Below are 113,621 nucleotides of genomic sequence, written 5' to 3'. Positions count from 1 at the left end.
CTATACTCAGTGTCTCTAGTTTCCTGTTTAACCCTCATATGCAGCATGTATTCTCTGCATCCAGTTTGCTTTTCATGAGGTTATCTTCCTAATTTCTAAATTTAGGGAACACCAATCAGTCTGTTTCATTGGCTCTGATCACTACTTTATGCAGGCTTTAAAAAAACCTCTCTTTTTATTGTTTCTGTGAAATTCTTTCCTCAACATTTTTTCTTGGTATTTTAGAACATAAAGAAAAGTTAAAGGAGTTGTACAAGTACAACTATACACCTACCACTAGATTTTACAATTAAAAATGTACTGTATTCTGACAATTTCATTTTCTAGCTTTCTGTAGTCTCCTAGATTCAAAATTTTTTGAGATACAATTCACATACTATAAAATTCACTTGTTAAGGTGTCCAATTCAATGGTTTTAGTATATTCATAAAGTTGTACAACCATCTATTTGCAGAATATTTTCATCACCTCAAAATGGCATCCTGTAAACATTAGCAGTCACTCCAAATTAACCCGTTCCCTTAGCCCCTAACATCCTCTAAGTTACTTTCTCTCCCTAACAATTTGCCTATTCTGAGCATATATTGTGATATTATAATTTATAATAAGAAATCACAATATACAGGGTGGGCAAAAGTAGGTTTTGCCTACTTTCATATGGGAAATAATACAATAATTAATGATAATACAAGAATAAACGCTTCTGTTTCATATACTCACAACTCTAAACCTACTTTTGCCCGTCCCTGTATTTGGTCTTCCTTTCTGTCCCAGTTTCTGGCACAAGTTTCTAAACCCCTGGAACTTCCTAAGTGATGAAAATGACAAAGGTTTATTTTGCTATATTAATGATGATTTTTGGAATACACTTAAGGTGGGGGCTGGTTTCCAGTCTTTCCAACCCCTATCTCCAACCTCCAGGGAGAAGAGAGAGGCTGGAGGTCTAAACCATTACCAAGGGCCAGTGACCTAACCAATCACATCTATGCATAAAAACCTGAAAAAAACACACAAGTTGGAGAGCTTCCAAGTTGGTGTACAAGTGAAGATGCCGAGAGAGTGATGCCTGGAGAGGACTGGGGCCGGGAGGCGGGGTGCACACAGAGGCTCTGCGCCCTTCCCTCGCACCTTGCCCCATGCACCTCTCCTATCTGGCTGTTCCTAGTTATATCGTTTTAAGTAAGATACGTCTGTGAGTTTGTGTGCCACTCTAGCACATTGATCAAACCCACATTGGGGGTTGTGGGAATCTTGGGTCTGTAGCAGGTGGGAAGCACAGATGACAGCCTGGCTTTGCAGTTGGTCCCTGAAGTGGGGGCAGTTTTGTAGGACAGACCTCTTAACCTGTGGGATCTGATACTATCTCCTAAAACAACGATTTTCAACCAGCGTGCCGCAAGAGTTTTTAAAACATACAATACCTGACTATTCATCAGGGGCACTGAGTTCTTTTCCTTTAGATTGTCAAATAAAAAATGTGACAATGGCCAACCCAACAATAGCCGTCCAGTGTGAATGAATCAAAATTTTGGTCAGACTGGCAAAAATATATATTTTTGGTGGGCTGCAGAAATTTAGGAATTAGTTTAAGTGTGCCATGAGATGAAAAAGGTTGAAAATCGCTGTCCTAGAAGATAGTGTCAGAGTTGAGTTGAACTGTAGGAAACTCAGGTGTCCTGGGAATTGTTTTGCGATGCGGGAGCGAAAAGCCCACATTGTAAATGGGTGCAGAATTCTTAAAGAGGGAAAAATACTTACCTGCCTACCCTTTAGTGTATTTCTCTTTCTGCTGCCCTCACTAATGACTCTTAGGACCTCTAGGGGGCAGCAGAGAATGCTGCTTAGAATGCCAGTCTGAAGAGCAGGGAAGGATGCAGGATGTACCATAAGATGCATTTAACCATCGCAGTTCCCAACTGACCATCACACCCTGTGTGCAGCCTTGAACTCACCTCTTCCACCAGCTCCCAGGTTCAAAGAAATGTCGTAAAAATAATCATTTCTACCCCATTATGTCCATTTGTGTAACATGAAATTTATTCACACATACTTAGTTCAGAATTTCACCCGAATGTTTCCTGTAAAATCTTAGGAAGCTATGTAAATATGTTAAAACAAGCACTTTGTAATAGAAGCTATTTGTACAGAATTATTGTAGGCAAACGAAGCTTCATCTAGTTCATGTTAAAAGCTATAAAATATGAATAAAAAGTACTGTTTATTTTCAAGGAGAAAATTGGAGAACGCTTCTTTTGCATTAATAAACCAAACCAAAACAAAAAAACACTGGGCAGAGAGGGTCAAGGACCTGAGTCCAGTTCTGGCAAGGCCAGTCTCGAAGTCCTGACAAGTCATTTACATTCTTAAGATTCAGTTTCTTAATCTGTATAAAAGGAGCTGGATAAAAGGTTATCTAAAGTATCTTGCTCCAAAATTCCATCGTTTTTTGGTAAAAATTCCAGTGTAGTGATGCTATGACTTTGGCCTGGCCTTTTGGGAATACTTAGAAAGACAACCTAAACAGTGCTCTTTTTAATAGTCCAAGAATACTGAGTAGGTCAAGTGAGGGATTTTAAAGCTAACTTCTAAGAAATAAACAAATCCAGGGCAAGCACTTGGTGAAGACTTTTGACTTCAAGCTAAAATCAGAATGATTAATCCAGATTAGTGTATGAGTACTGATGTATGTGTTTCTGTTAAAAAAATTGGTCCTGTAATATTTAATTATGTCCCCTAAGTTTAAATTCCTTAATAAAGAGTTGTGTTTTTGGCCCGGCCGGGCGTGGCTCAGCCGTTGAGCAAAGACCTATGATCCAGGAGATCGTTGTTCGATTCCCGGTCAGGGCACATGCCCGGGTTTCAGGCTCCATCCCAGTAGGGGGCGTGCAGGAGGCAGCCAGTCAATGACTCTCATCACTGATGTTTCTCTCTCTCTCCTTCTCCCTTCCTCTCTGAAATCAATAAAGACATATTTAAAAAAAGTAAAAATAAAAACCTAGGCTGTTTGTGATTGGTTATCCTTTTGTTTTAATTTCTGAACCTCAAGGCATTTCCAGGCTTAGATTTGGGGGTGTTTATGTAAGCCACCACGGCATTACAGCCACATTAGTCCAATGCCCTCCTTGTTTAATTTTAACACCAGCCCCTTTTCTAGTGCTCAATGGTCACATGAAGCTGGTGGCTATCATTGGACAGTCCAGGTCTATAGTATACAGGTAACTGACTAGATCCTACATAAAAAATGAGTTATCGTTTTAGATTTTGGTTGTTTTGTTTCCTCACTGGTACATTGAAGCATATCTTGCTATTTCTAAAAACAAAACAAGTATCTGAATAGTTGAAAATGAAAGTGGTCATTCGATAAACAGAAAGTATAAGGTTATACTTTTCATTTTAATTTATAATGTATAATTTTGAAGAAAGAATTTCTTTTGAATTTAAACACCATGTACATATATAGATGGTGATAAGAGTAATAAAGGAAAATAAATTCTCAGGGGTTTTTTAGGAAAATATTTAAGGAAAAGAAATTAGACCTTTTTGAATAAGTTATTAACATTAGCAACTTATTGTTTTGAGATGATAGAGGTCTTTGCATTTTTCACTTGACAATTCTTTTGCAAATTTTGCATAAGAAGCAATTATAAAGCTTTAAGCAGCCCTTATGATCTTTCGACAATGCTAAGACTCTGTGAAGATTTAACTCATTCAGTTACCACCCACGTTCCATTTCTCCTTTTCATTTGTATTCTCGTTAAAGGCTGTTCTTTCTCTGTCGACCCAGCCTACTATGTTTTCACTTGACAGGAATATTAGCTAAGTATTAACTAAAAAGAATTATGCAAAAGGTGACTACTAGAGGTCTTGCAAGCTTGTGTACACAAGAACAATTTTTACTTGATTTGTGCTTAACAGAATGTTCCAGAACTTAGTGGGAGGAAATGTTCCTACCGGTACTGACTGTGAGTTTACCAAAAGCTCTTTGTAATTTATGAACTTTTGAGATTTAAAATTCTTTAAGACAGCTCTTTGCATTTCTTAACATCTAAAAGCCCTTAAAAAAAAAAAAGAGTTCTTTTTAAAATGGTGTTAGCAACACTACTACAAAAGTTACAAAATTGCTTTTTAAAATGTACATCTGTTTAAATGTATGTATAGGAACTGCTAATCAAACTTAGTGGGCATGAAAAACTTGAGATAAAAGGTGATCAGAACCCCTGCTACCCCTCAAACTCCCAACAAAATTTATCACATAAGATGGCAATTGGGGAACAATACTAACGTCACCCGGTGCCCCCATGTTCCCAGCATATGTTTAAGCCTTGTAGCAATTCATTGAGTAGAAACTTTTATTATCACCTCCATTTTACATAAAAGGTCAACTGCAGCACATAATGATCGCAGAGAGCCAGAAACTAACTATACACACAACTAATGCCAGGGCCTATGCTTCCAACCAGTATGTTCTGAACTCTCAAATTACATGTAAGCCAGTGATTTTCAACCTTTTTCATCTCGTGGCACACATAAGCTAATTACAAAATTCTGTGACACTCCAAAAAATATGTTTTTTGCCGATCTGACAAAAAATTTAGGTGTAATTTTGATTCATTCCCACCAGATGGCTATTGTTGTTTTGGCGGTTGCGATTTTTTTAATTTGACCATCGAAGGGAAAAGAGGTCAGTGCCCCTGATGAAATAGATATGGCATGTTTTAAAATTTCTTGTGGCACACTGGTTGACAACTGCTGATGTACGCAAAGCAGTTGGCAAGTGAACTTCCGAAGTGTGGTTTGACAAATGATTGCATGTCAGGTAACAAAGTTCTAGTTTGACAGATGGTCGAAGAGTATAAAGGTGATATCACAGGTGGTTTTGGCTCTAAATCTCATAACAAACACTAAAGGATAGGTTTTTGGAGACCTGGGGCACAGGCAGGAGGCCAAAATAGGTCTAGCAAGGAGAACATGATAAAACTTAATGCGGGTCACAAGGCAGTAACCATAAGGAGAGAGAACAAGAGAACCCTTATAGTATTGTAGTAGGAGAAACGTCATAATAGTCATCGGCCCTCTAAGTATAAAAGGCCTGTATGCTGCCTGAAAGCCAGATTGGCCTTAGAGTATTCAGGTTATGGGATTGACTCATTCAAATAGAGAGCTCTGGTAGGCTGGAGAAGTAGGGAAAGAATGTCATTGACTGTATCCTTCCATTAAGGCATCGACGAAAGAGTGCTGGCTCTCTAGATGTGGAGGGACTCCTCTGGAGAGGTGGTTAACCTCACTTGCCTGAACCCTGCCTCCATCCACTAGCATTTTCTTTTTATTTCTAGGGTTGCTGATCAAAGGAACCTACAATCCCCCCCCCCCCCACGCTAAGATTTCTAACAAGGTCTTCCAGAAATATAAAAGAAATGTCCCTCATTTCCCATCCTAAGTTAGGTCTGTGCTTCCATAATACCTGGGTATAACCAATTGCCATTCTTTTATTTACTATAATTTTGATGACTTGTCTTCTTGTCCCAGTGACTATGAAAACCTCATGTCAGAGACTGCAAATCCACTCACGATTCCCACAGCCAGTCCAGAGCTTTGCCACACAGCAGGATTTTAGGACTGTCAGGTGTCCTCCTTCTAAATATTGGAGAACCTGTTGGGGAAGGAACATGATATTTGCCCAGCCTGTAAAGCATCTGTGCTTTCCACTTAGCAGCTTGTTCTTTGTGCTAACTGTAGATTTATTTACTGAAAGACCCTTCCCTTCACATACACATGCACCTCCAAGGCTAATACCACACTGTAGTTTTAATAAAGCTCCATTGAAGGTTTGAAGGATGATCTCAGAGAGGGACAGCTACACAAAATATAAAAAATATATATATTATTATTATGATTCTCAAGTTTCTAAATCTCACTGGCTATATGGAATCTCTTCTATCTTTTCTCTTTATCACGTTCCAGTAACCTAAGTCTTTCCTGGTCTATTTTCACTTTTATAAGTAATCTCTGGAAAAAAAAATGACAATGTATCATTAATTTAAGGAAAGAGATTTTAAATTGTTAGCAATTATTCTTATTATCAGATAAAATATTTATGATATATATGAGCAGATCTCAGCATTCAAGGGTACAGATATACTATCTTCTAAATGGTATTATCAAAAAAGGACTTTATTGGCAAAAACATATATATAGTGGGTTTATTTTTTATATAGTTTCAATATATGTAGTCAATTTGACTACTACTACTACTATTATTAGTACTATTAAAATGTTTTTTGTAAGAACATAGCAGTTTTACTAGCTGTTTTTTTTATCCATTTAAACACGCCTAGATCTCACCATTAATAATACCCTCTTCTTTCACCATTAGCACATGTGTGTGTATAGGAGTGTATGTATTTTAGAGAATTTGTAAGATGTTATTAACCAGATTTAAAATGGTACTTATATGTACCTAAAGAAACCTGGATCACACTTAGATACAGAGATCTGAATTTTAAAGCCTTGAAAATTTAAGGAGACTCAAAAACTGGAATTTCCTTTACTTTTTATTTTTGCTTAAGCAGAGCTAAAATTAGCATCCTATTTGTTTACTTGTCTCTGAACTCCATAATAAAATACTCACTTACTTTGCTTTTGCATATAACAGGAAAGTTGAAAAATAGATGCAAAAACGTCTTGATCTCTGGGAGAAAATGCCCGCAGGTCTCTCTCTCCCGGTTGTCCAGGAGCTGCTTTCAGTGTCAGAATTCATCTGCGACACCCTATGAAAGGCCTCACAGAAGTAAACGCAGAGCCCTAGCGAGCCCCAACTGCTCCGCGCCTGCGGGGTGCTGATTCAAAGGCTTCCTCAATTGTTGTTGTGATATTTTCCCTCTTTGCTTTGCAAGTATTTTAAATTAGGTAAAATTTGTATTATAGCCTAAATCTATATTTAACAGAGGAAACAAGCGACAAAAAGGCAAACACTTCACTACTGTTAAAACACATGGGATCCCAACAGTTTGCTAACTGGTTAGCACTTTAATTAGTATTTTGTTTATAAAAATATTTTCTTGTATTCAACCTTTTCTTTTTGTCCAAAGGAAAACAAAATCCTGCTGACCTTCATTCTAAAACTGAAGCATCAATTTTAATTATCCTTCATCTTCCTCAAAATTTTAAAATGTGATGAGCTGTGTTCAATTTACTCTCTATGTTTCCTTGGTGATCTTTGCAAATGTTTGCCATAAGCAACCATCACTGGAAATGATAAGATAAAGCATATTGTGCTTCTGGTTCTTGCTCAGTAATTTAAAAATTACACATTACTTAACTGGAATTGTATATCTTTATCCACATTTTAATGAATGAGGTTAAATTGATTTTAAGTTACAATCTACATGATTACAGTTATGTTAATCATTAAACAAAATTTTAAAAGTTCTGTTCATTTGTAAAGGACCAGTTAAACTAGAAAAAACAAAAACAAAAAAATATCAACTTTTGACATCACAAATGTTAAATAATGTTATTTTCATAACAGAAAAGTAACTTTTTTCCCAGCGTAAGTAATTTATGCTGCCAAATGACTGAAAACAGTATCTCCATGACACTGAAATATAAAATCTTTATTCACTCTTCTGATGTTTTATCATGTTCTAAGGGAAGAAAAGACCTGATTTCTTCAGTTATTAATATTATGAATTCAATTTGAGCAGCAAAATAAATAATGATAATATTGGATTATAACCCAAAGTATAAAAATACTTCCTGAATTCACATTGATATCAATAAATGACTGAAATTTTTAAATAAATGAGGTAGAAGAAACAACTCTTGTTTACAGAATAATGTCAGTAGAAATAAATATGAAAGGATCAGCTACTTGGGGAGAGAAAAGAAGAAACTGGAGAGCTTGAGTAACATATCTAAAGTGAAGTCAAATGAACTAACAGGTACCTGGAATTAAACTATTCCATGTTTTTAGCTAAGAGAGTCCCTTTATTGTATAATATAGTTTCAGTACTTAAAATATAGATTGAGTATTGTGTTATGCTCTACTTAGTATAAACTTAGTAGGACAGAAAATTTTCTCTTTCTCAAAATATGCTCAGGGAAAATCACTATGTGTATAATATATTTTTCCATTTCTACTTTTTGTATTAAAAAATTACACACTTCCGTATGCTCCCCTTTTCACTCAGTATCAGGTGTTATCATTTTCCTATGTCTTTACATTTTTTTATGCAATGTATATATATTCTCTGCATGAAATTTCATCTCGTGGATGTACCATGATTTTCTCAACCAGGTCAGCATAGCCAGGCACCAGCTCTCAGAAGCTGGGTGGGCTGAGTAATGAGGTCCGCCCCACTTTTCTGGTGTGGTGGTGACCTACTGAATGCCGCCCTACTTAGATGAAGTGGGATTTATTTGTCTATTCAGTACATATTCACATCACAAGATGTTCCAAACTCTGGTCTAAGAGCATGGGTTTAATCAATAAAAAAATGGGGAAAATTCGCTTTTTCCTGGGAGCCCACATTTTAGTAGGGGAGAGAGAGACAGACAACAAACCATAAACTTCATATAAAAGTAAATTAAATGACTGAGGGTGATGCAGTCTATGGGGAAAAGATAAAGACCAGCATAAGGGGATCAGGATGCAGGAATGGGGGTGGGGCTGCTTGCAATTCAAAAATAAAAGTTGAAGTTGGAATCAAAGAGAGGAGAGTGAGCAAATATTCCTTGAAAGACGTGAGGAAATTGTGCAAATATTTGAAGGAAGAGCAGCCCAGCAAGAAATGGACAGTGTTTGGATATACAGTAGGTTCACATGCCCTGTGTTTCAGAAACCAGAGATGAAGTGTGCTGGGAGCACGCAGGCCTTCTAGCACTGTCTGCTTTCTTTAGCTCTGAGGGGAAAGAAAATGTATGTCCTAGGGAACTTGATACAGTTCATAATTATCCTTTGACCTAATGTAATAGACAGATATGTAAAAATCCCTATCATGCATTGCTACTTTCAAGCATGAATACTTTGCTTTTTTGCAACTGCTTGTTCCCTATTTCCTTGTCATGGCATTTAACGATTAATTATTAGTTCATTATATAGCTGATTCCTCTCTTGTTGGATATTTAGATTAATTCTTATTTCCCATTATTATAATTCCTCACTTGTTGGATATTTGGATTAATTCTAATTTTCCATTATTATAAATAATGCTACAATGGCATCTTCACTTATAAATTATTAGCCTCTTTGTTATATTTGTGGCAAATATTTTCCCAGTTTCTTGGTTGTTACTGAATGCTTTTTATCACATATATTTATATCTCCAAGGGTAAAATTGTTGGGTCCTAACTATTTAATTTGCCTAAATATTTGCATATTGATCTCTAGCGTAGTTGTACCTGTTGATATTATCATCACCAGTATATTCCCATATTCTGTGTCAACAGTCGCACTGCAGAGACTACTTCTTCTTTCCTTCTCCAACCACAATTGGACAACCCACTTAGGACACTATAGTAGCTATTTCTTAGTTTGCTACAAGGTGCTTATTAATTACCTTGGATAAGAATACAAGGATTCCTATAATGTGACCAATGTCTTTTTATCCAAAAGGATTTCCAATTCAACTTATTTCCCTTCCACTCCCTATAATCTCCTTGATGTTTTGCAAACACTCTAAACACATTTGCACCTGTAAGACTTTGTTCCAAGCTTTTTCTATGTTGAAGGCTCAGTTCTCTTCTGTTTATCCAAGTTCTCCCAATCTGGTCTGCAGGATTAAATTCCATTTTGATATCCCAACAACCTGAAGAGTTCTTTCTCTTCACCTTCTCTGAATTTGTATTTTTTTCAATAAGCATTCTGAAACTTAATTGTATATTGGCTTTCTTCTCTCTCTCTCTCTCTCTCTCTCTCTCTCTCTCTCTCTCTCTCTCTCACACACACACACACACACACACACACACACACACACACACCCAAGAATGACAGTGCATTTTGTTGTAAGAAAGATCCCTTTGGGCTCTCTCCACACCTGGCCCTGGCTGGTGTGAGTCAGTGGTTAGAGTGCAGGTTTGATTCCTGATTAAGGGCACGTACCTGGATTGCAGGACTGACGGGGCATGTTCGGAAGGCAACCAATCAATGTGTCTCTCTCACATCCATGTTTATCTCTCTCTCTCTCTCTCTCTCTCTCTCTCTCTCTCTCTCTCTCTCTCTCTCCTCCCTTCCCCTCTACTCTTTCTAAAAATCAATGGAAAAAATAACCTCAAGTGAGGATTAACAAAACAAACAAAACAACAAACAAAAAAGAATAGCCTAAAGATGATTTTGGTTTGCTCTTAATAGCACAGATATTTTGCCAGTGCATTTGAAAGATATATAGATATATGTAGGACATTTGACTGGTCACTGATGGAAGTAACACTTAATTGAACAGTATACTGTGGTTTGTTAGCATATATACATTTTAAATGTCATATTGGGCACTTGAGCTCATCTTTTGTTTACTTACAGTCTTCTTTTTATAGGTATTAATCAATGCAGATGTGTAACACCAGAGGAAATAATGGATTTGCACAAAAGTTGTCAGACATTATTGCAGAAATAATTACTGATGGCACTGTGGAAATTGTTGAACCACTTTTGCAGTGCTTAATCTTCTTTCTTAGTTGCTCATAACCCCTAACTCTGGAAAAATCTGTCTCAATGGTTTCTAATTGGACTTGGAGATTTAAATCCCTTCTCTTCTCACACCACCACAAAATAACCCCAAAAGTTGGCCAATACCTATATTTACTTTAGCCTGCGTCAGAGCCGTGCAATGCAAGCTCCATCATGTCAAAAGGGTTAGAGTTTAAGCAAGTCTCTCTGCCCACCCTACTGACTTTTGGCGTCACAATCTTCCTAACAGCTTTAGCATTTTCTGAGTTCAATCAAAGCTACACAGATACCTGGTCATGATTCTGCCATAGCTTTGCCTTACTTTTTCATAATTTCTTGTTTAGAGCATCTTAACTTCCATCCTGCCTCCTAAAGTCCACTGAATTCTTATAGCAAAAATAAGATACCTATGCATATACATCAGATTGGTAAAAATACACCAAACACTTAAAAACCTTACATTATAATCTAATAAAGCATATAATTGGGAAATATGAATTCTCATATGCTACTGTTGGCTGTATAAATGGGTACAGTTATATCAGAGAGCAATTTGGCAATATATAGTCAAGGCAAAAATGCATATACCCCAAAATTCCAGCAATTATATTTCTAGGAACATAACCAAAAGGCAATGTTCACAGAGTTTCATTGCAATACCTTTGCTGTAAATAAACTATTGAAACTATGTAAATATTCATTAATCAGGGAAAAATGAGTAAATAAATCTTGGTATATTCAGTATTTTGTGCAGCAGTCAAGTAGACTATATCTTCATGGGTTAACATGAATACACAATAAACATGTGAAATGAAAAAGCAGGTTTGAGCCTAATATATACGGCATGATTCAAAATATGTAAAATCCAAGAAAAATATGGCAAAATATATTAGTGAAATCTGAATGGTAGGCATATAACTTTATTTTATTATTTTCCAATTTTTGCATATATTTAACAATCAAAATAAAAGAGAAAGGTATCAACTGCATATACCTAATTTTCTATGTTGATTTCTATATACAGTGTTCAACTTTCTTACTTAACTATTGATTTATTACAATGTTTAAGTAATTTTAAGAAAAAAGTGCTGTACTAATTAAATGCCTTGCTATATTTAGACAACCCCCCTCCCACAAAACACTAAATAGAGATTGAAGAAGCTGGGGAGACTAAACAAAGAAGGCATAACCTTAAAGATTGGAAAATATTTAGCAATTTACATAAAATAGAAGGATATTGCTGTAAAAGAAGAAATGATGACAATAGTTATCGAGGAACAAATCATTATGGTAAATTTATGGGACAGAGAAAGAACTGCCAAGGATAAACATGTTGGCAAAGAAGTTAAAAAATGATACTGAATATATAAGATGGCGAGCTTATAAAGGGTGATAAAAATTAGAAACTATAATATGATTTGGGATAAGATAATTTCATGATAAAATAAATATTTAAGGAATTATTCTGGCAATATTATTACTTAGTTAATTGCTGAGAAGAGAGCATAGTATTCCAGGCATAAAAGCACAGATTAAGGTATTTATCCATGATCGAGATTTCAGGGTTTTAAAATATAAATATTTCTAATTTGACCGAATACTCTCAGATTGCACTAGCTTCCTTCCTATGGCACTAGCACTTGCTTATAATTAAACTTGAAAACAACATCTTAAGATTTTCAAGAGTTGTTCTCATGTGGCGGGGAAGGAAATGAGACCCAACAATAATAGCCAGAATGAATTTAAGGCTTGAATTCTATGACTTGATGATTATTTCTAAAATACCTTTGATAAGGCCTCTGGAAAATTCACCATTTTTTATTATTCCTAGAGGCTTAAAGTTTGTTGGTTGTCTGAGGGGTAATGAGGAATATACTGTAGCACTTGAATTTCCTTTCTAAATTTAATAAGTACATACAGGTATTTGGAGAAAATGATGAACACTGTGTACTCCCAATAGATTTAACTTTGTATGCAAATAGACTTATTTTAAGTATCCATCTGTATAGGAAATAGATCTTGCCCCTCCAAAAGTCAGTTATACAATAGAACTCTTAGGACAAAATAAATAAATAAAATTATGTTGACTTTTAGTAAAATGAAAATCTCAAATTTTATAATTTACAAGTTATAGACATTATTTCCTGAATAAAAAGTATCTTGTCTCCTCATATACACTTTCCTTATCAGATCTAATTTACATATTTAGTCATAAAGAATGTCTTTTTCCATTACAAAAACATCCATACATTAAAAAAAATTATGAAATGGCCACTACATAGTCTTTACTGTTCTGGATGCTGGGAATCCAATGGTGTATACAAAACAAGACAGTACCTGGTTCTTCTTTAACAAATACATTTGTATAAATATATACATATATACAGAGAGATAAAAATATGTGTAAAGATACTTACAATGAGTTTTATTGAGTTCCCAAACATAAAGTTACATAACAATGAGCTAGTCATGAATAAATCTGAAAATATTGACAAGAGAAGAGCATAAGCTTTGTCCCAAATGAATATCAACATTCTTCTATGTTATTTTTATTCCCCAGGTGACTCTGAGGTGTACGAGCCCTTGGGGTCATTTCAGGTATCTTCAGCAAAAACAAAATGCATATCCAATAGAAATTGGTGAATAAGTATTCAATAATTTCTATAATTGTAATCATACTGGCTCCACAAAATAAGCCCAGTTGACCGCCAACATCTGCTGTAATAAAACCAATAAATTGAACAAATTATGTTTTTTCATAAAAAGGAAATTAAACATTACTAGAATTTAAATTATTTGAGGCTCATAACGTCATCATAACTGATATTATGTGAAGATGAGTTAATTGTATTATTTTAAGTGTGGTATGAGTAAAATAATATCAATGAATAGTATCTTAAAATAATATTCATATAAATCATCTCCAAAAGGAGCGAGGAAAAGCAAACATAAAATCTATATCCAAAATATAACTCAGACTCTGGAGGATATTAATTCAAATTTATAAAATATTCTTGACAATTACAAATTTATTTCCATGTGTTGAATGAAAAATAGAAATGAGACATTCAGATGGCATTATTGGGCAATGCTTTCCATCAACATCAATTTCTACTCGATATGTGACTTCAAGTGTCCAAACTTTTTTTAAGTATTTGTAATATTTAATTAACCTAAAATATATTAACACAGCTCTACCATCTTCTTAAAAATTTTTGTAAATCCATATTTGCCTTTATTGTATGTGCTTTTTTGCTATTGTGATAAAATCTATGTAACATAAAGTTTACTATTTTAACCATTTTTAAATGTACAGTTTTATGGCACTAAGTACATTCACATTGTTGTGCAAACACCATCACCATCCATCTCCAGAACTTTTCCATCTGCCCAGCTGAAACCCTGTACCCATTAAACAATAAACTCTTCATTTCTCCCTTCCCCTAAGCCCCGGCAACCATCCTTCTGCTTTTTGTCTCTATGAATTTGACTACTCTTGCACTGCCTTGTCAAATAAATTACATCAGTCTTCTTTTCATCACCGCCCTGGGTCATTCTTAGGCTCCTGCAATGCCTGTAGAGTGTGGCAATGGAGTGGAGGCTCGTCTGGGAGCGTTGAGGTATTTCTGCCCTACTCGGGCTCAGCCGCCAGTGTCTGACTGCTGTCACTTGGTTTGACTCTCATACCCTCTTCTGTCCCTTACGTGACTTCCCTGTAATGTGCAGTGAGATCTAGCAAATCAGCAATTCAGCTTGTTAAGGACTGTATGAGGAAGGAGAGTGAGCAGACAGTGGTGGCAACTTCAATGTTCAATTTTGATAGCTCGAGATCTTCTCAGCTCACTCTGGGTAGCGGTCTATGTGGAGGTCAGAGATGCCTGACATCCCACCCTGCTGTTGGATTGCTGAATATTCTACTATAGTCACTTGCTGAGGAGGGGGTGGGGGTGTCTGAGTGTAAAGTAAGATACTGTGTGTGAATATGAGATAATGAACACCAGCCTTTTCTTTCTGAAAGCTCAGGGGAAGTTTATTAGAGGTGTGTCCAAGGAGTGGAAAAGTGTCAGGTTTAAGTGGCAGTTGATAAGCATTACTAATTTTTTTCTCCATTGATAAGCTAAACTTTAAATACAAAAGAAAAAAAACTAATAAAAAAATTTTTTTAATTGAGGAGCAATTAAATAACACTTACCAAGTAATTCAGACACACTCACTGCTTTTTGCTGCTGGGTTATCTTATAGTTTAGGTCACTATAGTTTATTTCAATGTTTACAAGATTCTCCCTGGGGATAAAAACAGAGTTATGGCAGCTCAGGATAGTCAGCACTACTGTTAGCTCTTATTTTACACAAGTAATATGCATTTTTGGTCCAGATGTTATTTAATGTGAGATTAGATACACCATCATTGTATTTAATACTAATCATAATACCTTCATTTGGAGAACACTCTTGTCATGTTGATATTTAGGGCAAATAATTTTTCCCCAGACCCAGTGATTTTTCTATGCCTCATTCCTGAGAAACTGGAACTGAGTAGATTCGAGTATTTACCAACATTTAAGTGTGTGTCTAATTTTAATTCAAATATTGGTTCTGTCCTTTGTTACTTATGTGATCCTGAAGAAACTACATGGTTTTCCTGAGTCTTGGTTTCCTCAACTATAGTCAAGATTTTAGGGTCAGGATTTTAGAGTTATGGTGAAGAGAAATTAAATATTGCATTAAAGAATTGGGACATATTGGGTGTATAATAAGTGGTAGTCATTTATTTTATGTCGTTAATATATTAAGGCAGAGACTCTGTCTTTTTAGTCATGGATGACCACTAAAGTGAAATGAGTCAGTCAGAGAAAGACAAATAACATATAATCTCACTTATATGTGGAATCTAAAGAACAATATAAACGAACAAAACAGAAACAGATTCGTAGATGCAGAGAACAGACTGATGGTTGCCAGGGGGTAGGGGGATTGGGGTCTGAGTGAAAAGGGTGAAGGGATTTAGAAGTACAAATCTGGTAGTTACAAAATAGTCATGGGAATGTAAAGTACAGCATAGGAAATATAGTCCATAATACTCTAATAACTATGTATAGTGCCAAGTGGATACTGTAAATATCAAGGGGAGCACTTTGTAAAGTATATGATTGTCTAACCGCTGTGCTGTACACTTGAAACTCATACAAAATAATATTGAAAATAAACTGTATTTAAAAAATTACAAGGTAAAAAGTTTTTATATGTCACAATAGTGGGTAAACACTATTTTCTTTTATTTTTGAATTTATCTTTATTGTTGAAAGCACTACAGATGTCCTCTTCTTTGCCCATTCACCCCTCCCACCTGGCACCCCTCCTCCCTAGGCCTTCCCCACACTATTGTCTGTGTCCATGGGTTATGCATATATGCATATAAATTCTTTGGTTAATCTCTCCCCACTCACCCACCCACCCACCCACTCTGCTTTCCTTTCTGAGGTTCGTGAGCCTGTTCCATGCTTCTGTTTCTCTGGATTTATTTTGTTCATCAGTTTATTTTGTTCTTTAGATTCCACATATAAGTGAGATCATGTGATATTTGTCTTTCTCTGACTGGCTTACTTCACTTAGCATAATACTCTCCAGGTCCCCCCATGCTGTCTCAAAGGGTAAGAGATTCTAAACACTATTTTAAAATAACACTTTATGTAGTCTTATATACTCTCATATGCTCAATCTCCAGACAAGACTTCTATCTTGAACTTCAATAATATATCAAATTGCCTCTTAGTATTCCTACTTGGATGTTCAAAAGGTATTTCAAGTTCAACATATTCCAAGTCAAACTCTTGGTTTCCCCCCGTTTATAATTTAATAACACTGAGAGCCAATCCATCAGTAAATATTTGTTTTATACCTTGAACATATATCCAGAATCCGAACACCTCTTACTGCATTTGCTTGCTCTGCTTCCTGCCACACCAACCCCCATTCTATTCTATCCATACACATGCATGTTGTTGGCTTAGGATTTTCCTCTGCATTTGGTTTTCCCTTCTTCTGGAATGTTCTTCCTTCATATAATATCAAGACTAGCTCACCCTGGCCAGTGTGGTTCAGTTGGTTGGGCGTTGTCTCATGCACTGAAAGGCTGTCAATTCGATTCCCAGTTGGAGCATGTGCCAGGGTTTCGGGCTCTCACACTGATGTTTCTTTAAACTCTATCTCTCTCTCCCTTCCTCTCTCTCTAAAAATCAATAAAAATCTTAAAGGGAAAAAAAAAAAAAGACTAGCTCTTATATCTCCTTTAACTCAGCAGTTTTCAAAGTGTGATCACATACCCCTATGGGTCCCCAAAATCACTTTTGGAGGTTAAGGTCAAATTATTTTCATAGTATACTAATACATTATTTCACATTTTCACTATGAATATTATTTCAAGAGAGGTGCAGTAGCCAGTTTTTACATGAAACATCATTTTTATTTTAAAAACATTACTGACAAACTATGACTATTCAAACTATGATATTTGGGGGGGGGGCATTTTCACAAAAATGAACAAATGAGCCTATCCCTTCAAGGAAACTAACTAATACGATCAGCAGGCAATAATAAATTTTAAGCTTAGCTTTTATGCTAAAGTTAGAATTTTGAAAAACTTGTATCTGTTATGATGAGCTTGACAACTCCCCAATTTTTAAAGATTTTTCTGGTGAGATAAGTAATAATATTAAAATGAAATATATAGTATATAATGAAATAAATCAATATTTGGAAGATCTGCCTAACTCAGAGAATTTTCCTAATGATCAATAAATGATGCTCAAAATCATGCATGGGTAAAAAGATCAGTTCAAAGATTCAAAGTATAAGATCGATGAATATTAATGTAATTGAATATGAAAAATCCATTGATATGTTTTGATATTTCACTGCTGACAGCTTTCAAATGTCACCATTCCTGCATCTTGTCCCAGGAGAGGCAAGCTTATAAGAAAGCCCATAAACTCCCTCCATTGGCACCTGGGAAGGTTAAACCGCTCAAACTCTGGCCCACTTTTGGGATCTCTCATCCAAGTCCTACCTCGTAACCACAATGAAAGGCAAAGTCAGTATTTTTTAAGAGTGCAAAGGGACTTGAGACCAAAACACTGGAGAACCAGTGCTTTCGGTCTTTGCTCAATTGTCACTCTCCTGGGAAGATCTTATTTAATCACAGTCCTCAACCCTGAGAACAAACTTCCCTGACTCTGGCTTTCCCAGCCCTTTTTGCTATTTCTTTTTCCTCCACGGCACTTGGCATCATCTGAGATGACTATATGTATTTATTGTCCATCTCCACATCTCCACCCTGATGGAAATAAATGCAACAATGCAGGATTTGTGTCTTTTGTACACAGGGCATCCCTAATGTCTAGGACACCCCTGAATCTTAACACTTAAAAGGTGCTCATTATATGGACAAATAAGGGGACAAATTAAAGAGGAAACCAGTGAATAAATGGATAAATATTAACCTGTCTGTCTTATAAGATAAGGTGGAAACCAACCACCTGGTGATTTTCAGTTGGCATAATAATTGTCATTAAGAATGGATTCTATTAGTGTTGTTTCCTGGAATTATATGGTATTCTTTAATATTTCTAAGAAAGATAACTATAAATCACTCTCCTTAGTGTTTACAGTTTTAGAAATCAATGTTCCCAAATATACTTAATTCAAAATATATCATTAATATGTTTACTTAATTTCCATTGGTTTAGTCCTGGACATTAGTAACAGAACAATGTACTATGTGTAAATCGATAATTGGGTGTTATTGTAATATTTACAAATAATAAAACAGTTTCCAAATTGAAGGGGATAATAAAGTTGTCTTGGAAATCTAGAAATTTTAGTAATATTGCAATCTTTTTGTCCCCCATAGTGCTCCTAATTTGCATGTACATTGATAATAATGTTTAATTTCCCAAGCACAAAACTGACAACCATTTCTAAACATTATTCATCTGTTTTTTGAAAGAAGATAAATTCATTCCTTTAAAAATATTGTGATATTTACTCAACTTCTCTTAGGTAGGTGAGTTGCCCAGTAATTTGAATCTTTTTGAATCTATGCCTCATGATGATTGTAAAATTGTTCAGGATTTAAGACAAGGAGTATTTGTTTGTGTCAGGCATGCATGATTATAAAATAAAATCTGGATTTTTAATAAGGAGAGGAAATCAAAGAAAAATTGAGTGATTTTTGTATTTACAAAACACTGAAGAAATGCTTCCAGGTGCTTGAGTATGAGTGCTGTATTAAGGGCAATAAAATGGTTTTGAACAAAGCAAACTATTTCATAAATTTTTACTTGAAAGTTTAAGTTAAAATAGAGTAATTTACAAAGTTCACTTGTTTTACTAATGGAATTGGTCTAAATTCAGCTATAATTTACTCTTATATTCACTTTCACACTGCCTTCTTCAGAAAAGCTAAGCCTTTTTTCTCTTTAAGTAAAGCTTTCTTTTTTATATCCTTATTGATTTCAGAGACAGGAAGGGAGAGGGAGAGAGAGAGGTAGAAACATCAATGATGAGAGTCATTGATCGGCTGCCTCCTGCACTCCCCGGACTGGGGATCGAGCCCTCAACCTGGGCATGTGCCCTGGTTGGGAATCGAACCTCCATCTCCTGGATCATAGATCGATGCTTAGCCGCTGAGCCATGGGTGGCCGGGGCCAAGAAAGAGAAGCTAAGCTTTTTTATCATCTTCTCAATAAGGTTCATCAACTGCCACAGGAGGCCCTGGATTGGTCAAAATCTGGGATTGGTTTTTGCCCCAAGAAGAAACATATACAGGGTTCATAATTAAGTTAGGAACTGATTTTTTAAAAATTTTATTGCTGCTAAGTTTCACATCTGCTCTCCTAACAAACTGCATTTCTGTTTTCTGATTTATTACTCTTTGACTTCTGGTACCTGTTCACAAGCCAGTTTCTTAGTTATATGTGTGACTTCTAACCACTGACTCATCTGGTTTTGGATACCCACCTTTAGCTGCATTTGTTCAGCTACTTGCTTTAGTCTTTGTGATAATGGCCTCCAACAGTCACAACAATGTACCGTTCCCACATGTCAATTATGTGGTAAGATTAATTGCAGTGAAACTTATAACAAAGGAGAACAGAATATGCCACCCCAAAATATGCCATTTTGGCATATTGATTATTTTGAATTAATTTTACTTAGGAAAGAGCCAGTGCAAGAGGACATTCTGACCCTGAAAGAAAAAAATCTCTTATCTGAAAGGTCTGTTCCCTGTGTTGGGAGGGTAAAAGTCATCCTTATCAGAGAAAGAAATAGTACAAGCTCTAACTCCCTTGTCTGGTCAATTTTTGCAAATGTATTGTTTCTTTGTCTAAAAGGTATAGAAGTGACCTTGCAGTGGACACTTTTTTTAGTCTAATATTTTTTATGGGCTCCCAAATGTATGAAATTAAATTTGTTTTTCTCCTTTTAATCTTTGTTATGTCAATTTAATGGTTGGACCAGCCAAAGAACCTAGTAGCATAGAAGGGAAGCATTTTTTCACCTACAACAATAATGTAAGTTTTAGGAAAAACAAGACCATGTCCTGTAGGATCATGTTGCTTATCCATGGGTTCCTTTTCTGATTCACCAGTGTGTCTCCAAAATCATGCCTACATTCTATGCATATTAAATAATTTTGAAACTCAGGAGATCTCTATTAGCCCAAAGTCATACAAAGTGCCCTTCTCAGTCATATTTAAGTATATAATAAGAATAATACTATGAGTGAATTAGGTTCTCATATTAAAATGTAATACAAAAAGACATCTGGAGGAGACAGAAGCATTAAAATTATAATTGCAAATTTCTAGCTTTCCATTTTTTCTCTCTGCTAAACATTTGAAATCATACCTTGTCAACCCTGTCTTGATGAGAACACATTTTCTTCCTGATTTGCAAAGATCACTTTATTATTTAGGCATTTACATAGGAAGAACATTTTTTATTAGATTAAAATAAATACCAAGCTAAAACTAGAATTTAAGCATGCTTTCAAAGTTTGGTACTTGACTGTGCAAAAGTAAATCAGCTTTTAAATAGTTACTATGTTTTTATTATAACAAATGTAAATGTAAACACCAATATACTATATTGCTATTTCAGGTCCTCTGTTTAAAAATATAAATAAAAAACAAAGACAAATGTTAAGGTTGCTTCTTGATTTAAAAAAAAAAAGAGTTCTTTATGAAGTTTGACTTGTAAATTCTAAGTGACAGCTTGGGGTAGCGGAAAGAGGCCAAATTTAATCCTCAGTTAATTAAAATTGGAATTATATATCTCTGTGGAAAAATATATGGAGAACAGAGCCATAGGTCTTGGGCATAATTTCTTTCTGTACCACTGACTACCTTTAGAGGACAGTTACTTGAAATACAGAGCTTTGGTTTCCTCATCTATAAGATGAGAATAATTATTTGTGCTCCATCTACCTTATACTGTTATTAGAAGACCCAAGCTATGTAATATACAGGTAAAGAATTTTCATACCTTAAAGCATTAACTGATATGATTAACCGATATTAAAGTATTATTATTTTTCCAAGCTGGGCCAATAATGGTAAGATCATGAGCAAATTAGTCAAGCAAGCTTCATTTTACTTTTCATACTATTAAACTAAGAAATTGAAATTCTAGTGTTTCATTGTTTGTTCACTGATGGAAGCCATTGCCCCTGAGGATCAGAATTTTATTTCCTGAGTCTTTGAAAGTTTCAAGTAGAGAAAATATTCCTCTTAATAGCAAATCATTGACAAGACTAAAAAGATTACCTGATGTACTTTTGACTTTGGTTCAGCTTCTTGGACAGATGTCTCAAAGCTTTTTGACTTGGAAAAGTGGAATAAGAAATAGTAGCTGGGTATTCAGTTTCTTCACAAGGAACAGGGCAGCTAGAATTATGTGTTCCCATTGTACATATGCCCTTAACTTCCATGTGGTCTGAAATGAGAATCAGGACAGGACATTCAGAAAAGAGGGCTATTTTACAGTGGAGAGGACAGAGCTTTAATTTTTTTTATCATTTTACTTTTAATGCTAAAAATAGTGGTTGACAAGTTCTAACACTACTTTCTTAACAAAAAGCATTTATATTTTATTTATTTTTTAGTACAAATACAGCAAAGGAGACAGAATATAAAACATAGGAGTTGCTATCCTTTAGTTAGTTGAGTCACTAGATTCAGATATTTGTTAGAAAATAAATTCTTTCCAGAAAGTCTCTGGACTTATTTTCATAAAATACCAGACATTTGGACAGGAGAAAAATTGAAAGTTGTTGGTGTCACTTTTAGAGGAACTTTCCAATGTAATTCTAAAAACCAGTAGCTCAGGTTAAAACTAAAATTATCCTTGGGCTTGTCTCAACTTTTGATGGTGTGAAACATGCTTCTGGGTGTTGAGTCTTATTTCTGTGGCCCTGGTGACTTCTAAATTGGCCACTGAGGTTCTCTGACCTCTCCTGGCCCCTGTAGGGCAACTCCTCTATTCATGCAAATGTGCACTGGACAAAGTCCCTGCAGGATGTGGTAATATTTGTCTTCAGTTTTCTTTTGGACCACTTCCCAGTGCTCAGTCTCACTGCTACTTACTCTTGGCAGATATACCAGTTGTTGTTTGTCCTGTGGTTTTGTCACTGAAACTCTTTTTCTTATGTACACTTTGCTCATTAAGACCCCGTGATTAATGACCAACTTTTGGCTCATTTTCCAGACTCTAACTTTGATACACCTTCATGGTATGACTTCGCTTGCATCTTCTAGTTCTTTAAAACAACTAGTAATAACCACCACTCTTTTTCTATACTTACACAAATACATGTAAAATCTCTCTCTCTCTTTCTCTCTCTTTCTCTCTCTCTCTCTCTCAGTCTTATTATCCCACAACACTCCTACAATTTATTCTCCCACAGAACTGCATGCATGATTTCTTGTCCCAAGCTTTCCCTCCAGCCTTTATCAGGGATAGGAGATCACAAGAAATTAGGGAATTTACAAAGCCATTGGTCAATAATACGACTTCTGCATATTCAACTTTTAAGGTAATTTAAAAAATAGATAAGATCCCTTCTACCCATACCCATCCCATGAAATATTTTACAACCATTAAAAAGAACATGTTAAATCTATTCCTGTTGTTTTGGATATATTTCCACAATGGGTTAGAAAAACAAGCTACATAGAAGAGTAGATAATGTGATTTCATTTTAATAAAACAATCAATGATTTAAAGACATTAATATGAAGTCATATATGTAGAGAAAATTATGGTGAAATATACTAGAATGTTAACATTGGGGATTAAGATAAGAAATATGTAAGCAAAAAATTTGCTGTTTAATGAGTTGTCCTTGATAAATATCACATGTATGGTAGTGATTATATTTAGATAAAAATTATATATATGCCTGGCCAGCCTGACTCAGTGGTTGAGCATCAACCTGTGATCCAGGGGATTGTGGTTTGATCCCCAGTCAGGCCAGGGCACGTGCCCGGGTTTAGGGCTCCATCCCCAGTGCACACCATGCAGGAGGCAGATAATCCGTGGCTCTCTCATCATTGATGTTTCTATCTCTCTCTCTCCCTCTCCCTTCCTCTCTTTGAAATCAAAAAGGATATATTAAAAAAAAAAAAAAATTTTAAATAAAAATATATTTTTAAAAATGTGAAAAGACAACACAAAGAATAGAAGAAATATTAAAAAAATTATACATGTATTTATATATAATATATATAATGAAATTAATAAATGAAAGGTTGGTCACCTAAATAGTGACAATGATTTTCAGGGTGATGCAACCGCTACTAACTTTGACATGATTTTTTTTTCTGTTCTGTAATGTTTGAACTAGTCACCACAAGCATGCTTTACTTATGTAATGAGAAAGAACAAAGTTATTTTGATTATAAAATATATAAAATGTAAAAAAATGCACATTTAAGAATAAAAACCATAATTGTCTTGCTGTTACTTTGTCACTGCGTCTTTCGTTCCGATGTATCTTGGAATCAGAGGGGTTTTGTTTTGTTTTACTATGTCTGTGTAAGCCAGTAGTGTTAATTTAAGAACATTAAGAGCTCCCTCTTAGAGTCTTTCTTTTGTTTCACTTATGGACTATTAATAGTATGATTAATGTCTTGTGTTACTATGTACAGCTTTCATACAAATCATGCAAATGAAAGAATATACTAAGCCACTTACCGAGGGTAGGAGAAACGCAGTTATAAAACTTCTGTAGGTCGCACTCTACCCCGTTTCCTTAAAGAGAATGCATAACCCCTTACCGTTTGTGAAATCAGGGACCTTCGGGAAGGAATACCTTTCTCCCACCCGCCTGCCCGCCAGTCATCTGTCTACACCATTCACAAATTATTCGAGTGAATAACAACTTTAAAATGCTGGTAGCTTTTACATTTACAATTGCTTTCCCATTTCTCACCTCCTGTGTTCCAACCCTCACCCTGTGATGTGGGAATGATCATTTAACCAGTGCAATGCTCGGGTTCAGGACGTGGCCTGCCCAAGCGGTGGGGGGGGGGCACAGCTCATTCCCTCCACCTTCTATCCTGCTCCCTCTAGCCCCTGATGTATATACGTGTGTGTGCAAGTGCATGTGTGTGCACGTGTGTGTGAGTGTGTGATGGGCCACAGTGACAAACTTAGCGAGCCAAAGCTGTTTTGCCTTTGATACACTGCACGTTTCTTTATAAAATGCGGGAGGAGGGAGGTGAAGGACGTCTAAATGACAAGAGCCAACACTTACGGAGAATGTATTCGGTGCCAGGCACTTTTTAAACCACTTACATACTTGTTTCACACTCCGATCACAACCCTATAAGGCAGGACACTATTATTCTCTTCATTGTACAGAAAAGCAGAAAGGCCAAGTCCAAGGTCAGGCCGGTGAGAGGCTGTGGAGCTGGGAGGCGCGGCCTGGGCCGAGCCCAGCTCCTACTCGCCCTGCTCTCCTGCGTGCTCAGTGCTTGCCGCAGTGTCTACGGCTCTGGAAATGTTTCAGGTGGTGTACAAAGGGAATATGGAGTTTCCTCTCTGGCGACAAAGAAAAGAGTTTCTCCAGAGTGAAATACTCAGGCTCAGTATATAAATGATCTCATTTTTCTTTGAAATGGAGAAAACTGTAATGAATAATTTTAGATATATGAGAGCATCCAATTTTGTGTTTTGAAAATAAGAATTGGCCACTGGCCCTGATAACACTTTTTTCTTTTTTTTCTTTTCCAGAAGTCTCTGCTGTGATTCCTTGAGTTAAAATCTGTCCTTTGAGTTGCACTGGTCAAGTAGATGACTTTCAGGCACAGCATTTTACAAGAATGGAAAACAATTTTATGATATATTGATTGCTCATGTTTCAAATTAAGTAAATACAATCAAATAAGGGGAAAGCTGCCACACTTTACTTACCGGGAAGAAGAAAAGGTAAACACCCACATTGCTTTTCTATGTGCCGAGCTTTGCATTCCTTTAAGCAACCAGAAGTGCTGTAGGTACTAAAATTCCGCAGCTTGATGTTAGGGTTGCATTCTCCCCAAGGGTACTCTTGATGAACTGTCTTAAGATAAAATAAATGCCTGGTTCAGGAGATTTTCCTGAGCCAGTCCACCCTGTTATGCCCCAAGAAGAGAGGCTGATACACATTTTTACTTTACTTTTCTTTTTTTCCTTTTTATTGAATTTATTGGGGTGACACTGCCTAGCAAACTAGTTTTACTTTTCTCTCAGACCCTTTTGTGTGTTTTTTTAGTTTAATACATTAGCCAATTTTGCCTGCTCTATTAACCTGAAAAATCTCTGAAGGTAAGAATAATAGTAGGTTTTTAACGTGTGTCCCAAATGCTCTGTAGTGAATTAATAAAAATCAGACAGTCTGATTGCTCTAAACATTGACTCATATAAAATATTATCATTTATGGAAATTACATGCTAGCATTTTAATCAGCTCACCCACAAAACAGCAACGAAAATCACACATACAAAAAACAACCCCTTTATTGAGCACCATTTATGTACCAGGCAATATGATAAACGTTTATGTGATTCCACTTAAACTGCATAATAACTGTGAAAAGGAAATGTTACTCCCCACCCCCCCCCACCCCCATGTATAGAGAGGAGAGGGAAATTCAGGGAATTGAGTAAAGAATTTACAGAACAAGTAGCTGGCAGACATGTTTGACTCCAACATTTCTGATTTTTCCACTTATTTTTCTTCACAGAATGTCCCGTTGAGAAAGCACACAATTCAGTAACTTAGGTGTCTCCTCATACTCACTGAGCCTTTCCCACTCTAATGAGATTTAGTTACCTTGGATTTGCTAAGCTTGCTAGCTGTCACTTACATTGTACATGTGAATTCACTGTTTTTACCTAATGTGTGTCTACTAGAAAATGGAATTTCCAGGGGTTTTCTAAAAGCATGGAAGAAAGGGCTTCCTAGTGAAAAATTTTATTTATGCATATGTACATTTACTATGGCCCCTAATTTCCTCAGATTATACATTTTGCCAATATTTACCTTCACTTGGCGGATGGTTACCCGTGCGTGCATTCCCACAGGTGATGACAAACCTAAACCATCAAACTGCGGCACCTTCTTTGGTGAATGAATAACAAAGGTGATCCCAGCATCAACAAAACCAAGAGTGGGGTCATCGGTGAATTCCTCCTGAAACAAAAATATATGTCCCCAGTTACAAATTGATATCAGTTCCACACAAGTCTGAGATTTAATTTTATCGTATGAGAGAATTTAACTGACTTAAAATCAAATATTTATCAGTCTTTAATCTTTTCATGGACAAGCTGTGGAAACTAAACACTTAAGACACTTTCTAGGGTTGAATCACATTTCAAGGCTTTGACAGTTTTGCATGGATCACTTTCACCTCAGATGAAGGTTATGGACATACTGTAATCATCTAATTTCTGGCGCTCTCTTCACCTAGTGGCCTTTTAGTTGCTTCCTCCTTTGCTGTTCACTTTGTTTCATTTGTTTTAGAAAATTATTTGGCATTCTTCTTCTCTTTGTAATTAAAATCTCTGGTCTTATTTAAAATTCAAATGTATTTTCCTATAAGAGTGAAGGCATACTATTTCTCTAGCCCCAGTGTTCTTTCATCAATCTTGTATCAGATGAAGAAATTTAAGACTATACTGGGGACTTGGCTATTAGTTCTAATTTCAGGCTATAAGGAGAAGGAATGGAGTTGGGAATATGAATGGGTCAACCTCATTACAGAATTGCATTTAATAAACATGCTTAATATGCCATTTGTCACTCAGAACCCTATTTCTCCATAGCTTCTTACGACACTGTATGAGACACTTAACTGGCTCATATGGAGAAATATTTCAGAGTCATTTACTTATGGAGTGTGTTGAATTTGCAAATTTTAATTGCATTCTAAACTATTTAGGAAATTTTAGCTTGTAAAATTTATAATATTATATTTTAAATGACCATATGCTTATATTTGAATGACTTGAAAATATTAATCAAATAGATATATAAGCATGGGTTCGTGAATTGCACTGTACAGTGCTGTGTGTAAACATAAAGAAAAATACTTTGAATGGGATACAAGAGGAATTTATGAAACATACTTGAAGAAAAATTCTTTGAAAGCAGCCAATGGTCTCCTTCACTTTGATTGGGTGGTGGGGTGTTTAATGGGATTTAGAGGAGACTAAATTTATTTCTCATCTTTGCCATTAATTGTGTGATTTTGGATACTTAATTCATCAGCATTTCAGCATATTCATTTATAAAACCACAATAATGGATTTGAATACCTCTAAGTATTTAATATTAAATTAGCTGTGCATGACAGACAGTGAGGAGTTGACCTTGGATGAGAACTCTAACAGGTACTCTCAAAGGTAGCACCACTGCATTTCTTAGGTGTCTGGACATCTGAAACCTAAATACTTAGAACTTTAGGCAATTTACACATTTACAGAAACTAGGCTTAGGCAAAGTCCACTTGTACAATATTCTTTACACAGAAATTATTTTTTTATCACCTTCACAGACCATAGATTCAATGGTTTGTGAAATATCTCTGTATGGCTTCTTTCTAAAACACACTGCGTTATTTACATGTAAATCTAAAATTTATTTTTTAAATGCATAACACCATCTTAAGTTAACTATACATTTTGAATTAGGAGTGTTTGATTTTCTTATTTTGTAGTACAACTCTTTTCTGGAGTCATAGTGATGACAGACAGTGATATAGCTAAAAATGTCCAGGTTATGCCTCTACATTTTGTCTTTTAATCTCTAAGTCAATAGTTGCATCCATAGGACTCTAAGTTAAATTAACAGACAACAAAATGATATCCAACTCATAGGAACAGTTTGACAGGGCAAAATATTTTTATCAAACCTCTTAAGCTCTGGCTAGTTTTAAGAAAAATGCAATACCTGATTGACATTGAAGAGCAAGCTTAAGCCTCTTCCGGAGACACTCACTTTTTTCCTGGCTTCTATATTTTCACCATGATTAAAAGTAAAACAATTTCCATATTCAGTGAAGACATGTGCAAAATCCTTCAATATGAAAATGGAGCACATAAAACACAATCAGTTGGGTATTTCGGTCATTTCTAAAGTTTGAATTGCTATAGCTCTTTTTTCTTAAAAAAAGATACCTAAACAAGATGCCTAAACGAGAATGCAGAAATATCAGAAAGAATAGCGTCTAATGATTTATTATTATATTCAAAGAGAGTTTATTATTTTTTGTAATATGCACTAGTCAGTTGGTATGTGATTATCTAATTGAGACATTTATATATATAATTTAGCATAGTTTAAAAACATTAAAAAGTTATTTGTTTTATATGTACTAAGGATTCATGGAAACATATATTTTACTTACAGAGAACTCTCTCAGCATCCTTTTTATTTTTTTAAAAAAAATCTTTATTGATTTCAGAGAGAGAAAAAGAGAAGGAGAGAGAGAGAAACATCAGTGATGAGAGAGTCACTGATCGGCTGCCTCCTGCACGCCCCTGACTGGGAATCGAGCCCTCAACCCGGGCCTGTGCCCTGATCGGGAATCGAACCTCAATCTCCTGGATTCTAGGCTGCTGCTCAACCGCTGGGCCACGCAGGGCTGGGCCTCAGCATCCTTTTTAAGGAGTCCTCCCCCCTCTCCCCCCACCGTGCGTGGTCACAGTGGGGCAGCCATTACATTTGACTCCTTAGACCGTCTTCCTAGAGCCACCTCACTATGGAGATGTACCTGCGACAGGAAATGGGCCCATCTTAACACCCCACTGTCTCGTGTCAGGGATGGGTTCAGGAATTGATACGTGTCCCAAGTAGAGCTAATTAGGGTCTTCATGGGATTAGGAAGTGGATATTGGAGTGGATAACCTCGGGAACTATGATCATAAGAGGCTCAAGTCGTCAGCAGTCATCGGGGCTCTGTGTGAGGACTCAGGCAGAAGGAAGCCAGCTGGAGCCACGAGGTGGACATTGAGACAGAATGCTCACGGTAGCTTCAGAGTCCGCTGGCTGAGCCTTTCTGAAGCCAGTTCCAGCTCCCACTTAAGTAACTCAGTTCATTCCTTTTACTCTTTAGCTTCTCAGAGTTGGGTTCCTGTAATTTTTACCTGAAAAAGTCATGTCTAATACAAAATTCCTTGGTGATAAGTTTAAATATATTTGCAAATCTAAAGCAACACAGAAGAGTTTCTGCTCTAAATAAGAATGTGGAGCAGGGCTTCCTCTCTGTCAGATATCTCTCAGGCACTTCTTTTCTGTTTACTGTGGGCTAAGGAAGGGTACCAAAATTGTGTCTCAGAACCATGAATTTGTGAATCACCTAACAACACATGCTACAGAACTGCTGATAAGGGAAATAAGGGGTCAAATTGCCTGTATATCCTTTTGCTAACAGATTCCAGATATGTCAACAATTTTATCTTAAATGTAGATTAATTATATAAACAAAAACATAATGTTATGATCAATTAGAGAAATATATATATATTTTATAATCAAATGCTGGGGCCTTCTTATTTTTTATAATCTCTAATATAATACTACAAACATAAAAACAGAATATTGGTTGCTTAATGGTAATAAAAATGCTGTCTTGGAATACATTGTTCACTGATGAATGGGGAAAATGAAAATACCCTCTCATGTTAAATTTGTTTTTCTTTTGGAAGGATTATCCTTCAAGAAAGCTAACCAAATATTTCTGTTCTCTACTTTTTCTTATGTAATTACTTGAAAAAGGAAATATGTCTCATATGTATCCACACTCTCTGATATCATAAGCATGAGTTAATGAAACATAATCATTAAGCAAATTTAGATTGCCTGTGGGAATAAACTTTATCTCAGTGTGAAACAGTATGATAAAGTAGCATATTATATTGATGATATTCAAAGAAACAAATCATTACCTGTGAGCCACAAGGCTTTCCAAAAAAGTCACATTTCAACAAAGTGCTATTGTTGAGATAAAAACCATTTTTCTTGACAAACTCTGAAATGCTGAAGTTTTGTTGACTTTCAAGAAAATCAATAGCCTCTTTAAAACCAGTGGAATTGGTGTTGATTTCCTGGAGATGGAGGACTTTGGATACAATATTCCATAAGAAAAAAATAACACTAAATTTGGCTGCAGCTTCAGTTTGGAACCTATCAGTAGGAGTAAAGGCAATATTTAGACTAATGAACACTTGTTATCTAGAGGACAGAGACCAAATATCTAGACTATATCAGCTTTTCTAGCTTCTCTCCTACACATTCCCTCATTCATAATACATTCAAGTGAAATTATATTGCTAAGAGGTCTTTGTCACGTCCTGCAATTTACCTTGTATTTGTACATAATAGGTTCATTGACTTAGAATACCTTCCAGACCTTGATATGGATACATCCTGGAGGATCTCCAAGACCCAACATAAAGGGACAGGTGGAAATGTGTAGTTGTTAAGAATGTAGACTTTAGAACCAGATTTCTTTTGCCATTGTGGTGGCTTTGTACTCTGTTAGCATGTCTTTGCTGGAACTATATTTTTCAACATCTCCTTCCTTCTATGTACCTGGTTACAACCTGAAGCTTATTGTTGGGCAGAAGCTATGGCCACTCACTCTCATTGGATTCACTGACTGACTCAATTTAGGGTATGGGACAATAGCCAGGATGATAATTCCTCCAATTCCTGTCCAGTCTTCTTTAGCTTCTTCAAATCCTGGGTCAGTGAGAGTGCAACCTGGAAAATGTGCCAACTTATCCTGCAGGTCACCATCAAGATGGGTGGTAGCAAAAAAGAGAGACGCACACATCTCCAGCCTGTATTCATATCCTTTACTTCACATAGATCTTTCTTTCTGGCTCCTAACCTTGCTTATCTCAGGCCCAGCCCCTGTGATTCATTGGGGCTTAATTCCTATAATACATCTTTCATTTTATGTAACTCATATTGGTTCTGTTTCTGTCATGGAACATGAGTGTTATAGCCACTTAATGGTATGACTTAGCAAATTTCATCTCACTGTGACTCAGTTTTCTCACTTCTAAAGTTGTTATATGTTAACATCACCTATCTCAGAATGTTATTTTGACGATTAAATTATATTTTATAAACCGTTAATAGTGCCTGAAATATAGTGAATGTTAGGTAAGTATTCATTAAGTAAATGCTTCATTATTGCAAAGTGTTTTCCTGGCAATCAAAGTAGAAGTAATCTATTTGCTCTCACTGGTATAAATAATTTGTAATTCTCTTATTTTGCTGAGCAATTATGCCTTGCATTATGTATGGTTTTTTTTATTTGCATACCTTATAGTTCTTTCAAAATGTGAATGGTACTTTGGTACTATAAATCCTGAAACTGAACCAACTGTTGTCATGTTGGCTGCTAGAAAGCATGGAATGAAATGTGTAATCCACCCTTGATAAGTGTTTGTGGCCCTGTGGCTTGTGTGTAACCTCACTCCTGGGCTTCCTTTATGTCCTAGATTTTATATTTTACTTTTACTTCCCTTTAAATTATCTTCTATGTAATTTTTTCTTTCTCAGACAAGCCACATTAAACCCTTTCTCAGTCAAAGTAAGGCATACATAAACCAAAATGGAAAAAAACCCCAAATGAATATCATACAGTCTTCTAGAGATAAGAAACAGCTTTCATGAGCAGTCTCTAATATAACATCTTACCTAACCAGCTTTGAGTTTTGCAAGGCCTGTCTTTAAGCCAGCAGCCCAAGCCCTGGCTGGTGTTGCTTTCAGTTGGTTGAGTGTCCTCCCATGAACCTAGAGGTCACCGGTCAGGGCACATGCCCAGGTTGTGGGCTCAGTCCCCAGTAAGTGGCTTGCAGGAGGCAGCCAATCAGTGTTTCAGTTTTACATGGATGTTTCTCTCTCTTTCTCCCTTCCTCTCTCTCTCTAAAATTAATACTAAAACATATTTATTAAAACAACAACAACAAAAAGCACAGCAGCCCGGGTTCTAGAACCTTATACAAACCCTCCTCCAACTTTGGTTTTCTTTAGAGACACCTTCCAGCCTCCCTCATGGGGGAGTCTGCCTAACTACAGTGTATCTAACAACCTTGCTTTTCTTTTCTAAAGAGTTTCTAGTGATCTAGGCATTAACAGTCTACATTAGCAACAGATTTGGGGGTAAGAACAGTGTTAGCCCTAAATCGAACAATGAACCTTTAACTGACTTTGGTTTTCTAACTTTGAATGACTCACAGGATCTGCTCCAGAGCTCTGTGACTTTGGAATCCCGCACAGGCTGAGTCAATACTGCCTCACGCAATGCTCACCGAATTCTTTTCGAGATGAGTGTGCAGAAAAATGAAGGCACTACCACACGTGTAGGAGGTATGAATACAATAGATTAAAAGGTTAAAGGGTGGGGGTGCATTTAAAAATATTTTTCAAATGTTTCTTACTATACTAATAATAGTAGAGACCATGAGGGTAATTTAAGTAGGTGAGAATTAAACTTAACGAATAAAATATAACAGGATTTGGAACAAAGGAAGTGAAAAATTTCGTGAGGCATATTGTTCAGCATAAAATCAAAATGTTTTGCTGAGTTTATTTTCAACTTTAGTTCAAACTTCAAAATTCTTCCAAGAATATTCTTTTAGAAATCTTGCTTAGTTATAGTTTGCCTTACTCTTTTATTTAACTTACTGGTAAGAAGCTAGTAACAGAAAATAATAATGAAAGTACGTTGTTTTGTTTGAACAATTTAATAACCGATAATTCCTAAAGCTGTCCTTCTTACGTTTATTAATGTCTCTAACTACACTTCCCCAGATTATACGACCCAAGTGAATATTTTATCTGGTGTCCAAGTTGATGCCTAACTCAGTCCTTCATTGAGTCTCAGTAAAATAAATCTAAGTCTACCATGTATTAACAAGAAATTTATATTTTATAAATAGTTTTATGGAGAGGAAAAATGTACAAGAATGTCTGCCTTTCCCATTCTCCTATGAACTAATTTTAACACTTTATAGTTCTCTCACTAATTAATAAAATTTTTAACTCGAGTTCATTTTATATTTGTATGAGAGTCATGATTTTGGTTTTTATTTAAAATCTTTTAATATATATCTTTTGCATTTAAACTAGATTTGAAATAGGAAGTACAGTGATTATTATAGAGATGAAGAAACAGAACTTGAGTTACTTTTTTAAAAACCATGGATAAAATAACATCAGTACTCACTACGTCTAGTCATTTTCTCTGATATTAACAGAAGAAAACAAATTTCAGAAGTTGTTTTTAGCAAATATAATGGAAATGTATGATACATTTCATGGTAAAGATATTTTAATGGAAGTTTCTGACACAGAGACCTTTGAAAATCACTCCAAGTGCTAAACTTTTGTTTCCATTTTATTTCATTTTGGCATTTTTGCATATTTATTAATTTAAAAAATTTTTATTAGAATTAATATATACAACTCATTATTATCATTTGTTTATTTTCATGATTGCTGCTGAAAATAATTTTGTCATACAGAATAGGGGACTATTAAAACACTACCCACTCTGAGCTTCATGTGCACTGGATAGGTTCCTGTTACCATGGCAAAAGGTAAACCCTTCCTAATATTCGGAAGTCACTTGGCAAAGTGTCCCCATTTCAGGAATATATTCCTGCTGTCAATGTGTATCAGCACAAGGAGTTTAAGATTGGTGATCTGTCAACAGATATTTTCCAGTCCCTAGCTGGTAACTTTAAGTAAATTGCAATGTTAATTAAACTTTATTCTCTGTCCTGTGAATTGAATGCAATGCAGCTCAGAACAATGGTCTTCAAACTGGGATGGGCATGCGCCTGAGGGTACCCATAAACAAAGAATTTAAGGGAGTACATTTCTAGATCCTCTACTCTTTAAAAAAAAAGAGCCTGCATTCACAATATTTACTCTACCATTTATGAAAGAGGTTTCACCGTTCACCCACCACAAATCTTAGTGTATAATGCCTACTGGCATGTAACAACCCCCGGGCTCTTAACAGGCATATTTAAATTGTAATTTATTTCAGGGGAACCTTGATTAGTTCTTAGGATTAATTCTAATCAAGGTTCTAAGGATTAATCAAGACTCCTTCAACTTTGTCTTACCCTGTCATGCACATATATCTGGTTCAGGTGAAACTTAACATTAGACACTGGATATTTGGACCTTTATTGGGACTCTGTAAATTGAGAAAAGCTGAAGTAGTATAATAAAATTTATTATTTTAAATGTAACTTGGTTATTCTGTGAGTCTTCCAGATTAGTGAGATATTTAATTAAAGTCTACATATAAAAATATACATCATTTATATCAATGTACTTTATTGAATAAAGTAAAGTTTTATGGAATCATATGAAATATTTATTCTTATTACAGTTAATCCTTATTTTATGTCACAAAGTTTACAATATTTTTGATATCCTAAAAATAAGACATAAACATTTAAAGTTGTGGTTAAAAATTTAGATGTCAATTTCAAATATGCAAGTTGAATACATAGCTTTTCAAAGTTCCTTTATCTGGCACATGAGCTAAAATCTTTGAAGAGCATTCTCTTTGAGAACCAGACAATAGACAGCTTGAGTTCTTTCCCTGACCTGTCAATAGTTTGCCAAACAATGTTGTATAAAATAATCGTGAATTGATATCCAAAGAACCTATCTGTAAAATTAAACTTTGGGAGTTGAGGATGTCTCTTATCCCTACAGTACTGATGATGTCTTAGTTCTTTGTCATCTAAGAAAGAAGAATTCTGTTATAATTAAGAATTTCCCTATTCTACAATCATAGTTTCTAGAATGTTGAATCTCTCTCTTTTTTTTTTTTTTGGCTTTCATATTTTCACAATGATGTGCCTGGTTGTTAATCTTTTTGTATTTATTCTACCAGAAGTTCATAGGACTTTTCTGCAAATCTGGGGACTTTGGGACTCAATGTTTTAAAAATATCTTTTCTACTTTGTTCACTGGCTTCTCCTTCTGTACTTCCATTTTGCATATGTTCTTATACTTAATATTGTCCTACAGTTTTCTGAGACTCTCTTCATTTTTCTTCATTAGAGTTTTTCTCTCTATTCTTCAGATCACATACTCTATCAATTTATCTTCAAGCTTACTGATTTTTTTCTTTGGCTAGTTCAAATCTACTTTGGAACATCTCTAATGAATCTAGTGAATTATCCACTTCACTAATTGTACATATTTGGTCATTTTAATAGGTGTGTATTGATATCTCATTGTGTATTAATTTGCGTTACAATTATTCTCTGTTTTTTCCCTGCTACCTTTAATTTTTTTATTTTATTTTATGTGGTGACAACATTAACATGAGATCTCTTAAATTTAAGTGCACAATACAGTGTTGTTAAGTACAGGCACAGTGCCGTACAGCAGATCTCTAGAACTTGTTCATATTACTTCAGTGCAACTTTATGCCTATTGATTAGTAACTCCTCATTTTCATTTCTCCTCCCCCACTCTCTGACAACTACCATTTCTCTTTTGATTTTATAAATTTGACAATTTTAGATACCTCATCATGGGAATCATGCAGTATTTGTGCTTCTGTGACTGGCTTATTTCAGTGAACATAATGTCCTTAAAGTTTACCCACATTGTTGCACAGTGCAGAATTTCCTTCTTTTTAAGGATGAATAGTATTCCATGGTATGCATGCACCACATTTCCCACATCCATTTGTTTGTCGATGGATATTTATGCTGTTTTCCATCGTGGTTACTGTGAATAGTGCTGCAATAAACATGGAAGTGCTAACATATATCGTTGAGATCTTGATTTGGATAAGCCTTTATGCTTTGGAGTAAATACTGAGAAGTGGGAATGCTGGATAGTATGATAGTTCTATTTTTAATGTTTGGAGGAACCTCTATACTGTTTTCCATAGAGGAGGCACAATTTTGCGTTCCCACCAACTCTGTAGAAAGGCTCCAATTTCTCCACATCCTTGCCAAAACTTGTCATTTGGTTTGTTGATAGGAACCATCTTAATAAATGTAAAGTGATACGTAATGGTGGGTTTTGTTTGCATTTCTCTGATGACTAGTAATGTTGAGTATCTTTTCACGTATCTGTTGGCATTTGTATGTCTTCTTTGAAGAAATATCTACTCAAGTCCTTATAATATTTTAAAATTGGGTTATTAGTTTTATTGTTATTGAGTTTCATATGTATTTTTTAAGGATTAACTCCTAAATGCATGCTTTAGTTAAAATAAATTATTATCAGTTATGGTTATTTTTCTGGGGAAAGGGTTTGTGGTATTCCTCATGCTGCCGTTTTGGAAATGGTAGGTACATTTTCTCTTAATAATATACTCGCACCAGTCTTTGCTTTTGTTAGATTATATACAATTTAAAATAGTATAAGGGAATAGTATTGAAAATCTTTTTAGGGGCGTGATTCATTTTAACTTTTTGGGGCCTTGATACATTTCCTGAATTCTTGTAAAACATGCTATAAGATCTACTATATTTTGAGGACCTGTCCAAAGACTGCTTCAGGAATGAGACAAAATGATATATATGTTACATCATCTAATGTAACAGCAATCATGTGAAGTAGATAACACTATATCATTTTATACGTACAAAAATGGAAGCCAAGACAATTCAGTGATTTGTCCATGGTGAAACAGCTGATAAGTAAGTGGTGGATCTTAAGGAATCCCCACCCTTACCCCACCTCCATACCCCCCCGCCAGGTGGAAATCTTATGTGTGATCTTTCAGGCTTTGCCATAGCCAATTGCAGGGCTTTGCCTGGAAGGCCTCCTGGCGGGGAAATGCCCTTTCCCCAGCAGCCTGGGTGCACAGTCAGAAAATCGCAGTTTTCTGGAGGAAGTTGTATCAAGGACTTAAGATAGCGACAGCAGAGTATTAAACCAAGTGACAGGGCCTTGTGTGACTACACAGGTTACACATCCATGAAGACAGCCCATATTTTGTCATATACACATCAAAACATTGCATATGTCCAAACTTTTTTTGCACAGTAGTTCTCTCTTCAAGGTATTCCTCATCTCCACCTAGAAAGTGCCTGGTTACCCTTTAATGCTCAGACTTCCATGACACCCCAGACGTGCTCTCAGAATCCTCACACATACCATTATTGCATTGGACAATTACCATACATATTGCATTGTGATTGTTTCCCTCTTTCTAACTTTTAAAGTGCAAGGATCAAGACTTTTACATCTCTTTAGTGACAGGGTTTGGTGCAATATTTAACATATAATTATAGAAGGTAGAAAGGAAGAAAGAAAAATAAGAAACCAATAAGCATTTTTTGCTCCCTAAATTTGTGTGTTTAAGTAACATTTAAGAACTTAGATTGTTTTCCATGTGTTAAATAAATGCATAATAAAACTCAATTTCAGTCATCAAAATTATAGAGACTTATTATTATTAAAAGAGTAATTTTTACCTGTTCAAATTACAAAATGTCACAGCCGGAAACTCTATCTTTTCCACATACTGAACCTCTACAGACGTCGTGGTCGGCCATGTGAAGTAGTTGACCAAGCGACTGTAGATTTGCCATACTACCAGTGAGACTGAGCCCAGGACCACCACCAACCAGATCACCTTGCGAATTTTGCTCCGGTTCCGAACAATATTATGTACCCCATGAAAGGAAGTGGAGATGGCAAAGTCATGGTCAAACTTCTTTCGGTCAGTGGGAGATGGCAGTGGTTTCTTTGAAAGCCAGACCTTTATCTTTTCCAAGAGTCCTTAAGGTTTTGCCCATAAAACAAATAACAAATAGTAATGAGTTAGGAAGCCTTAATGTTATCTGTAAAAAACACAACTTACTAAATTTAAACAGGTTACTCTTTTTATGTGGAATACATAAAATTTCTTCTTGAGTTGCATGTTCTACTCAGAAATCAAGAAGCAGCAGCGTGGACTGCATGGATCTAAGAATATCCTAAAGTTATTCCTAGAATTCTTCTTGTGAATGCAAATGTACAAGTGCCATCATATTTATAAGGCGTTGCTTCCAATTTCAAAATCACCCCCCCTTGAACAGATTACTTACAACACGTAATCTTTAACAACATATCTCCAATTTTTAAAATTCTCTTTCTCTCTGAAAGAGTCCCTTAGATGCCATGAACAATATGAGGCTGATTCTTCCAAGAGTCATAGGTGGGGCTGTGGTGGTGTATTGTGTGGCTGAAAGAAGCTTCCGCACGTTCATATGCTGTGTTACACAACTATTTTACTTCCGTTGGTTATTCAGTTAGAATGTTTAATGTTGCATTATTCAAGTAATTTATTTTCTCTCTCTTTAGAAAGTGAATTCCTCCTTTCAAGACTATCAATAATCAGTCAAATCTCAAATCCTGTTTATTGACATAGATTGATAAGAACCCAATAAAGGTGGCCCTAAAATTTTTATGGCAACGTATGACATATTCAGAATTCCCTTTTAGTTTAATTTGTTTTTATCTTTCTGTAGAAGACACAGAGAATTCTTTTGCTGAGAAAAAGCTTTAATTTAGTTCAGAGGATGAGATGGCCTTCAGAATGGAAAGATCTGGTTTGTGGTCCAGGCCTCACCTTTCGTAATCTGTGCAACTTTAGCCAAATTTCTTAATCTTTCTAATACTTTTTCCTGGGCTGATACATGGGAGCAACAGTCTGCCACATGAGTTTGTTGTGAGTGTTAAATAAGATAATACCTGGGAACTGCTTGGCCCATCACCTGGACCATGATAAGTACTCAGTGTTAGCTCTTTTATTCTGGGAATTTAGTAGTGATGTGGTAAATGATAAGATATGCAGGGGTTTTTAAACAATACCTAAAATTTTCATTTAAGAAATGAGTTCTTAATGGTCTCATAAATGCTTATAATCAGGTTGAATTAACTTTTATATATTTTGCTTTAATTCAAGTTTGTTTACTAATCAGCATGAATATACTTCTAAAAGGTTTCATGTGTTCCTCATTATTAAGTCATTATTTAATACTTCATAAGTCTCCAATCAATTACCTAAGCTTAAGTCATGGATATAATACATATATGAACATTTTCTGAGGGACTCAAATTGATTGCAAAATGTTAGGACACAATTACAAATTATATTATAATTATTTTACAAAGACTATACACTGAGCAGCATGAATTTCAACTAAAATTTAGAGTAACCTCACTGTTTTTAATATCAAATTAAGTTTTATATAGATGTGTATATATACATATATATATAGTAATTGGCACAGTTCTAAGGCAAAATCAGAAATATGAGAAAAACTATTGTTATTATTATTCATTAGCAAAATAAATTTAAAAATGCTCTTTGGTGTATTATTTAGGCACTAATTGCAAACACATATGAAGAACAGACTCTGATAGGACAACCCAGTCTTGGGGCACCTGGCAGTAGTCTTCCTATTGGGGGATCAAAGCTGTTAAAAAAGAAGAGTTATCTAGGAACCAGTAACTGCCAGGCAAAGTATTTCTGGGTGTAAGCATCGCTCTGAAGAATATGTTTCAACTTTATCTGTCAAACACTAGCTTGTTTAATATAGACCAACTATTTGACAATTGTTTTGACTGAACTAGAATATTCTCAGTTATTTGCTAGGGTTTTAAAAGAGCTTTTAAAAATATTATTTGAGATGAATAGTAAAGAAACAAGGTGATAAATCACCATGGGGAAGATTAGGATTGGTTTAGTAAATGGCCCATCAGCCTACAAAGCAGGAAATGTCTTATTTTCCTGGCTGAAATATACACTATGTAATTATGGCAAATGGCCCTTGCATGGAATACTGATCTTTATGGAAACATTTTGAGGAACATCAAAAACAAATTTTCTGTATTTTAAAAATAAAACTTGTAGGCGCTTGATAAATAGAAAACAAAAACAAAAATAACCCCTCACCAAAATAAACAACAAAAGATTCTAGTACATAGTAATATCTTAAAACTATTTCTGACTTTCTCACATAAATTATCCCTAAATAACCAAACCTGTATTACATGTATTATATTCAAGTAAATATTGGAAAGCAAGTTTGCCAAATGAAAAAAAATTTCCCCCTTTCCCTTTGCTAATTTCTAGCTTTTGGAAATGAAAATTATAACTTTTCTCAGGACTTTACTCTTTACCCACCTTTCTCAGCGTAGATTTTTGATTTCTCAGTCTGCTCCATTTGTAATTTCAGTAAGCAGGAGTCCTTGGGGTATATCCAGTTTTCATCAATAATCATGTTCCCTTCATGGGCTTTATATTAAATACAGCAGCTGAGGTTGTAAAAAACGTGGGGGCAATTTAAATGTTTGTGTTGCTATGTTTTGCCTCAGAAAGCATATAATTCGCAAGCCAAAAATGCTGGCAGAAGCAGCTATGTGCATTTATGGACTGATGAGAAGCTAGCATAGAGTGAAACCAAAAAAATAGAATTAGAAAACCATTTTCTCAGAATGAGAGACAATCCTTTCAAATATCTGTGGTTTTAAAATATCCCTGACCAGGCTCGCAGACACTAAGGGACCCACCCTGCAGTCTCCTTAGCCCTTGCTTCTACCTCTCTGTGTATACAAGTTTGAGTCAGAATTCAGTTGGAATGAAATCTTGGGGGTAAAGATGTCTTTTCCTGGTGGAAGTTTTTCAGTAACAGATGAAGCATTTTCAAAACAGAAATAGTAATCAATAAAAATGACAAAATAAAACACCAGAAAAAATCTCCACAAGAATAAATGATTGCTAAAAGCACATAAATTCAATAAAGCACAAAGGCCAAGTATGTGCTCATACTAACACTTTTGAGAAATTATTAGACTTTTTTATATTAAATTATAAACTGGTGAATATGCATCATTGTGTATTTAGAGCTCCACCTCCTGACCAAACTGAGGAATTGCATGCATTTTCATGCCAGCTGCTTAGAGTTACCACGGTAATATTTCCTAAGTATATAACCGGTAACTTTAGTCATATGATTACATAGATTTTACATATATTTTCTCAGAAATTCAGTATTATAAGTTGAAACTAATCTTGAATGGAGGCAAACTAAGAAATTTCAAGGAATTTAAATGAAAGAACATTTGGATCCTAACTGTGTTTCTGACACAGTTGAAATAAAGTTACCTGCTTAAATGGCTAAAGCTTTATCTTATCAAGATTTATAGAGAAGACAATACTATGGAAAGTATGCTTAGATTTTGGGTAAGGATGCTTTTATAATTGTTAGTACTTTCAAAAACACTCCTATTTTTCCTCTTTTTCCCCCTTTGATCTTAGGAATCGAGGTTGGTAATAGGAGGGCTTCGAATGGCTCCTAGAGTTGCATTTCTGGTTTTGCAAAGATTTGAAAGATAAAGACAATAACTCTGAATTTCTCAAATGATATCATATGCTAACCTACCTGCTCAGCTACATTTATCTCTAATTTACTTTTTTCCCTCTGGATACATAGTTTTATTTTAGGTATCTCTTATTTTCTTAATTTTTTTATAGCCTTTTGCAACAAATCTTTCAATGAATCTATAAAAATTTTATTTTTTTCAGCATATTTAATTAATATTGCTTAAAAGGTAGATTTATATGCCTTCTATCTTACAATATTAGGTAGGGAGTGTTCCTTAGTGAAACACAGTCGCTTCATAGAAGGCCTGTTCAAAATCTACCAATTTGCCTATAAACATTTACCTTAATCCATCAGCTCTTACATTCCTATCTAAAGCCTCCATTAGGACTTTGTCAACAGGTTTTATTTTTACAGTTCTGGGTAGAAGAATTGTTCTTGGCTAAACATGATATCCATTCTTATAAAATATTCAGGTAAACAAAAAACAGCATCTTTACATGGAGCTTGTTTGAACATTCTAATTTTCATAATTTTATCAATCCTTACATATATATATATATAAATCTAATTGCAGCCTGAGTCAGGTCTTCACCAATGGGTTTTGGTACCACAGTCCACGGAATTCCCATGTCAAGGAGTTCTGGATACTTCTCTCTCTTATCCCCGAGACCCTTTTACCCACTCTAGTGTAAAACAAACAAACAATCAAAAAACATAAAAGGGTTTTGGGTTCCCATCGAAGGTTCAGCAAGGGACCCTAGCCCTTTGTCAATCTTTAGCTTAATAAACTGGCCTGCCGTAAGAGGTTGCTGGTAAGACTTCTCACTGTAATCTCTGCCTTCCAGTTTTTTAAATTTCTCCAAACCCAGCGTAAGGAGAGCAGACTTGTTTGGGGCCCTTTAATGTTGGGGGACTCACAGGGGGTCATTTTGGCCCATCCAGCCTTTTCTCGTGCTGATAAAACTTTTGTTTTAACTGAGTCAATGTCTGATTTATTTACCACCACCACTTTTTTTTTTTTTAAATAACCATCTAAAGATTTTTGACTCTGTTGGGACCAGTCCTGTGATTTTTCTTTCAGTTTTCTCTTTGTTTCATCCTGATCAATATTTAAAAGTAGGTATCTCATTCTGTTTATTTGATTTGGAAAAACTTTTTTTAAAAATCCTCACTCCAGGATATTTTTTTCCATTGCTTTTCAGAGAGAATGGAATTGGGAAAGAGAGACATCTGTATTTCTCACATCAACTGGTTGCCTCCCGCAGGGGACCTGACCAGGCCTGGGGAGGAGCCTGCACCCTAGGTATGTGCCCTTAGCTGGAATTGAACCTGAGACCTTTCAGTCCACAGGCAGATGCTCTAACCACTGTGCCAGACAAGCTAGGTCAGAAAGCCTTGCTTTTGAGTGCACTTTTAAATGATATAATCTAACTAGAACAATCCTCAGAATAGCCATCATAATTTTAAGTTATGATTTCCTTGAGGGCTGGCCGCATTTTGGTAGGACCTTAGCCATAAGTGGAGCCTAACCCACATTTCTGTCTGGCTGTATTTTGGAACTTCCATCCTGACCGTTACCAGGCTGAGTTCTTAGGACATAAAACATTCAGGTTGACTTTTAGTAAGATTTCACCATTCTTTTTTTTTCCTTTTTCACCTTAAATGCAAGACAATTGTACTTCTGATGTCCTGATCTTTTACTACATCTGTGAATATTTGAATGAAAATAGGAAGGGGCCTGAGTGGACTATGATTTTTGTTCTAATTTCTGTCCTTCCATCTTATTAAGGGAATCTTAATGACTAGTCGCTATAACAATATGAGAGCCCTCTAAAATCTTTCCCCTTTTTCCCTCCCTCCCTCCCTCCCTCCCTCCCTCCCTCCCTCCCTCCCTTCCTTCCTTCCTTCCTTCCTTCCTTCCTTCCTTCCTTCCTTCCTTCCTTCCTTCCTTCCTTCCTTCCTTCTTTTCTTCTTTCTTTTCAATTTAGAAGTTTTTCTAGTTCAAAGGATGCATTGTCTGGCCTTAGTGAGTAGAATCGTAATAGTGACTCAAACCAATAAGACTTTTTAATGGCTTAACTTTGGAAGCCAAAGGCATCCCCAAAGGAGAGGGCTAAAAGATGCAACCCTCAGAAGATACAGTTCACTATCAGAGTTAGAAATATTTCCAAGATGCAGGAAAATCATGTTTCACCCCCTTTGGAATGGGCTGTTTAGATTCCCTAGGCTCAGATCCACAGCCTACTTGGATGCCTGCAAGAGGCATACGCATCCTCTGACTGGCGGGAAACAAGAATGAGGGGTCCTGTTGTTATCCTCTCTGGGAGGAAAGGCTAGACACCAAAACTTCCTCGAGAGCTCGGCACAGGCAGACAGAGACCAAGATGCACCCTGGGGAGTGCACCCTGTGGATGGTGAAGGCCAGAAAGAAAATATTTACACTGGTCTCAGGACATATAACACGATAAAAGGAGAGTCACCAGATAGAGATGGAAAAACAGGATTAATAAAACCCATGAGTTCTCATAGCAAATAACCAAAAGTTACTAAGTCCAAGAAACTTGTTTTCTAAATATTTTCTTTTTCTTCTACTAATTTAAATGAAGAAAAGTGGGGGGAAAGACACTCACCACTCTGCTTCCACCAACTCTGCAGATAGAAGTCAGGGAGTCTGACTTGGTAAGAATTCTGGATTTTGCTGGCTCATGCCAGAGGTCTCAGGGCCTTTCTACTGTAGCAGATTTGAAGGGAGCAGTGCCCAGCTGGTAAGGTATCCTGCTTACAGCACCAGCTGTAGGAGAGGAAGCAACATTCCGCTACCCGCAAGGCTCTCTCAGCTGGTCTAATAGTCAAACAGACACGAACCAGATTAACAAGAGAAACTGACCAAATTTAATTACGTGCATATGTATGGGAACCCCAAATACACGTGATGGTCAGAGACCCCACATACATAAGAGGTTCAGAGACAGAAAAGCAAAGCAGGGTATTGATGACGTTCTGAGCTAAGGATGGGGTAAGATGTTTTGGGGTTTCAGCGGAGAGGAAGGTCATTTCAGGATGACAAGAAAAGCAGATGCTCATAATTAGAAGTTTGCCCTGCACTATACATAGGTCATAGAAAGTTATTTCTGGCGATAGCTCTTATTATAGGCAAGGCCCCTAATCTATATTCTTTAAGGGAGAGGTGAAAGTTTCTCACAAACCCATAGAGTTTGGGTTGCCTTCAGCTGAAAATGATTCCCATGCCAAGGTGGTACACTGTTCTGAACCTCTCTACAGGAAAATGTTGCATATCTGTGATATCATCATTAGCAAACATATATTCAACATACCACGAACATATTGTAATTATTTGTGTATTCAGAAAACCCATTCCGGGCTCGTGTGCTTTGAAGAATCTGCTAATGAGTTTTTACTCCAATTTTCTGCCATGGTCTGTGACTGGCTCAGTCCGTGGGAGGTTTCTGTTTGTCACTCAGCTCCAGTCACATCATCAGCAAAACACAGTGCTGAAAATGTTCTTGACATTGGTAAAGGTAGGGGGAAGTGCTCCACTAATGCTTAACTTGTTGGCATGGGAGGTTGCAAAATTATGTGCCCATATAGCACATGACATCATGAGTCAAGGTTATCTGGGTAGGGTCAAATTATCCAAACATTCCACTTGCAATTTTATGACTGTGTCTGTTTTGTCAGCCAGGATTTCTTATCTCTTTGTACCATAGATCATTTGTGAGAAACTTACCCGCCTTTCAGTTATTTAGAACAAAAATATCGATTTCCCATTATTTTCATACCTTTGGGGGCTATTCTATAGGACAGTTCTAACTTTAGGTGCTTAGAGCATCTTACAATAAAACAGGCAAAGCAGATAATCAAGCAGAGAAACTGCTCAAAGACAGCAACACTCCAAAGCTGAACATTTGAGGCACAAATCATGAGAGATAATGTAATACATAAATGTTTAAAAAATATTTCCATGTGGATTTTAGACACTTCAGTGGGATAAAAGTGTTCTCCAAAATTCATGTCCACTCAGAACCTAAATGTGACCTTATTCAAAAATAGTCTTTGTAGATGTAGTTAATTGAGGATCTCAAAATTAAATCATTTTGAATTTAGAGTGGGTGTTAAATCCAATGACTGTTGTCCTTATAGAGAAAAGAAAAGGAGATTTGAACACAGAGGCATTCAGAGAGGAAGACCATATGGAGGAGGAGGCAGAGATTGGAGTTATGCGGCTACAAACCAAGAACTCCAGGAGCCACGAGAAGCTGGAAGAAGCAAGGAAGGATTCCTCCCTAGAATCTTCAGTGGAGTATGGTCCTCGTAACACCATGATTTAGGACTTCTGGAGAACTGTGGAAAAATAAATTTCTGTTGCTTTAAGCCAACATATTTGCCGTAAGCTATCATAGCAGTCTTAGGAAACTGGTACACACTCTGAAGAGAAATCAGGTGGATTTTATCTGAGGATTCATAAAAAGTTGTGGGGTTCCTTGGCAACTTCAAGAATTTTAAGCCTGATGATATAGCCTAGTTTTTCTGTCGTCCAAAGGTGACCACTGAGGTTAAATGTGAGGTGAAACTCTTCTTCAGCTATATGGAAAAGCAAATGGGGTAATCCAGATAAATGCCAGGACATATGTAGAATATTTTAAATCAACATTATTACAACGGATAGAAATAATTCATCAACACCTATGTCGCAGCACAAGGTCAAAAATCTTTGTAATGTTTTCAGTAAATCAAGAACAACAAGAAATAGTTTTACTCTGTACTTGAGTTTTACATTAAATTCCCAGGAATAATTATTTTTATTCAATAAAGATAGACTACCTAGTGCAGTCCAAATGCTGCTTGCAGATGTGTAGAATGCATCGATGAGCAAAATAAAGATCCCTATTTTCACAGAGCTTCTAGTTTAGGAGATAACAATAAACCTAATCAGTAAGTTACCCAATGCATTAGAAGATAAAACGTTCTAGGGAAAACAAAGAAGTAAAACACGACAGGAGAGATCAATAGTCCTCATTTTGAGGAGATGGTGTGGATTACGGTAATCAATGGGGAAGTCAGTGTAGGCACACTTGGGAAGGTGAAATTTGAGCAAATTCTTGAAAGCAGTAAAGGAATGAGTAGAAGAGCATCCCAGGCATTCTGCAAAGCTAGAGCCAAGGTCCTGCGTGAAAGCCACTTGCCTTGGGGGAAGAACAAAGAATCCAGTGTAGCTGCACTGCAGTAAGGAAGAGAGAGTAGGAAGATCAGAAGGATAATGGGAGGACATCTAAATAGGGCCTGTAGACTATTGTCAAGATTTTGTCTTTTATTTTAATAAAATAGACAACTTTCACATGTTTGTTTAAAGAGGAAGTCACATGATCCAGTTTACTCTTGCTTAAAATATGGAGAATAGTATATGTGTGAGTGAGTGTGTGTTTGGGGTGGGGTGGGTGGTGAGTGGGTGGTGAGATTGCTTGCAAGAAGTTGTTGGATTTTTCTTATATTTAAAGGTACATTTCCTGGTGGATTAAATGTGGGTTGTGAGAAATGAAGCAGTCAAGGATGTTTTTGACCTGAGTAATCAGACAGATGGAATTGCTATCAAATGAGATAAAGATGGCTTTCTTGTAGAGTAAATTTTGTGGAAGTGGGAAAAATCAGCTCAGCTCTATACCTGTCCAGTTTGCAATGTTTATTAGCCATCCAGGTAGAGTTGTTGAGTAGACACCTGGAGAGACGAGTCTGGAGTTCAGAAAGGAAGTCTGGGCTGGAGATAGGGATTTGGAAAATAGTGGCAAATGGATTGTGTTTCAGACATTTAGAATTATTCAACAAGACAGAGAGTATAGCTAGAGAAGATGGTCAAAGACTGACTCCTCAATCTCCAATTTTATGAACTATGGGAAAAGAAAAGGTCCTTTGGAATGACCAGTAAAAGTGAGATAGGAGAAAAATCATGAGAGATAATCTTTGGTGTTTTTTTGTGTGTGGTTTTACTTTTTATTCCTCACTCAAGGATATTTTTTCCATTGTTTTTCAGAGAGAGTGGAAAGGGGGAGAGAGAGAGAAACACATAAATTGGTTGCAACCAAGGTACATGCCCTTGGCAGAAAAATCAAGCCCAGGGCCCTTCAGCCTGCAGGCCGACACTCTAACCACTAAACCAAACTGGTTAGGGTGAGAATGAGATATTCTTGACTCTAAATGAAGAAAGTTAATTATAAAGGAAAAGCGATCAGCTCTGTTAAATATTGCCAAGAAAGAGCGGAGTTCAAGGTTCTCAGAGGAGGAGAGTTCAAGGAACTGAAGAGCCAGGTTGTTACTAGAATCACATATACGTATACTGAAAATTCTGAGAGCTAAAAAGAGAAATTCTGAAGAGAATGACAGAAAGCAGGTAGATAAAATCATTGAGAAATATGGGAGGAAGATGCAAGCGTCAGTAGATAAGAGCAACAATGAGAATTAATGTTTTTAGGAAGAAAGAAAAAAGAATAGTCTAAAATCAAAATTAAGAAGTAAGTTGAATTCTTTACCATCCTCATGGTACAAGGGCAGGTGGAGGGGGAAGACAGCCATCACTGGAGATCAGTATCTTTAGAGGAGATTTTTAGTAGAGAAATAATAACTGGTTAATATACTGATTTGTTTAGAGCTCTTCAGATATGAATATGCTGAGGTTGAAGAATTACATAATAAGAATGGTTAAATATATACATATTTACCCAATGTAAGTGAAGAAAACTTTGCCTAAAATTATAATGTTAAAAACAACTATTTTCTAGACATGGGAAAACTGGGGCAGCAAATGATTCATATTAATGATTGAATATTTCTGGGAGGTGGAACCCTGGCAACTTTCATTTTTGACTTGGTGGATTTTTGTACTGATATTTTTGTTACAATCTGTGTACTTTTGTTTAATAAAGAAAAATTCATACCTAATTCTTCTTTAGGTCTTTTAATTTGATATAACCTCTCTACTGAAGAAAACATGAAGTTTTCAAATAAAATGGTGTGAGACTATTTTGTGTGTGTGTTTTCAATATCTAGTTATGTATTAAATGGAACCAAAGTGACCAAGAGGTCAATAAGGAAGGAAACCAGAATATGCCATTCCAAAGTATGTTTCTTTGACATAAAAGTTATTTGGAGCTAAAGTCAATTAAGAAGCAATAAATGCCAAAAGAGCTCCCCCTTTTTGCCTAAAGGCAGGAGACTCATCGGTCCAGAGGAAGTGCGAGCAGAATCTTGTTAAACTAACCCTAGTTACTTCTTCATACCCCTTTGTTCTATTAATTCTTTACAAATTTATTGTTTCTTTGTCTAAGATGCATAGAAGCTTCCTGCTCTGGTCACTTCAGGTCTTCAGTCTTGTCTCAGGTCTTCTCTGTACAGGTACAAATTTAATAAAATTTGTATATTTTCTCCTGTTAACATGTCTTTGTCAGTTTCATTCTCAGATACAGCCAAGGACCCTAAAAGGGTCAAGAAAAACTTTTTTCTCTTCTACTCTAATAACTCTGGTTTTCTTAATGATGGATAATCTCCCAACACTTCCTTAATTCTCCCAGATTTGGTTGAAGTCTTTCCTCTATTATAATGGCTTCACATATCTCCATCAGCCCATAGTGAAATTGAATTCCTGTGATTTCAGAGGGTCTGTTATTTATTTATAATGTATAATCCTCAAAGTCATATGCAGTCTATGGTATTCTATTTGTCTTTTAGCATCATTAAGAAAACCTTTTATATAATCAAATCTATCATGTAGTGTTACTAGATCAAATTCACAGAATTTTGTAGTGTTTACCAGGAGTAAGACAAGCTATTGTGCTTTCTGGAGGATATGAAGCCTGCCCTCAAGATGCAGGGTTGGAAAATTACATATTAAAGTAATTTATTCCCATTCAACAGCAATACTTTTGCATTATTTAGTTTTGCAAGTTTAGCTGACTACATTGCACATACTCATGGCAAGAGGTTCAACAGCAGTGAGGAGCCTTTCACCCCACCTTCCCAGCCTTGAGGATGCTTTCTATCTAGCAAGAGGAAATCTCTGGTTGCATTTAATTAGTAATATGAAGAGCTATGTTTATATTAATGCCATAACTCAAAACTTCTGTAACTGCCTCAGTCAAATGAGATACGAATACAGGTAATCTTAATAGGTATATGACACTAAGCAAAGCCCCCCTTTTTTTTTCTCAGCAAAATAATTTTATTTCCTAGCACATAGTAAACATATACACCCAATATCTTGCACGTTTATCCACAAATGATTTCCAAATTCCAATAACTGCTTTGATATTTAAACATGTACTAAAAGTTATCTTAGCTAAGACATGAAAAATGCTTTTATATGGATAACACACTAAATATATTGGATTGGTCACAGCAGAATTTGCTTTGTTAGTTAGATTCGTTCTATAAAATTTAAAGCTTTGAAAAGCCACTACTTTTGCATCTAATACTTCCAGATGAGTAGGATGCAGCAATATCAGCTTGTATTCCAGAGAAATTTCCTTAGTTTTCCTGGTGATGGAACCGTTTATCTACATCTGCTGGTATTGTGCAGGCAGATTCACACGGCGGTGGTAAAGCATTCACAATGGCTTTGGCAGCATCAGGATCACACTTGAAGGGGCTCTCAGACACTGTGGTATTCACGCAACTGATTCCTTTTCTGTCGATTTTTTTTTGTCACTAATGCTCTCCAATAGTCATGAGTGCTTTTAATAATATCGACTGCAAAGTCCTTCTCTTTAAATTTGGCATTGGAAGAAAACTGGTTCTCTGGTTTTCCATTAGGAACCTTGTACCTTCTAAACCAGACACAGTAGCTTCTAGGTAGCCAGGTTTCAGCCGCTTAACATTATAATTGGCTGCATCAGGATCATCCACATGGACAGCAATGACCTTCCAGTCGGTTTCCCCTTCATCAATCAGAGCCAATATGCCCAGAACTTTCACCTTGATTATTTCACCTCTTGCACATACCTTGCTTCCAATTTCACAGACATCAACTGGGTCATTGTCGCCACAATAGCCAGTGTGTTTGTCATTGTGTCTTCCCAAGTCTGAGGAATGGCACCATAGTTCCAGATATGTCCTTTATAAGGGTCATAACTCATTTTCTTGGAATGGATGTTTCACAATTATATAAACAGACAAATGCAGTTAGAGAATTGAGGTATCGCGTGGTGCTGTTATTGTAGGCAAGCAAAATTCAGCAATACCTGTGGCAGTTACGGGGGTGGAGGGGAATTGGTGGAGGGAGAAGAGGGCATAGAGGGGGTAAATGGTGATGAAAAAAAATAAGATAGAATACAATTCTTTTTTGAGAAAGTGTAAATAGTTATATTGGCTAACCACATAGTTTCAACAGGACAGTAAGTTAGATGTATGAATTTATATTTATTGGATATATAGCTTTATTTGTATGTTTTTATAAATTTGCATGGAGTTAAAATTCTACACAAGGGACAAACATCCTTATATCTGATATTATGTTCACCCAAATCTGAATCTGGTTAACACCTCACTATTTGGGCTCGATTAGTGTCATCTTCTCAGAGGGGCCTTTCCTCTTCAATCAAGCCTCCTGAGCTCTGTTATCCCCTCATTATCTTGGTTTACTTTATTTATAGCTCTTATCGTGATCTAAAATCATCATCTTTCTTAATTTGTCATAATTTTTATTGTCATTTCCCTCTCATGGGCAATAGCACTATAAAAGAATGGATATTTTCCATCCTGCTTATCATTTTAACTCTAAACCTAGAGCACTACTTATAACATAGTCATTATGTTCAGTATTCTGAGTGAGTGAATGTTTTTAGTACAACTTTAAATAGCCTTATAATAAATCTAATTTAAATCAACACCAAAGATTGTTGATAATTCAATACACTATTTTATTTTATTTTCTTTTATTATTTTCTTTTATATTTTATTTTATTTCATTTCATTTTATTTTATTATTTTATATTTTTTAAATATATCTTTATTGATTACAGAGAGATGAAAGGAGAGGGAGAGAGAGATAGAAACATCAATGATGAGAGAGTCATTGATCGGCTGCCTCCTGCACGCCCCCGACTGGGGATCGAGCCCGAAACCCGGGCATGTGCCCTGACAGGGAATTGAACCCCGATCGCCTGGATCCTAGGTCGACCCTCAACCGCTGAGGCACGCCCAGCTGGGCCAGTACACTATTTTAAATGATTCTTTATTATTAGGTAGATGGTGGAATTAAGTGACTTTTAACTTCTAAAAATCTAGACTGGATTTATTTATTTATGTATTTATTTATTAATTATTGCAGATACCTTTTTAAAAAAATCAATTGAATTTATTGGGATGATATTAGTTGGTAAAACCATAAAGGTTTCAAGTGTACAACTCAATAATACATCATCTGCACACTGTATTGTGTGCCCATAGCCCTAAGCAAAGTCTCTTTCCATCGTCATTTCCCTCACTTTGCCCACCTCCACCTAGCCCCCACCCCCTTTCCCTCTGGCTTATCACCACACTGTTGTCTGTGTCTAGTGTTATGTGTGTAAGTTTTTTGGCTAATCCCTTCATCTTCTTTCATCCAGTGCATGAACTCCCATCCCCTCTGACAGCTGTCAGGGTGTTCCATGCATCCATGCCTTTGATTCTATTTTGTTCATCAGTTTATTTTGTTCATTCAGATTCCACATATAAATGAGATTATATAGTATTTGTCTTTCTCTGACTGGCTTATTTCATGTAGGATGATAATCTCCAGGTCCATTCACGCTGTCGCAAAAGGTAAGATTTTTTTTTTATCCAAGTAGTATTCCATTGGGAAAATGTCCCACAGCTTTTTTATCCACTGATCTACTGATGGGCACATGGGCTGTTTCCAGATCTTGGCTACTGTAAATCTACTGTAAATAATGCTGCAATAAACATAGAGGTGCATATATTCTTTCAAGTTTCAGGATTCTTAGCATAAAGAATTCCTATAAGTGGAAGTGCTGGGTGAAAAGGCAGTTCCTTTTTTATTTCTTGAGGAAACTCCATACTGCTTTCCACAGTGGCTGCACCAGTCTGCATTCCCACCAACAGTGCATGAAGGTTCCCTTTTCTCCAAATCCTCCCCATCACTTGAGTATGATGTTGGCTGTATGTTTTGTTTATGTGATATATCACATTTATTGATTTGTGAATATTGTATCAACCTTCCATCCCCAGAATAAATCCCACTTGGTCATGGTGTATGATCTTTTTAATGTGTTGCTGGATCTGATTTGCTAATATTTTGTTGAGGATCTTAGCATCTATTTTCATCAGGGATATTGGCCTATACATTTTTTTTTTCCTTTGTAGTGTATTTATCTGGTGGTGGAAGTAGGATAATGCTGGCCTCATAAAAAGAGCTTGGAAATCTTCCCTCCTCTTGAATTTTTTGAAATGTTTTGAGAAGGATAGGTGTTAGTTCTTCTTTGAATGTTTGGTAAAATTTGCCTGCAAAGCCATCGGGTCCGGGAGTTTATTATTACTATTATTATTATTGCTTTAATTCCATTAGTTGCTTTCAGTGTGTTCAAGTTTCCTGATTATTCCAGATTAAGTTTTGGAAGATTGTACGTTTCTAGGAATTTGACCATTTCACTTAGGTTGTCCAATTTGTTGGCACATAGTTGTTCATAGTATTTTCTAATAATCCTTTGTATTTCTGTGGAATCAGTTGTTACTGCTCCTCTTCCATTTCTGATTTTATTTATTGGGGTCCTTTTCTTTTTTTCCTTTTTTAAAAAATATATCTTTATTGATTTCAGAGATGGAAAGGGAGAGGGAGAGAGATAGAAACATTATTGATGAGAAAGTCATTGATCGGCTGCCTCCTGCCTGCCCCCTGACTGGGGATTGAGCCAGCAAGCTGGGCATGTGCCCTGACCGGGAATCGAACCGTAATCCCCTGGATCCTAAGTCAATGCTCAACATCTGAACCACTCCTGGCAGGCATGGGTCCTCTCTCTTTTTTTCATGATGGCTCTGGTTAAAGGTTCATCAGCCTAGTCTGTCTTTTCAAAGAACCAGTTTTTGGTTTCATTGATCTTTTTGGTTTTTAGACACTGTGTCATTTATTTCCACTCTGATCTTTACTATTTCCTTCCTTCTACTTTGGGCTTTGTATGTTGTCCTTTATCTAATTCTTTTAGGTATAGGGTTAGATTGTTTATTTGTGATTTTTCTTGCTTTTTGAGATTGGCCTGTAATGCTATGAACTTCCCTCTCAGGACTGCTTTCACTATGTCCTATAGATTTGGGGTTGTTGTGTGTTTATTTTCACTTATTTCCAGGTAATTTTTTATTTCTTCCTTGATCTCATTGGTAACCCACTCATTGTTTTATAATATGCTATTTAGCCTCCATATATTTGATGTTTTTTAGTGTTTTTATTGTAGTTTATTTCTAGTTTTATGCCATTGTGATCCAAGAAGACACTTGGTATGATTCCAGTCTTCCTGAATTTGTTAAGACTTATTTTGTGTCCTAACACGTGGTCTGTCTTTGAGAATAATCTATGTTCACTTGTGAAGAATGTATATTTTGTTGCTTTGGATGGAATGTTCTATAAATATCAATTAAATCCATCTGATTTAGTGTGTCATTTAAAGTTGCTGTTTCCTGGTTGATTTTTTTCTCTGGAAGATCTATCCAATGATGACAGTGGGATGTTGAAGTCCCCTACTATGACTCTATTGTTGTTGATCTCTTCCTTAAAGTTCACCAAAAGTTTTTAAAAATATATTTAGTTTCTCCTATATTGGGTGCATATATATTTACAAGGGTTATTTCCTCTTGTTGGATCAATCCACTTAATATTATGTAGTGACTTTCTTTGTCTCTCCTTATGGCCTTTGTTTTGAAGTCTATTTTGTCAGATATAAATATTGCTACCCCAGATTTTTTGTTGTTATTTCCATTTGCATAGAGTATTTTTTTCCATTCTTTCACTTTCAGCCTGTGTGAATCTTTTGTTCCAAAGTGGGTCGCTTGTAGACAGCATATATATGGGTCATGTTTTCTTATCCATTCAGCTACCCTATGTCTTTTGATTGGAGTAATTAATTTATTTATATTTAAGGTTATTAATGATAGGTACTTATTTATTGCCTTTTTTTTTTATATCTATGTTTCTCTCTCTCAATTTCTTCTTCTTCTTAAAGCAAACCCTTTCCCTGACCCAGCAGTATGGGCTGAAAAATTCCAGTCCTGAGCTGTTTCCCTGTGCTAGAGAACCCAGCAGGATGAGGCAGGCCAAACAGCTCAACAGGTGGGGGAAGGGACATGGACCATGCCCTCCAGGTGGGAGAGACCATTTCTCCCCACCAAGCCACACAGTGGAGTCACTGACCCAGTCTTTGCCCAAAGCCTTTCCAGAGAACAGAGGGCCCCTTAAAGTCAATGCTGGGTGTAGCCAGCAGATAGCACCACAGGTACCGGGTATGGCAGAGTGATCTCTCCAGCAGTCAGAGTCTGGAGCAAAATTCTCCAGTTTGGTGCTGCAACAATGGGAGTGCTCCTTCCCTGGGATCGTTCAGTTCCAGTCTCCCAGGCAGACGGAATCCCGAACGATACCCACTGCCCGATGCTATACAGGATCCCCTTCTGGTTTCTGTTCTTCTGGGTTGGACATCCCTGCACGGGGTTGAGACGCCACAATCTTAGGGGAAGGGAGTTCTGCAGCTGCAATATTCTTCCATTTCTCGGCTGCTCCAGCTTAAACGGGGTTCTCCCTTTCCCCATCTCTGACCCTCTTGCCAATTTCTATGTGTCTTCTTCTGTGCTCCTTGGTTATAATATTTCAGATACGTTGTACTTCAATTTGTTTTTCAAGTTGATTGCTCTGTAATTTAGCTGTAAATCTAGTTTGAAGCTGGGAGCGAGTGGATGCAGCTTCCAGCTACTCTGCAGGCATCTTGCAGTCTATGGTTTCACTCTTTTGTATCTTCCTCAGTTTCTTTCTTCAGTGTCCTGTAATTCCTTGAGTACAGGTCTTTTACCTCGTTGGTTAAATTTATTCCTAGGTCCTTATTGTTGTTATTGTTGTTGCAATGTAAATGGAATTATTCCCATAATTTCTTTTTCTGATAGTTCATTATTGGCATATGAAAATGTCACCAATTTCTGAATATTAACTTTGTTTCCTGTTACTTATTAGATCTAGTTTATTTATTAGATCTAGTAGTTTTTTTGGTGGAGTCTTCAGGGTTTTCTGGGTACAATATCATGTTATCTGTGAATAATGACAGTTTTACTTCCTCCTTTTCAATTTGGATGCCTTTTATTTCTTCTTGCTGTCTGATGGCTGTGGCCAGGACTTCCAGTGCTATGTAGAAAAATAGCGGTGAGAGTGAACACCCCTGTCCTGTTCCTGATCTTAAGGGAAATGTTTTTAGTTTTTGCTCATTGAGTATGATGCTGGCTGCAGGTTTGTCATATATGGCCTTTATTATGTTGAGGTGTGATCGCTCTGTTCCCACTTTGCTGAGAGTTTTTATCATTAATGTGTGCTGGATTTTGTCGAATGCCTTTTCTGTATCTATTGATATGATCATGGATTTTTGTCTTTCGATTTGTTTATGTGATGTGTTACGTTTGTTTGTTGTGACTATTGTACCAACCTTGCATTTCTGAATAAATCCAACTTGATCATACCGTATGATCTTTTTAATGTATTGCTGGATCTGGTTTGCTAATAACTAGGCTGGATTTAAAATATGTAGGATATATGAAATAAAAAATACTATATAAAAAATGCTAAGCACTTGTTCTTGCATCAGAGAGTTTTTGGGTTCCTCTTGATACTTTATCCCATTAACTTTGGATACCTTTCTTCTCGTTTGTCTATTTAAACATACCCAAGCCTTTAAGCCTTTATGCAAACTGAGAGTTTTCCAGTCTTTCACAAATGCCTTACTTCCTGTAAACACTAGTAAACTTGCCATATGGGTCAGATTCTGGATATTATAAATTTGTCCTGTAATAAAATAAAAGTTAAATTTGAAGTCATTAACAAATCATTATTGTAAATAATTAATTTCTTTATTAAAGGTTTTCCTGAAATTACAGCAATTCAAAATATGAACCTTAGTTCTTGATAAAGAGGAGATATATGTAAAAAGTATGTAAAAAGGAAATGTATGTAAAAAATGTATGTAAAATGTATGTAAAAAGGAAAAAACCAAGTTTTTCACCTATTGTGTCACTTTTACTTTTATGCAGAACACTTCACCTCTAGTTACCAAATATGTGGATGTTTCCTCCTTCATCAAGCAATTCTCTCTCTCTCTGAATTACTGGTTACTGTTATTACAATCAATGCTGACTTTAAAATCTCACTTGGACATCTAGTGAGAGTGGGTAAAAGAGCGGGCAGCAAATTAACCTGCAGATCAAGCAGACGGGGGGCTGACAAGACTGTGGCCACTCATATTTCCAACAGACAAATGAAAGGGGAAGGGGAAAAAGAGGCCCCCACAGACAAGGACTCTGCCCCGGTCAACAAAGTACAGAGGCCACCAAGAGCTCTCAATCGAACACATGGGAGGGGCAAGAACACAAAGCATCCAAAGGGAAGGAGAGAGAAAGCTGGACACCAAATAGGTTTCTTACAATTGAACTCAATTCTGACACTATCTACCTGGCCTCAGTTCTACAAGCCTGTTCCCACAGCACTTCAGATGCCAGTCAAAAGTAGGGTCTACCCACAGCATCTTTCCAATTTGACTCCAAATCAGAGGTTCTCATAACCCAATCCTCAGGTTAGATTAATTTGCTAGAGTGGCTCACAAAACTCTGAGAAACACTTACTTACATTTATCCATCTGTTAAAAGATATGATAAAGGATACAGATGAACAATCAGATGAAGAGGTACCTAAGTTCAAGGTATGTAGGAAGACCAGTGGAGCTTCCAGGGCCTCTCTCCCCCCACCTCCACCTGCTCACCAACCTGGAACCTCTCTGAAATCCATGGTGTTGGGATTTTTCTGGAGGCTTCATCAGATAGGCATGATCCATCACTAATTCCATTTTTAGCCCTTCTGCCTTCTCGAGAGAATGGGAGGGGGTGCTAAAAGTTCCAAGCTTCTAATCATGGCTTGTTCTTTCCAGTAGCCACCCTTTATCTAGGAGCCATCTAGGAGCCCAACCAAAGTTTCCTCATTAGAAAAAAAAGACACTCCTAGCACCCAGGAAATTACAAAGGTTTCAGGAGCTCTGTGTCAAGAACTAGGGACAGAGACCAAGATTTATGTTCTATTGTCTTACAGTATGTCATTGAAGTCTTAACAGTTGGGAATTATAAGGCAGCCTGTGTCGAAGAAAGAGCAAGAACTTCTGAGTGTAAGTCCTTGGTTTATATTCTGGCTTTCAATTGCCAGTGTCAGTTCCCAGGGCAAGCAATGCCAAGATCCCTCTCTCACAATAGCATATTGATAAAATCACTTGAGAAGCAGCAGGAGCAGGATGGAATCTGTAACTCTCCTCTACCTCTAAATCAGGGGTGGGGAACATCTGGCCCTTGGACCTAAATCATTTGGTCTGGCCCTGCCAAGGCCTCACCAAAGAGAAGCAGGCCCAGCCATAACATTAGGGGTGAGTTAATTAAACGTTTGGCCAAATATAGCAGGCTAATTTTTAAGTCAATAATTTTGTTTGGCCCTGGAATGATGTTATAAATATCCAAATGGCCCTTGGCAGAAAAAAGGTTCCCCACCCCTGCTCTAAATGCAGTAAACAAAGCTCCACATGGAAGGTGGCTTCCCTGCTCATGAGGGCCAGGAGACAACCTTATCACAAGAGTTATAAAATCCAGGGTCGAAAAATCTATATAAACAAATTTTGTAATGCCTTTACTAATTTATTACCTAAGTCCAAACTTTGCTTAGATTCCTTTCTCATGAGCAATAACTTTCTTTGTCTGGCCTAATTTTCACAAATTTGTTGTTTGTCTGAAAAGTGTAAAATGATGCCTAGATTGATCATTTTTTGAGCCTCATTTTATGATTTGAGAATTATATTGTGATTCTCCAATGTGCATGTATCAATAAAGGTTTTTTCTCCTGTTAATCTAGTCTGTGTCACTTTTATTATTTTATTATTGATCGAGCCATAAGAACTAATGAAGGGTAGAGCGGAGTATTCTCCCCCTCCTGACACCAGCAGCCATAGTAGTTTCAGTTCTCAGAGGACCAAATGCACAGATATATGGAACAACCTCAGCATAGTGTCTGGCATGTAGTAGGCATTACAAGAATGCAGTTTTTTCTCTTTCTTTCTATTGAATTTTCTCCTTCCATTTGTGAAAATCATTTCACACATATTGTTCATTTATTCAGAAGTGATCAATTTAATCTTAGACTCATGGGAATTCAAAATGCACAGAAGATAGCTAACTGTACCAGAACAACTTTCACTGAGAAGGTGCTCAGCAAGATGTTGACTGACTGACTTGTCTGTGTGTAAAGATTAGGTATAAATATAAAATCCACAGTACCTGAGGTTTCATAATTTTAAAACAAAGTTCATTGACTTTCTTCATGGGGTATTCAGGTCCATTCCTTCCCATTTTTCTAAATACTATAAAACTCTTACTTTTCTGCTAGAAACCTAAGCATTTATGTTTATCTTTGACTTTGTTGAACAAAAGGTGATGGAAAGGTACTAAGAGTTGAAATAAAGAGTCTTGTAGAACCACTGAAGAGGAAGAATGCCTTCAGTCTGAAGGTACATAGAGAGCATGCCAGAGAGGAAGTGCCATCTGAAATGTGTTTGAAAGACTGAGTGCCCTGGGGTTTTATTCATAGAGTATATGGTTCCTGGAAATTTTCATAATATACTTCCCACACAGGGAACTATAGTTCCTTTTCTTACCAAAAAAAATAAAAAAGTCAGTGGTTTGAGGGTAGGGAGATTCACTGTAAGCACAGAGAACTTAAAAGATTCTGTATCTTAGTCTTATGCTCTGGATTTGTTACAAGATGTTTGGGTAGGATATGATGAGAAACAAAATCTAAAAATTACACAGTCTGTTGTAAAAGTGTGAAGTCTTTTGGTTCTCTGCTTATAAGTCCTGGCATTATGCAGGTTCTGTTGATATTTAAAGAGATTATATCTGGGTAAGCATCAGAGATTGCTTCTTTCTTCCTCTTTAAAAAACAGGCTTGTCTATTTGAATATTTTGTAAATTTTCCTGACTCAAAAGCTCCTTTAATAGTATGTTTGTGTCGCACTATTACTTTAATAGTAATAAGATGGACCATATGAAATTTCTGATATTCCACCATTCTGACTTACAAAAGCAGTAAGGGTTTTTTATTTGCCAGAGGAAGGCTGTAGGAGACCAGGATCCTGCCCCGACATGAAGGATGTGGGGCATTTTCAGTTAGGATGGAGCCTCGGGGCTTGAGAGTGTAGATTACAACCAGGAAAGAATACAGTACTCAGTTCTTCCTCTCCTCCCTGCCTGTGGGCTTGGCTGCTCAGTCTGTAGCCACCAGCCAGGAAGTGAGAGGCACAACAACACTCTCTTTCCTCTGGGCTCTCTAGGCCCCTTCCCTGTCCACCTTGCACTTATCTCAAAGGTAACAGTCAGTCCTAAATATTTCCAGTTTTTTTCTCTCCTGGTAGAGAACAGATGAGAAAACTTTAAGAGGAAAGAGGAGATAGAAACACAGCTAAACAGAGAGGCAGATGATTTAGATTCAGAAATGACTGGGCCTGTGATGCACAGCATTATCCTACCTACCTCACTGGCATGTATAGAGAGATAAAGGAAATTAAATAAGACAATGCATATAAAATACCTGGTACAGTGTCTGGCATATAATATGGGCTAATTAAGGGCAACTGTTACTATTATTGACAAGTGGGTTTAGAGTCAGAAGACTTAAAGATAGAAGATTGTGGTGAGAAATTTTAAAAGCAATGCATACATCTATTAGCCTAAAATGAAAAAAAAAAAAAAAATAGTGACACCAACAAATGTTGGCAAGGATGCAAATTATTCATACATTGTTGGTAGAAATATAAAATAGTACAGCCATTCTGGAAAAGTTTGGCAGTTTCTTACAAAATTAAACACAAATGCCATTTAATCCAGCAATTAATTGTATAATTGGGCATTTATTCCAGAGAAATAAAAACTTAAATTTGCACAAAAACCTGTACAGGAGTGTTTATAGCAACTTTATTGTTAATTTCCAACCACTGGAAGCAACCCTGATATCCTTCAATGAGCAAATGGTTAAACAAACTGTTGTACATCCACACAATGGAATATTGCTCAGCAATAAAAAAGAAAAACTACCAATATGTGCAGCAACCTGGATGCATCTCAAGGGGATTATGCTGATTTTTAAAAAGTCAATTTCAAAAGGTATAATATATGATATGATATGATTCTATTTATATATAACATTTGAAATGATAAAAATATAGAATATTAGAAAAGATTGCCAAAAGTTGCCAGGCTGCCAGAGGTTAGGGACTGAGTGAGGGTGTGATGGAGGCAGTGGGCTGAGGAGGAAGGTAGGCATGGCTATAAAAAGCCAGAAGGAGGGATCCTTGTGGTACTGGAACTGTTCTGTATCTTGACTCTGATGGTGGATGCACAAGCCTACACAGGTGATAAAATTTCATAGAACTAAATACACACACAGGCATGCACACACACGTGTGAAACTGGTGAAATATGAATCTTGAAAGCAGCAAGAGAAAAGCAGTTAGTTACCTACAAGGGAGCACCCATACGACCGTCAGCTGATTTCTCAACAGAAACCCTGAAGGCCAGAAGAGAGTGGCAAGAAATATTCAAAGTGATGAAAAATAAGAGCCTACAACCAAGATTACTTTACCCAGCAAAGCTATTTAGAACTGAAGGTCAGATAAAGAGCTTCTCAGACAAGAAAAAGCTAAAGGAGTTCATCACCACCAGACTAGCACTACAGGAAATGTTGAAGGGGTTTCTTTAAGAAGAAGCTAAGGAACAAAAGAACTTGACAAGCAAAATAGACCCAGAGATATTGACGCCTGCAACAGACGATCATATTTTAGAGGGGAGAGGGAAGGGGAATGAAGGGTGTGAAGAGATTAACCAAAGAAGTTATATGCATATATGCATAACCCAGGGATACAGACAATAACGGGGTGAAGGTCAGGGGAGGGCGTGGAAGTGAGGTGGAGGGGGTCAATTGGGGGAAAAATGGGACACCTGTAACACTTTCAACAATAAAGATAAATTTAAAAAGTAAATAATTAAATAAACAAATATATAAATCTGATTGTGAAGAAAAAGTTGCCAACCTGAGATAAACATTGGATTGACAAATTGGTTTTCAAGTGGCAAAATGTAAGTATTGGCAAGATGCTGACCAGAATATAACTGGTCATAAATTTCATAATAATTTCTATTGCAAAAATTAATGGGGGTTGTACATGTTTGAGGGGTTACCACTTCAGATACTCTCCTGACTGAAGGAAACAAGCTTTTCTTAGATTAACTTACTATTTTTCAGATGCACTAGATTCAAATCTTTGAATAATCCATTTCTGTGTTGCTAAGGCAAACCACTGAATTAACATTACTTTGAAGATTGAAGTAAAATGTTATTTTAAAAAAATCTATATCAATCTTTTCTATTTCATGTGTTTACTTTGTCTTACAGGATCACTTCTCATTTCTTTCCCTAGTATATTAACCAATAAATGAAGAGCACTTCTTAGCCCAAAAGTTTAGAAGAGAGTAGAATAGTTATTTAGCTATTTTCTTTGTAAATATATGCTTAGTTGGACAACCAAGGGAGAAAAAAAACACACTATTAAACATTCTCTGCTACTAAACACCCCAGACCATGGCACTAGCAAAAATAATTCTATTTCTCCTGCAGACAAACCTCTATCCAGTGTGTGATGTTGGGAGAAACCCCAAAAGTCTAAATTCAGGGTCAATTTAGAAGAACTGACATGTAGCCTTCTTAAAATTTATAAGAGCTTTAATAGGAGAAACATATACACAGGCAAAGCAGCTGCTTCCAGTGGTGGTGGGCCAGGTAGAATCCACAACCCTCCCAGGACAGAGTTCCCTTTTTTAAAATTTATCTTTATTGGTGAAAGTATTACAGATGTTCCCATTTTCTTCCCATTGACCTCCTCTACCCTGCACCCTACCCCAGGTCTTCACCACACTATTGTCTGTGTCCATGATATGTATATAAATTCTTTGGTTAATCTCTTCCCAGAGTTCCTATTTAAAGGGGATTAATAGCAGGGATTAATAGCAAACCCAAATGGTGGGTAGTTGTGTAGACTTCTTGAGAGAACAATGTATCACTATTAAAAGAAAAGGAAAAAGATAACAACAGACATATGAAGTTTATATATTAACTTCCTGGGAATATGACATTTGCTTTGGGAAGGCATCTGGTTTTCTAGGTATTCACACAAGCATGAGGTTACAGAGAGTTAAATAGTCACAAAGAGTTCAACAGTTACAGGGAATTCAATATCTCCTCAAAACCTTTGTTGTTGGAGCTATATTTTATCTCTAAAGTTAGTTTCCCTGCACTCCACCCCAGATGTAATGTTAGTCCTTCTATTTTGTGCAATAATCTTTTGCAAAAATTTTTGGACCCTTTGTACAGTAATGGTTTGGAGTCTGAGGGCACAGCAAGAGTATACTCCACAGATGCCTAGTATAGTCAACAAACAGAAAACAGTGGAGTTCCTTTCAAGGTAGTGATGAAGACTGAAACCAAGTGGACAGAGGATTAATTTTTAACTGCTGAATAGTTGAGATTTGATTAGTCATTTGGGTCAGAGTAAGTATTATGATTATCACGAGTATATATATAATAGTCAGTAAATATATGTGTGAAAGGTCCTCCTAGAGCATCAATAAGTATATATCTTCCATGGGAGCCTGTCAGTGGCAAAAGAGGGCATTTTTTCACAGACCCAGCAGTCATTCTTAATTTGGAGTGCTGCTGACATGTGAGCCCAGGTGGTGAATAGGTTACCTTGTGTGCTATGGCCAGAAAGACAAAGAAGTTACATGCACGAACAATGGTAAATCATAAGCTTAAGGCAAAATACAGGCTGCTTTGTCATCTATACTAAGAATCATAGGTCAGAGTGTTTCTGTCTTGGTTTGTAATAGCACATCGAGTTCCCAACTGGATCCATCTGATCCATCTTCTGATTCCCTGGAGGGGGTGTATCACTATGGGCCAGTTCGCTGTACACAGTGACCTTCAAGCCTTTTGTCTTTTCCCAGATCTCATTCCACATTTCAGCTTTCCAAAGTGGGCCCTGTTGACTTCTTAGTTGTTCTTTTTCCATTGTCTCATCCACAGAGTAAGGCCTTTGTAAACAGCCCAACTATCAGTTACCAAAGTGATAGACCTTGGTTTATGTATCAGTACCATCCAGGCTGCTAGTGGCTCAGCCCACTGACTGCTTTGTTGGCTTTCTCTGTCCAGACATATAGTCTTTATATTTGGTTGTCTTGTTACTGTGATCCAACACTGTGGATTGTGCTTGGGATTGGAGACAAGACCACACTGATGTTTACCATGCAGTTGTGAGGACTGATAATTGACCTTCCTAATATGCAACTCTAACGATGGGTGTGTCCATAGGCCCATTTCAGTGTTTTCAGGCATTTCACTAATATATGTGACTGGACCCAGGATGGCAGGCTGGTCAGCACTAAGTGGACTGTTTGGTACAATATATCATTGGTGCAAATATACATGCTACTTATGTAGGATAGTGAACTGGGCCGCCCCCAGTTGGGGCTTGGAAAATTCCCGACTCATCTAGCAATGGGGTATTGTGTCTTTAGCACCACTGTCAGGGCTTTCCTGGCACTCTTTACATGCTGTAGACTGAAGCACGCTGCCAAGACTTGTTTTTCCATAGGGCTATACCTTTGTTTAGCTGCTTTTCATAATTGGGAACAGAAACCTAGGGCCACCTTCCTCCCATCTTGCTTTTGGCCTGAGCTCTGCCCAAAGCCCTCGGGATAGAACAAACAATTAACTTACAAGGGTTGGTCCCATCCATCACCCCTAATTTTTGTTTGTTTTACTGCCACCTTTGCACTGATAAAGGTAACAGTGTGCTCTCGTCTCCAATCCCAAACTGTTCATTTCTTTAGTAATCTACACAAGGGATGTAAGAGCTGAGCTAGATGGGGAATTAAAGGCCTTCAACATCCAAGCACTTCCAAGAATGTTCGCAGTTGTTTTACTGTTTCTGGCACAGCAGCCGGAATAATTTTTGTCTTACTAGACCAGGCAACTCCCAGGAATTTGACAGAGGATCCCAAGCCTTGAACCTTATTGCAATTTATGGCCTATTCCGGTCTTTCTGGGTGCCCCAGTAGAAACTCTGCTGCCTTCTATAAAATACTGAGGTCATTACCAGTTAGAATAATGTCATTATTGTAATGACATAATGCCAGCCCCTCTCCACCTTTTCATAGATATATATCTTTTGCTACTAAACCATGGCAGATGGTGGGGCTATGCAGATAGCCTTGTGGTAACATCTGAAATGCCTCCAATGGTCTCCATTCCAGCTGAAGGTGAACTGATCTTGACTTTGCACATCTATAGGAATAATGAAGAAGGCATTAGCCAGGTCTAATACAAAATGATAGATTCTTAAGGATTTGCCTACTTCATTTATTTTTTTAAATCCTCACTTAAGGATATGGTTATTGATGAGAGAGAGAGAGACAGAGAGAGAAACATCGACCAGTTGCCTACTGTACATGCTGGGCTAGGGATAGAACCCAAAACCTAGGTATGTACCCTGACCAGGAATTGAACCCCTAACATTTCTCTGTATGAGATGATGCTCCCACCAAATGAGCCACACCAACCAGGGTTACTTACTTCATTTAATAATCAGGTGATATTAGAACTGCAGCATGGATTGACAGAATTACTTTATTAAGCTCCTAGTAGTCCACTGTCATGATCCATGATCCATTTGGCTTACGGACTGGCCAGACAAGGCTGTTAAAAAGACTATGGGTGGGACAATTTATGCCCAATCTGTATAGCTCTTTCACTGTATCAGTGATCTCTGCATGCTCCCCAGGTAAGCAATCCTGTCCTACTGATACTATGGGCAAACATTGTGAGAGCCCTTCAGTAGCAGCTGCCTGTGTCAGGTGAGCTTCCCTTCCAGCCAGAGGGCATCTTCCAAATGGCGATTCCCTGAGGCAAGCACTCTAGCCTCTTCCCAAGGAAACTTCCAGTGCACAGAAGGGGCCAGGCCACAGCAGCCACAGTTGCCTTTACACCTTTCTTTTCTTTATGTACCTTCAGCCTCTTCCATAACTCTGCTACTCCAGAAGGCATTTTGGGGGTATCCTCATACTTACACACCATTCCCCAAGCCTATAAGGCCTGTGCCAACTGGCCCAGAGCATGAGTGCTTGGCCATCCTGGGATTTCTTCCAGCTTAGCCCGTGTTTCCCCCCATTTGCTCCTGGCTTTTATGAGTTCTTTGGAATCCTACTCACAGAGCCAGATGTTGGGGAGAAGCCCCAAAAGTCTAAATTCAGGATTAATTTAGAAGAACTAGCACACAGCCTTCATTAAATTTATAAGAGCTTTAACAAGAGCAACTTATATACATGGGCAAGGAGCCTGCTCCCAGTGGTGGCGGGCCAGGAAGAATCTGCACCCCTCCTAGGACAGAGTTCCTTTTTAAAGGAGATTAATAACAGGGGTTAATAGCAAAACCAAATGGTGAGTAGTGGTAGGCCTCTTGAGAGAACAATGTATCACTGAGTTAAAAGAAAAGTAAAAAGATAACATCAGGCAGTTTGTACACTCTATACCTTCATTAACCTCCTTCCTCGGTACGTGACATTTGTCTTTGGGCAGCATTTGGTTTTTGGCATAGTTTGCCAAATGAAGGTTACAGAGAGTTAAACAGTCCCAAAATGTTAAACAGTCACAGAGAGTTCAACATCTCCCAAATGCTTTTGCTGCTAAAGCCACACAGCATCTCTAAAGTGAGTTCCTACAGTAAGCAATTGCTGGAGTGTCCTGTAAAAACCCTACAGAGTGTCCTGTAGGGAATATGAGAGATCCAGGATGTGATTTTGATGCTTTCCCAGTTCTCTTATGACATAGCACTTTTGTGTTGTTTACCCTGCTGTAAATCTGCATTAAACATTATAACTTATTTTAGAGTCATAAAATCAGGATTTTAGGGTGCATTAGGATCTTTGAAACTACAATCAAATTTTTTTTTAATATATCTTTATTGATTTCAGAGAGAGGAAGGGAGAGGGAGAGAGAGAGAGAGACAGAAACATCAGTGATGAGAGAGTCATTGATCAGCTGCAGCCCACAACCTGGGCATGTGCCCTGACAGGGAATCGAACCCCAATCTCTTGGATCCTAGGTCAATGCTCAACTGCTGAGCCACGCCTGGTCGGGCTACAATCAATTTTAAGCATCTTCATTTCTTTTGGTGAGGGAGTTGATGTGTATAGAGTTCCATTTTTTTTTTTTTTTTCCGTGACACACAATTAGTGGTAGAGCCAAGACTAGAAATAAAGTTTCTGAACTTTAATTACGTTAGTAAATTAGACATATATCAATCATTTTAGAGGGTCAAATAATGAGGAATGTTGGCTCTAGGTTCTTAGCAGTGGTGTACTAAGGACAGGGTGATGGAGCTTCTGTCCATGGCTCAATGGTCCTCAAAAGAACTTAGAGCAATAACGTTTTCCAGGAAGAATACTGTATCACTGACATTGTTTAAAATTGTGGGCATATGATTGTTTTTAAGTTATCTAGAGACAAGCACCCCAATGTAGATGACTCCCAGTGTCCTATAATTGGGGTGCCACAGGTGAGCACTAAGTTAGTCATGTCTATTTAAGTTCCAATACAATATGGCAGCCTGTACCTGCTGCTAATTACGAGAATGAGATTTAGGCCAGAAGGACTGTGAAGATGAGACGGAAATGGGCTTTGAGCATTTACCTTCCTCTGTTCTATAACGATTTTCTTTCCCCAGGGATATTTGTGTTTAGTTTTTGGCTCAGGGCTTGTAAGAATATCCAAATTTGAGACTGAGAGAATAAACATTGGTTTTTTTTTAAAAGCTCATTACCTTACATGTCTTAACAGTATGCATCCTGGGAGTAGAACAGTTAAATATCTTTAAAAACAACAACAACTTGGCTCCTATTGATTTATTTAATGTTTGTTATTTGGGATGCGAAAACAGAACTGGTCAAGTCAAATGATTCAGTTTGGCAGGATGCTCATTACTCTAGCAAACAAACTGCCCCCAGCATAGGTCCATCCTGAAGTTTACAAAGGTTCAACTTCTGAACCAATGGAAATGAGAGCATAGTAAGAGTACACGGAGAAAGCTGATTGGCAGGTCCAGAGTGAGCAGGATAAATAAAAGGCAGCAACAGAATATCGGGAAAGGTCAATGATATCATCCGTCTAGTGCCAAACTTCAGTGCTTCTCAGACAGTGTGTTTTCACCATGAGTGGCTGCCCATTTTTAAGAAATGACTTTGAGTAAGTATTTACCTCTATTCCAAATATAGGTAGGCTTTTAAAATGCTAAGTATGAACACTTTAGTTTCTGAATTTCAAAAGCATTGAAAACTGTCACCCTTATTCTCTTGTTTAATAGTCTTTTTTAAAAAAATTAGCAATAAGAGAGTTTTAATCACTCATATTATTAGTTACTGTGCTTTCTCGAGATCTATTTTTTCTCATCGCTTATTTAATTTGCAGGTGTGACTTTAAAAAACTATCTTTAGAAGGCAATGATGAAGACAAAGCACAAACTGGTATAAATAAAGCCAGCAAAGGAGGACTTATCTATGGGAATTATCTGCATGTAAGTAGCTGAGTATCTTACAGAGTTTAGCTTCCATTGTTGGGTATTTTGTTGTCTTGTTTTTTCTTCGTCCTAAGTAGTTTTCTGGACCTCACGATATCCCTTTTCATACAAATTTATGCTTTTTCAACTTTTGTTAGAACAATTCAAGAGACCTGTAGAAATTCAGCAGAGAACATTGAATCTGGGCAGAAGAGTATAAATGATCACATTAGCATAGATAGCTGGCAGGCACTGGACAATTTGTATAAATAAGATCACTAAATTCTAGCCTAAATAATTACAAATGATTCTAGAAAAATTTCTCTTTTATATCCCTTTTATAAAGTAGAAATGTTAAAGGCACAGGTTTTCTTGAAATCATTAATAAATAAAAGAGGGGTGTGTGATACAAAGGAGGTATTGGAGACTATTCTGGAATACTTTTCCGCCTGTTTGTGTTCTATACTGTTTAAGAAGTGAAATGATTAGAGCATATATGGGTTTCTGAGAATGAGCTGATAAAGAATGCTAAAGCTGTGGTACATTTACGCAATGGAATACTATGCAGCTGTAAAAAAACATCTCTTACTCATTGAGGGAGCATGGAGGGGCCTGGAGACTGTTGTACTGAGTGAAATAAGCCAGGCAGAGAAAGACAAGTATCACATGATCTCACTCATAAGTGGAATCTAAAGAACAAAATAAACCTATGAATAAAATAGGTCCAGAGACATAGAAGCCTGGGACAGACTGGCACATCTCAGAGGGAAGATGGGGGTGGCTGGGTGGGTGGGGAGAGATTAAGCAAAGACTATATATGCATAAATGCATAACCCATGGACACAGACAATAGTGTGGGGAAGTCCCGGGGCAAGGGGGGGAGTAGAAGGGGTCAATGGGGGGGGGGGAAAGGGGACATCTGTAATACTTTCAACAATAAAGATAAATTTAAAAATGTTGAGATCTTCTTAGAATAGGTTCTTTAGGAGAATAGAAGAATGGAAGATAAGCAGTCCTCTAAGCAACTTGTCAAGTTTTTATCACACTTATTTCAAGAGATAGAAGAACTATGACTTCTGAATGAGTGTAATAGCACTTGTTGTAATAGAATCCTACCAAATATAAAATTCTTTGGAAAAAATAAAAAACATAAATTCAACTCACTGTTTATGATGAGACTCATGTTTAAAAGAGAATAGAATGGATCCTGAGAATTTGAGAATTTGGGGATTTTTTTTCAGTATTGTATTCTACTTCGTATTAAAGTTGATTAAAAAAAACACAAGCTTTGCAATTTCAAAATCAGTCACTTAATTTTTTTTTAGTTTTATTGAGATATAATTGATATGTAACATTGTGCAATGTAAGGTTACAACATGTTGATTTGATGCCTTTATATAGTTCAATATGATTTCCAGTGTAGCATTGAGCTAACATGGCTTATCACATCATATCATTGCCATTTTTGTGTGTGCGTGGTGAGAACATTTAAGATCTACTCTTTTAGCACGTTTCAAATATATAACTATAATCACTGTGTTATACATTAGATCCCCACAACTTATTTATCTTATTCCTGGAGGTTTGTACAAAATCAGTTTTTCTATTTTTTTGTTTAAAGTTGGAAAAAGTTTTGAATGCCCAGGAGCTTCAAAGTGAAAAAAATGGAAATAAAATCCATGATGAACACCTTTTTATCATAACTCATCAAGGTAAGTTGCACAAAAGTTTGGACAATAACTATTCCTCAGGCATTTCCCATCAATAATGAGGAAAGTTACAATTCTTTTAACTATAAGATGGTGAAAGATCAAAGAATCAGCTTTGTGAGAAATGCTCAAGAATATTTTACTGTCAGATCAATTCTCATAGGACATAAGTCTTCTTTATGTTACTTTACTGCTAGTTGAACTTTGAGCTTTGTTCTAAGTCCAAAGAGACCTTTATCTTGGAATTGACAAAGAATTTTCAAGCTAAGATGTTACGATTTTTCAACTTGAAAGTTTTAAAAAAAACTGCTTTCAAGAAATAGATCACTCAAATTTATTGTGACTTTACATGCTCCCATATAAGTCTGGTACTTAATAGAAATGTAAATTTTGGCAAAAATGCGTGTTTATTGTTTTCACACCTAAAACCTCTGGGCAGTTTTAAGTTTTTAAATTTTTTTGTGTGTTTCAGTGACACTTTTCTTTGATTTAATATTTTTTTTGTCTTTTTCTGCTTTTGAAATGACCTCTCAATTACAAAACATTAAACTGCATTCAAAAATGCAGTGCTGCCTGGCTGGTGTGGCTCAGTGGTTGAGGGTTGATCCATGAACAAAGAGGTCCCTGGTTCAATTCCCGGTCAGGGCACATGCCCAGGTTGTGGGCTGGATCCCCAGTAAGGGGCATGCAGGAGGCAGCTGATCGATGTTTCTCTCTCATCATTGATGTTTCTATCTCTCTCTCCCTCTCCCTTCTCTTTCTAAAATCAATAAAAACAAATATATTTTTTAAATGCCAGCATTGGTATAGTATGGAGTAGCCCACAGTAAGGACAGATAGCAGCAACAGGTGGCAAGAGGTGGGAAGTGATTGAAGCAGTAGCTACAAACTTTCCCAGGAAACTGAAACTATCCAACAGGTTGTGACCTAATGTTAGCACAGGTTAGACTGGTCACTACCCTGGTGGGTGGCGTCAGTATATTTGGGTTCAGATTTTACAATTTCTTCTAGTTAAGAGTTCTTGATTTGAACTGCTCACAGGGTGGCCTGATGGCACTGGATCAGCCTGTTAGCTTTTCAAAATGCTGTTGTAGACCTGATAGATGTATCAAGAGACTTCAGCGGCTCTACACCTCAGCAACTGCGTCCGGTTGGGGTTTCCTGGCCAAGATCCAAATGTCCTTAGTGAGCATCAGAGATGGGTACAGAGTGTCCTGCTGTTTCCCAGTTTTCTTGGCAATAGTTGTTTTACAACTTGCTGGAAACAGTGTCAACATTTAAATGACGTTCCTTCACCTGAAACTGAAGTTCATTTTCATTGGGAATATTCTTCCATGTTGCAAGGAAGACATGGCTCTTCATTTTGCCATCTGCAGACAGCACATTGAGTGGGGTGAGGCAGCGGAAGCAGGAGACATCAATATTGTTTTCACAGCAACCTGCAGGTCCTTCAGGGTTGTGTCTTCATGACGGGGCCCAAGGTATTGAGAAATGGGGAGACGTCAATGCTCTGATTTGGCATCAGTGGTATATGGATGGCCAGACGAGTGCTGGGGTTTACACCAAAGCTATTCTTGTTCAACTGGATTGCAAAATCTCATGTGCTGCAGAGCTTTGTTGGTGAAGCTCATTTCCAAAAACGTCCATTTGGCGATGGACAAATGCTTCAGAAACCAAGCCTTTACTGTAGGCAATCACACAGGCTTAGGGGCCACATATCCACCAGGTGCCCTGCCAGTCCCTGTAGAGAGTTCAAATACAGTAACACCTCGCCCCAATTAGTCCCTTATATTGAGGTTTAACTGTATTTGAACTATTTGTTTTGTTGAAAATAACGAATTAATAACCAAAAAAAAAATAACCCATTAATTTAATTACAAACAAATCTTGTTTAAAAGCATTTAAAAATTAACAGGATGTTAATTTTCACACATGACATGTGGATGAGAAATTTTGTCTGTTAAGTCTGAAGTTCATTAAATCGAGATCTACAAAATCGAGGGTTTACTGTAGATCATTCAGACCACTGCTGACCACAGCAGGAGTAGGTGAAGGAGCAAAGGTTACAGGGACTGTTGGTGGAATAAAGGATTGCCCCATCAGACTCTCCAGTCCTTCCCCCAAGAAATCCACAGCTCCCACCTGCACATTGACTGGGGGACAAAGGTCAAGGTGTATAAGGTCACTCAGAAGGTAACCTTGAGAGGGAATAACTGAAGGTTGTTCCAGTGATTGAGGTTGTTGGTGGCAGTGGTGATACCAACATGGGCAAGTGGTTTTTAAAGTAGGAGTTCACACCCGGCCAGGCGTGGCTCAGTGGTTGAGCATTGACCTAAGATCCAGGAGATAAGGGTTCGATTCCCGGTCAGGGCACATCCCATGGTTGCAGGCTAGATCCCCAGTCAAGGGCGTGCAGGAGACAGCTGATCAATGACTCTCTTATCATTGTTGTTTCTCTCTCTCTCTTTCTCCCTCTTCCTTCCTCTCACTGAAATCAATAAAGATATATTTTAAATAAATAAATATAAATAAATAAATAAATAAATAAATAAATAAATAAATAAATAAATAAAATAGGAGTTCATGACTTTGGGAGTTTAGAAAGTCCCTGGACTATGAAATTATGTGCAAAATATTGTGAATATGTGTCTTAAAGAAGTCTGTGACCCCAGAATATTAAGACTTACTCTAAGATTGTTGGTGCCCTAGTCCTGTCCTCTGGTTGTCCAGGGCCCAATGACCCAAGCTAGTCATTGACCCATTTCTAGACATGTTTTCTTTCTTTACCTGTTCTTTGTGTTTTTTGTTTTTCCTCAAATGGTTGTTTACTTCACTGACTGGTTAAAATTATTAACTTCTTTGAGTAAACAAATTAAAAACAAAAAATAATTGGCTTAATTTTTATTGGTGGCTTATACCAAGACAAAAGCAATAGGGGAAGAATCATGGAAGGGTAGCAGAAAATTTGGAATCAAAAAATTGTTTAGAATCCTATCTCTACCTTTATAAATTGTGAGAGCTTGGTCAGGTTCCTTAACGAGTAACTCTCCATTTCTCCATGTGTAAAATGGAAAGAATTATTTATTTTCTTATTCATAGAGTTCTTGTGAAGATGAAATGGGGTAATGTGCATTAAGCACTTAGACCAAGGTATAGCACATAACAAGCATGTAATAAATGGTAGCTATCATTATTTGATAGGGAGACTTTCCTTCCATCCTTCAGTTACAAAATATAATCAGTGAGTCATGGGACTAGCCACACAAAGTTAAACCTAAAAAACTGCTACATAAACTGATCAAGAAAATATCTGATTTGCTCTTTGTCCAAATATGAAAATTAAATCCCTAAAGTATCCTTAAATGTATTTTAAAATATAATTTGATTCCCCTAACTAGTACAGAAACATAGCCTGTATCCATATGATAACACCAAATAGAATGCCTTAGAGATCTTTAAGATTATTGATTTTCTATGCTCATCTAATGACTACATTGGCTATTTAATTCGTTTATTCATAAAATAATCACCTGGTGTTTATCTTTTGCCAACACTGTCTAGGTACTAAGGGAAATAGATGAATAGGACAAAGGGTTTTTTTGTTTTAGTTTTTTAATTTATCTTTATTGTTGAAAGTATTACAGATATCCCCTTTATTTTTCCCCATTGACCCCCTCCCATCTGCATTCCTCCCCCCAAGCCTTCACCACACTATTGTCTGTGTCCATGGATTATGCATATATGCATAAAAGTTAAGGCAAAGTTTTAGATTTAGACCATTCATAAGCTTTTCCTCCCCACAATTTTCTAAGCCCCAAGAAATGAAAACCTTGTCATATTCATTAGGTTAGTAAATGATGTTTCTGTCTATAGATGAAATCCAGTTCACTGCTGCTTCTCCACATACCTCCATCTTCCAATGGGAAGGTAGAATTAGATCATATGTTTTATCCTGAAAGACTTAAACAACATATTTGTTGAGAGAAATCAGTTTAATAATAACAACTATAAAGCATATAGATAATACACATGGCATATTAAAATATTCAATCAAAGGAGGCTATTATAAATTTATCACTAATATTTGATTATAGCATAAAAATAGGACTCTCTTGGTATTTATTGATTTTTACATTCCATTTTTATTTCTTTCAATGTCTTTCACATAATTATGGTCAAAGAGGCTCCCCAAACTTTCCAACTGACAATGGTTTTTTTCATTGCAGCTTATGAACTTTGGTTTAAGCAGATCCTCTGGGAATTAGATTCCGTTTGTGAGATCTTCCAGAATGGCCACGTGAGTTATTATGTCACAATGTTGGTTTCATACTCTTTTTGGAGAATGTAGAAAATATTATTAATGAGAAAAATTTCACACCACATGGTGAAGTTATTACTTAACAAAAACATTTTTTTCACTGGACAATGCCACACATACATTTCATTCAAGTTCCTTTCAAATTTCAGTTTCAAGCCCCTTGTTTAGAACCCATTTATTATTATTTTTTACCCTTAAGAATAGTTGTTTTAGATGATGGCAGATTGCCAGAGTAGCTAAGATTGAGCCTTTAATTTATAAGTACCAGAATTGTATTTCTAATGAATATTCCCTGTGGGAAGATAGGAACAATATGAGGAAAGCATACAGGAAGAGAAGGAAGAGGCAGAAAAAGAGAAAAGACTCGAGAAGGAAGGGGGGCCAAAAAGGACAGAGAAGACCAGGGTGGGAGAAGAGCGGAACCGCGGATGGTGGCAGAGGCTGAACTGCACTTTCAGGCCCCTCACCCTGCTTCCTGCTCCCAATGCCTCCCCGTAGGTGCTCTGCCTTGGAGGAAGCCCTGCTCCAGGAGGGGCTGGGGAAAAGAGAACAGAATACACAGACAATACTTTTCTTAAATATGTGAATGCAATTCCCTTTTATGTCAATGGCAACATCGTCCCTCAGTAGAGAGCAGATTTATTCAGGTGTTGCTCACCCAGAAGTTTCCATGTTACCTTAACTTTTATTCCTTGAAGCAAACTTGGCATTCTCTCCATTTTGCTTTAAAATGAGTGGGTGTTGTTTTTCAGAATTTACTCCTAACTTGTTTCCATGTAATTTTCTATTTTTAAAGAAAGAGAAATGATTCTGATTTTGCAGACATTCTTTGCACACAATTCAGTTACTATTAATTCAACATACACAAGCTTATGGCAAATTTTTGTTCCAATGTTCCTTTCTGAAATAAAGATGAAATTAATAGCAATGTACTATTGTTTGTAGTCTATTTTGTATCTCCTAAAAACCAGAATTGATTACTCAGTGTCTCATTTCTTAACCATCAGGTTAAGGATGAAAGGAACATGCTTACAATTGTGACACGGATGCACCGAGTGGTGGTGATCCTTAAGCTATTGGTAGAGCAGTTTTCTATTCTGGAAACGATGACAGCCTTGGACTTCAATGACTTCAGGTGTGTACCATGGCTTTGTGATTACCAAGTGGGGTTTACCATCTCACTCTGGTGGGGTAAAAGGAGGACACGTGTATTATGTGATATGAGGAGTCTGTCACTTTGTCACTATCAACTCTTGGGAGTCTTGATGAAACATTTGAGAAGTTATTAAAAATATTTCATCATTCTCCTTTACATACGAACATAATATGATTAATTAATTTCAGTTCAGTTCATCCTTGTGCCCTATTTTTATCCAAAAAGAATATTAGGCCACTTATCAAAATGGCTAAAATGGCTGATATAATGCATATAACTAAATTTTTTAAATATCAAAAGCTAAAAATAAAAGAGAAACAAGAGTGGTAGAGAAGGGTGTCAGCAAAAACATCAAAATAAGTTATGGATTGAATTATAAATCTTACTTCTACATTTCTAGGCAGCCAAAGTCATATATATCTCTATCTCTATCTCTACCTCTACCTCTATCTCTACCTCTCTCTATCTCTATCTCTATCTCTATCTCTATCTCTATCTCTATCTCTATCTCTATCTCTATCTCTATCTCTATCTCTATCTCTATCTCTATCTCTCTCTCTCTCTCTCTCTCTCTCTCTCTCTCTCTCTCTCTCTCTATCTCTATCTCTATCTCTATCTCTATCTCTATCTCTGTCTTTATCTCTATCATCTCTATCTATGTCATCTATATCTGTATGTATATATCATCTATATCTATATATCTATATCTATATCTACCTATACATATATATCAGAAAAAACTTTTTCCATACCAAATTTGAAGATAGATTTTCCTAGGTGCATTTGATAATGTAATATATAGTCCAATATGTTTGATATTTAAAGGAAATGTAGCAAAATTCCTTCATGGAGGAATTAAAAAATTGAACTAGTACCAATTAGATGAAGGACACTTACAAAGGTGTAAGAGTTTGGGTAGTTGTGTAGGGTAAGAATAATAACATTTTGATTGCCTATTGTGTCCTAGGCAACATCCTCTTTATTTTACTTGTAGTATCTCATTGGTGCTCATAATAATACTAGGTAGTGACATCAATGATAATATTCAAGAATGTAAGTTTTAGATGCTGCAATACTGCTTGGCTATAAAAAATAAGGAACTCTTACCCTTTGTAACAGCATGGATGGGCCTGGAGAACATTAAGCTAAGTGAAGTAAGCCAGTCAGGTAAAGATAAGAACCATATGATTTCACTCAAATGTGGAATCTAATGAACAAAGTAAGCTAACAAAGCAGAAATATACTCATTGATACAGGGAACAGACTGACACCTGTCAGAGGGTAGGAAGTAGGGAGGCTGGGTGAAAAAGGTGAAGGGATTAACAAAAAAAACCCTCAGACACACACACACACACAAAGAATATAAGTTTAGGAGGGATTGAATAATATTTATAAATTATAAAGATAATTTTAGCACTATTGAAAATACATTGCTCAAGGTCCATCGGTCTTTAAGAAGAACTTTAATACACACAGATACATATATATGTGTATACGTATTTGTGTGTGTAACATATATATATATATATATATATATATATATATATATACACATTTTACAAACTATACAAACATTTCAATTTTAAATTGATTGGCAGATATTAACAATGATGTTTAAGAAACTCATTTTCCTTAGTTCAGTAATGTCCGAGTCATAGGTCCAACTCTGGGCAGTTGTGTTTGTGTTCTTGATGATATCTAAGAGAGTAAAACTATGATTTACAATGTTAACACATTTCTTTCTTTTTCTTCCCTTCCCCCAATTATTCTCAAAGAGAGCACTTATCTGCAGCATCAGGCTTCCAGAGTCTGCAGTTCCGACTATTAGAAAACAAGATGGGTGTTCTTCAGAGTTTAAGAGTCCCTTATAACAGAAGACATTATCGCGATAACTTCAAAGGAGAAGAAAATGAAATGCTACTGAATTCCGAGCAGGCAAAAACACTTTTGCAACTAGTGGAGGTACGTGCTCAAATACTATTTCTAAGGTCAAACTCAACATAGCTTTTTAGTTTAGCTTCTGCTAGATAAGAATGGTAAAACTCATATCAAAGTTTGGTCACATTAATTGTAAATAAAAACAAAAGAATTTATTAAAAAATACTTAAATCCATAAGTTCACCTAATTAAAGTATTTAAATATTAAGAACTCTCTTGAGAATTTTAGAAATTTTATAAAATCAATTTTATGTTAATATTCAATAACCTCATCTTATTAAAGCAATCCTTTTAATCATCCTTACCAAGCAAATTTAATTAGCTGATTTTTAAACTAAGTGTGGTTAATTATTTAATAAACTTTATTTCTTCAAAATCCTTTGTAATTGAAAAGTTCCACAAGATGTGTATTTTTGTTAATTAAACTATATTGCTAATAGTATGTACTCTTCAGAATTTGTCCTTTTATATTTTAATTCCCCATGGGTCTATAATAGTCTTGAGAAATTATTAATTTGTTTCTTCTTAAATAAATTATTAAATAAGTATTGTATTGTCTTAATTCCCTTTACCAAGGCTTTTTGTTTGCAGATTACATTTTCTTTTAGTGAATTATGTTCTGCACTTTAATCCCCTGGGTATAGTTAATATGGATTTGGGGTAACATATATAATGCTATATAACAGCTTATAGAGATAGGGATAGAAAGAATCAGAAAGCTAATTTCAAACCAAAAATAGGTTAAATGAGAATCCATAGACATGCATGAATTAGGTTTATTTCTGATTAAAAAGTCTTGTGGAGTATTAAAATAATTGAGTAGTTAACGGATTTTAAAGTTGCTAATTACATCATGCTCCTGCATTTAGAAGAGATCATGTATTATACATGTTGTGATTCCTTCAGATACTAAGACAAAGGATTTTGAGAATAAACTGGAGACTTCATTAAAACTTCATTTATAGAACAAAAGTGGGATTTTTGTAATAATATATTTCTTAATAAGTAAAGATTAAACATCAACAATATGATTTCTTTAAAAATTAAGAGATGAAATATAATATATTTCTCTTTTTAAAAAAATATGTCTTTATTGATTTCAGAGAAAGAAAGGGAGAGGGAGACAGACAGAAACATCAATGATGAGAGAAACATCATTGATTGGCTCCCTCCTTCACGCCCCCTACTGGGGATCGAGCCAGCAACTCAGGCATGTGCCCTGACCAGGAATCGAACAGCAGTTTCCTGGATCATAGGTTTATGCTTAACCACTGAGCCATGCTGGCCAGGCAAGATTTCTTTTTTTTTTTTTTTAATGAAGAAATTAAAGAAAAAGAAAATATTTACACACAAAAAAAATATTATATATATTTCTCAAAACCGTAAAAATTTTCTGTTTCAAGTTCATAAACTTTAGTTATGATGTATCTCACATATTTAAAATTTTACAATATATTCACTTAAAAATAATGTTTACTTAAGGCATGGCTGGAAAGAACACCAGGTTTAGAGCCACATGGATTTAACTTCTGGGAAAAGTTGGAAAAAAATGTTGTTAAAGGCCTGGAAGAAGAATTCACAATGATTCAGGTATTTATGATATCATAAGTAAATATAAATTTACTACAGAAGAAGTATTGGGAATTTTATTTTAATAATTCTCCACTTTTCTCTTACATTTTCATTTTCCTATGTTCTTTTTCTTTCACAAATGCATCTGCTTAGAATATATCTCAAGATTGATTTAAATTTATTTAGGAACAATGAACTTAAAAAGTTCATTGTAGGCAAGATTTTATCCTTGATAAATAGATGAGATTAATAGACCTTTTTCATTTCTATTGAAAGTTTCAGATTGTAACCAATTCTAGACAGAAGTAAGCTCACAAAAAACCAGTTCTTCCTATTGGTTCTCAGACAATGTCATGTTTCTCCAGGACTAAATTTCTTGAAAGAGTTGTTTTAATTCTATGTCTTGAGAGGCTTTATCAAGTAGTGCTTAACGTAGGGACTTTGAAGTCACACCGCATGTGCTCTGCTTCCACCTCCACTTCCTAACTGTATGACACTGAACATCTTTTTTGTCATAACTTCTCTTTGTTTCACTTTCATCATTGATAAAATAGAAAATGAGAGTATCTCATAGGATTATTATGAGCATTAAATTAGATTAATACTTGCAAAGTGTTTTAGAACAGTAGTTAGCATAATTATTTCTTTATTTTTCATCCAATCTTCAACCCAATCCAGTCTGTCTTCTTGTGCCATCGTTCACAAGTGACCTCCATGTACATAAACACAATAGCCATTTTTAAAAAAATATATCTTTATTGATTTCAGAGTGAGGAAAGGAGAGGGAGAGACAGAGATAGAAACATCAATGATGAGAGAGTCATTGATCGAGCCTGCAACCCCGGCATGTGCCCTGACAGGAGAATTGAACCCCGATGGCCTGGATCCTAGGTCGATGCTCAACCGCTGAGCCACGCCCGGCCAGGCAATAGCCATTTTTTTAAATCTTCACTTATCTTGAGCTAATAGTGACATTCAGCACTAATGACTACTTACTCTTTCCTGAACACTTTTCTCCCTTTGGATGCGGTACACAATATTCTGTCTTCATCTAACTCTCCGGTCCCTATTTCTCTGCCTCCTTTACTGGCTCATTTTTATCTCTCCAACCAATAAATGGTGGAATTTCCCAATTCATTGGCTTACAACCTTTGTATCCTTTCTCTGTACTATTTTACTAGATGAACTCACTTATACCCACTGCTTCAATATCTACTTGTACACCAATAATTCTCAAACGTTTACCTCTAATGTAGATGTCTCCTTAAATTTCAGATCATATACTTAATATCTTAATTTCTATTTCTTCCTGGTCCTCTCAAAACTACGCTGGTTAAAAAAAAAAAACAAACTTAAAAAGATTTCCCTTTCATTCACTCTTGTATCAACTTGGTTTTCTCCAAGTTTTTCTCCTATAAACTAGTTTGTCAAGTCAGACTCATGCAATTGGTCCTTGGCAACTCCCTCTTTCTCAACCACTTTATTAAGCTAGCACCAAAAGCTATTGGCTTGACCTTCTAAATAGCTCTCAAGTATCTCTCTTTTTTAGGGGGATAACTTTTTTTTTTTTTTTTTTTATATTGGAAAACAAATATACAACTTGTAATGGGTTTGAGGCAAATTGTGCCATAAGCAGATTTTCTTTAAGTGGCTAAACAAAGTTTAAAAAGCAAGTAACAATAAAAGAAAATGTTTCTAGTACAGGACCAGCAGTACAAAAAAATAGTGTAGGAGTACCTGGATAATACATCTGTTTTGCAATAGTGCAAGTTTTAAGTACATATTGTTGACTGTCCATAGTCCACGCAGAGTTACAACTCCACACTTCAACAGCAACATGCTGACAGTTCCTAAAGAAAACTACTTTAAAAAAGGCATAACCCAGATGTTCCCTCATTGGACCAACTCCATAAAAATTTAGATGTGCAGAAGGGCTTAGATCTATCCAAAGTAAGCCACATGCAACATGTTACTTGATCAGTTTTCTAAAATGAGGTTTGCAAGCAATGACAGTCAGATAAGGGAAGAAAACATGGAGGGGTAAAGTCTAATTACTATACATGCATTTTTTTTTTTTGAGAGTAGGGGGAACATTTTACAGATAAGTTACAAACAAAGAAAAGACAAATAAACAATCTTGTACAAGAAACTTAACACATCCTGTACAATACCCTCACGTTGCGGTCATCATCTGTAGCAGCTCCTCATGGTTTACGTGACCGTCGCCATCAGGAGCTGCTTGCCTGGTCATTGCACCCACCCCTTCACCTGCCAACCTCTCTCCAAGGTCCGTCAGCACAGGCGAGGCCCTGCTGCACTTATGTAGCCATCGCCGCCCTTATCAAACACATGGAAGCGTCTCGAATTTCTTCTTCACTCTCTGTGCCTTTTGTTTTTCTTTCCATCGTTGCCAGGAATTCGGGGAAGGGACTGTGCCGTTACCATAAGCGCCCAGGGCCCCGTCACGTGCAGACGCCTTGCTTCTCACTTGGACTAAAGCCCTATTCTCTCGGCTGCTTTGCCAGGCTCTCCAGGAAGGCTCCATTCCAATGTATTCTGCACCCTGCAGTTTGAGCAATCTTTTCAAAATGCAAATCTAGTCACATTTAGTGATTGCACAAAACTCTTTGATGTCTTCCCATTGCTTTCAGCATAACAGTAAAAATCCTTAACATAACCTTCGAGGCCTTTCCTGATCTCCCTTGAGCCAACCGTACGGAATTTCCTTTAAGCTGAATTCAGTTTTTTGAATTTACCACCAGTCTTTTTATGTTACTCTCTGGGTCTGGAATATTCTTCCCCAGGTGACTCTATTGCATTCTTCAGGTCTTGGCTCAAGGAAAACTTCTTCAGGAAGGCATTTCCTGATCTCCTTACTTCTCTAAATTACCCTGGCACTATATTGCTCCCATACACCGCTGTATGATATGGGACACTTCTGAGTGTTCATGGTCACAATTTAATCCTCAGGTGATTATTTGTTCTATGTCTTATTTCTACCAGATAATATATTGCATCAGATCAGAGGACTTAATTTTTGCTTACGATTTTATCTATCACCTGAGCATGGCATTTGCTATAAAAATGGATATTTAATCGGCAATAGTATGCATACAAGTTTTTAACAAACGGATTGGTTCTTCTGAGGATTTGAATATAATTGGGTTAATTTTTGCTCCAGTTTAATTAATTGAGTTGTAAGTAGAGCATGTGCTGTAGGCAGAAAAAGAAGAATTTTCTTAAAGAATCAGTAGGTATGAAATAAATAAAGATATAAGGGTGAAATGTATCTTAGAAATTATATTTATAGAATATAATACTGAGTATAGAATTTCAGTAGTATTAAAAGTTTTCCTGACTAGAAATTCTTAACTTTTCCTAACTGGAATTACTTTACTGTGTCAAATAATTTCTGTCAAAAATTCGATCATATTGACTGCTTGTATCCAGTTATGCCCACTTGACCCCATGTCTCATGATATTTATAGAGAGAATGTGTTAACAAATCACTTAAAGTGAACTAAAAGGACAGAACCAGTGACTGTGAGGAAGATCCCTTCTCATAAGCCATAATTTCCAAATTGTAATATTAGAGGAAATGGTAAATATTTCCAAGCACACCCTTTCTACACCCGGTGAGTCTACTTCTCACAGCAATATTTTCTAAAATAAGAATCTATTCTCTCTGTTGGGAATATTAATGAAGTATTTTCTCCAAAGGCTAAAAAAGAGTCAGAGGAAAAAGAGGAACAAATGGCTGAACATAAGAAACAAAAAGAGGTGTTACTCTTGTTATTTGATGAGAAGCGTCATGAACATCTCCTTAGTACAGGTAGGTAATTTTATTCTTAAGGATTGTTTCTCAGCTCTGTACCACTGTGACATCAAAAGATCAAACCCCACTTGGGGGAAATAAAACGAAAACTGATACTCCACTCAGAAAAAAGGATCGGTTAATGTTATCTATGATAAGATTATATTAAGAGGTTTAAATGCCCAGGTTGTCTCAAAGACATTGGTAGAAACTTTCATAATATGTCAGGTAATGAAGGATACCAAGGTACGTACATTGAAAATGGCTTCTCAAGTAGGAGAGGGAAGGAAAAACTCCATTGCAAGGGCAAAGGTGGCTTGGCCGAAGAAGTTTCCCAAGCTGACCAGGAAAAACACACATTTAGACTTCTGGCATAATTAATATTGAGCTATTAAAAAAATTTTGGAACCTAATTGACCAGTGTAATCAATACTTTTATTATTTAACTATTTTCTTCAATCTGTTTGAAATTTATGGTTTTTTTTTTTTTAATTTGGAACTTTTATTATAAATCTTTTGGAAATAGACAGAAGTAAAAATTAATTTTAAAAATACAAGTATAGGGCATAGCAATATATGAAATCAATATGAAATTATATAAGCTTTTAAAGGTTGTTAGCTTCAGTTTTCTATAAAACCTCAGTAAAGAAGAGCAAAGTCTTGTTTTCCTGCAGATAGAGCAGCGCATATGAAATTTAAATAATGACTGTGCTCCTTGAAGTCAGGTGATATTAAGTAATTTTAAATGAATTAGCAAATATTACTTTCAAATGAAACTTAGAATGAGTCTTGTTTATCTTTTTAAAAAGCCACCATACTATTTTACTTGAAAAATATCATGAAATTTGAGTATTTTCCATATCAGGTTTTCCTAGCATATTTAAAGATTTTGAGAATTTAGAATATATATACATGATTTCAGTTTGTCTTTTAAAATCCAATATTAAAAAACAATTTATATGATAGTTTTCCCATTTCAAGCTAAGGGACAAAAATTTTAAACTAACACATTGTTTTCTAAAAACATATAACAATTTTTTAAGGTGATGGTGCCACATTAACATGACTACCCTAAATGACCTATTAAATTAAAAAGTCTATGTATTTTGCAGGTGAAAGACGACTCTCATACAGAGCACTTCAGGGGGCCTTGATGATCTATTTTTACAGGTAAAAGCAAAGTAGAAGGGAAGAAGCAGGAGTTAAAATTGATGATTGGATATAGATAATATATCAAACATAAGCTTATACGTTTCAATCATAGTTCCAATAAGTTTGGGAGGAAAACAGAAAATGATTGTGAGGTTTCAGGAGATTTTCTTTCTTTTAAATAGTAAGAGTTTAACTTTATCTCTGTAGTTGTTTTTTGTTTTGTTTTGTTTTTTAAAACCACCCACACAAATTAATCAAATATCCTTTTTATTAAATTCTACCATTATGTGATTTTAAGTGTCCAAAAAGACCACCGTGCAATCTGCCTCAGAAATTCAGTCACGAAACATGTTGAGACACTAAACAACGTGGTAGAGTTATTCCTGTTTTATGAAGGATCAAAAGAATGGATAAAATGAAAACACCTTATAAGTTGTTGTTCTACTTATTCAACAATTTCAAGTAAAATAATCTTCACTGTTTAATGCATTTGAAGTGTCCTTAAATGCCCACGTACTCCTTCATATGTATGAAGTTTCATCTTCATGTTTCATGAATTGAATGATTCAGAACAATAGATAACATACTAGCAAAAATACCTATGTTTACTGGATGTCTTATTGACTTGTATTTATTTAAATTGTAATCCTCTCAAATCTTTCTTCAGAATGACAACCTAAACAAAATATTTTGACTCGTTCCCTAAACTCTTACTAAATGTATGCCACTCAAGCTTATGTGTCTTAAGCAGAAAATGGACTGAGAGAATTGAAGGATTAGCTGAAGAAAGGGAATATAATGAAAATATACATATATATAAAAATAAAAAAACTTTTGTTTTCATGTTTTAATATCTTTGTTTGGAAAAAGTTTTTTACTGTATTAGCTGGGAAATATGAGATAGTGTATGCCTGCCTTTTAATGAGATTCAATGTTAAGTGTGACTCTGGCTGGCTACTTTATATATATTACATGGAATATTCTAGACTCTGCAAACAAATGCTGTAAGGTGAGGCATAGTATCCCCATTTTTGAGATGAAGAAACTAAGATTGATTGGGTAATCTAGAGATGATGCCACAGCTCCTAATAGGAGAGTTGACATCTGTTTCCAGGGCCAACAGATTACAAAAGTCATGCTCTTCCTAACGCACTGGATTTGCTTGAATAGATCCCATCCTCTTATTTCTCCTTTAGGGAAGAACCTAGATTCCAGGTCCCTTTCCAGTTACTGACCTCTCTTATGGACATAGACTCACTCATGACCAAATGGAGATGTAAGTCCTCTCCTCAGCCCCCCCTTCATTCTCCTCCTCCTCCTGTTCCTTTAGCCCTTTTCTCCTGTCTGCCTTCCTGCTTGCTCTCTCTTTTCTTCCATCTTTTGTTTGAGTTGGCTTTTAAAAAAATCAGCTTGACAGTTATTGTCCCCTAGGGTCTACCTTATCCATATACACAAATGGCACAGTGCCTAGAGCCCACAGTAATTTGGGGGGCCCATGAAGACATTTTATTTGATAATCAGAAGGAAAAAATAAACTTTACGTCCAAGGAAATGCCTTAATATATAATAGTAATTTATTCATCTTTATGACAAAACCATATAAAAATATAACTTTAATATACTTTTTAATGGAGGAAGAAACCCAGAAAAGCAAAGTGACCAGAGCTCATTAAAGTCCTACTATGGCCCTGCTCTCCCCTATTTTGTTCATAGGCTAAATGTAAATATGGGTGGAGTCAAATGGGGTGCTGAACCAAGTGGGGTGCCGGGCAACCTGCTGGCCTCACCTGGCTCTCACAGGTGAACCTTCCATATGGCCAAGTGATAAGGCGTGAGCTTTTTTCTCAGAAGCAATAATCATTACCAACCCCTTGTTTTTAGAACATTGTGGAACTAAGAGCAGAAAAATATCCATGGTGTTCATTTGTGTGTTTGCCTAGATAACCACGTGTGCCTGGTGCACAGAATGCTGGGCAGCAAAACCGGCACCGGTGGGTCCTCAGGCTACCAGTACCTGCGTTCAACAGTAAGGTGAGATGGGGAAAATTCACCTTTTTATCTTGGTGGAAGTCACCAATTTTTGTTTCTTTGTATATGTGGCATTATCTAGCAAAAGTCATTTATACTTGTTCCTGCCTGCTGACAACATATTTGTAGTTAGATGAAGGCATTCCTATTAGAACCTTTGGAGGTCATTATAAAAATTCTTAGCTCTGGACAGTCATTATTTTCATCTTGTGATGAAAAGGGGCATGGCACCAATGCCTGTATGACCTGCAAGGACATAAAGGAGTTATTACAGGTAAAAATTTTCAACTCATTCTGGCTCAAGTTTGGACTAGATTCAAATGGTTATCATTAAGTCCAATAGGTAATGTTGGTGAGATGAATGATACAGCTAAAAATATACTTTCTTATTTCCTGATAGGACTCTATTTTATGGCATGAAAACTACTTCTATCTACTCCAGGGATTGCCCTTTTCATATTTTTACCAAAAAAAAGGTCAACATTTATCGAGCGCTTAAAACATGGTAGAGATATTTCTAGGACATTTGTATTCTTATTTACTATTCACAGCATTATTGATAGGATACATAGATGTGTCTGAAAACTGAGGAAATTACGGAGGAACGGATTGTAGTTTTTATTTTACAGAGGTAGAAACCAAGACACTGAGGTGTAGACAACTTGTCCAAGGTGGTAGGAGCTGCAAGTGACAAAGCAGGATTTGAACGCAAATTTGACTTCAAAGGCAGTTGCTCTTCCAGTATAAAACTGCAACACTTAAAATAATTAACAGACACAAAAGCAAGTTTTAGTGTTAAGAGTACTCTGTTGGACATTTATTATGAATCTAACATGACATTTTTACTTTTTTTAATCTATCTATATCAGTTACTCGGCAGGTACTTTGCAAAATATTATCTGAGAAACAAAAATTTTTGATGGAAAATTTTAAATATTTCATTTCAACAAATCTAAAACCTCTGTCTTTGTTTTTCAGTGACAGATACAAGGTATTTGTAGATTTATTTAATCTTTCAACATATCTGATACCCCGATCCTGGATACCGAAGATGAACCCAATTACTCGCAAATTCCTTTACACGTCTGAATATTGTGACAGCTCTTACTTCAGCAGTGAAGAATCAGATTAAAATTACCTGCAAATTCTATGAAGAACGTTGATTTCTGTGGACTTTTTCCTATGAATTTTCATGAATACACAGACTTCTAAGTTAATATATGTATATACAGGCACTGTGGTGCTCCGATTCAATCCTGGAAGTAATTTTACTTCATTTATTGTGATAAGACTAAGAATTTTTGTTATGAAAGAAGACATTAGGAAATTAATTCAGTTACATTGTAACATTGTACATAGCGTATTTTCCTATTAAAAATTTAATGTCCCCTGATTACTTACTTTAATGTAACCATTTAACCTAATCATGATCTCATTGTTCCATATTTATAAGCTTGTAAACTTCAGCTATTTAAAATATTCAATGCAATAAATTCTTCACGAACATTAAATCAAAATGATTTTAAGTAATAAAAATTATTCTTTCTGTAATATGTTGTTTTGAAAACATTGCTTGAATTTGCTAGGACTCTTGGTGATCAATGACAGAAATCTATGTGACGCTTGCCCAAAGGGGTTTTATCGGACAATTACTCCAATAGCTTAAAACACTGAGAGGAGCCTGGGGAGCTCTAAGGCCACAGGGATGGGTCCAGTTCCTAGAGTACTTTATTCCTGGAACACTTTCAGGATCTGCTGTGTCTCATCTCTTCTCTGTGGGTGTTGGCTCTGCTCTTCCCTGATGTAGACCCACTTTGAGATCTTTGAGATATCACACCCAAGAACATCTTGATGGTTTTCATTAGGAAGCCTAATTGTTATGTGAAGATTTCACTGCTTTTGGTTTAGCCTCATCGGGTGAACTTCAAGTAGTTTGTGGGGCGAGCTTATGCCTATGTGGAACAGCACAGACTAAGCTAGAAGATAGAACAGGGCTTCGGCGTGAGAGCTTATTTAAAAGAGTTAGCGTGTTATTTTTTAGGCATCGGGGAGTCCTCGGTTTAAAACAGGGGAATAACATGGTAACATTGTCTTTAAAAAATGTAAATCCAGGGGACACACAGTACATGGATTATAATGAGAGCCATCAGAATCACCTGGAGGGCTTATTAAATCAGTGTTTCACAAATCCTCGGGTGTTTTCTAGTCCGGAAACTATACTTTGAGAACCACTGGATTCTGGAACACAGGTTTATTGGGTAGACTATAAAATAGTGGAGATAAGATACTAAAGAACATGCATCTGGAAAGGAACAGCAGAAATGGAGAGGAGGCAGGTGACTAGGTGATCGGTTACTAAGATAAAACTGACCTAATTAAAATCTCAGAAGATTTCCCTCAATTTTACTCTTTGGGTTGATGCGGTTAACCAAAATAGAGATTCTAGGAGGTGCAGGAGTTTTTTTTGTTTTTTGTTTGTTTGTTTGTTTGTTTTTTGGAGATATTGAGATTACGGTGTTTATGGAGAAAACCAAAAAATAAGTATATGGATATGGAAATGAGTAAACTCTTGTGTGAATGTAAACACTGTGAGCACATTAACACTGTGTTCACAAAATGTAAGCCATCCACTTCTGGACACAGTCCTCTTAACCCAAAGTCAAATATAGGTTGTTTCATTATAAATGTCATCAAAATTCTGAGAAGCTGAGAGGTATTAATCATTTTGTAATTTAAAATTTATTTTAGCATTTGAAAAAGAATATCAGAAAAACATTTATATTACATAGACGTCAGTAAATGAACACAAACAGTTCCATTTGGGCATACTTAGATAACTAGAATATTAATCAATTAAACTATCAATGTTTGTCTTCCTAGAACACTTCTAAACCTGAGTCAACTCATAATCCTTTGATATTGGTTCTGGTTGGTGTAAGAAAAATAAATACAGTGTTTTGTTTTTTATTTTCTTTTTCTAATAAAGGGGATGGAAAAACAAAGGTCAAAAGGGAAAAAAGAAAAAATAGGATGTCCTCAATTTTTTTAGTGGTTGCTGTTACATTTAAAAAATTTTTCTGTTAAAATATTTTACATTAGAAAGCGACTATGAATTTTAGAGAAGAAATATTTACATATGCAGTATTTGATTAGATTTTCTTATATAGCTCAGTTAATACAATTATAAAATCAAAAGCTCTTATGCTCTGAGGTTCTCACACAGCCACACAAAATGACTTAGACAAGAGAGAGAACATGGACATGAGGAACCAGAAACCAGGCCAAAGCCAAGGAGATGCACAAAAAAGTAGTTAGAACTGGAGTCCCGGAAACATAAGCAGAAAACTGGGGAAACAGAGCCTGAGAAACTCACACGCTGGCTGATACCCCAGATTAATGACATTAGACTCTGATAGGGGTGTTGGCCTACAAATGATGAGAGAGAAAGGTGAGAGCCTGATGTTGGTGGCTTAGATGGAGCAAAAATAAATAGTTGTAGAATAGAAATGAAAAATAAACAATGAGACTTCTTATCCAGGGAAGTCAAACCACCAGGAAAACTTAAGAATGTCACAATAAAGAGTAAGAGAAAGAGGGTGGGAAAGTGTGGAGGAAACATGTTCCTTTCATCTAGAGAGATAAAGTAAGGAAGTGAATCCTACAGACAATGAAAATTTCCAAATAATAATTTGTCTCTCAGGCAACGTTGCTTGAGGTTTTCTCATCACATACTTGCCAAATAATTTATTGTCATTTAATTTCAATCTCCTAAAAAACTATCTTGTCTTTTTGTTTCTTACTCCATAATCTCTCTGCAGTTCAAGGGGTAAGTACTATTTGTTGAGGTAAAGCTATTGTATTTAAAAATTCTTATAAAATTCCATCTCAGAGGGCTGAGAGTATAATTATGAGAGGCACACAAATGTTAGGTTAGCTATTCTTGTATATAAGGGTAAGCTAAGGCAGTGATTATATCCCACAAGGAAAAGAAATTCTTATCACCTCTTTAATGACATTAAGGGTAAACATATAAAAAAACAACATCAAACAAAACCAGATAATAGCCTCTTCAAAGTGAAGAGACCTAAAGCATCTTAATCTGACATTCACTGCAGAGTAGGACACTGTTTCCCAGGCCATGGTGCTGGTGTTCTTCATACTGACTATGGTTGCCCATCTCTTTAGAAGAAGGGAACATGCCACAACTTAGTTTAGATGCTACTAGGTCCTAGAACCTTCTGTGGGTAGTTACTAAAACCTGAAGGCGAATAATGCTGAGAATGAAGTACCGCGCTCCATTTCTTTATGAATCTTCATTTTTGTAGTCGTCTCTTGATCCTATCAATTAATCATACAAATACGGCAGAAACAAAATCTGCAATACCTAAGAAAAAAAGAAATTATTAGTATGAGTCTATTTCCTATTTATATTCCCTGTAAATAGCAAATTAAAATGATGTTCATTTGGGTTCAAAAGAAGTTAGCATCTACTAAGAAAATAATTTTACAGTTATAGGTTGTCAGTATAAACATGGCAACCTAAAAAGCAGGTATTAGAAGAAATGACTAATATTTTTGTTTCAAATAAAATGACTAACTGAACAGGTGAATGTATCTGAAATCTTTATTGCATGTATATAACTTAGAGGTGATAAAATAATTTATAGAACTATTTTAAATAAAATTTGAAATTCAAACTCTAAGATTTGAACTTTAATTAGCAAAAATTCAATAAATCATGTGTGCTATGTTTTCTGAGCACACAAGAACATAGATCTCAATATCATGGTGAAAGCAATAAACAGCCCATTAAAGACTGGATTTCATTGTAATTAGCTATGTTTTTGAAATCTCTTGGGGCCATGGGACGCTATCTGTCTTATACCATGATTCCTAAGAGTAATGTGATCATCAAATACTTTCAGGAAGGATTTGGATTCTTGTGTAATTACTAACTAGCCACACCCTTGGAGAATCAAAAAGGGAAACTGGTAGAGAGAAGAAATTATTCCAACTCATCCTCAGGAGAGCTGGGGGCCAGGGAAAACACGGTGGTGGGGATTAAAGTGATAATTGAGGCAACTATGAACCAATGTCTAAATTATGTTCTTGTAACTGTCCTACCAGAGCTTTGAAAACTGCCACTCTTCAGCCCAGACACAGGCATCACAGTTAGAAATAATTTATGTTTAGTAGCAAAGGTTCAATGAATGGCAGAAGTAATTTATCTGGATGTTCTAACAATGTAAAACCCCAAATGATGTTACAAAGTGGGGGCATGATTGGGTTGGCAATGCTCTGGTTTAAGATTTTATGATACTCATTCTCTTCAATAAATAATTGATGAAAAATATTTTTCTGGGGTGATAAAGAAGGCCATTTATTAATTCTCGTGAATTCTACTTTTTGGAACCATTGGGCAGTACTCACTGACTGAATCAAAACATAAACTCTCAAACAATCTATAGTGTTCTACATTTTTTAAAAAAGTTATATGTATGTTAGAGATAATTATAATGAGTAATTAAATGATTGCTCTCATATGCAATATAGTTTCATTCTAACTTGATTCAGAAAATATGCTGATTTCCCAGATCAAAATTGTAGAATATAGGTTTGGATATAAGTTTTAGGATACAGTTTAAAGTATTTACCTAGCTATTTTAATTTGGTTTGTGGTTAATTAACAAAAACAATTGTTATTCTATAAAAGAGCACATTTGGTATTTGCTGAAGCTTCTCCATTTGTGGGTGTTGTACTAGAATTTTGCAGGTGAAAAGGGGTCTATTAAATCAAAAATAATTCATACATTTTCATATATTTTGATCCAAAGAAAAAGTGATTCTTGATTATCCTTGAGCAAGTAATATTATTATTTTTTAATTTATCTCTATTGTTGAAAGTATTACAGATATCCCCACTTTTTCCCCCCCACTGATCCCTCCACCCCACAGGCCTTCACCACACTATTGTCCATGTCCAAGGGTCATGCATTTATGCATATAAGTTCTTTCATTAATCTCTCTCCACCCACTCCCCCAACCTGCCTTCCCACTGAGATTTGACTGTTCCATGCTGTGTCTCTGGATCTATTCTGTTCATCAGTTTATTTTGTGATGAACAAAATAAATTCCACATATAAGTGAGATCATGTGATACTTGTCTTTCTCTGACTGGCTTATTTCACTTAGCATAATACTCTCCAGTTCCATCCATGCTTTATTATTAATACACAAGTTAAGAAAAACTCATTCAGTTTTAAAAAGTAAATTTGGAACTAGGGGATGTTTTTGGAGGATTTCAGCCTCCTAAATTGAATATTTATCTGAATTTTGAAGTGGTTAACTTTAGTAAGTTATTACTTTATTTTATAATGTTTTGCTTATTATATTTGTTTTCACTACAGTCTTTCTTCCTTTTTAAAGCATATTTATGTGTGATAGTGTCTCTTCTTTAAAACACTATTTTATTTTTATCAATTGGTTAAAGAATGAAAATTATTACTATAAAAGTGACTTGAGTACATGGAAGCATACTATGGACTGGACAGGTTTGTAATTTTAATATATCTTCCTGACACTTAGCCTGGGGTTTTAAACACAAATTCATGACTCACCGCAAATATTACCTCCCATTTTCACATGGGCATAGCCATCTACTCCCCAAGAACTTCCCCATGAGTTCCGCACAATCCAATATGGAGTACTTCCTACAAAACAAAAAAAGGTAACAAACTCTGAAAAACTCATATTTGTGTGAATGCATGTTTACTTAAAGTGTATTTCTTGATCAGTGTAGTAGCTTTGAAAAAACAATTAAAACTATAATTCAAATACACGGAGGCCAAATAGCATGTTATTAAACAATGAATGGGTTACCAATAAGATGAAGAAAGAAAGAAAAAACTTCCTTGAAATAAATGAAAATGAACACACAACAACCCAAAATCTATGGGACACAGAGAAAGCAGTCCTAAGAGGGAAGTTCACAGCACTGCAGGCCTACCTCAAAAAGCAAGAAAAATTTTTAGTAAACTATCTAATCCTGCGACTTAAGGAATTAGAAAGCTCCCCTGTGAAGCCATCTGGACCAGGGCTTTTGTTTGCTGGGAGTTTTTTTTATTATTGCTTCAGTTTCATCAGTTGTTGTTAAACTATCCAGGTTTCCTGATTCCCCCTGATTCAGTTTTACATGATCTCACTCATATGTGGAATCTAAGAATAGATTGAGGAACAAAATAAATCCAGAGACATAGGAGCATGGAACAGATTGATGAATCTCAGTGGGAAGGCGGGGGTGGGAGAGTGGATGGGGAGAGATGAATCAAAGAGCTTATATGCATATATTCGTAACCCATGGACACAGACAATAGTGTGGGGAAGGCGGGGGGGGGGGGGGAAGATGCGGGGTGGACGGGATCAATGGGGGGTGGGAGAGGGATATCTGTAATACTTTCAACAATAAAGATACGTTAAAACAACAACAAAAAACCCACTGTAATGAATACTAAATTAAGCTAGCTAAGTAAACTTGAGCTGTACTTAGTGTCACACTTCAATTATTGGAAATATATGTTTGAATTCATTTCACTTAATACAGAACCTGCATATAATGAAAACAGATGCACACATTTCCAAGGTATTAGAAACAGGGAAAAGATAATTGTTAGACATGTATAGTAGAATAATAGGCACTTCTATTTTCCCAACAATTATCCTAAATATTCCAGATGGAAAATACACACAATTTAAATCAGTAATTATCATAATTTTAACAACTTATCCACCAAAATTGATAAGGAGGAACACAATGGGGTTATTTATATCTGGAAGTCTACTGAAAAGTTGTAAAGGTCCTAGGAGGACTTAGACATAACGAGACCAAATTTTAACTTTTTAAAGGGTGGCAATCATGTCAATTACAAAAGCAATCACGTCTTACCAGCACTTACCTGTCTTATCAAACCCAGTTATGATAACTGCATGATCTGCTTCTCCACTAGAGCAATGATGCTGTATTATCCCTCCCAGATAGTCTTGCCAGCTCACTGCATCCACTATCCCTACCAAAGGACCAAAGGTAAGAAGTGTTTTTGCCATTTCGTCTTCTTGGTCACTACCAAAAGAGAAAGTATTTGGTTAAGGAGTTTAGTTTTTAAGGTAAGAAAATTTTATAAAAGTGATCTCTTTAATCTTTGTACGGATACATGTAGGTATGGTTGTAATTACAGGTCTAAACAGTGGAGGCTACAAGAAGTCTGGGAGATTGGCAGTCAATGACTGCAGTGAATATTAAGAACCCAGGCTCCTTATATGTTATTATTCTGCTATGTGAGGTATCCATTCCCAAGGTCAATTAATGGTCCAAGATGGCTGCAGGAGCTCCGGCCATTTAACACATATTTCAGACAGCAAAGTGCAAAGGAGAGGCGCTAGAAGATTTCCCAGAAGTAACACACACACACTCTGCATATATCTGCATGGATCTCACTGGCTAGAGTTCAGTCACATGGCTAAGTCCAGCTTCAAGGAAGATCGTAAATGGAGTTTTGCAATTGGCTGGCATAGTATCCAGCTATAATATAGGGATTCTTTTAATAAGGAAAGTGGAAAGACTGGATGCATGGAGATATCCCTGCCACACCACGTGAGAATCAAGAGACTGATTAACTGCCCGCCCGGGTGTGGCTCAGCAGTTGAGCATTGACCTAGGATCCAGGAGATCGTGGTTCAGTTCCCCATCAGGCACATGCCTGGGTTGCGGGCTCGATCTCCAGTGGGGGGCGTGCAGGAGGCAGTGGATCAATGACTCTCTCATCACTGATGTTTCTATCACTATCTTTCCCTCTACTTTCCTCTCTCTGAAATCAATAAAGATATTAAAAAAAAAAAAAGAGAGAGACTGATTAACTTATGTTAGTGAATGTCAAACATAGATTATAGGGAAAGGTTACCCCAAAGTGGCCAATATAATTATGTGATAGAAGAAATGTGAAGATGCCAGGGAAACTAGTACTAAATTGTAAAGACTGCAAAAGACAGTTATTGCTTTCAAATATGGACATCTATTGATGAATCTTGGGTTACACAGTGTTTGGCCTTCACTGATCTTGGCTGAATGAATAAACCATTATTTACATTTTTAAAGGTCAGCTTTGTGCATGAAGGACACTATCACCAAGTTATTGATATTTCAGGCCATGAAGATATCATTTGGTAGTTTATTGCGGCAGCAAGACATTCCTGGATTAGTGGCTTGAAAGAGTATATAATCCTCACTATGCCCAACTAGACATCAGTTTCTACCAAGAGGGTATTTTCTCCACAGATGAGGGAAACATGGAATGACTAACAGTGGAATTTAGTCACTGAAACAGAAACTACGCATTTTTCATTCTACACATTTATTTGTTACCTTTTAACTTGAAGATGTTTTGGGGGGATCTATGACAAGTCATTTCTAATTTTTGCTACTGTAATAATAATTGGTATTCATTAACATTACCTGAGACAGGCAAAATTATATAATTCTAAAGAGGCATCATGGTAGGGTATGGGCTCTGAAGTTCTGCGTACCTGTGTTTGAATTACAGCTGTGTGCTGGAGTCATTCCACCTACCTTGTTGGATCGATATAAGAATAAAATTATACGTATAAATTTTGTAGCATGCCTAACATATAAATTATCCTCTAGGTTTACAATATTGTTTCCTTCTCTCACTTCTAAGTTATCTAATAACTAATTTTGCTCAGCATAGGTTTTAGTGTATAGTATATATTTTATTGTATTCAATTTTTAAAAAGTTTATAATCTAAATATGATAATCTGTATTAACCAGAACACAGCTGTCTCCACCTTTTTAAGATAACAAAAGATTTACTGTAAATACATGATCCAGTTACAGGGACAGCCTGAGGGAAGGGGAAAGATCAAGAAGAGAAATATTTTTTAGAATGCCAGGGTAATTAACATTGTAGGATCAAAGAAATAATTTAGTAATAATTCCTGCTTTGAGGCAGAGCTAAAGAAAAAATAGCAAACATACAGGAATCTATGAAACAGTAGACATGCCACAGTCAAGACCAGCAGGCAAATAAACGTTCCACTATAACCTCAGAACTAACTAGAGTTGTTATCACTTGTCTTTCAGAAAGGTTTTGGCTTTTAGCAAATTAAAATATAGTCCAAACAGCATCTTCATGTCCATTATTAGCTCAGTGTAGTACTATCAAAACGTACAGTGTTAATAATGGGTATATTATTAAGCCTTATTACATGGTATTACAGGCCAGTGAAATCCCCAGTATTTAAAAATTCTAAATTTTATTGTCATTAAGGTTTGTTTCCCCTGAACCTGTCGAAGATAACGTGCCCTTCATGTTCTGACACAAATCCTGTCCCTCAGCCTATCCTTATTGATCTGTCACTCCCCTTGTGCTTATATAGGGTGTGCTACAGAATTGCTCTAGCAATTCACTTCTACTCGTCCAACTTTGAAGCTCATGCTTTTTCCCCTACTTCTGTATTTAAGGTCATGAGCTCTTAGTTTTTTTAGTATTCTTCGACAGTGTCAGCCCAGGACACAGCTATCGGGCCCAAACTCTGTAACATTCGATGGTGATTGACAATTAGTCTCTCTAGTAAAGAGTAGGTATGAAAACATTTACAAATATGCAGCGAAGGCTTCAATCAAGTTACTAATTCCCAACAGTCGAGAGATCATAAATTAAGACATAAGAAGAAAAGCACAGTAGAATAAGACATTTACCTGAAGTCATGTGAAGAATAACCTTTGATTGAAAATCCAGAATGTGAATCAGCAAAGTATCGGCACAGGCCATTCTGTTCTTTAAATGGATATTCTGAATCTCTCACCAGTTTTACTTGCATCTAAAAGAAAATAATCACCCAAAGTGTTCTCTGTCACTCAGTTGTTTAGAAAATCAAATAGAACTTGCTGCCCCTTGTCCAAATAAGATTCATCTTGGCCACACCTTCATCATGTGGGATTCTTTGGGGAATAATAGGATCTTAAATTCAATCTTTAGGTGTTGCTATGGATAGCCTATGTAACTAGAGTTGTTATCTTTCTGTCTCTTTTACTTTTGTTTTTCCCATATCTTCCTTCCTTGGAACTTCTACCAATCTAATAACAAAGTCTTGTCATCTTTCTTCTGAGATTATAATAGGGCAGCTGGTTCTGTCAGCAAGTCTTTGAGACTCACTCAGCACAGCGGTCTACGCACAGGCAATAGTTAGGCCAAGCCTTCTTTCTATCCAGTTCTCTGTGCCTTTCCTCTGGCGTATGTCACTTTATAGTTGTCTTTACACACTCCTCCTTTTCTGAATGTTGGGCTTATGAAAGGGAGAGGACACACAATTCATTGTTGTCCATAACATAGAGCAGCTTTTGGCATTCAGTGACTCAAATATAGCAAATGAATAAGGGAAGGATATTTGAGTTTGGGGAACTCTAGCTTGACAACCTTTTAGAAAACGTAATAGCACCCTCACTGGGGGGTTTCACACAATTGATGCTGGATCTAGGATAATGCCAGAGAGCATCCTAGGAACACTGAGGGACACTAACACTGAGGGATAGTGGGTAAAGATGCCCAATGAGAAGCAGAGGACCTAAGGTGCAATTCTGGCTCGGCCACTGATTTGGCAATATAATCTCACATCTTCATCTATATAAAGAGTTACTAAATTAGCTGACCTCTAATGTCACTTTTGACCTTAATTTTCAGAAATTTTATGGAAATAGGTAATCATATGGCCATATGCTCTCTTCTTTCTGGGTCACTATGAATTTGCAAAAAAAAAAAAGCATTTACCTATTAAAAAATGCTCAGAAATAAACATAAAGAATTTTTGGAAAATAGATCTCAGGTAAGATTTTCCACCCTTTGATCTTGATGGCTGACTTGACTGGAAGCAATTGATTTTAAAATCTGATTAATCCAAGCTTTGGTCATCTAAATTTCTAAAAAACATTATTTAGTAAATGAGAGTAAACTGTTTGAATTTGGTACACACATTAAATTAGCAAAGGAGGAAACAAAGAGTTTTAAAGGCTGAGAAAATAGTCACCTTATTTAGCCAGTTCAAAGCACTGAGAGTAGATCCTCCATTGCAGCCATAATTATTATATGAGCAGTCAATGACCTGCTGGACACTTAGGTCTTCCAAAGGCGCCCCTTTTATTGCATATGCTGATTCCACTGCGCCTACCACACTGAAGGCCCAGCATCCTCCACACTGTTTAAAAATAGAAATAAAGTAGCATTTATTATCGAGCAATATTCAACCCAAGTTCACCAACATTTTCCAATATCACAAGTTATCAAATCAAGTGATCAGAATCTGGAGGCCTACAAAAAAAATAAATGCCCATCCTCTTGATTTCCAAATTGAAAAAAAGAAAGAAACCAAAATTCTCTTTTAAACATCAAAATCCAATAATTAGTTAAAAGTAAATTGGTAGCATCACTATTGTAAATTAAACAGTGCAAGGTAAAACCAAATTATAGAGAATGAGAAGAGAGACTGATGGTATTTTGAGAGATGTTCGTTCATTGAACTGTTTCTAAGAAGCGTACCAATTCCCACCACATTCTCTAATCCCTCTTGTCTCTCCCCTGATACTAAGCTTTGTATTATCTACTCCTAGGAAGGTGATAAGGTGAGGCAGGGGGAGGATGTATGTCATATACGTTATACTAATTATTTGACAGACACAAGACTGAATGCATTACTTTTTAAGCTATCAATATGCCGGCATGTGCCTATTATAAATGCATATGAAATATCCTAATGATAAAAAGCCATATTAGTCATTCCTCATTCAAAGGTTGGCTGGCAATCTTCCTCATTCTGGATCTAGTAACTTGCTTTCATTGGACAAACTAGAACAAAAGAATAAAAGGGTTGATCCTGAAAGAAAGCCAGGAGATGGTGCAGATGGAATCAAAGATCCCACACGAGAAAGACATCCACAGAAAAGGCAGAGGTGAGAGAGGGATTTGGAACTGCTGGAACTGACCTAATTAGAGGACCGTGCTGCAGTTAGGCAAAGAAAGAAAGAACAACTGGTTGTCTTTGTGGAGTCAAGTTTTGAACAACTTTATGGCTTTGCGTGAGCTTATTTATGGCTAGATCTCTAGTGCCTATGGCATAGCAAAATATTCACTAAGGCACTGGACTGCAGAGTCTTCACCCACTGAGAAAGGTGAATACAGGTTGCTGACGTCATACCTGTAGCTGGCTTTAGTTAACCTACCTTTGGCTTCCCCAGGAGGGCAGTGCCTGCTCAAAAATCTCTCTCCAGTATACTCCTCTGATGAAAGGGTCCTAGTTAAAAGTGCCCCTTTCATACAATGTAGATACTCCTGGGAAGACTGGAATGCAGACTACTTCACACTGGGTTATGAATCCAACAATAAAGCAAATGATTTGGTGGTAAAATCTAATTCACAACCATGCATATAGAATCTGAGAAATAAAATGGCTCACCCTAACTAAATGGTGACTGGGAAACTGCTGGGTCCAGGATAGTTGTCATACTATCAGATAGGTTAGGTTTATCAGAGTGATCATTTTGTAATTTATATTAATGTCTAATCACTATGTTGTACACCTGAAAGTAATATAATATTGTATGCCAACTGTAATTGAAAACAAAAAAAACAAAAAAACACAAGGGGAGGCTGAATGACCTGTTGAGGTTTCCACTGCAGATAAATTGAGAGTATAGCCACGTGGTTAGGGGATCGACTTTCCTCCGTCAGCTGACATTCCCTGTGCTGCAACTTTTACTACCTTCTATCTTTTTTTTAAGTGTGTCAATAAGTGTGATACACTTTTTAATGTTGTACTCTAACCTTATTTCTCCCATAATCCCTTTCGTTTTTACGGCATGATTTTTGCACAGGTGGTGATTTTTGGGAACGTATGTATATGTCACATTATAGCAAAACTGACTGCATTTCTAAGGGTCACAGATAGAAAGTGTACGATCCTTTTGAGGTTAGGGTTTTCCATTGGAGCTCAAGGGATGAGGCCTGAGAACTCAAGAGACCAGGGCTGGTAAATGTATCTGGTATCCTGTTACTTTTTCAGTGTCGTTTCCCTGTTGTAGTCAACTTTACCTTTTCCAGCCTGCCATCTGCTACTCTACAGAAGGATTTGGTAACCATGACACAGCTCCTGGGAAGCACCCTGAGCCAGTGGGCTGGTGGCAATGGTAATTAGTGAGAGAACACACCAGGGAAGGTTTATCTCAGAAGAAAAGTCGGGCTTTTTCATCTGCCACCATTCCATCAGAGTCTTAGCTTATTGCCATTTTTTGAGTGACTGGGGTGTGATTTTTCCTAGAGGAATGAGGGGTTCCATTACAAATCTGATTGAACTTGACCTCAAAGATGAGTTCTCATGCTAAGATGATTAAAAAGAACAAAACCCTAGAACTTACCGCCTTCTGGTTTCTCACTTGTGTTACAACATGCTTGTCTCTCCAGTCAAATCTTAATGGCAAAGACATGTTGGAGATGGGCAATGGCATTTTTGAGGAGTATCGGGGAAATCTGGAAGTTTTGCTCCTTAAATAGATAGCTGAGTAGAAACATGAAATGAAAAGATAAGAATATTAGATTATAGGGAGGACCCCTTGGGGTTCTTTTAGGAGGAACTTTTCAAACAGAAACAGAAGCTTTGCAGGAGAGCCTGCCATTTGTGATTTTTCTATGTGCTTTTCCATAGCATGAAATGCAGTCAACTGAAAGCTATAAAAGATAAGCATTCCTACAATAGGGCTGGAGCTGCCATATAAAATGACTTGTTTGAAAGAAACAGGTCAATAATAAAAATGAATATAATTGGTACCATTTGTTTTATCATAATCTACGGAACCATGGGCAACTTGAAAAGAAACAGCACTAAAACTGCAGAAGGAATGAGGTGCTCATTGTCCCTTACAGCCACATGGAAGTCTCTATGTGTTTAATATTTAGTTCTTAAGTAATAATTAGAAGAATGGCCATGAATTTATTTTTCTGATAGCACCGGGTACATGCTTGATACTTAGGAAATATTTAATAAATGTTAACTATTACTCAATTTTTTAGATTCACAATTAAACAAGTCCTCAAAAATTAAGGAAACAACTTAATATCAGGGAATCAATCAACTAATAGGACCACTACACCATACCTTTAAACTCTTCAGGAAACAAATATGAAAACTGATTTATCCCATAGACGGCAGTGGAATTTTCACTAGGAAATAAAGAATTCAAGTATCGATGTCTTTTAAGACTTTCCTAAAAGAAAAGAAAAAAGGTAATTTATATCACCTATGCTAACTTTCCAAAGCAATTTGTGTATAACTAAGTTGGAGATATTCTTCAGGTATAAAAGTCAAAGCTTGATATATTTCTGGCAGGTCACAATGAAAGGTTGTATAAGATAATGAGATCATATTTATAAATGTTTTGTGTTAGAGCTACTATCTGATTTCAGGTATATTTTTGAGGCTGGGGGAGGTATGTCTTATCCATTTGTAATTGTTTTCACTAAGCACTTGGAGAGCACTAAATATATATTTGTTTAACAGAGTGAAAAAAAAAAATATTGCAAATAAGCACTAGATACCAGTGGAAATGGTCACCAATAGACACTCATGTGATTAAACAATTATGAATTTGGAAAGTGAGTCTTCTTTATCTTTGTATTTCCTAGCACTTAGTAATGAAGCATGGGAAAGGCAATGAGGAAATAATGAATAAATAAATCTGGTTCTATTGAGCTTTCTCGAATCCCTATCTCACTTAAGGCACAAAACTTCGTGAGAGATGGAATCCCGGGAATGGTCCAGGAAGACAGGCTGGTCTTTCTATCTTGAGGGAAAACATGACCATTATTTACAGGTTCCTCAGCTTTTGTGATAATTTATCTTAGGCTTGTCTATTACATGAGCATGCCTCAATTTCCTCATACTAACAATTGTGGAGAATAAATAAAATATTCAAGAGGCCACCATTTGGTACATTTCCAATTCTCTCTCTTCTGTATTTGTTTATCTGATTATTCTGTGTCTGTTTCTTAAACCCATAAGCAAAATGAGGGGAAGGCCTGTCTTTCATTCATCACTGCATTCCCCACACCAAGCCCATGCCTGGCACACAACAGATGCTTAATTAATATCGGTTGTTGAATAAATATATAAAGGACATTTTATTTATGTCATGCCCTTAATAGCTTTAAGCTGTTTATTTTTAAGCAAATTATCCCTGGGACTTATCATAATCTTATCTCTCCTTTATTGAACATGCCTTGAAGGATTGTTAATCAGTAAAAAAAATAAACAGTTATTGAGTTTTAGGCATTTATAAATAATCCTGATGAATCAGAGCTTTGCATGTAATTTGCAGAGGAGAGGTATAAATACAAGACATAGAACTGAAATACAAAACAGGAATGTGTATGGCAAGTAACAATCAGAAGCCAGAGGTGGCTATTGCCAAGTAATTCAGAGGATTCGTTTACTCTGCAAGTCTTGATTGGCCATCCTTGTGAACTGAAGTAACCAGAGAATGCACAGAGCATGTGGCAGCCATGAGAATGGGCCTCATGGACCTCCATCGACAGGGAGTTTAACTTCTGCAGGCTGAATTACCGGGATGGACCCAGAGAACACGGTTCCCAGGTTCCCATAGGTTGCACCTAGCGAATCCAATGACTGAGCACTAAGACTGGTCTATGTGGGGGAAACAGGGCATGCCTCTGAAAGCTGGGTTTTGATTAATGAGCCCCTTATGGCCTTTCCTAGACAGCAGTCTAGGGCACTTCCCCCAACCTTCCTTTCCTCTCTCCTTCCCTCAGGGTAAGAACTTCACTGCAGTCAGATAGCTCTCCCAGACTCTCTGCCCATTTGCTCTCAGAGTCATAGATCCTGTGACACAGAAAAACAAATAAACAAATAAAAGAAAGAGAAGCCACAGATTGTTTCCAAAGTAAAATAATAGTATCAGTATACCCAAGAAGACTTATTTCCTATTTGCTATCATGGTAGGATACATACCAAGTCCACCCAAAATTTAAATTGTAATTAAAATTTTTAAAAATAGATAAAAATAAAAAAAGATATCAAGTGTTGCTGAACACAGGAAACATCAGCAGTTTTGAAAGGTGCAAAAGTTTGAAAAACAGATGGATCACATACTAGAAAAATGGGAGCTGATAAATCAAAACAGCCTTTGAACAGATTTGATGAAAAAGGATTATCTTTACATGTTTCTTGTTTTCCTTTGTTTTGACTGAATGTGTTTAATTGAATGAGTTACAATAAGCCATACCAGGTTCCTGTCTGGAAGGGGATCCAGGGCCAAAGAACTTGAGGAAATTATCTTATGATTATAAAACTAGGAAAAACATGTCGTTTTGACATCAATAAATATTTTGTCTTAATGCTCTCTAACGAACCTTATTTATACTTGGCTAACTGGTCTGTTCCAGAGTTTTAATGCTGGGGTAAAACCTAAACATAAATTATGAAGCTTTTTCAAAATAATCTGAAAAAGAAATAAAATGCTTCCCCTTTCTCTAAATCAGTCTCCATCAAGTCAGGTGAACTTCTAAGGGAGTGCGCGAGTCTAAGGAGTGGCCCCAGTTCAGGAAAATCATAAATGGGCAGGATCCCCCCCCCCCCCCCACGCAGGCTCTTTATAAAATTCTGCTCCCAGAAGAAGGTTACGAGCGCCCCCTTCCGGAAGAAACGAGGCAGTTTCCTCAGCTTAGGTCGGGTCCCGTTAGTGTGAAACGGGACGGCTTTGGCTGCAGCGCGAACCGCCCACGGGTGCGGCGGCAGGGGGCGCTTCTGATCCGGAACGGCTCGGACCTGTCCACTGATGCGCTGGGGCGCAGCGTAACAGTCCACAGCGAAAAGCACTCAGGGAGAATCAGATCTCCGGGTTAGCAAAGGCGCGGGAGAGCGGGAGACCCAGGCACGCGGGGGGGCAGGGAGAAGGGGTTGGGGGGGGAGGGTGGAACCCTAGCTCAGAAACCCCAGCGCGTACAGAGCTGCAGGCAAGGGGGCCCCCGGGAGCCGCAGCGCCTGGAGGCGCCCCCGCTGCAGCCCCGACGGGGACGGGAGAGGGCGAGAGGAGACGGACAGGGGGCGCGCTCCGTACCCGGAAGGCGGCTGCCTGCCGCTCGCGGCTCCGCGGGCCCGTCGGGGCGGAGGCGGCCCCGGGCCCGGCTCCGCAGCCTTGGCCGCAGCTCCAGCTCCGGCTCCAGCTCCAGCTCCAGGTCCAGCTCCAGCACCAGCACAGCAGCCAGAGCCGCGGGAGCGCGCGCAGCCCCATGCCCGCGCCCAGGCCGCGGGCGCCCCCCGCGCCGCTGCCTTTCGGTTCCTCGGCTCCGCCCCCAGGGCTCGGGGGCGGGAGCGGCGGGGCCCCGGGCCCTCGCCTGGGAACCCGCATAGCTGCGACCTGCGGACGGTCTCCCCGCTTTCCGGCGGGGGAACGGGGGGGGCAGCCTCACGCACAGGACCACGTGCCTTCTGGTCTCCCGTGCCGTCGGTTAGAGAGAAGCCTGGGCGCCCTTCTTTACGCCGGAGCATGAACACCCACTAGGGGCCCTGCGCTTCCAGGATTAAGTCCCCTGTTTGTCTCCCTTTGGTCTCACACGCAAAGATCCGGGCAGGAGCTGAGTTCAACTTGGCCTTGAGCCTGTCGTGGCTTCTGCGACGGCCCCGCGCGTCCAGAAACTCACTCGGACATGAGGTTTGCGAATGTGCGTGGAGGCGTTGGTCCAGCAGGTGTGTGCCAGCACCTCGCAGCAGTTACGGCTGTGGGAACGGGCGCATTTCTTCATGGAGCCTATTACAGCCATTTCGAAACTTTCCAAGTCTGTTTCTCCAGTTGCACAATAAGATGGGGATAGCACCTATTTCTTAAATTTGTGGTGAAATTTAAGTAATTCACGTAAAGCACTTTGTATGATGCCTGGCACATTTTAAGGGCTCAGTGTTATTTATTTTATTTGTAAAGAACCCCCCCCCCCCCCCACGGTTTTATTGTTACACTGCTTTCCACCTGCTCAGCTTAGTTCAAAGTATCCCATGTTCTTAAAAACAACAAGCTTTCTTCTTGTTGTTCTTCTTTTTTCAAATATGTTCCCTTCATATTAACCTAATCCTAGAGAGCGGACCACAGAAGGGACAAAAGAAATGTTCAAATCAGTTAACATCCCAAACTGGCAGCGTCTCAGGTGAAGGATTTTCTGGTGCAAGGGGAGAAAATACTCTTTGAGGAGACCGGGTGACTTCAAATGTCCATCATCACAGGCCCTGGATGACTCTCAGAACAGTTCAACTGTTTCTCAGATTTTAAGCCACAGGACACCTAAAACAATTATAAAATAATAATGACTGTCAACTGTAATTGAAATATAAAAATGAAAAAAAGAAATAACATAAGAAAATAGAGTGCACAGGAAATGCAATTTCCCATCCAGCGGTTCTGGAGTGAATGCTGATTCTGCTTTTCTAACAAGCTCCCAGGGGCTGTTGCTGTGGGTAGGACAGGCCACACTTTGAGTAGCAAGCAGGACGGCACTGCTACTGTTTCTCCAGTTTTCCTCACAGGGGGAACTGGGAAGAGGGCTGGGGTATCTACCACAATGAAAATTCTATATCTTTCTGGTCATTCCATCTTTGCTTATTTCCTTGAAAAGTGAGTAGTCATCACTCAATATTACTAACCTCAGGACCAGCTATGTAATTTGCCTACCCAGAGTTCACTGAAAATGGAGGCCCCTTCTTCATACATTATTAAGAATTTCAAGACAGAAACAGTAGAGCATTAAACCAAGCCATGGGTCTTTCTAAGCACACGGTCCTGTGTGACTGCACAGGCCACACATTCATGAAGGCAGCTCTACTGGGCCTTTCTGCTATAACCTTTTCTATGCAAGGCTCACAGAAGTCTTCAAAATTGATGTCATGATCCTCTCAAACTTTTTAGAGCCACCATCTGATTTATGTCTCTAGTGTTTACCTGGGTACAGTGAATCATGCTATTCTCTGATCTAAAATTGGTAATAAAAGTAAAGTACATCTGTACTTGGCATTAAAAGTAAAGACTTGGAAACTTTTTTACATGCATGTTCGATGAGATATATTGCTCCTGAATATATGGTGATAAAAATTTCATTTATACAGCAAGTTCACAGATCCATGTTTATGTTAACCTCAGTAGTACTTCTACACCTAGCCATTACTTATAAATCATTCAAACTAATGTATATATATTTTTAAACAGAGATTTGCATTCAGATCACAACTACGGTTGATTGACAGCCTACTGAGTCAGAAAATTTAATCCCAGGCAGTCATCCTTACCCAAGCATAAGTGGCACTGTAAAAAAGCCATTGAACTTCCTAAGCTCACATCGACAAGTATTTATTGAGCACCTATTAAGTGCCAGGTATTGGTCTATGTAATGAGGATCCATCAGTGATAGATGATCAAAGAGACAAAATTTCCACCCTCATGGAACTGACGTCCAGTGAAAATGAAGCACAGAAAAACTAGTAAAAGTGTTATGGCGCAATAAAATGGTATAAAGAGAGTCAGGAGTGGGAGGGGCTGAGGGTGGAATTTTAAGTAAGGTGTTTGGGGTAGACCTCCCTGAAAAGGAAACATTTGAGCAAAGACTTGAAGGAAGTGAGAGTGAGACATTCAGATATTTGGGGAAAAGAAACTAAGATAGAAGGAATAGTCAGTGCGAAGGCCTTGAGGTAAAAGCATGCCTGGCATGTTCCAGAAATATATGAAAGGAGTCAGTGTGGGTGAAGTGGAGAGAAAGGTGGAGAGTAGAAGGTGAGATAAGAAGCACACAGATTAAGGTATTTGTAGGTTAACAGGGAATCAAAATTATTTAATAAATAGTTTTTTAAAGTTTGAAGGGTTTTTATCTTGAGAAGTGAAGGTCACAAGTATCTGCTAATTTTCAGAATAAACTCTGTAAATTGCATCTATATGGGAGATGTAATTTTTTTCATCAAATTTGTGAAATACCACACTCCTGTATTAATTATCTATTGCTGCATAACAAATAACCCCCAAACTTAGTGGCTTCAAAATACTGACATTTATCATCTCACACAGTTTTGGTGGGGCAGGTTGGGAACAACCTAGGCTGATGGTTCTGGCTCAGGCTCTGTCATGAGGTTGAGGACGAGCTGTCTGTCATTTGAGGCAGCTGCAGTCATCTGAAAGTATCACGGGGTTGGAGGGTTCCATTTCAAGCTCACATGGCTGTTGGCAGGAGTCCTTGGTTCTTCTCGGGTTTTTGGACAAAGGCCACACTCAGATCCTTACCACCTGGGCTCTCCAGAGACCTGCTGTGGGATGACAACTGTCTTGCCTGGAGGGCAAGATTAGAAAGACAGAGAAAGGGCAAGGGGATGACTAAGATGGAAACAGCAGCGTCTTCTACAACCTGATCTTCAAAGTGACCCACCATCCCTTCTGCTCTTGGTTGCACAGACCCGGCCCGGCACAGTGTGGGAGGTGGGGATTTCAGGGGTGTGAATTCTAGGAAGTGGGGCTGCTTGGGTGCCATCTAGGAAGCCAGCAACCACAGACCCATCTTTGACTTGAGCCACCCAGTAACAAACGAGGTCACTTTTTTTGTATGAAAATAATTGGGCACTTCACCCATTTTTGCAAATGCTTCTCAACTTCTATGATATTCAAGTCATTGTTTACTTCAGTTTCTATTCCTTCACGAGCCTTTTGGGTTTTCTTCAGTTTCGAATCATTCTACTTCATTTTAAATGGCATTGCTATGGAGTTATTTTTTTAAATTTCTTACTTAGTAAATACTGATGTATTTATTATGATTTACCAAGCATTATGTTAGACACTTTACAAATATTACCTTTATTCAATTCTCATCACAAATCACTGCAGTAAATAGTATTATTATTTTCATCGTACAGATGGGGAACCTGAGGCACAGAAAAGTTAAGGTACCCAGTCAAGGTTATGCATTTAGTAACTTGTGGATCTAGTATTTGAATAGGTAGAATCTGGCCCTAATCTATGCTGTCTCTCTCTCCAGGCCTTCATCATCATTTTTATATGTTTCATGAAATTCCATACCTCCTTAAAATATGAATTATTAATTTGCTATCAGTAAATACTATAATCTCATGAGATTTTGTAAACTTCAAATAATCAGCTGGGGACTGTCACATAAATGGAAACAAACTGAGAAAGATGCTAGTGTTAAGATGGGGAAAGTGTCTGAGCGGGTATGAATGTTATGGGATCAGTCCCTCAGTGATTGTTTTCATGATGTGAGAAAGTGATCATCCCTGCACCACCTCTCGGCTGCAGGGTTTCAGGTAATAAATACATTGATAAGAAGGAAGCTTGTCCATTACCTCTAATCCTCACAACAACCCTGGAAGACAGGAATGAGTCACCTCACTTTCCAAGTGAGGAAGCTGACTTGTACAGCGATTAAGGAATTTATTCAAGATCCTAAGCGGCAAGTGGCCATGGCGCGATGTAAACTGAGCCACCAGACTTCTGAGACCATGCCTGCTTTTCCAGTGCTCCAGGCTGCCCTCAGTTACTCCAAGGCATGTGCTGTGGTTGTTTTGTCTTCTTATTTTTATTTTGTGTTGGCTTTTCATTATTAATGTACCTTTTGTAGTTCACTGTGCGCTTTCCATATTCTAATATAACTCACAGGAAAGCATGACGCTCCGTAATATACTTGAGTCATTGTATTACTTCTGAATTTAAGAGGGTTTTTTTTTCCCCCTCTTTAATTTCTCTCCCTATATTATGGAAAGAAACCTTATACCTCCAGGCAATGAATTAGCGACTGTCTGGATTAAAATATTTGATTATTTTGGGTCCTGGATTGTACACTGAAATTTTACAGTGCCCTCCCCTTTGGTTCTGGCTGCTGGGTTCACGGAGTCTTTGCAAGTGTCCCTAACCTCTTGTATTGGCAACATTTCATAGGGACAACATGATCTTCAAAGTGACCCACCATCCCTTCTGCTCTTGGTTGCACAGAGGATCATATTCCTACATCTTGAATATAAAAATGTGTTACATACATTTCTAGGTCCGAGACTTTCAAATTTCCTTTTCAGCCAAAGAGGAAAAATGCTGTCTGAACAGCCACCGCTAATGGGCAGGATTTGTTAGGTTTTCGAATGAGCTTATTGCAGCCTCTCAGCTGGAGGGAAAGGCGGTTACGGAGGCTGCCAAAAAGGCAGGGGACCGAAGGAGCGTGGGCTGCTCCGCTGACTGCCTCCCAGGAGGGGCAAAGCCCATTCCCCCGAGGCCTGCGTAATCTCATCAACAAATATCCCCCCAAACACTTAATAGCATTTAAAGCATAAAAACTTTTAGAAGAGCCGTAGTGGATACCTTCTTACTCCAAACAGTTAATAGCACAAAATGCCCTTAGAAACACCTGAAACCGCCAGTGGTTTCTATGGAAACCTCAATCCGTTTCTATTCTGTTGACATTTGAATAAATGTGAACAGGGGCACGCTTTAGCTCTGCTGCCTTAGTGCACTGTGGAGACAGGGCTCATGGGTTTATCTTAGAACCATTATTAACTACTCTTAGCAAAATAGTGTGTGTTGTCTTTTCTTAGACACAGACGACGCCATAGTCCTAAGTATTTCAGAAAAATCTGGTATTAGTAGGTAAAAACAGCACGTTACACGACAGTAATATTTTTGCAGGAGCTTAAAATGTGCCTTCTCTCATGTAATAAATTTAAGTAGAAATTTTTATGATCTAAGAAAATAACCCTGGTACCCTTATGCTGAGTATATTATTAATCCGAATGTACATTCTGTTTTTAATAGCTCTCCATTCCCCTATAGTTAGATGGAGCCTGAAAGAATTATATGCCTCTTGACTTCTATTGCCTGTGCAAAAATCACATTATCCCAAAGATCATTTGTAAGAAAAAAGGAAGACTCACAGGGAGAAGACAAGCACAGAGAAAAACCAGCCTTTAGGTGGAATTTGTATGAATGAGGATGATTCATCTTGACCCTAAATCTAACCTTATGTATAACAACTCCAGAAAACCCTGTCACTCAGGCAGCATGTTGAAGGTAGCCACTTGCTGCTAAGCCACAGAGGCGGTTAGCTGCAGAATAATCCCTTTCATTGCTGTGAGTGATTACTTGCTTTATATGGTTTTTAACTCAGCACCATTTAAAAAAATAATAAGCTTTAGTTTTTAGAGCAGTTTTAGGTTTGGAACAAAACTGAGCAAAATGTACAGACACACATATAACCTCCCCCTCTATCAACGCCCTCACCAGTGTAACAGTTGTACATTCTGTTGATGAGGTATATCGATACATCATTATTTCCCAAGTCAATAGTTTACATTAGGGTTCACTTTAGGTGCTGAATATGCCATTTGTTTTGACAAATGTATAATAACATTGGTCACCGTTATAGTAGTCACCATTATAGAATCACACAGAACAATTTCACTGCCTGAAAAATTCTACCTATTTTTCATCTTTCCTCCTACCCCTGACCTTGGCAACCACCAATCTTTTTACTGTCTCCATAGTTTTGCCTTTTTCAGAATGTCATATAGTTGAAATCATACAGTATGTAGCCTTTTGAAATTGTTTTTATTCACTTGTAATATGCATTTAAGTTTCTTACATGTCTTTTCATGCTTTGATAGTTCATTTCTTTTTAGAGCTGAATAATAATCCATTATCTGTATGTACCACAGTTTATTTATCCACTCACTGAAGGATATCTTGGTTGCTTCCAAATTTTGGCAATTATGTATAAAACTAGTATAAACATCCATATACACATTTTGTGTAAATGTTAAGTTTTCAATTCTATTTGCAAAAATACAGTACCAATGATTGCAATTGCTGCATCATATTGTAAGAATATATTTTGTTTTGTAAGAAATTGTCAAATGGTCTTTCAACGTAGCTGTACCATCTTGCATTCCTGCCATTAATGAATGAGAGTCACTGTGGCTCCACATCCTTGACAGAATTTGGTGATCTCAGTGCTTTAGATTTCAGCCATTCTAATAGATGTGCATTAGTATTTCATTTTAATTTGCAATTCATTTTTCATATGCTTACTTGCCATCTGTATATCTTCTTTGATGAGGTATCTGTTAAGGTCTTTGCTCCATTTTTATTTTTTACTTTATTTTATTTTCAAATATGTCTTTATTGATTTCAGAGAGGAAGGGAAAGGGAGAGAGAGACAGAAACATCAATGATGAGAAAGTCACTGATCGTCTGCCTCCTGCACGCCCCCGACTGGGGATCGACTCTGCAACCTGGCCATGTGCCGTGACTGGGAATTGAATCTGCAGCCCTTCTGTGCATGGGCAATGCTCCAACCAACTGTGCCACACTGGCCAGGGCAAAACTTTTCAATTTTAGTGAAGTCGAGCTTATGATTTGCTTCTTTCATAAACTGTGCCTTTGGTATTGAATCTAAAAAGTCATCACCGTACCCAATGTCATATAGTATCTTCTAGGATCTTATAGTTTTGCCTTTTACATTTAGGTATATGATCTATTTTGAGTTAATTTTTGTGAAGATATACAATTCTTGTCTATATTCTTTTTTTATTTTTGGATATGAATGGCCACCATTTGTTGACAAGACTTCCTTTGCTCTATTTTATTGCCTTTGCTCCTTTGTCAAAGATCAGTTGATTGCATTTACGTGGGTCTGTTTCTGGGGTTTCTATTCTCTTCCATGGATCTATTTGCCTATACTTTCACCAATATTACACTGTCTTGATTACGTTAGCTTTATACTGTCTTGAAGTCAGGCAGTGTCAGCTCCCTGGCTTTGATTTTTTCCTTCAATGTTAAGGTGGCTCTTCTGAGTCTTTTGCCTCTACGTATAAACTTCAGAATCAGTTTGTCTATATCCACACTCACACACCCACACCCACACACACAAACTTGCTAGGATTTTTATTGGTATTGTGTTAAATTCACAGATAAAATTGGGAAGAACTAACACCGTGGCAATATGGAATCCTTCTATCCATGAACATGGAATATCTTTCATTTATTTAGTTCTTCATTGATATGTTTTATAAGAATTTTGTAGTTTTCCTCATATATATCTTGTACACATTTGCTAGATTTACTTCTATTTAAATTGGGGGCCCTAATGTAAATGGTATTATGTTTTAAATTTCAAATTCCACTTGTTTAATGCTGGTATATAAGAAAGAGATTGACTTTTGTATATTAACCTTATATTCTGATAACTTGCTACAATCATTTACTAGTGTCAGGAGTTTTTGGTTGATTCTTTCAGGTTTTCTACATAGATGAATTTATTATCTTTGAATGAAGGCAGTTTATTTATTTCCTCCCAATCTATATAGCTTTTTAAAATTGTCTTATTTCTTTAGCTAGAATTTCCAGTATAATTTTGAAAAAGAGTGGTAAGAAGAGACATCCTTGCCTTTTTCCTGATGATCACCATTCTTGAACCACATTTGTGCACTGCAAAGTCTTTTAAGGTAATCCTTGGGCTAAGTCCCTATGTAATGCTAAAGTGTGATACAATGTAGTGGCTTAAACACAACCTTGGATTTGGCTAAAAGTGAGCTTTTCTGCTTGTTTGCTTATTGTCTGTGTGGACTTAAAAATTATTTACCCTTCTTGAGCTTCAATTTTATTATACATAAATTGGAAATAATTTCTAATTTTAGTGTTATGAGGATTAGAGATAATGAATAGGGTGTTTGAGTCACAGAAGTTGATTCATAATAGTAGCTACAATTGCTTAGCTATAATGTTTCCCTTTGGGACAAGATTCAAACCCCAAATTTGTAGACTTTACTCCCTTCATTGTTAGAACCTTAGACAAAAATAATTGCTTATTTGAAGACTGTAGTCTTTCCCTGTGCCTCCTGCATCTTAGTGACCTTCTTCACTAATGTCACCTCTGTATCAGTAGTCATATAGTGTAAGTGCTAGCCATCATTGTCAGGGAAATAAGGCAACTACCTAGTGCTTCTGCTTAGGTTTTATAAATATGGTCACCATTTCCTTATTCTCATAGAAAAGACAGAAAATTTTGGTTGAAGTTTATATTTCTATGGTTAGAGATATTTAAGGGAATTGAGTTCATGAAGTTTGTAAAAGTAGAAGGAACATAGATAGCAGAGCTGGAAGCATGATTTCTGCATGCCTTTGGGGAGAGAAAATGTGAGAAATTAGATCACTAGCTCTCTGTCTGTGTGATGGCACCTGCTTTGTCATTGAGTCTTTATGAGCAGAGATAAGACCATTAATCTCAATTCTTAAAATTGGCTGAGAAATAGCTAAGTAA

At 36.8% G+C, this 113,621-nt stretch overlaps 2 protein-coding genes and 1 pseudogene across 4 annotated transcripts; 1 reads left to right on the top strand and 2 right to left on the bottom strand.

Annotated features, from left to right (window-relative positions):
• Positions 1-13,190: 13,190 nt before the first annotated feature.
• Positions 13,191-104,710, bottom strand: CTSO (cathepsin O; the record flags this gene model as incomplete). Of its 2 annotated transcripts, XM_081136655.1 has the most annotated exons (16): positions 104,399-104,710; positions 101,422-101,530; positions 100,685-100,824; positions 98,305-98,472; positions 96,980-97,101; positions 94,163-94,326; positions 92,828-92,920; positions 37,697-38,003; positions 30,158-30,395; positions 28,161-28,286; positions 26,250-26,399; positions 25,139-25,286; positions 23,918-23,974; positions 21,490-21,658; positions 14,856-14,947; positions 13,191-13,381 (listed from the first exon to the last, which is right to left on the bottom strand). In XM_081136655.1, exons 1-16 carry the CDS (start codon positions 104,687-104,689, stop codon positions 13,191-13,193), a joined length of 2,565 nt encoding a protein of 854 aa, XP_080992781.1. In that variant the 5' UTR covers positions 104,690-104,710. The 2 variants fall into 2 exon arrangements, with proteins under 2 accessions (XP_080992781.1, XP_080992780.1); XM_081136654.1 differs by lacking the exons at positions 13,191-13,381; positions 14,856-14,947; positions 21,490-21,658; ... (4 more) ...; positions 30,158-30,395; positions 37,697-38,003 and adding an exon at positions 88,931-90,594.
• LOC308555596 (inorganic pyrophosphatase pseudogene) lies at positions 49,972-50,736 on the bottom strand (annotated as a pseudogene). Its single transcript has one exon. The product of its transcript is annotated as an inorganic pyrophosphatase pseudogene (transcript).
• TDO2 (tryptophan 2,3-dioxygenase) lies at positions 68,118-87,759 on the top strand. Its single transcript, XM_081136653.1, has 12 exons — positions 68,118-68,213; positions 68,436-68,541; positions 70,145-70,235; positions 74,459-74,529; positions 75,558-75,685; positions 77,482-77,668; positions 79,127-79,234; positions 82,937-83,048; positions 84,143-84,200; positions 85,379-85,458; positions 86,123-86,213; positions 87,189-87,759. Exons 1-12 carry the CDS (start codon positions 68,179-68,181, stop codon positions 87,340-87,342), a joined length of 1,221 nt encoding a protein of 406 aa, XP_080992779.1. The 5' UTR covers positions 68,118-68,178; the 3' UTR covers positions 87,343-87,759.
• Positions 104,711-113,621: the final 8,911 nt, after the last annotated feature.

The sequence above is a fragment of the Miniopterus schreibersii genome (assembly GCF_964146895.1).
Source record: "Miniopterus schreibersii genome assembly, chromosome: 4".
NCBI lineage: Eukaryota > Metazoa > Chordata > Mammalia > Chiroptera > Miniopteridae > Miniopterus > Miniopterus schreibersii.
This window is presented reverse-complemented; position numbering and strand designations above follow the sequence as displayed.

Coding starts and splice junctions, on each gene's coding strand:
- TDO2 (XM_081136653.1), top strand. CDS start 68,179: ATGAGTGGCTGCCCATTTTTAAGAAATGACTTTGA. Junction 68,214..68,435: donor TTTTTAAGAAATGACTTTGA/GTAAGTATTTAC, acceptor TTTAATTTGCAG/GTGTGACTTTAAAAAACTAT. Junction 74,530..75,557: donor AGATCTTCCAGAATGGCCAC/GTGAGTTATTAT, acceptor CTTAACCATCAG/GTTAAGGATGAAAGGAACAT.